The sequence below is a fragment of the Loxodonta africana genome, chromosome 2 (genome assembly GCF_030014295.1).
Source record: "Loxodonta africana isolate mLoxAfr1 chromosome 2, mLoxAfr1.hap2, whole genome shotgun sequence".
Taxonomy (NCBI): Eukaryota; Metazoa; Chordata; class Mammalia; order Proboscidea; family Elephantidae; genus Loxodonta; species Loxodonta africana.
In genome coordinates this window covers 83,962,398-84,084,293 of record NC_087343.1, presented here as the reverse complement: position 1 = coordinate 84,084,293, position 121,896 = coordinate 83,962,398, and the positions used below count along the sequence as shown (strand labels likewise).

At 38.6% G+C, this 121,896-nt stretch overlaps 1 protein-coding gene across 1 annotated transcript; it reads right to left on the bottom strand.

The window, feature by feature from the left end:
• Nucleotides 1-781: 781 nt before the first annotated feature.
• Nucleotides 782-108,436, bottom strand: JMY (junction mediating and regulatory protein, p53 cofactor). The gene is made up of 11 exons (XM_023545580.2): nt 106,809-108,436; nt 71,624-71,797; nt 46,445-46,595; nt 40,790-40,959; nt 28,840-29,005; nt 27,946-28,133; nt 23,150-23,236; nt 15,605-15,700; nt 9,219-9,819; nt 7,920-8,230; nt 782-4,414 (listed from the first exon to the last, which is right to left on the bottom strand). The coding sequence occupies exons 1-10, from the start codon at nt 107,847-107,849 to the stop codon at nt 7,923-7,925; spliced, it is 2,982 nt and encodes a 993-aa protein (XP_023401348.2). The 5' UTR covers nt 107,850-108,436; the 3' UTR covers nt 782-4,414; nt 7,920-7,922.
• Between the last annotated feature and the right edge of the window lie 13,460 nt (nt 108,437-121,896).

The window sequence follows — 121,896 nt, the reverse complement described above, 5'->3', positions numbered from 1 at the left end:
TCTAACTCTAAAAACAAATGACTGCTTTGAGATTCAGGGTGTGAAACAACATCCTAAGACTTCACATGTCAACCTTGTTTCTGTCCATGCACCTGACGATGGTGTAACATATCTGTAAGAGGAGAGGAACATTTATACATTTGGAATTCAGAGTGAATGTTTATCTGAAGGATTTCAATCAACTAAATTCTAGAAATGCCAAGTTGTACATTTACTGTGGACAAAACAGAAAATTTTAGAATGAACACATTTTTGAAATAATTCAATGGGCAATCATTTAAAACACACGCACAACAAATCCAGGCTCCCTCCCGCCTTTAAAAACCTCTGTTTATTTTACATACGTGATAGTTTAGGCAGCAATATAAACTCATTTTGTAGGAAAAACTTTCAGATTATACTATATTTATAGGATAAAAAATACCTTTGCTTCATTTTACAAATTAATTAAGCTCTTTAACTAAAGAGCACTTTGCAGCGAAGTTGAGAGAGAACTACCGAAGTGATCAGCAGCACGACACGAACGCCACACGCTCCGCAGTAAGGTGCTTCCGCTTTCTTACCTCTCTTCCATAGGAAATAAACCTTCAGTCCCCTAATACTACTTACAGTTCTTTTTCTATGCTAAACAATAAATGGGCGTTAAAATGCATGTTTGACTTTATATTATCATTTAAATTCAGTGCAAGAATTAGGTAAAAGTTAAGGATTCTGCTTTCCTATTAAATGGCTTCATTTTAACAAGGTATCATCTGCCACAATTTTGAAATGTTTTTACAGCTTTCAAAGGCAAAAGGATTTTTTTTTTTTTTTTTTACAAATAACCTGGTAAAGTGTATGAAATTTCTACCCCAATAGGGCCTTTACAAATTGGTATCTGATGTTAAGTGTATAATATTTAAATTAAACAGCTTAAACACACACACACCCCAACACTGTACCTGGTAAAAAAAAAAAAAAGCTTTCCTTAGGCTAACAGTACTGACTTAAATTTATACACTCACAATGAATATAATTAAAAAATGGATTTTTAGGGAATGTATAAAATTAAATTACATTAATTGTACATTGATCCCATTCCAGATAGAGAGGATTGCCCATTAATTTTTCTTCTACTGGTTTTCTTCCATAAAGAGTTTTCTTTGTGTTTGTATGGTGAAAGTATGCTTTACAATTTAACCCATTTTATGGCTAAAGCTGCTTCAAAGAAAGAAGAAATCCGCCCCCCCGCCCCCGCCCCATACAGAGTAAATGCAAAGTGCTGAGAATTTTCTATGATTTCATGTAATGAGAAAGCCCCACTGTTCAAATACTACACCTCACCAAAAGTTACAGCTGGGTCTAAAAGTCTCTTAAAAAAATTCATTTTATAGAAATGTTTCAGTCCCACAATGAAGAAATAACTAAGGAATGGTTGTTTTTATGCTGCTCACAAACTCAATAAACCTACAAATATATGTGAAATAAGCAAGATAACTGTCCATCCTTTAAAACTCCTCTGTGGTCAGGCGATTTCTCATACTGCTGCACTACAGAGCCAGGAGGATTTGCCATCGTTAGGGACACCTTGTATACATGCTCCATCGGTTATATGTACATAATTTTGGTTGCTTTTGTCAGAGAAATATTTGAAATTGACATTCAAATGAGCAGTGACATTAATCCCAAAACATCCCCACATCTACTTGTTTTCCTATTTTAAATATACTGCAGTTGAGACTAGATTGGTAAATTAACTTCTAAATTGATTCAGCACAAGCAAGCAGCTGTTTGTGGATTCTTAATACAGAAATGATACATTAACACCAACATTAACTGTCAAAGCCTTTGAGCCATACAAAAGTACAGGCAAGTCTGAAAATGGAAACATGATATCTGTAAGTACCATCATAACTAAATGTATATAAATTTAATACTAAAGCCAAAGGCCTTCATTTTATTAGGGGGAAGAAAATAGGGAAATTTTACCATGCTTACATAATTTTTATAGGGCTCTGAAACTGCTTTAAAGTAAACATGAGGGTTCAGTTGGTAATCACATCTTGATGTTGAAGTCACCCTTGTTACTTGAAAATTATTTGTGAGTAACCCCAGAGGTTTATGACCTGCAGTAATTTGTAATTTTGTGGAAGCAGGAACCTGAATCTCAAGGCAGGGAAATGGCTGTGTTGCACAAAGTTATTTGCCAGAGAATAAGCACAGGCTACTGCCAACAAGGCTTTGCTTTACCCTACTTATCTTCAGATACCAGGTAATCCCCATGCAGTGCTGTGACAGGGCATGTTGAGACTTGTGGCTGCAACCCTGCAAGGCCTAATGGAGTTCTGTACACGCTCCATTATTTGCTAGAGCCTTATTACAACATGGTTCGGGACAGCAGACCACAGCTCTGTTTTCTAAGTCTGTCTTATAATGGAATCCCAGGCATGACATTAAATGGGGTAGCAATTCCCTCTCAGTGCATGTATGTTCCAGTGTTTTTGCTGTTACTTTAACACTAGATCCTCTTTTATTTTTCTAAACTTTAAAAAATGGAAAAGCTAGGTTATGAGCAAGCATCCAAAGGCATAAAATTAATACTAATACATTATTTTTTAAAGGTTTGCCAATTTACAAAAAAAATTTCAAATATACTAACATTAATACCAATCATTCTTTGGGTTAAAAACATGTTTTAATGCTTTATGTGAAGGTGTATAGAAAAAAATATTCATCTCCCCCACCAGATCTCCCGGGATAAAGATGAAGTTTATGTATTAGATCTGTCTTTCTTATCCTCCCAGACAAGATGTATAGCCTTGGAAATAATGCTGGGAGTAAAACCAACGTATTGTGGAGATGCTGTGCAAAAGCCCCTAGTCTCAACGATAAACATCTTACCAACATTTAAGCGGAAAAGATTTTGCTTTATATATCTTGTTACCAGAAATTTTTCTTCATACTTCTTTTACAGGAAATAGCATTTAAAAATGACAAGAGTGTCCACATTTCTTTTTCCTCCAAGTACACCAATGCACACAACACTGGAAGGCTTTTAGCCCAGTACTGCTTTCTGGGTCTAGGCTAGCGAACTGCCTTATAAGAAATAAAGTTCTTTTTGGTACTTCAGTCCTAAATTCCCTCTAGGAAAAGACCAAGATCTACCTTATGCAGAATTACACTCCACAGAGTACTGTAAACTGGGTTCAACATGGCTACCTGCATTCATGCCCACAACTGTCCTGCTGAAAATTCTCAATGCCTCAATTCATATACAGATGTATCCTTTAGGACTCCATTAGCAAAGCTAGCACCTAAACTACGTATGTATTTTTAAAAATTTAGTGACCATAATAAAGACTGTCTTGCAAAATTCCACTCAAAGCATCTGCAGATAGCGGAATGTCAGCCAAGGGGGCATTCCTGCCTGTCTGCTTTCGGTGTCTTTGTGAAGCACACTTCCTCCCACTGTGGTGCCTGATAAACAGACTTAAGGCCTGCATTCCTACCACTGAGTCCTCATTTTGATTCTCAATAGGAAAGTCAAGTGAGTTATAGTCATCAATAGTTGAAACAAAAAGACTAAAAATAATTTGAAATATCAAATTACAAAGTATTGCTTCTCATAAACAAAGATACACATACAATTCAAACTATTATAAATTCAGAATTATGAAGAACTATTTAAAAGCATGGAAATTTTTACTTCAAAACCTTACAAAGTGTAAGACTATATGGCCTTCTAAAAATATGCCATGTTAAATGTATCATGTTGTGGTAAACACATTAACAGGTGTATCTCCATGGTTATGTTATCTTTTCAGATGTTGTTGAACATCTTTACGAAAATTCCTTTGGAGATAAGTAATGTGGAAATTTTAAGTGCATTTCCATCTGATTTTCTTTCAATTCCTGTCCTATAGCTATCATGATAAACTTCTTTTTCAGAGTGTCGTACTATTTATATAAGCTGATATGGAAGAAGCTCTGTATTTTTCAGATGACTTTTCAGTGCACTGAAAGATGGATCTCAAAGCAGTCCCAATACAGCTCACAGTAGATCTCTGTCAACCCAGTGTTCTTCCAATCCACAGCGACCCCCCTAGGTTAACTGGCCACTACTAGGATGTAAGTGGGGGTGAAGGGAGGAAGGGGAAAGGTGCTTAAAAACCAGGAATCTCCAGAAGGCCTTTCTTCATTGCAGTCAGGAACATTGCACATCTAAAACTCATGTTAACCACTATCTACTGGAATGACTGGAAAAGTGATAACCTGCCCATTGTGCCTCTTTTTTTTTTTTTCACATCACTGAGCCAATACAATTCCATTGATCCAATGGAATCCAGTTGTGGAACCAAGTGATTAAAGTGTTGTTCTCCAAAAGTATAAGGACTGATCTTCAGCTGTAGGTATTTTTCTTCTTTTATTAAGTCACCTGTTTACAAACAAAATGATATAATGTATTAAAAAAGGTGACCTTCTAAATATATATTCCCTCCCACTCTGCAATACTCAGGTTGAACACACACTGATGGTTTTTTGTGCCCAAGTTAAAATTTTCTTATAAATGGTCATTTATACAGAATGGTGTACAGGAGCGCTTCTTTTTTAAAGGATACATTCATATTCTTAAAGCAATAAAAATGAAAACAAATCAAATACAGATTTTGATCACTGTTAAAAGATTGTATGTTAGATATGTTTTCTCCTTTGTTTTTACTCTAATGTGTTGTTAGAAAGTATATACTAAAAAGGTAAATACAGTTTAAAATATTTATCTCATAAACTGCCTCATGAACTTACCAGAACTATTAAGCGATATCTTTAAAATTCACTGGAGAGAGTATTTCTGTTCTGACAGTCCTAGGGGCCATGATTAGTACTGGTCTTTAAATAGATGCTTTGTCAAGACTTTTTTTAATTCAAAGTGGCAAAGGGGCATATATACAAAAGACCTACTTACCAAGTAAAAGCTGACATGCACGTGAATAAGCTCCCAATTTATTATAGTTTGCCACTGTCTAAGATTGTATCTACACATGACTACTGAGCACTTGAAATGTGGCAAGTGTGACTAAGAAACTGAATTTTTATTCCATTTAATTTAAATAAAAAAATATGAAGCAATATAAAATATTTTTTCATTAAATACAACTTTATTGTTTTGACAGGACTTTTCACTTTAACCACTGCATATTTAGTATCTGAACTGAGTGTGTAGTAAGTGTAAAATACAAACTGGATTTCAAAGACTTAGTACAAAAAAAGTATGCCATTTATTTCTTAAATATTGATTACATTTTGAAATAAAATATTACTAAAATCAATTTTGTCTTTTTTTTACCCTTTTAAATAAATATTAGAAAGATAAAAATTACATATGTGGCTCACATATTTCTGTTAGACAGAGCTGTTAAGCTTACTTAATAGGCTTAAGAAAAAATCCACAGGAAACAAATTGGAAACTTTAAAGAAAGTCTATATACTTTATATACATTTGCTTATGTTTAGAAATCCCCTTGGAAAACACTATTAACTATGGCTATCTCTGGGGAAAGTTTTCAAGGGCGGGGGGTGGGGGGGAGACAGGTAGAACAGGCGACCTTCACTTTTTACTTCAGGAAGTTTTGAAAAATGAGCTCTTTTAAAAAAAAGAATGCAATTACCAAAATGATTCTAAAAACTACAAGAAAGAAACCTATTAAATTAATAGGAAATAAAAATTATAGCCTTTTCAGCAATTTATAGAGAATTATCTAAAAGGTCAGAGCTTTGAAAATTATTCTCCAAGACTATGAAGCAGTGATACACAGTCCTTCATGACTGCCTGCTCAGATGGTAGAGACTGCAACTAGTCCATGGTTTGTCCCTGGCCTAGGACAAATTTAGTCTTGTAAAATGACTTGGTAGATATCTGAGCTCATCCATCACCTAGGAGGGTTGCATTGTTTCTCTCAACATTGTACTACATACACCAGCCATAAACAATCAGCCAAAAAAAAAAAAGGTTTAAGCAACTTTCAAGGTGGTATAAACCATGCACCCTATTCTTAACATCTGATATAAAGGTTGAATCAGCAGCTAGAAGCTAGAAAAAGTATCCCAGCCACTAAGCATAAGAAATGCTGGTGCAACGTCAACATGTTGGGCAGGATCTGGAGGGATGAGGGAAAACAGACAGGGACAGGAGGGCCTGGGCAGCTGCTGATGTGCCATGTACCCCAATGAGGCCACTACAAGCTAGCTGTAAGGAAAGGACTAAATGTATGTTCATGTGACTGTCCAGCTGTGGAAGTGACCGGTTAGCACTAGGACGGTAGTTTTAGGCACATGCTTAGCAGCACACTGAGAAGCTACAAGCAGGAGACAGCACAGGAGATAGGAAGAACTGAAAAGGGGGAGACAATTTGTAAATATCCAGTGTGGAAAAGAATCTGAGTCAGACACACCTGGGTCTCTAGACACCTTCACACATGGCACAGTCACACTGATATATTTACATTACTCTGCAAAGGATAGTGAACATGTGTTCATATATAAGCACAAATGGTTTGAAATTAGTTTGGGATCAAATATCAGTCATGTAAAAAAAAAACAACTGATAATTACGACCTCACTAGGAGTCGGAATCAACTCAATGGCAATGGGTTTGGCTTTTTTTTTTTTTTATATATCTAACAGGAAAAGGGGATATGAACAACCCAAGACCCATAGTAGGACAGTGGTAGTATGGAATGTTTGCTGAACCATGTTAAAGGTATGTGATTTTTCACCCTTTTTGTTAAGCTACTGATTGGGGCAGATACTGATGGGACCAGGGAAGGTGTGTGTGGGGGCGGGGGAGAGGGGAAGGGCAGGGGAGAGGGCGGACCTGGAGTACCATTTTCCTGATGGACCCATGCAATTGGCTTTTTCTGGGCAGGTATATACCCAGAACTCACAGTAGACCTACTCATTCAGAATCTTTGGAGTCACGGCCAGGAAGATTTTGAAAAGCTCCTCAGGTAGTTCTTATGATTACGCAAGTGAAGAATCACTGTGCTGATGAATAAGTTAATTAGTCCTTTACTCACTTCCTCCAGGACTAAGAGTCATTCCTCTCTTGTTGAATGTTGTGAAGCCCACAGAAATATGTTCCATCAAAAGCTCATAATTAATAGAACGTTTCTGAATACTTAAATTATAGCATTTCATTTTTGATAACCAATTCTATATACTATTTAATGTACAGCATGTTATCATCTTTACTGACTCCATATATTTAGCATAATTTGTGCCATGTTATTCCATAATTGTCTTATTAAAATGTGGTAGAGTACAACTTTCTACTACCTTAATAGCACATGCGTAACCAAAAAGGGTCATAATAATAATCACAGGGATATTCAACAGGATCCATATCAAATTTTTACATATTATGTTAGTTGCAAATTTGTCTAGGTGATGCAGTAACTATAAGCTTTTTCAGTTTTAAAGGTTTAGAAAGCTAAATAATCAGAAAAGACAACACTTTTTCTTGACTGATCTTAGAAAACTCCCTGTGGGCAGCTAATAAGAAATCAAAATTCGATATGCATAATGGTTTATAACTGAAAAAAACTCAGTCAGAAAAAGCCCTTTTTCTGTTCTCTAAGACTAGAATAAGACCCTCACTTTACTTGAGATACAGTTGTACTGCAGAAATACTGAATAAGCAGGATATAAAAATTATAGTATTTATATGGCAATACTCCTTGAAAAGTGTTTTTTTGTTATCTTAAGTTTCTAGGAACTGCAGTACTATGTAAAATCTGAAGCTTACAAATTTATGATCCGTGCTACAATTGAGCTGTCTGGTTAAACAATATGTCTTGGATGCAATAAAAAATAAATAAGAGACCCTATCCTCCAGTATAAAAGCCATACTACTAAATGCTACTGAAGAAAATAAGGCCATTTACTTGTTAGTTTTCCCAGTCTGTGCAAGGCAAAGCCTCCTCATCATCTTCTGACTCGGGGGATGCTTCCTTAATTCTTCTAAGAGCTTCATGGATGCTCCGTGTTAGAGGGTCCGTATCGGGCAGAAGTGTGAAGGATTCTCTCAAAACTTCCTTTTGTACCTTCTTCAATTTTACCCCTTTTCTTATTTGTGCCAAGATATTATTACTATCATCTTCATCAGGAAAAGGAGGTAGAGTTCGCTGTTCAACCTTTTTCAGATGAAAGCTACCACGCTTCAAGGAAGCTAGCACCTCATCCATGGGTGAGCTCACTTTGGAAAATGGAACAGAAGAGTTACAGTTAGGATTGCACTTACAGTCAAACTGTGTAACCTCTAGAGTTTTAGACTATGATAGCCCAGGACAATGCAAATGCCATCTACAAAAAGGATCATGAAGAGTGTGCCAGGGCAGAGGGGATCCTAGTTATCTATCCTTGTCAAGGAAAATCTCAAGACTCAAATTCCATGTCTGGCATTGTTGGTATTCCTATCATTTCTCCTGTGGAAAAAAGAGAGCAGACTGGAAGCTAGAAGCTGTCTTAGTAACGTCACGGGTGAGACACCTAAAGGACTTCCATTACTAGTCCAATCTCCAAATTCAGACAGTGACTGGGTTATACATTTATTTAAAAAAATTAAATTTTGGTTCATTTTGATGACTATGCTTTTTTCATTTAGTTGTTTTACATGTGAATATACAATTTTCACCCCATGCAAGTTGAAAGCTCCTCAAGGACATGGATTTTTCTTTAAAAAAAAAAATGGCTTTACTGAGGTATATATCTGAGACGCAATAAACTGCACATATTATACCCCATTCCTCTTTGCTTCTTTAGACAAAGAGTAGGTGTCCTCAATAAACAAGGGTTACCTGGTCTTGCCAATGTCTTTCCGGCATGACAGCCCAGACCAGGTGAGTTATCCTTTCTGATGTAACCTCCTTATGCTTTCCAGGTTTAAGATCAGAATTTTTTTCTGACAAAAAAGGGGTCACCACCAAGCCATTACCAAACAGATCAAGTATCACTACAGAAGACACATTTTTATAAAATGCCTGACAACAGCTCAAGATTTCTGATGCTGTTTTTGATGTGGGTTGGTAAGAATTCTCCCCTGTTGAGATATTAAAAAAATTATCTCTTTGCTACCAAGCAATGTTCAAAAATAAGATAATGTTCTAAACTTTGTAAGGTCCTATGAAATATAAAGTTCTCACTTTATGTAACAGATGAACATGAAAATTATCTTTTAAAATTACCTCTCCTCCTCTGCAAACCTTCAGTGGTCTTTTTGAGCTTCTTCCTGGCACTGACCAGCTGGCTGCTGTCAAAGAGGTGTGCAGAGGGGACGCTTGCAGACTTTGGGATCTTGTTCTCGTTCCCCTCCACTCTAGGCAGACCTTTCTCCAGTGTCTCTGGGGCACTGTCCTTAGTGACAGGCAGAGGTGGTGGTGGTGGGGGAGGGGGAGGAGGTGGTGGCGGGGGAGGTGGTGTTGGAGGAAGAGGTGGTGGGAGTGGATCTATGGTAAGAGAACCTGGTTCAAAGTCATTATTAGTCAAAAATGGGAGAGATACAGTGGGAGGCAGTTCAGAGGTAACACCACTGAGAGGTAATGAAGTAGCTTCAAGTTGTGCTAATGAAGTATCTTCAAGTTGTGCAAGGCTCTGGGGTTCTGTTGTCTGTGATGACCCAAGATTACCTCTTCCTTTCTCTACCTCTTCAGTTTTCTCTTCTACCTGTAGTGTTCCTGGTAGAGAGTCACACGGATCCTCACAGGGCACTGGACTTGCTGTGCTTTTTCTTCTTGTGTGAGCCAGTCGCAATCTGGTTGATTTAAGTATGACTTGCCCCGGGTACCTCTAAAAAATTCAAAGTTACACTTATCATCAAACCATTTATTACTTACTCATCATCAAATCCTTTATTAAGACCTTGTACCTTCTTATCTAGTTAAAAAAGTCAACTGTTCAAAATTTCCATATGATACAAGAAATTCTTTAATGGATAAAATTACTAATTCATATGGAAAAAAAATTTTAAATATAAAAAAAACTATGTCAAAAATATATAGCTTTGTGCATAGCAGTAGCATAAGAAACTATTATTAGTTTCCTTAATATATTTTCAAATGGTTGCAGATAAAATATTAATTTTTTTCAAGCTTACTTAGCATTAAAAAAAAGCTCTGATAATTAGAAATCTGTGACAGAATAGTAGGAGATGGGACAAAATCTTTCGAGTACTTATATATAAAGAACTTTCTTTTCATATCTTTTACTATAGTAAAATCTAGCTTTAACGCTATTTGGTAGACAACATTTACTCAATGCATGCTTATCTAGTCTTGAACCCTACCCTAAATGTTTTCTTTTTTACTGTAGTACTAAGAAGACTCAATCATAAGCTTACTTCATCTATAAGGTGATCCCACCACATGATAAAAATAAGGTTCTGGAACACTTTAATAACTAGAACCACATGGCTTAAGGACAGTTCCGGAGGCATGGGGTAGCCTAGGGGGAAGCAGAAGCATTCCTCATGTAGGCTGATCCACCCTCTAATTCTGTTATTGGTTGTGTCCATATATTACTACCAGAACTGATGTATGTGGAATTAATAACAAGGTGATGCTTGAGGTGGACAGTCTATTGTGGATTAACTGCTTTTATAAAACTCAAGAAGAGTCCAGGCCTTCCAGAGGCCCTGATCTTATACTCTTAAACTACTGAAGCCATGGATCAAGGGTCACAAGAACATTAATTCTTTGAGAACAACCAGAGGAAAGAGGGCCATGCAGTCAAAACAAAGACTGCTATGTGTATAATATTTTCTAAATAACAATTACAAGGGAAAAACAGGGTTTCCTCATACAAAGAAACCCTACAATAGGAGTATGTATGAAGTTGTTATGGAATGAATTGTGCCCCTCCACCCCTCAAGTATGTGTCACAATACTAACCCCTATGCCTGTAGATATAATCCCATTTGAGAATACAGTTTTTCCTTGTTATGTTAATGAGGCCTGTTAGTCACTCTAACAGAAATACCATGAGTGGATGGCTTTAACAAAGACAAGTTTATTATCTCACAGTCCAGTAGGCTAGAAGTCTAAATTCAGGGCACCAGCTCCAGGGGAAGGCTTTCTTTCTCCATCACTCTGGAGAAATGTCCTTCTTGTTAGTCTTCCCTTGGTCTGGGAGCATCTTAGTGCAGGAACCTCAGGTCCAAAGGACGCGCTCTGCTCCTGGCGCTTCTTTCTTGGTGGTATGAGGTCCCCGTGTCTCTCTGCTTACTTCTCTCTTTTATATCTCGTAAGAGATTGGCTCAAGACACTACCTAATCTTGCAGACCTCATCAACACAACTGCTGATAATCCATCTTATTATATCATAGTGATGGGATTTACAACATATAGGAAAATCACATAAAATGGTGGACAATCACATAAAATGGCAGACAGTTACACAATACTGAGAATCATGGTCCAGCGAAGTTGACAAGTATTTTTGGGGGACACAATTCAATCCATGACAAGGCCATATCAGCAAAGAGTGTGTCTTAAGCCAATCACTTTTTAAAATAAATACCTTATTGAGTTTTTGGTGAAAGTTTACACAGCAAATTAGGTTCCCATTTGACAATTTCCACACAAATTGTTCAGTGACATTAGTTGCATTTATCACAATGTGTCAACATTCTCTTAAATTGTGTTGTTTGTTCCATTTCCAGTACTCTAGTTTCCCTGCCCCCTTATCATCTTTACTTTTGAATAACTGTTGACCTTTTGGTCTCATACTGATGGTTTTTAAGCAGAGCACTGATCTTACAGGCAACATCTTTATTTTGTGTGCCACTCTGCTATTTTGCTAAAAGGTGATGCCAGGGAGGATAGGCTTGGTTCTAGGTTTAAACAATGTCTCAGGACAATTGCTTCAGGTAATGCTATGTTCTGTACTATTCCAATTTGTCTGGGTTCTTTTTTTTTTTTTTTTAAATAAGAGTTTGAGTTTTGCTTCACGTGTTTTCCATTCAATCCAGGACCATCTATTGTGACCCCAGTCAGAACAGTCAGTGGTAGAAGCAAGGCACCATCTAGTTCTTTTGGTATCAGGGTAGCTGCAGTTTGTAGTTCATGTAGGCTTTGTTTCTTCTCTGAACTTTTGGCTACCTTCTTACTGTTATGCTCCTGGAAGTGCAGAGACCCATAGTTTGTCTTAGATGGCTATTCGGAAGCTTTTAAGATCCCAGATGCTAATTTCACTTGTTGTTATTAGCTGCCGTTGAGTCAGTTATGACTCATACCGACCCTATGTACAACAGAATGAAACACTGCCCAAGTCCTGCGCCAACCTCATAATCATTGTTATATTTGAGCCTATTGGTGCAGCCACTGTGTCAATCCATCTCATCGAGGGTCTTCTCTTTCATGCTGACCCTTTTACCTCACCAACCATGATGTCTTTCTCCAGGAACTGGCTCTCCTGATAACATGTTCAAAGTACATGAGATGAAGTCTCACCATCCTCACTTCCAAGGAGCAGCACTCTGGCTGTAGTTCTTCCAAGACAGACTTGTAGGTTCTTCTGGTGGTCTGTGGTATATTCAATATTCTTCATCAACACCATAATTCAAAGGCATCAATTCTTCTTTGGTCTTCCTTATTCACTGTCCAGTTATCATATGCATATGAAGCAACTGAAAATATTATGGCTTGGGTCAGGTGCACCTTAGTCTTCAAAGCGACGTCGTTGCTTTCTAATACTTTAAAGAGGTCTTTTGCAGTAGATTTGCCCAGTGCAATACATCGTTTGATTTCCTGACTGTTGCTTCTGTGGGTGTTGACTGTGGATCCAAGTTAAATGAAATCCTTGACAACGTCAATATTTTCGTTTATCATGATGCTGCTTATCGGTCCAGTTGTGAGGATTTTTGTTTTCTTTATGTTGCAGTATAACCCATACTGAAGGCTGTAGTCTTGGATCGTAATCAGTAAGTGCTTCAAGTCCTCTTTGCTTTCAGCAAGCCATCTTGTGTCATCTGCATATCGCAGGTTGTTAATGAGCCTTCCACCAATCCTGATACCGCATTCTTCCTCAAATAATCCAGCTTTTCAGACTAGTTGCTCAGCATACAGATTGAATAGATATGGTGAAAGGGTATAACCCTGATGCACATCTTTCCTGACTTTACACCATGCAGTATCCCCTTGTTCTGTTCGGATGAGTGCCTCTTGGTCTATGTATAGGTTCTTTATGAACACAATTTAGTGTTCTGGAATTCCCATTCTTCGCAATGTTATCCATAATTTCTTATGAACCATACCGTTGAATGCCTTTGCATAGTCAATAAAACACAGGTAAACATCTTTCTGGTATTCTCTACTTTTAGCCAAGATCCATCTGACATCAGCAATGATATCCCTCATCCCACATTCTCTTCTGAATCCAGTTTGAATTTCTGGCAGCTTCCTGTGGATGCACTGCTGCAACTGCTTTTGAATAACCTTCAGCAAAATTTTACTTCCGTGTGGTATTAATGATATTGTTCGATATTTTCCGCATTCTGTTGGATCACTTTTCTTTAGAATGGACACAAACATGGAACCTTTTCCAGTCAGTTGGCCAGGTAACTGTCTTCAAAATTTCTTGGCACAAACAAGTGAGTACTTCCAGCATTGTATCATTTGTTGAAACATCTCAATTGGTATTCTGTCAATTCCTGGAGCCTTTTCTCCAATGCCTTCGGTGCAGCTTGGACTTCTTCCTTCACTGTCATTGGTTCTTGATCATATGCTACCTCCTGAAATGGTTGAACATCTACCAATTCGTCTTGGTACAGTGACTGTGTATTCCTTCCATCTTCTTTTGATGCTTCCTGTTGTTCAATGTTTTGTCCATAGACTCCTTTCAAAACTGCAACTCAAGACTTGAAGTTTTTCTTCAGTTCTTTCAGCTTGAGAAATGCCGAGCGTGTTCTTCCTTCTGGTTTTCTAACTCCAGGTCTTTGCACATTTCATTATAATACTTTGTCTTCTAGAGCAGCCCTTTGAAACCTTCTGTTCAGCTCTTTTCCTTCATCATTTTTTCTATTCGCTTTAGCTACTCTACATTCAAGAGTTAAGTTCCAGAGTCTCTTCCGACATCTATTCTGGTCTTTTCTTTCTTTCCCGTCTTTTTAATGAACTTTTGCTTTCTTTGTGTGTAATATCTCCTTGATGTCACCCAAAACTCATCTGGTCTTTGATCGTTAGTGATTAATATATCAAATATATTCTTGAGATGGTCTCTAAATTCAGGCGGGATATACTCAAGGTTGTACTTTGGCTCTCATGGACTTGTTCTAATTTTCTTCAGCTTCAACTTAAACTTGTAAATGAGTAATTGGTGGTCTCTTCTGTAGTCAGCTCCTTGCCTTGTTCTGACTGATGATATTGAGCTTCTCCATTGTCTCTTTCCACAGATGTAGTCAATTTGATTCCTGTGTTTTCCATCTGGTGAGGTCCACGTGTATAGTTGCTGTTTATGTTGTTGAATAAAGGTATTTTCAATGAAGAAGTCAGTGGTCTTGCAAAATTCTCTCATGAAATCTCCAGGGTCATTTCTACCACCAAGGCCATTATTTTCCAACTACTGATCCTTCTTCCTTTCTAACTTTCACATTCCAATCACTAGTAATTATCAATGCAACTTGACCAATTTCAGACTGCAGAAGCTCGTAAAAATCTTCAATTTCTTCATCTTTTGCCTTTAGTGGTTGGAGCTTAAATTTGAATAACAGTTGTACTGACTCATCTTCCTTGTAGGCGTATGGATATTATCCTGTCATTGACAGCGCTGTACTTCAGGATTGATCTTGAAATGTTCTTTCTGACGATCAATGGGAGGCCAGTCTCTTCTATTTGTCGTTCCCAGCAAAGTAGACCATATGATTGTCTGATTCAAAATGGCCATTACCAGTCCATTTTAGCTCAATGCTGCCTAAGATATTGATGCTTATGTATTCCATTTCATTTTTGATTACTTCCAATTTTCCTATATTCATACTTCGTATATTCCACTTTCTGATTATTAATATATGTTTGCAGCTATTTCTTCTCATATAGTTTCCATGTATTTATTCATTTTTTCTGTTATTGATTTCTAGCTTCATACTCTTATGGTCAGAGAAGATGCGTTGTATGATTTCAATCTTTTCAAATTTGTTGAGATTTGTTTTGTTTCCTAGCATATGGTCTAGTCTGGAAAATAATCCATGTCCCCTGGAGAAGAATGTGTATTGTTCTGAAGCTGAGTGGCATGCTCTATATATGTCCCTTAGATCCAATTAAGCCAATCACCTTTGAGATATAAAAAAAGCAGATTAGGCACAGAGACAAGTAAGCAGGAATGGGGGAAGGAAAGACATGTGCCATGTAAAGATCTCCAAGGAACACCGAGAGGAATGCTAGGGAAGCTGAGATGAGAATTTTTCCCTTAGAGCTGGGATCCTGAATTCAGACTTCTAGACTCCTAACACTGAGAAAATAAATTTATGTCCCTTAAAACCACTCACTTGTGGTATTTCTGTTACAGCAGCACTAAGAAACTGAAATGGTAGTCTATTTAAAAAGCAACAAAAACAACAAACTGACCATGCTTTTATTACCTGTTTAAATGTTCGAAGTCTATCCAGTGTTTTCTGTCTTTCTTGGCTAACCCAGGCACTTTTCCTTTCTTCTTCATCATGTAATTTTTCTCTCTTCTGGTAAAAAATGAGTAATAATTCCATTATGATGTATCTGATTCATTTTTACCGTTAATAGGAAAAAAAAGACAAGCGTTCTCCCAGTATGTAAACTGAACAACTCCAGAGAATGATACGTTTTACAGCAAGAAATAGTATCAGTTTTTAATAGAAACCATCATTTTGAAATTCACACTGATGCTGACAAAAATAATACTGTTTCATTCTTCTTCATTTACTCCCAATTTAAGATGCTACCTTACTAAATAAAATGAAATATTTTTTTGAACTAAAAAATGCTTTTATCTTTGGGGTTCTAGCTTAAATAATTTGTGTAGAAAATACTTTCAGCTGCTATATTCTGCTAACACAAATAGTTGACCATTTGATGAAAATCAGCAACCACCTGATTAGTAATTTAGTTATTATACACTACTTTAGCCAATATAATCAGTTTGAAAACATATACATTCAGTATTATTATCCATGAATCATTTGGTTTAATGTCACACTCAGTCATTTCCAGATGTTTTAAACTTTCCCCATATTGCTGAATCACCTGAAAGCTGTCGAATAAAAATCTCTTTTGGTAAAATAAATATAAGTTAAATGAATTAAAAAAGCTTCCTAGATAGGTAAATGGGTTATGGCTGCTTTGTTTTGAAAAATTAGGGACACCTTCTATAAGCCCAGGTAATTTCACATGGAGATGCCCCTTATTCCTTCTTTCCTTCCAATTTCTTCCATTTGTAACAGAAGAGTCTACCTTGGGTCTGTTCCACCATTGTACTTGGAAGCAGATAACTTGTATTCTAGGTTTTACAGGTTCACAGATGAAGAACTTTGCCCCAGAATGGAATCTGGACTTGGCGTTGGTTTAAGACTTCTGGGATGATATGATGGGGTGCAAGTGTTTTACATGAGGCAAGGACATGAATTTTGGGGGGAGGGGAGCAAAGGGTAGAATGTCACAGATTGAACTGTGTCCCCAAAAATGTGTCAACTTGAGTGATGAGGGTGGCCTCCAATGCATCATTAGCCTGTTTCTCATCCATACTTCCACTGCCCTTTTCCAATTCTTTTATCCTAGCACCTCTTTCCTCTTGCCCACCAGCTTTTCCTTGGACAATATGAGAGTTACTGCTGCATTTGCCTTGCATTATATCAAAACGTGGGAAAAGAAGAGATAAAGAGGTCTCCTAGTTTTCCTTCATTCCTTAGAAATGTGAAAAGGAGGATGGATAAGGGGTCTGGGGAGAGAGGAAATGGAAAAATACATATGTGTGACAGGCTAATTATTTAATAAAATGTTATTTAATAACATAATATTTGCACACAAGGATGCAAAATTGCACCATATACTAACATAAGCATTTGAAATAGCTCTTAGTCAGAGCTAAAATTAGCTTGTACCCAAAGTAACAGAGAAGCATAAGGTAAGAAACACATTAATAAAAATGAACAATGTTTCCACGGCAATGATCCTATAATTCTTTGGGTCATTTAGGTGAACTGCTTTAAGAAAAATGATTTCATTGAATGCCCACCAAGTATGGGCAGGGGACCTTCTGATAAAAGATGATGAAACAAAGACCATTTTTGACTCTTTTCGTCTTCCTTGACACCAATTGAAAACATAAATAATGAAAATTAGAGGAAAAAATGCCATCTTCCAATAAAAAAAGAAAACGATACCAACCCCAAGCCACAAGTAATGGCAAATAACTGCCGATATAAAGAAATTTTGATAAAAATGAAGAGGGGTCCTAAGAGCCATCTTCAAACCTCTGATATAAGACAGTTCTCTAAAAAATCAATGCCACAGTCACAGTCCTGAAAACCCCATCCACTTTGATCAATGATAAAACTACGGCACAAGAGCTGACCACAGGGGAAGCTAAGGACGTTCCTATAAATATCTGATTCCAGATCATAGGATGGCTGTAGCTGAAGGAGGAGGGGCAATACAGAATTACCTTTTTTTTCAACATCTCCTCCCTGTTTAACGCAAAGTGCAGGTTGTGAGGCAGGGTGAGGAAGGAAAGTATGCAATGATTTTCAGATATCAACACAGCCGCCTATGTTGTAAGGGCTTTCTGTGAATCATGTGGGAACGACATGGCGAGAGGCGTCTTTCTAAGCAGGGGACAGGTTAGTTAGAACAACAAATCACAACTTAATATGGATTTGTCCCAGCTTCTCTCTGCCACCATTCCAAGATAAGAAGCAATAAGAGAGGAAATGGCATGTGACTGGAGGGTGGAGGCTCTATATACACGGTGGGGTGGGTGGGCAAGACACATACATGAAAGCCACAGCAGAAGGTACGTGTGAAAACAGACCAGGGTTGAAGAGATCACACAAAATGAAACAGAAAAAAGCAGTGACAAAAACTAATAGCTAGAAGATAACATCAGTCTAAGAATCTGAGGTAGATATTACTGAGACAGTTTAAACAGAGAATGTAACAGGTGGTTCAGAAAAAATTATTCAAAAGTATCATCAAAGAAATAAAGGAAGATTTGAACCTTCAGTTTGAAACAGTACATTTAGTTTCAGAAAAACCTGATGCAGAACGATTGCCTGGTAAAGTCACTAGACTTCAAGGATGAAGAAAGACTCTTACGGGCAACCAGGGAGAAAAACAGTCTCCTGCGGAGCGGTGGGGAGACTGGCCTCAGACCTTTCCACTACGACACTGAATGCTACAAGATAGTGTAGCAACGTTCTCCAAAATATTGAAAGAGAGGAAATACCACCCAGCCAAACTGTCCTTTAAATATTAAGGAAACATACAGATATTTCCAAAACATGCCAGAACTGAAAGTACAGCAACCATGAAACTTTCCTTAAAATGGTACCTCATAGTGACATTTAATGAACTCTGAGATGAATTAAAATAAACTCAGAATACAGAAGTTGTGTTAAGAGGACTGGCACTTAGCACTGAATCCATTAACAGGTTATATTAAACGACTTTGGAACTTATGACTACATAACAAAGAATATGTTGTTGTCGTCAGCTGCCATCAAGTCAACCCGACTCATGGCAATCCCATGTTACAGAGCAGAACTGCTCCATAGGGTTTTCTTGATTATAATTTTTACAGAAGCAATTTGCCAGGGCTTTCTTCCATGGAGCCAAACTGCCAGCCTTTAGGTTAGTAGCCTATTACAACCCACTTGTGTCACTCAAGCTCCTGACAAAGAATATACAAGTTATATAATTATTTTTACACCACGAAAGTTTATAACATATTGGGAGATGAAGGGAAAAACGAGTCGGGACAACGTATAAAGGCAATAATTTCTTCATCTTTCATAACATGAGTCTAAAGTTGAAACACAATTTTAAAATTATGCTCTTAACACTCAATGTTTTTCCAAATCTTCTTTTCAAGAAATTTATCTAAATTTCAGTAGGTTTTTCTGATTCACTAAGTTCTCTGGTTAAAGTAAAGTAACATTTTGAAGTTTATTTTTTTTAAACTTTCTTTATAATTTTGTCTGTATTGCTTTACTCTCTCATAATGATCATGTAACTCTTTTTATAAAAATGAGACTTTTTCCTTTTAAATATAGGAATGGTTGAGAAACATTTTTGCAAGTCACTAATTAAAACTACTCATAATAAAAGGATTTAAAAAGCAACAGTGAAGAAAAGAAATGTTTAGGATATGTTTTTCAAAATTTGATAAGTGATCAAAATTTATACGCGAACATCAAGATACTCATTTCTTCTGGAAAAAATATCATCTTGCTTAGACAGTAGAATTAAATTAGAAAATACTAAATAAAAAGCAGGAGACATTTTAAGATTAAAGAGTAGGAAAAGAATCATATAACATGTTAAAATATCATCAAAGACAGTGATATGGCAGGGAAAACACTGCTTAAAAGAAAGAAATTCCATTCTTCCATCAAATATGTACTGATTATCTCACAAAACTAACAGTATATTAACCATTAGGAAAAAAAAGCAGGAATGTCTAAATGGAGGTGGGCGTGTGAGACAGACACACAAGCAATAACAAAGTGAACGCTGAAGGGTATAGCCTGGGTGGCACTAACCTAAAGGCTGGTGGTTTGAAGCCACCCAGTGGTGCCACAGAAGAAAGGCCTGGTGATCTGCTTCCAGAAAGATCACAGCCAAGAAAACCCTATGGAGTAGTTCTACTCTGTAATATACGGGGTCGCCATGAGTTGGAACTGACTCTTTGGCAACATGTTTGGCTTTTTTTTTTGTCATGCACCAAGGAATAAACCTGACCCTGGTGAGACTGTAAGATAGAGAAATTCAAGTTTTCGAACTTGGCTGACATTTTGTGGATGGTGGCATCATTAAATCAGATTGGGAATTTAAGAGGTGGGACTGGGGAGTAGGGAGGAGAAGCAATACAATGAGGTATTAAGACACATGTTAAAGCTGGATTTGTGTCAAAAAAAAGGCAATTCGGATAAACAATTTTCATAAACTCAGGCTTAACCCACATATAATAGGTTTCTTAAGAAATTGTGCAGCCATTTGCTACAAGAAGTTAAGCTGAGAAGTGTGTCAAGAACTAAAGTGGGATTCTTGGCAGGAGGACGAAGAGTGGTAGTGGTGGTGTGTAACAGTATGGTTGAAAGATGGTGACTGACCTGTATTTGGCAGATCAGGAAATGCCTTGAAGAGTGCCACTCTAGTCAACCTGTCCCCTAGTAGGATGCAACTATCACACACAACAGAGACCAGTTTCACTTTCTGTCTCTTGCTGAGGTGCCCTGGATTCTTTGGATACAGATTAGCCCTTGGATATATGGCAAAGGGGAAAAGAGTTACGAATCAGTAAAGACGAACATTTTCCCATTTCCTCCTCTTACAGAAGGTCAAAAACATCATTTGCTTCTAGACAGTTCTTTAAGAGAAGGTCTTAGGAATTCTCAAAGACCGTTTATTAGCAGATACAAAATAAGGTATCTCTCAGTAATAGTCCTAGAAGCCAGAAAACTTGCTATATACTCTTAATGGTTTCCTAACGGGAAAATAAACAGAAGATATGAGCTGAGCTCTGCGTTAGAAGCAGATGTAAAGGTCCCATGTGGACTCCTCCTTTAGAAGACAGGGCTCAGAACGGCTCAAGGATATAGTGAGCAAGAACATATTTCATCCACCTCCTTGCCCTCACCCCATGATCCCTTCCGTTTGCGGACAGCTGGAACATACAACCTTCCCAGCTGAGTCAGCAAAAAGAAAGGACTACAAAACCTCCTGTGTACATCTGGTAACCACCTGGATTTGGGAGTGAGCTTGTGCCTTCCCACATCTGGATACATGTCACAGATACCAAGAGGACAAAGAGTCTTTCTAAGGCTTGTAGACTGGCTCTAGAGGTGAACAGATTTTTCTAGACTTAGAAGTATTAGTGTTCAGTTGTTGAGAACAAAAACAGGTATTTAAGAGATGCTCAGTTTGAGCTTCCAAAATGTGAATTTGCATCTTTCAGATATAAATGAATTAATCATACTACTGGTCTGTCAGCTGGTAAACACAGTCAGATCTTAGTATGATTCTCGAAGATACAGGCAGAACAGGACAAAGTCAGATACTCAGGCATGAGCTGATGAGCTTGCATGGGGAAGCAGAATTTTTATAGAGCAGACCACAGAATGCACAGTACCATGTTTAAGAGCAGAGTCAACAATACACAGACCTAGGTTGGAATGTCAGATGTTCCCTTACTAGCTGGATGACCTTAGGAAAATCATTTACCAACTTTGTAAAATGAAGTTAATTTACATGGGGGGTAAACTGTAGAAGGGAACACAAAGGCCTTGGGGCTTCTAACACTCTTTGTTTACTGACCTAGGTGCTGGTCACAATGGTGGGTTCATCTTGTGAAAATTCAGGAAGTTATATACACTTATGACTTGTACGCTTTTCTGTATATGTATGATGTTTAATAAAAAGTTTTTACAAAAAAGTATTATTTTCAAAATGAGAACAGCCAATGACTGGGCATGGCATATATCAGAACGTGGAAGTCGTAGGCAGTACCACAAGTAACCATGTGAATATAATAATCTAAAAAGCTGTGATCGCTGTTTCTATGAACTACAGCTTAAAGGTGTTCCATATGTGTTTTCTTAATACGAAACCCATGAGTTATGAGTGTGTTACATAAAACAAGAATCCATTTTTTTAATGGGGAAAATGGACTTGTTGCCTGGCCACCATTTCTCTAGTCTAATTTGTTCCTGAGCTAATAAAAAAACAGTAGTAATAACAAGCAAATAATCTTCACATTTTCATCAGCTAAAAATATTTTGTTTTTGAGTTTATTATCAAATATTAAAATAAACTCCCTTAGTCTTACACACATATTTAAGTTTTAAGGATTTTCAGAGAAAATTTTTGAAACAATAAGGATAATATCTAGGGATCTACATTTTAAACAAGCTACCACCCAAAAGATTATGATAAAGGTAATTTAAAACCAGCTTTGAAAAACAACAATCTATGTTGGTCAAAGCCAACTTTCATTTTCCTTTAGCTAAGCATGTTAAAGGTGACTGAACTGGTTAAGGGAGCCCTCCTGCCACAATCAGGTAGTCCATCCAAGGTTGGTTACTAGGCAACTAAAAGGCAGATGAGATCTACCTTTGAGATTCCCTTCAGCATCAATTTCCTCATTTTTACTGCTCTTTGCCTCATAAAACTCTTTGGGAAAGGACTTGATATTCATTCTAAAAAGTGTATTGGTCACTTCAGTCACCAAAATATCAGCATTTCTACAGAAGCTAAAATTTTCATATAAAAAGGGCACAAATTCTAAGTGTAAACCATCAGTAAGTAACTGATTTTAACATTAGGGGGCATTCTTATTCACCTAATTGTTATGCTGGCCCCTTGTCTATCCTTACAAAGCAGTTTTTGACCCATGAGAATTATAATGAAAAATAAAAGTACATTAATTAACTTGGCCATTTCCACCTTCTAGGAGAAAGAGGAATCTTACAGCTTCTGGGTAATTTGATGACTTTTGTGCATTAAAAATCAAGAGTAAGGGGCAGCATTAGTTCACACACACCAGAATAAGCTTAAGCAATAATGTAGACAAATTCAGGCTCTTTGGCCTTTAATGTAACACTAAAGAAAGGAAATTTACAAAATAAGCAAATACAGAAATACAGCCATGCCAGCATTTCTATTAGCATTTAATTAAATATAAAATTTTGGTGTTAAATGATCTAAGACATAAGTGTCTGAAAAGACTACTGTTTAGGAAAATATACTTATACCATAGGCATATACTTATACCACTGTGGGACTGGAAGAAGGTTTTGAATGTAATTAAAAAAAAAAAATCTTCTAAGACTTTTTCATTCTCTATAGACTTTAACCACTTTGATACAAGTAAAACAAAACAAAACAACAACAACAAAAAAAACAAAATTTGTTCCAAGCCTCCAAGAGTCCAAACTTACTAGTTGTACTGTGTGATGGGTTCTGTATTCATCTTCACTTCGAAGGCGTTGTTGGAATTTTTCATCATGCTTTGCAATACAAATTTCCTATAAATACATAAAATGTGCTTTAATATAAATGAAACTTGAAAGACTCCACACACCATATCAAAGTTTATTTGATAAATTAAAATTTAATCTTAACATATACCTACACAGCAAAGTACCATGTAAGCTACTTCTGGTTTCTTATTTGAACTGTAAAAATGGCAAAAACCAAATAATCAGGATCACAAAAGACTCTTCATTAAGCTTACTATTAGCTTCTCTAGATCTCCTGATAAATCTTTTTTTGAGGTGTGGGGAAAGTGTCCTTAGATACCCTCAAAGGTCTCTTTCAGCTCTGAAGTCTGTGACCAGAAGGTTCTAAATCATACTCTAAACTAGTCTGGGCAAAAAAGAAGGACCTACAACTCTTGGCTTAAAGTCTGTATTCTTAGTTCTCCCTGACAAGGTAAAGACCGTGTTTAAATAATATGAGATCTCAATCTTCTGGTCACAGGCCTCTGAGCTAAAAAAGACTTTAAAAATCTGACTCCAGAGTTATAAAAGAGAATATCAGTATGCTTTATTCTAAGCACATGAAAATGAAAATAAATGTTAATAAAATAAGAGATACGTTCTACTTTACAAAAGAATTCACTATGACTGGCAACTTTTTAGTGGTACCACGTTAAGTCTTCATTTATCTTTTGCCCTTACTAATGTAAATACCCTCAGGAGAACTCCTTCAGATAAGAAAGGTGAATATTAGTTTCCAAAGCTCTCAAAGCCATGACAAAATAATCACTGTTTTAACCAGAGAAAACCTTATGATGGCCTTTTCAGCCAGGAAAACTGTATTTTAAAGCAACTGCATCCATGGTGCTCCTCTCTCCCACAGGCCGACCCTGCTGCCTAACAAGTACTGACTGCGCAACGAATCTGTCCAGTGCAGTCTCCAGGGAAAACAAAGGCAGAATGATGTGGTGGGAAGAACTCGGGCTTCTGAGTCACACACACCTAAGACAGAATCACAACTCTGCCCCACACGAGCTGCTTTTCCTTAGGTGAGTCATCCAACTACCAGAAGTCTTAGTTCCCTTGATTATGAAATGAGGATACAGGTCCCACAATACCTTACCCCAGAGCAGAGATAAGATGTGTTTTGAAATTCAATTTTTTTTTTTTTCCGATTTGAGAAAGGTGGTATGTTGCAGATACCAGATGTTACCTAGTATCTCCAGCAGCGTCTGAAGCAGAACTCTATAATAAGTAATACAAGCACTTCTGTAGTGAAATACATGAATAGTAAAAGTAAGAAGAATGAAGACAGTAAATAACCTCATGTCAGTCTGGGTCTAGTGCTATCACCAAATGAAGTATGAAAACACTTTGGATTTTCAGAGCTTTCTAGATTTTAGGCAAAGGATTACCTCACACTTGGCTACTAGGAGAACTAAAGAAGATAAAATAAAGAACAACGTTATTTCCTATTATCCTTCTCAAAAAGTTTGCCCACAAAGCACAGACTTCAAATCCTTCATAGCACAGCCAGCGACTACCTCGTTCTTTTAACAGGAAAGTCAGAGCATGATTTATTTACAGGTAGAGCTACCCCTGGATAAGCGATCCCACTGTGGGCACCAGATAAAAAAAAGGGGTCCGTGGTCCTGGGCCTTTTGCTAGGTAGACCAGAGAATTCAGGATAGTGTTACACAGAGACACATACTTTATCTTTTGTATAGTGTATCTGATCTTCTCATTATCTTTCTAAGACTTAGTGTTTCTAGTTTCCTCTCTTTCCAGCTTTCTTCTGTTTTTCCACCTTCCAACTGCAATTCTGTTGCCCCAGAGGTGGGCTTCAGGGAAAAGGGGAAGATGACAAGGTCATTAAAAGCCTCCTGAAACTATGTGATGTGATGGGCTGTAACAGATCTGAGGCTGCTGGTATAAATGAGCAGATTCTCCAGGTGTGGGTTTCGCTACCTCGGGTTTACATTTATATAAGAATAAAGTTAAAAACTATAAGAATACTCATTAAACTGGTATGAAGAGAATGCATTCTAATGAGGGAAGGGTCCAGTCTGAATCAGGCTCTTAAAGCTACTACGAGAGTGCACAGCTTTGTGTGCCCAGGTCAGCAAGGCTGCTCCTCTTCACCGAGGACCACTGAAGTGCGCAGTCACTTCCTTTGTGATCCTCGTAGTCTCTACTCTAGACCTCTGCTGCACTGCCCTCTCAGAACCACTTCCCTAACTCTCTCCTCAAAATGCTCTAAACACAAAGTCCCCAGTGGTCTCAGAAAATGAAATGTCATGAAGCCCCCTCATTTCTTTGGAGCAACTGACACTGCTGACAAACCCACTTTGTGTAATCATCTTTCCTCTTTACTTCTGCAGTTTCATTCTCTCCTACTTCTCCTAACTCCTAGCTCTCCTAACTCCAACTACTCTTTCGCTTTGATCCCCTTCTGCTCACACCCTCAGATGTTCCCCAGGGTTCTTTCCTAAGGGCTGCTCTCCTCACACTACCTCAGAGCTGCTCAATCTTTCATAATCCATGTCTTTTACAATGTTTTCTCATCACTCAGCCAAGAATATTTTGCTGAGCTTTGCACACCCCACCCCATATCCTTGTCTCTGCTGAGAATCATTTACTCAACACCTCCTCGTAGGACCGTCCCATCCACTCATATCACAAAATCCTTATGCCCAGAATCTCACACCCATTTCTAAATGGATGTCCCAGAGACCCATTATATGCAAGTCTAAAACCTAGGTCATCACCTCTAACCCATATGTGCTCTCCTCTCTGGGTTCTCCATCTTAGTGGGTGCCACCCATCGATTCAAGTGCCCTGGCCAGAAACCTGGGAGCTATTTTCCACTCCTTTTTTCTCCTTCACCATAAATCACTAAATCCTACTGACTTTCTATTTCTGGAAAGTGTGAGATCTGGACACTTCTCAGATCTGTCCATCCCTTACCATCTCCACAGCCACTGCCTCAGTTCTTACTCCTAACATGCCAACGTGGATAGTAACATTTACATTCCAACCAGAACTCTGCCATCTCTTCTAACTCTAACCTTTTCTCTGTGGTTGCCTGATCTTTCTAAAATGCAATTCTGCTCATCTTTCTCCTTTGCTTAAAAGTTTTCAGTAATTTACACTACATTCAGAATAAAGTCTAGGCTTATCAGTGTGGTGTACAAAACTTGCCATAACCCTGCAGTGTACCTTACCACATACAGTGCCCTGACAAGCCATGGTGCTTTATGCTTTAGTGTCTTTGCTAAGCATTTTTTCTTCTTCTTGAAATTATACCCCCAAACCCATCACTCTGGCAAAATCTTTTTCAGACTTTAAAACCCAAGTGTCACCTCCAAGGAGGCTTCTTTACTCCCTTCTCTTGCTCTGTCGTTGGGTAGCATAACACCCATCTGTTTACCTACTCTGCCTTCTCTACAAGACTGGAAGGGGCAGTATCCCAAGTCTAGCAATGTGCCCTGCACATTGCTGAATTAAAATGAATCAATTACGTCTGAATTGTATAGCCTTCTGCAAAATGTCTTCAAAAAGTTTTAAGTTCACAAACTCCAAAGTCTTTAAGGTACTGCATTATACAACTAAAAGTAATATATGAAACAGTGCTTCTAATGTTCCTAAAAAGTCTGTTCTTTTAAAATCTTATTACATTCCATTCCCTCCTAAAACCTTTTTCTACAGACAGTGCCAGGGACCTGCTAGAATCATCACCATGTTTATCTGGTTGACAGGCTGGATCAGAAAGTTCACAACAATCAAGCCCAGGGCTGAGACAATAAAGGGTTTCAATTTCCCTTGTGTCAAAGAACATGAAAGGCACAGAATTATGTGAAAGCTTAAAGCTTAAAATCTAAGAGTTCTGTTTCCTGAAGTAAGGAGAAGTCATGGCTCTGAAAGCCAAATAACTATTCTGTGGATAAGCAAAGTGACTGTGGGGAACGACGCATTCCTGAGTTTCCTGCATATGCAAGAGCTAAGTATTTCAAGAGACAAAGGGCTTCAATTGTCTGCAGGATGGGAAAGTAGAAGCCCTGGAATCTGGTGAAGGGCAGGAAGGGGGTTTCTTTTGCCTGGATATCCGGGCTTAAAGCAAATCAGTACCACAGGGTCATCAGTGTGTCAGTGTAGTCCAGGCCTTAGAGCTGGGGCCAAAACCAGGTTCCAACTCCACACTTCAGTGGCTAGGAACAACCCCAAGACGGTAATGTCTGCACTAGAAAGCAAAAAAAAAACTTTCTAAGGCACAGGAAGAAAAGTCACATTTCCACAAAATAATTAATTTTACATATCAAAAGGAACATTTAAAAAAGTTTAAATAAAAAATCTAGAAAACTCCTTTAAGACTGAGGGCAGAATCATAACTTAATTGTAGAATATCACTTCCTCCTTACGTTAAAAAGGAGATAGGAATTTAGTAATTAGGAGAGAAATAGTTCAGCAGCCTATGTATGTGAATATCAGCTAACTTTGTGTTAAATAGGATCCTACAGTCATACCCTTTAGGAGGTAACCACCACATCACTCCTGGCTATTCCAATGTGTTAACGAGAACTGTACATGTTTAATACAATGGCCTGAGTATTAAGAACAGGTAACTCTTACTCAGCTTTTAACAATGTACAGTATTAGTGACAAATCTCTTAGAATTATTAGATATGGATTAAGTAATTAATAAAAACAAGATTTTAAGTTAAGACTATATATAGTCAAGAAATCTTAACCTCTCATACCTTTTTGTTTCTGAGGTAGGCTTTCTTGGCTGAAACCCGTCCACGTCTCGCTTCCAGCTGGCGTGCTTTCTGCTGTAGTTTCTGCAGCTCTTCTCTCTGTAAATGCACAGATGCTGCCATCTCCTCCTTCTCTAGCATGGCCTCCATGCTTTCGTAAGTGTCATAGTATACCACTTCATCTCTCTTTTCTGTTACAGAAAAGCAGGAACAAGAGGTAGTGTTTAAAAAGCACGGGCTACAGGGTTCTAGTCCACTTGCTGGCTCTGTAATTCAGGAAAAGCAATTACCTCTTGAACCTTACACTTAGTTCCTTCTTTGTAAAATGGTGATAATTAAGAAATACATCTCACAGGGTGAACGTGTACAAAGCGCTTAGTGGTGTCTTGCAGACACTAAATGCTAACAAAAAGGCAAACCCACTGCCATCGAGTCGATTCGGACGCCTAGCAATCCTGAAGGACAGAGTAGAACTGCCCCGTAGGGTTTCTAAGGCTGTAAATCTTGACAGAAGCAGACTGCCACATCTTTCTCCCATGGAGCAGATGGTGGATTCAAACTGCCAACTTTTTGGTTAGCACCCAAGTTCTTTAACCACTGTGCCACCAGGACTCCTCCAATAAATGCTAGGCCCCCCCAAGATTCAGTTTTTAAAATCCAGATTCTGGTTGAAGCAACCTTCGCAAAGTAAGTTTTTTACAAAGGTAACCAAAAACAATATAGTGTTGCACTGCCATGCCTACTGAGCCACTTGTCTGACTTCAGGAACACACTTTAAAAAGTTTCCCTTATTTTTCTTATTTTTTTTCTTGTTCTTAACAGGAAAAAAATAGCTGAGGTCCATGTATATTTTCTACATATCTTTTGTGGACTTATGTGGTTAAGTGCACACCATACCTGATACAAGTCTTTTGATGCTTTCCAGTTGTGCTGTCAATAGTAACTCCTCACACTTCAAGATTTCAAACTGTACCTCATACAACTGAAGTTGCAGGTCATAGTAATCAGCCTCTAACCGATCCAGCCGGGCTATGGCTTCTGTACCACCCTGTAAACTCTGCATCTGCGTTGAAAATAAAAACATTTCCAGTTGGTGTGGACAAGAAAAAAAATCAAATTATGATTAGAAATGAATACTAATGGGACAGGATATTTCCATGAAACATTGTTCTAAGAAAGAAACTTGCAGGCAAGAAATCAAGATTTTACAAAAGAGGTATGAAAGCAGTAACAATCAAATCACTGGGTTTTTGGAAATAACTAGGCAAACATGGTAAAAAATACAGTTTTAAAAGTTAATCTGTATTATGTTGTTGTTGTATGCCTCTGAGTTGATTCTGACTCACAGCAATCCTATGGCGCAATGGTTAAGCACCCGGCTGCTAACCAATAGGTCGCTGATTTGAACCAACCAGCCGCTCTGTGGAGGAAAAGTCCTCATGACCTGCTCCCATGAACATTTACAGCCTGGGAAACCCTATGAGGCAGTTCTACTCTGTCCTGTAGAGTCAGCATAAGCCGACTCAATAGCAAACAGCAAAAAGGAGAACTGCCCTACAGAGTTTCCTAGGCTGTAAATCTTCAGGCGAGAAGATCACCAGGTTTTTTCTTCTGTGAAGTGGCTGGTGGGTTCAAACCGCTGACCTATCGGTCAGCAGTCAAGTGCTTAACTACCGTGCCACCAGTGCTCCTTATCTACGTTATAACACATTCATATCTAGGGTGACATTGCATTATTTCTATGTTCCTGACATAAGTGCCAACAGTGTTCTTATTTCACTCTAAAACATAGATTCATATAGGAATATGAATATTCATGAGATACATGAAGAAGATTGGTGATACTCAGATAGATACAGCAGAGTGGTAAACGTCTGGTAAGCCCCACACACCTGAGGCTTTGTTTGTTCCATGGTCACAGCCTGGCTAGCCTCTGGGATCTGCTGGCTGAACAGTGAGGTGAGTGTGTCAGTGTTAACAGCATAACAGAACTGCTTCTGATGGAAATCCTCACGATCTACTGATAATGATGACCAGTAAATGTAAAATCAGGGTCTTAGATTTAACCTAAGGTGATACTCAAAAATCTATGGGCCTCATGAAGGAGTAGATATACTTGCATGAGAAATTTGTTTGGTTGGCTGGTTTTTGGCCCTAAGGAGACAGTTTTATGGGGAAAGTATGCTTCAGACACTGGTTCCTACCATTCCATGGATTCCTATTTGGCTCTAGGGAGCAAGGCAGCTGCAAGAAAAAGCCGAAGGAATGGCTTATTCAGGAGTCTATGAGATGTGAAGTACAAGCATAGTTTTGTGGTGTGGGAGAGTAAATGTGGAGGGAGGCTACTATCTCCATTTCTTCTAACAGAACAGTGCCACTGCTTTGGCAGTTTATAGGTTCATATGTAGAAGCTCCAGAAGACCCCTGACACAGCCATCAGTGTGTCCTTGGGACCCTGGAAGACTGGTGAGTAAGCTCTGACCTCAAGTGGCTTCCCAGGGAGTGAGCGCCACAGGGATGGGGGCAGAGCAGAGAGGGAAATGAGAGAAATGTTTATGAGCTCATGTGAGGCATCATCTGGGGCTACCACAATACCAGGAAGGTACCTGACTGATGGTCCTGGGATAGCCGAGGAATTTTCTTATTCCTGCTAAGTGGTGTCATCTGACTAGTGGGGGTGATGAAACATATGAGCACATAAAGGGAGTATGTTTTAAACAAGATTCTAGCCTTTCCTTTATATTTGAGATATCCACACAGTTGTTCATCACAATGACAGGATTTTTTTCCTTATATATGATCTCAAATTCCTTTAACAAAAAAATTTGAACTGAAAAGCAACAGTTAGGCTCAGGTCTAAATGTGCAAAGGCATACATTTGAAAGTTAAATAGGGAACTATTTAATATCAATAAATTAAAAAAATATTTAAGTTGTAAACCAGTGGTCCTGCTGCATTAAGAAATATTTTTTATGAGTGACAATTAATATAGAACAAACACAAAGTGACTTTAATTATAGTGGTTCAGGGAGGGGAATGTTGACAAAATGAAATGCCCCTGTTCTCTAAGTCATAAAATAAGAATCTGCCCTGGGGCTCTCAGTGATCTTAAATTATAAACATCACTTTTCACATGGTTCTGGGGCTCCTGTCCAAGATGCATCTTCCTGTTACCTGCACCCGCACTCTCTGTGGGCACATCATACAAAGGTAAAATGCCTAGTGTTAAAAGGTTTTATTCCATGTGGGGAGTTGTAACTAGTCGAATTATAACCTTAGTGTATATCGGTTAAAACACCTCCACCTGAGATCAGTTTCCAGGGACACTGTTCAGAGATACAGGCTGTTAGTTCCATTTTCACTACTTCAGTTCTTTCCAGCTGAAAGTGACCATGAATTAGCTATATTCAGGATGCTGTGCTCAGTCTTCCCCTAGCGCTCTGCTCTCTAAATCTCTCTTTCCTAGTCAATCTCCTTTAGTTGGGCAAGGAAGGTGGAAGGCCCCTGCTGAATATCTACTTTACGCTATGGGCTGCCTCAGCTGCAAGCAGAACAGTACTTTGATCCTCGCTCAGGGTCCTGTACCTTAAAAACACCTGAGACACACAGTGGCAATAGAATACAGCCAATACCAAATGCTGAACTGAGGAAGGCAGCAGGTGTTTTTTTTACAAGCAGTGACCTCACCCCCAGTTTTCTGGTTCAGTGAGCAAGAGAGCAAGAGAGCCCAGGGGTGGCTTTGCCAGAGCTGGGTTTGAAAGAAAGACAAAATCTTACCAAAGGCAGACAGGCAGACAAGGGCTCTATTAAATCTCAACCTCTGAGAGAACAAATAGGGCAATGCTGGGCCTCAGAATTCTCAGAATGATTTTCCTGGAACCTACTTAAGCTGACAGCCATAGTATTAAGGGAATGGAAATCCAGAGCGGCCTTTAGAAAATGGAGCAGTGCAGGGAAGGCAGGTGCCACAATGGAGAAGTCTTTGTTATACCTGGGGGAAGTGCTTCCCTGGGAGGATGGAAGCCGAGGAAGTAGGTAAGTGCTCAAAAAAGTAGTCAATCGTGTGTCAATGAAAGCTTGGTTACCTTGGAATTTTACTCTGCCCAGTTTTCACCCCCACCCCCCAAAAACAAACATACTTTACATATCAGGATACTGAGATCCCAAACCAAATTATGACTTCCCAATTGATCCAGGTTATTAGTAGCAAAGCTGGAACTAGACCCAATTCTCCCAATTCCTACCAGAGTGCTCTTTCCACTAAAAATAATATTTTTACAATAAATCTAGCGAGGGAACCAAGTATCAATTCACTTCCACAATCCACATTATTTTCATATTAAGTATACGCTAAGAACAAAATACACTGCTGACTGCAGACAATCATTTCTCTCATATGGAATGAAGATAACAGTAGTTTTCAGGTGTACATATTTAGACTGACTGTACTATGCACCTACTCCTCATTTACTATCTTGTTATCCCACATTTGCATCTGTGACAACAGTATAACTCTACTTTTTTGTGCGTTAAAGATTCCACCGACTGAACACCCTCATGGCACAGCTCACCCACGGCTTGCGACAGGAGGAGTGGCACCACCCCTGGGGTGTTTAACCGTAGTCTGGACCATCTGGGCAGATGCTGGGAGTGGGGAGTGTGGCATGGGCAGCGCTTGCGTTGGGCACCCAGTAGCCTGCAGCACGGACTGGGATTCTGGTGAGCAGACTGAGGGCAAGCCAGTGACCGCTGCAGGTACAGAGGGGCTACAGCCACCCGCCTGAGGGGGCTGGGACCGAGGAGGAGGGGAAGCTGGGGCAGGAAATCATGAGTATTTCACATAAAATCTATTCTGTATAATGACCTGGTCTTTGCAACCTAACCACATTGGTAAGTGAGAAATGGGTGTATAATGAAACTGGATAAAAAACAATTTATATAATCTAATGATGTCCCTTGTCCTGTCTTTCATCCTCCTGTGCCAGAAAACTCAAACTGACACAAGAGGGGCTGTGAAAACAGCTTTCAGGGTATCTGTGAGTTGACTCATTGATTGAACCAACACTCACTGAGCATTCCCCGTTGGCAGATCTGCTGGGAATACGTCAGTAAACAAGAAACAAAGTGAGGGTTCAAAGAGTCATGAAAGCCAAGGACGGTTAAGAAAATTAACATTAAGGAGAAGCTTTCAGTCAAGACTAGCCCTTCAATGTGGAAAAAGTAGAAAGAATACGAGACTTAGTGCCAGACAAACCTGGGCATAAATACAAGTTCCACCAATAAAAGCTGCACAAATAAGGGTAATATAAGTCAATGGAATTTATCTGGAATTTTAAATTCCAGGAATCCTGGGAAAACCAAAGGAAAAAAAATGTCCATAATCTCTCTGGTGTCAAAACCTAATCTTAAACACATTTGGACACAAAATGGTCTATGTTGATAGGTGACACAGTCCCTACTCATTCCATATAATTTAAAATGTATGTTTTTATTACCAGAATATTAACACTTCTCTGGAGGTTATATGCTCCAAATTATCTTTCTAAAATCTGCAAAATTTATAATTCTGAAGCACATCTAGCCTCAGGAGTTTCAGATAATGGATTCTGGGCTTGCAGAATATAAAGGGTTATTTTTGAGAAACACTAAGGACAGGGCTTAAAATATTTAAAACGTTTCTACTTACCTTTTTTTTTTTGGCAACTGCTACCAAAATGTTAATTCAGATAGCTAAAATATAATTTTGTAAAGTTATATAAGTCAAAACCTTTAGACTGGAATCTAACTAGAGATTTTGAAATTTCTAGTTTATAGACATAGGACAGATTTTATCAATCTGCTTATTAATAAATAAAAACCAAAAACCAGCCACCCTGCCTAGACAAGCACCAACTACACCAAAGCTTGTCAAAACCTTTGGCAAGGCCCACTGAAAATGCCACATCATCTTCTCAACAGCATCCTTTCTGGTGAAACCGGAAATATTTGTTAAGTAAACTTCTACATCTTTCTCTTCTTTGTATCCTCTTTTATAATACTCACACAACACCTAACCTAGAGGTAATCAGCTAACATTTATTGAGTTCTTAGTCTGTGCCAAGCACCATTGCTAACTGCTTTGTATACATTATTTCATGAAATTGTAACACCCCTAGAAGGTATGTATTATTTACATTTTATAGAAGTTAAGTAACTCACCCAAGGTTTTATAAGTCTGCAGAATCAGAATCTACAGTTTAGAGTTGCACTGGCCAATATGGTGGCAATGAGCCACATGTGGCTATTTAAATTTAAACAAAAAGTTCAGTTTCTCCATTGCATATGCCACACTTCTAGAGCTCAATAGCCACAAGTGACTAGTGGCTACCCTACAGGAGAATGTAGATATAGAACATTACTATCATTGCAGGAAATTCTTTAACAGAGCTGTTCTAGATCCTAAGCTCAATAAATACTTGATGAATTAAATAAAACTGAAATAACTATATGCTTTTCAAAGAAAGACACATTTATAAACTATAATGAACTAGCCTCAGAACTGGTGTATATTCCAGCAGCTTTATGTATGTTCACAGAAATGATCTTGAGGAATCAAAAAGTTAAAAAAAAAAAAAAGGGAAGTGGAATGGATAACATCCTGTGCCAAGGCAAGGAAGCACACTGATATATTCTTAGAGCTTTTCAGCCACAAGGGTTGGAACCCAAAGCATTTCCTGGTTAATTCTCTATTAACCAGAGAACATGGCTAACCAGATAGCAGTATTCTACTTAATTGTGATTTAACTGGGCTTTTTATGATTTGTTTCATACATCTTAATTTTAATATCTCCTGTTTCAACTAATAACCATAAAAAGAATCCTCTTACTTTAATAAGGAGCCCTGGTGGTACACCAGTTAAGAGCTCAGCTGCTAACTAAAAGGTCAGCAGTTCAAATCCACCAGCTACTCCTTGGAAACCAAATGGGGCAGTACTACTCTGTCCTGGAAGGTGGCTATGAGTTGGAATCGACTCGACAGCAAGAGGGTTGGTTTTTTTGTTTTATTTCAATAATGATCTCTTTATTTAAGTAAAAATAAGTAACACTTCTAATAAAACATTATACCTGTGTGATTATACATATTTTAATCTTGGCCAATAGTTAAAACACATACACACTATATCTGATGTAACCTGGATAACAAATCTGAAAGTACAGGTGTACTTAATAGTCAAATTTATGCCATTATTTTTTATTCTATGTGGGGTGAGGCATGGGTGGGGCAGTATACTATGGAAAGAGTATGATAAAGTAGTAACACTAAATTAAAATCACCCTGAATTCTTTTAAAGGCAGTAGTTAAAAAGGCATTGACATTTTGACCATTTTTTGTTTCGCTTGTTTATGGTTGTTTGGGGAAATCTGAACATCGGTGGTAGATCCAGGATCCTAGACTCAGCTACAGAGGATTTGGGAATCTACTGCAAAGCTGTGTGCATATGTACATCTGTCTGACTACAGGGTTTCCAGCTTTCAGATTCTTAAAGGGACAGGTGTTCATGACATTGAAGAAGGTAAGAACGAATGCAATTCAAGACTCAGAAACCGTTAAAAATGGGAATAGGTAAAAAGAAACAGCATTTTGCTTGCCAGCACAATTTTCAACATTTCAGGGTAAATTTAGAAAATGTTTCAAGTTCAGCATTATACCTGGGACAAATATTCCTACATTTTTTTTTTAATTTCATTTTATTTTTAAAATTTAAACATTTTTTAATTTTTAAAAGTGTTTTAATTTTGTCATGTCAGGAAGATGTTTTTGTTTTTAAATAACTCAAGGGGAAACAACATCTTGACATTTTTTTAAAGAACAAGTTTCTCCACAACTTAAATTACAGGCTAGTTCAAAGCCTTTATATTAAGGGCTGGGATGGGCTTAATAATTCATGCTTGCTCCATTTCTCATGAATAATGAGGTCACTTTAATGCTAATAAAACTAGTGTAATACATCATCACAGATAGATGTGAAAAGCACAACATGCATATTACATACACAACAAGCATAAACCTGGCAAGAATAACTGACAATTTTAACAAATCCTTTGAAGAATTCAAACACAACCCAGGACTTGAAAAACAGAACATTACATTAATGGGATGGCTCTAGGGAAAATGACCCCACAGATAATCATCTCAAGCTCTTGGGGTCGATCTCTGCCTTGTCATTCCTCCACCACCTTAAGACTTAATCTCACCCTCAGCAGCTCTCTCAGGTACCAAACGGTATCAGAAAAACTCACTGTCAGCCATGTTAGAACAACAAAGCTGGTCAATGTGATGAGGACAAAGAGTGGTACTCTATTTCACTACCAATAAAATGTGAATATTTTAATTTTTAAAAGTTATAGAATTTAAGAAAATCCCAGAGAGCTAGTAACAGGGGAGCACTGCAGTAGAGGTGCCTCAGGGGAACACAAGATGGGGCTGAAATCCTTGCAAAGAGATTCTGACTATAAATTGTGAAAAAGTTCCAGGAAAAGCCAAGTTTCAATTTTACCTTGTGTGGGATTTCTAACAATACTAGCTAATAAAAAAATGTGAGGGGAAAATAAAATCATGATTTAAAATATGTTAACAAAAAGATTTCGTTCTGGATCACAGCTATGATAAATTATAGCTTGAAACTCATACAGTATTTTTAAAATGAGAGTATATATAAACACAAGAACTTTTAAAATGTCAGTGAGGACCATCTTGTTATACTTCCTAAGGCAAAAAAAGCTTCATAAAGCAATGTATTTTAAGTTATTATAAGAATTGATACAAGTAGAGAAGAGATTTTGTTCTTCTCCAGAGACTAAAATGTACTATACTTCACAGATACATGTTGAATGTTTTAAAAACCAGTATGACAACAATGACAAAAGGAAGAAAAAATAAAGAGTGGCTATTGAGGCTGCTTCTGTACGACCAAACACCTCATGGGATTTGGTTCCTTGGTTTGGATGTTTAGGGCCATGGTTTCATGGAACATCCCAGTTAACTGGCCTAATAATGTGTTTAGTCCTTCTTTTCTACCTCCTAGTATTTAGTTTGTTGTGCAGTCCCTGGGATCTTAAAAGCTTGCAAATGGTCACCCACGGCATAACAATTGGTCTATAGTCACCTGGAACAACAGAAGAAGGAGGAGAGTCAAGAACAGGAAGAGGATACAGAATTTGTGACCAATTGCCTCCACGTATAACCGTCTCCTTTGCCTTAAGACCAGAACTGGATGGTGCCCAGCTACCATTACTGAACATTTTGATCAAAGATTCCATAGAAGAATCCTGATCAAAAAGGGAAAAACAAAAAATAGAATTTCAAATTCTCATGGACTCCAAACTTTCTGGAGCTGGGGAGGTAGATGAATACCTGAAACTACTGCCCTGAGATAATCTTTAAACCTTAAACCAAAAATATCTCCTGAAGTCATCTTAAAACCGAACAATACAGCAGAGAGTCCCTGACAGAGCAAGAGAGAAATGGAGTGCAGAACTCAAATTCTAGTAAAAAGACCAGACTTAATGGTCTGACCAAGACTGGAGGAACCCCAGAAGACATGGCCCCCAGACTCTCTGTTAACCCAGAACTAAAACCATTCCCGAAGCCAACTCTTCACACAAAGATTAGACTGGACTATAAGACATAAAATGATACTCATGAAGAGTATGCTTCTTAGTTCACGTAGATACAAGAGACTAAATGGGCAGCTCCTGTCCAGAGGCGAGATGAGAAAGCAGAAAGGGACAGGAGCTGGTTGAATGGACACGGGAAATCCAGGGTGGAAAGGAGGAGTGTACCATCACATAACAATGTGTGTATAAATTTTTGTATGAGAAACTAACTTGAGCTGTAAACTTTCACCTAAAGCACAAAAAACAAAACAAAAAAAGGAACAGTAAAAAAAGGTCTACTTTGAGCAAAATGCTCTTTTAACAACTACCTATATGAGATCAAAATGTCAACAGCAACTCAAAAGATTAGATAGGAACCTTAGGGGGCAGTAAGCTTATGTTAATGAAGGGGGAACAACTCAGAAAAGGAGGATGAGAATGGCTGCACAACTCAAAGAATGTGATTAATGTCACTAAATTGTACTTGTAGAAACTGTTGGAATTGGTGCAAGTTTTGCTGTGTACACTCAATAACAAAATAAATAAAATTTAGAAAAAAATTAAATACCTATTTTTAGAACAAGGTAGAGATGCATAAGTAAATATAATGATAACACGATTTCTATTTTTCACAGCAATTACTTGTTTTATGAAATTATAACAATTTTGTTAAAATCTAAAAAATTAAACCAATATGGACAACCCGTAAAACTAGAGAAAACTTTTCAAATCATGTGTCTCATAAGGGGCTTATATTCTGTGAAGTGCCTAGATTTCTACTATCAGCAATGAAATAAAGTTTGAAAAGCAAACAGTTTTCCTGCGTAAGGAAATAGGTGCTAAGGATTTAAGAATGGACCGTCAATCCACTCTATATAAACTGGCCAGCACAGTATTTCATAAAAACAAACTTGATCATGTCACTTCTTAACTGAAACCTTATAATGGCCCCATCTGATTTTAGGGTAACGTTCAAACTCCTTGGCAGGGCATATAAAGCTAACTCCAAACTTTGCTTACTTCTCCAACCTAATCTCTTGCTACTCCTCCTCCAGATAACTGGCCTGACTTTTCCTGCCCGAACTGGGACCTGGACATGCTTCTCTGTGTCCCTCTGTTCAAAGCTCAGTCCGTCTCCAAAGGTCCACTCTGTATTTGACAAGTACTTGCCTATCTCACAGCTCTTTTTCACTCTGTACCTGTCCTGCCCCACTATAAAAACCTTAAACATATGATTACACTTTATTCATGCTTAAAGGAAAAAACCTAAATAAATGAGGAAGGAGAGTATAAATCATCTACCTCCATCATCCATTGCAGTTCCTGGAGCTGGGCATTTGAGGTGGGTAATATTCCAAAAGGAAGAAACTGAGGCGGAGGCAAACAAAGAAGGCAGGGGAAGAGTTAAAGGTGGACCCTAAAGTTTTGGGCCTAGAATATTTTGACAATCAGTAGGCCCTTACAGAAAGGGGGGATTTGAGGAAGACTTGAAAATGGAGGAAACCCTGGTGGCATAGTGGTTAACTGCTACAGCTGCTAACTAAAGGTTGGGAGTTCAAATCCACCAGGTGCTCCTTGGAAGCTCTATAGGGCAGTTCTACTCTGCCCTATACGCTCACTGTAAGTCAGAATCCACTTGATGACTATGGGTTTAGTTTTTGTTTTTTGGTAAGGGAAAATGAAGATGAATTTGGTTTTGGAAATATTCTGTATGGGATACCAGCAAATAACATGATTTCATTTGTCCCCAAACGGGCTTAATAAAATAATACATGAGAAAATAAATTACTGTTTAAAGTAAGGTGTAAAATGAAACCAAGGGGAAACTAATCAAACTCTACTTAAAAATTCAAACACTTTTCTTCTTGCAAATATTTTGAGTTTTAATTTTGGGTACAAAGGTACAAAAACTGAATTGTACCTAAAACATCAAGTTTTGCTATATGCCATCTGTAACACCCTCTTAGGTTCATCCATCACACTAGTTTTATTTTCCATCCACTGTTAACTATTAAACTTTTACTATTAAAAAAAAAAAATTACACTCGTAGTCCCTAGCATTTTCTAATACCTAGAAAAGCTATCAGCAAATAATCAATATAGATATTTAAGTACCTTTTCATTAAGAAGCAATCTGTTCTTGCCCAGCTTAATAATAATAAAACATATAATAATCATTTTAAAAATGTTGGCATAGGAGGTAAAGAAAAATGGCATACACCTAATAATAGCATCAGTACTTTCAAGCATGGGCACAACTGTATATTCACGGCTGTACTGGTACTATGAAGCATACTAAAACCACTAATGAGCAAGATGACAACCAGAAAAAGTAGTTAATATATTTTTAAATATCATCTTAGATGATTTTGAATACACAGAACAAAAGAAAAAAAAACCCTTTGCCGTTGAGTCAATTCCAACTCAGAGCGACCATACAGGACGGAGCAGAAGTGCCCCACGGGGTTTTCAGGACAGCCTGGTGAATCCGAACTGCTGACCTTTTGGTTAGCACCCGAGCTCTTAAACACTGCACCACCAGGGTTACATACATAGAACATCATCTGTTTAAGGATTTCAAAGGCTTTTCCCAGTTTAAATTATCTCCCACAGGACCAAAGTATTTCCACACCAACTTTTTAGTTTACTTTTTTGGTATTCATGAAGAGGTTTCTAATGAAACACAAGTCAAAGAACTGGACCTTTATTAACCCTGTTTTGTTCTGTAGGAAAAAGATGTGAATTTCCAAAAAGTAATGGTCTGAGCATGATACAATCAATTCTGGCAAAATGCGATGGGATTTACCGTAAAATCACGCTAACACAAAGCTTATTCTCAGAAGGTCAGAGTTGGAGGTTTTTTGGCATTGACATTTTTTTCACTAAATTTCTCTGGGCAGTGAAACTTTCTTAAAAATTGCCTGAAAGCTTTGAACTTTAACAGTACCAAAAAATTAACAAAGAAGTTCTGATGTCAAACTCCTTTCTTCTAACAGTCATACTGAGATGCTGTGGAAATACTGGATGGGTCTACTTTTCTATTAGCACCAACTCAAATCACAGGTTCCAAGGTGAGTCCTGTCATTACCATCATCTCATAGAGATAGCACGTGATGAATAATTGCCTGTGGGACCAGAAAAATATCAATTTTACACACAAATAAAAACCAATTTATCCCAACTTTGATATTTTTCTCATGGTTTTTGTTACCTCTTCTTTTAGTGCGTGTTTCCTCTGTTCCAGACAGATTTCTTTAGCTCTCATCATCTGCAAAGTCTCCTTAGAAACCGCATACTGGAGTTTTTCCATACGTTCAGCAGCTGCTGCCCATGACGCTTTACCAAATTTCTTCTGATCTGCTCGCATTCGATCGTACACAGCTATTAATAATAATTTTTTTAAAGAGACATTAAGAAACAACTTGATACAAAGGATTTGAAAATCTTAGATTTCACAACTATACACTCAAAGATAAACATACAAACTCTATTCCCATGATAAATTACCTAAAACAATCTCTAAAATATAATTCAACCATACCTTAGATTCAAATGTCTCCAGTAAAAATTTTAAACAGTCATCCTCAGAAATAACTTTCTGGACATGAAACCAAGTCTTCAGATTAATTTTTTAAAATATTTTTTAAATATTCTTTCATATGTCTAGCGTTTTTAACTTTTAAAGATTCTATGCAAACTTGATTCGGTATAAGTACATACTTTCTACTGGATATGTTTGTTGAAATCGGAGTTATAACTATAGAAAAGTACTTAAACCCATTTCTAAATTTTCTCGTTCTCAGTCCCCCAAAATACTGTAATGACTTGTTGTAGGGTGAAAAATCCTAGAGCTATGGAATTTACTATAAAACCATGCTGGCATGAAGCTTATTCTGAGCTCAGAGTTGGAGTGGTACAAGGAAGTCCCAAAGATACACCTCTCCCCAAATAAATAAATATGAAGGGGGAAAGGGGAGGATTTTGTCACAATGCAGGCCTTGTTCAGAAGAATCTTGACAGTCAAATAGCTAGGATCTTTCAAGAAGTTTATCACTGATAGTATGGTAATGGCTCATCCTAGGTCCTTATCGATTAGCCCAACCATTCTTATGCCAAACCATTCCAGAGTACTTTAACAGGTTATAAACACATTTTAAGTAAGAAGATCTAGACAACTTGATTAGTACCGAATGTCTTTAAGCCAGTACACATTCACTAGTTGTTTCTTTTACATGGTCAGCGGTAACTGATAGATAATTTTGTACTGCTACTTTGTCTAAACCATCTTTTCCAAGAAAGTAACCTGTGCTTTAGATTTTTATGGAAAATTCCTATAATTTGTTTACACTATTACCTGCACATGCTTAAAAATTAAAATTGTACAGACAAGTTAATAACAAAACAAAAAACAGTAGTTTCGTACCCTCAACTCTCCCCACAACCCCTAGCCTAAATGTAACCAACTTTCTATCACTTCCGGTGGTTACCTCCATAAGTAAATATTGTTATTTCTTGATTTATTATCTTTAAAAATTATCTATTGACTTCCTATTATGACAAACAAGGAATTTGCGTACTTAGACTCCCCATTCCCAATACAGTTACATTGTTTCTTTCAGTTTGTGTTTTCTTGGGGTAACCTTTAAATGTTAACATATTAAAAGAATGTTTTAAATTTATCATCTTTGAACCTCAATTCTAGTGTTTTCAACAAATAACTAAAAATCTACTCATGTTAGTTGAATATCAAACATGATTTCAGTTTTCATTTCTGCCCCTCTTTTGAAAGCTGTATTATAAGATTAATGCAACCATAAGATTAATACAGTAGAGCACTATAAGAGAAAAAAGCAAGGGCTTTGGAGTTAGATAACTTCAAATTTAAGTTCCACCCATACTTTAAATTTGAGTTCCACCCATAACTAGTACATAACTTTTGGCAAGAAACTTAACCATTTTGGGGTTCAGTTTTTTTAAAAAAAGAAAAGAATCACAGTGCCCAACAGATGGCCTGTTTTGTCTCATTTCTTCTCTCTCTCATGCATATACCACAATCCCTCAAATTTACATAACATATTAATTTCAAAGCACTTTTCCATACGTTATCTGTCTCTGCCCAACAATCCTCCAAAATAGGCAAGGTATGCATTATCAACTTCTTCTGTACAGAAGTGAGAAACTTACAGGTTTTGGTAACTTAAAAGGCCACACAGCTAGAGCAGTAATCTTATGACTAGTACCCAAGTTATTTAATTTGTTAGTCTACTACACTACCATTTTTACCGAACTTGTAATTATAGTAAATAATCATAAATTTTGCATACTCACAAATAAATGGGGGCCCTCTCTCTTGCTCCCCGATTCAGGACCATGTCTGGGGAGCAGCTCTCTGTCCTGATTAGTCTCAGGCTGTTACCCACGCCAAGACCTAGTCAAATACTTAGTCTTCCAACATCACCAGAGGGAGTCTATTCTTAAATTTACTAGTTTTTTTTTTTTTTTTTTTCCACTTCATTTGGAATTCTTTTTAAACAGTTCAGGAATATGAAAGTAGTGAAGAAAACTATTTTGTGAGTGTAAAATGCTCAGAATACCTCTAAAATAGACTCTCCATTTGCTGGCATGAATAAAGATGACCATTCACATTATTAGGAGATGAACTCTATTACTGCAATTAATTATAAAAAAAAAAAAAAAATGAGGGAGACACAGTCCTGGTGTTCACAAAATACCAGGTTAAATCTATAAACAACAACAAAAAAACTTAAAATAATTAAAGATTTTTTAAAAGCTACTAGGCAGCCATATATCAAAACTAGGTTACTTGGGCCTGTTTTACTCCTCTTCTAAAAAGAGAAAGCAGAAAGTTACCTTCTGATTGGAAACATAAAGGAAGGCTATTACTCTCTCAACAGCATAAAGCCATACAGAGCTCTTCATTCTGTTTCTCCTGCATGGGAGGAGGGAAACAGATGCTCAGAAAACGGAAATTAAAAAGTAAAACAAAGTCTTTCTCCTAGTTTGGGCTCAAAGGCTTCTTGCTGGGACAAAGAAGCCAGAATTGGGAAATAAAGAAGATTAAAATGAGTCTGATGTGAAGCGTTTAGAACCCTAGAAAGATGCTCACCACACAGAAAAAGGTTTTAACTGAAATTAGAGAAGGAATGGATAAATAAGAGCAGGAATAAAATGTGTTTGTATGGAATCATTAGGACTAGGAAACTATGAACTACATATGAAAATGTATGTAAGATAGAGTTAATGTAATTTTGTAATAAACCATGTATAATAATACTCCATCTTAATATATTTTTAAATAAAAATATTTAAGTAATTAAAATGTACAAACATGAATGTAAAGAATAAGGGATGTGGAACGGTGGTGGAGTAATAGATTATATGTGATTTTCCATATTCCTTAATACGGTTATACTGTCTAATAAAAATGGGGATAAGGAGGCAAGTAATACGGTTTACTTAAAATGTCCTATTCTGTTTGGTTATTTTTTAAAAATAGCTTATTTATAATACAATCCTTATAAGTCTCAAGAGAAGCCTGGGTTTCCTAAACCAGAAGAATATAAAATAAGCTAATCATACCACCTGTTTAGACAAGTATCCACATTCTGGGACAACAAAGATGTAACACAGTTGCCTTGATGGCTGACACTGTAAAATGAGCTTAAAATACAGCATTAAGCATCCTGGTTAGACAGCTTCACCAGCTGTACAAAATGTACAAAATCGCCCATGCCAATATTAACACAAAAGGCATCAGTGAGTAAAACAGGCCTTAAACAAATGCAGAAAAGCACAAACCTGAATACTAAATATTAATTATAATTCTACCTAAAACTTCTTATTAAATCTAAGAAACAAACCACATTTTTCTTTACTCTTCAAAAGTAAAAATCACATACAGTGATTCAAAATTGATATTGTAACTAAGAAGTTTCACATAGTACAGACCTGGGATATCTATGTAAGCACTTTAACATATTTTATGCAACATTCAGTGTGCCAAAAGAGGAGCAAAGGTTTCAGAATTAAAAAATAAAGCTCAAAACCTATTAAAAAGAATCACTTGCCCTTCAAAATAACAAAAATAAAACATAAAATACGCACAGTAAGAAATGTGCAGAATCTAGTATTAAACAAACAAAAAAAAAATGCAGAACTTTCCTTGAAGAAAAGAGACTTGAATAAATATTTTTTCAAAATATCACGTTAACATAGAAATACACAAGGCATGTACTATTTTCTATGAACACTAAAATCTGTTTGTCAAATTCTAAAAAAATTTGATCAGAAGTACATTAATTTGGGGAGAAATAACAATTCCAATTTTTAAACAGGATTATAATACTCTCTTAAGGAAGAATAATTACTTACAAACAAGGAAAATTTGAAAAATAATAATGGATACTTGCCAAGCCGCATAATAAAATTTATTATAAAATTATGTAACTATAGCATAAGAACGGACAAGGCACATCGATGGAAAAGAAGAGTCCAGGAAGAAATTCAAGCATATAAAGGAATACATTTTAAAATATAACTTTTAGCTATTTGGAGAAAAACAGAAGCTTACTTCAGAAAATACCACAAATTAAGTAACAGCTTAAAGATTGAAAAAGAATAAAAGGTCATTCTTAAAAACTGATGGCTCTGACAAAATTTACATAATAAAAAATTTAAAAGAAACAATTATGAACATTTACAACAAATGTCAGAGTTAATATACAGCTATAATATAAATATAACTAAAGATACAGTTATAATATAACTATAGAGTTCACACAGATCATTAGAAAATGATAAATATCCAATGGAAAAAAACAGGCAAAAAATATTAACTGGAAAAAAAAAAGTGTAAATAAACAATTACAAGAAAAAAAAAAGACAACCTCTATAATAATACGAATGTAATAAAATTTATATAAAAACTATGATACTTTTCACCTATCAAATTGTCGTTTTTATTTCTTTAATGATAAAGCCAAATGTAGATTAGGAATAAAGATAAGCATTCTCAGGCAGGGCCAGCAGTCTAAAGGTACAAACAGCTTAAAGTGAAACTTCAAAGGAAACATGGATGTGTTCAAACACTAACCTGAATGTTAAACAAAATTAGTGCCAGATAGATTTAAAAAATGAACAGCAGTGATTTTAAACAGCTTATCAAGCAGCCATGGAAGTTTTTCTCTGGCCACCTGGGGAAGGAAGTTGGTGGGAATGGAGGTGGGGATGAATAAGCCAAAAGGGTAGGAGAAAAAAAAAAAAAAAACCAAACCCAGTGCCGTCGAGTTGATTCCGACTCATAGCAACCCTACAGGACGGAGTAGATCTGCCCCATAGAGTTTCCAAGGAGCGCCTGGCGGATTCGAACTGCCGACCCTTTGGTTAGCAGCCATAGCACTTAACCACTACGCCACCAGGGTTTCCAAACTGCACTAAAAACAGCACCGAGCCTTTTTCATATTCTATTATGTTCGAGGAAACCCCCATTAGAGTATTCATTACAATGAAGTGGTCACTGTCTTCTTGTGTTTTTAAAGTTTGAAAACCTCTGCTAAAATACTTAATAACACTGGAAAATGTCAGTTTTATTGAACAAAAGAGGTCATGAACTTCTATGTATAACATACTGCATTACTTAAAAAAAAAACAGTGGTATATACATGCACACAATGTGTAGAAAAGATTGAAAGGATTGAAATCTTTGTAACTTAATAGTGGCCTTCTTTAACTGACAGGACTAAGAGTGATCTTTGTAGGCTTTTCTATATACCTATTTTGAACATAAAATACCTAACCACTCATTTTTGAAAATAACAAACATGGATAATTTTACTGGGAAACTCACCTTTTTGAGCTTTAGCTGTTATTTCAAAATATTTCACAGTAAGATCTTGAATAGAAAGTACAGCCATGTGAGCTTTCCGCTGCCAATCAGCATCTTCTTTTTGTAGGCTCTCAATTCTTCGGGGACCCAGATAATCATTCTCCATGGAAATCTTTTGAGAGAAAAAATAAGTATATTTCTTTCACTCCTCAAACAGTTACTGCATGTTTAGGTGTCAGGCATTGTCCTTGGTGCTAAAATAGACCCCCCCACCCACACACAAAAAAAACAACTCAAAAACGAAACTTGTTGCCACTGAGTAGATTCCAACTCATAGCAACCCTATAGAACACAGGAGAACTGCCCCACAGTGTTTCCAAGGTGTGGCTGGGGATTTGAACTGCTGACCTTTTGGTTAGCAGCCGTAGCTCTTAACCACTACGCCACCAGGGTATCTAAAGTAGACAAAAGTAACACGTATTCCTCCCTGCTATAGAGTAGAACTTTGTCTACCAAGCCATTAATTACAAAACAAGTGAATTAAACATGATGTTGAAGATATTTGACATACAAATCTGTTCATATACATTATGTGAAAAATCAAACTACAAAATAGTTTTCTCCTCCTCTCACTTCCATCCTTCCCTTCCCTTATCATATACATATGTGTGTGTGTGTGTGTGTGGGGGTGTGTATGTGTGTATACACGTATACATATATAAAATTTCAAGCTGGATTCAGAAGATGACAGGGAATGAGGGATATCACTGCTGATGTCCAAAAGATCCTGGCAGAAAGCAGGGAATACCAGAAAGATGTTTACCTGTGTTTTATTGACTATGCAAAGGTATTCCACTGTGTGGATCATTAACAAATTATGGATAACTTTGCAAAATATGGGAATACCAGAGCACTTAACTGTGCGCATGAGGAATGTGTACATAAATCAATAGGCAGTTGTTCAAACAGAACAAGGGGATACACTGTGTGGATAATAGCCAGGAAAGGTGTGCGTCAGGGTTGTATTCGTTCACCATATTCAATCTGTATGCACAGCAAATAATCCAAAAAGCTGGACTATATGAAGAAAAGGACTTTAGGATTGGAGGAAGACTCATTAACAACAACCTGTAATATGCAGATGACACAATCTTGTTTGCTGAAAGTGAAGAAGGCTTGAAGTACTTACTGATACCTTCAGTATGGATTACGCCTCAACATAAAGAAAACAAAAATCCTCACAATTGGACCAATAAGCAACATCAAGATAATAGGAGAGAAGCCTGAAGTTGTCAAGGGTTTCATTTTACTTGCACCCACAATCAACACCCATGGAAGCAGCAGTCAAGAAATCAAATGATGCATTGGATTGGGAAAATCCGATGCAAAAGACCTCTTTAAAGTGGAGAAGAGCTGCTTCCTCAAAGTAGAGTCAAACTGAATTAAGTGGATGGAATAAAACTTTCAGGACCTTCATTTGCTGATGTGGCACCACTAAAAATGAAAAGAAACAGTTGCAAACATCCATTAATAATCCGAACATGGAATGTACAAAATATGAATCCAGGAAAACTGGAAGTTGTCAAAAATGAAATGGAATGCGTAGAGATCAATATCCTAGGCAATAGTCCAAACCAAATCCATTGCCGTCGAGTTGATCCCAACTCACAGTGACTCTACAGGACAGAGTAGAACTGCCCCATAGGGTTTCCAAGGAGCGGCTGGTGGATTTGAACTGCTGACCTTTTGGTTAGTAGCCAAGCTCTTAACCACTGCATCACCAGGGCTCCATCCTAGGCATCAGTGAGCTGAAATGAGCTCATACTGTTCATTTTGAATTGGACAAGAATATGGTCTACTAAGCTGGGAATGACAGGAAAGGAAAAGCATCACATTCGTCGACAAAAAGAACATTTCAAGATCTATGCCGAAGTACAACACTGTTGGTGATAGGATAATATCCATATGTCTACAAGGAAAACAAGTTGATATGACTATTATTCAAATTTATGCTCCAACCACTAAGGCCAAAGATGAACAAATTGAATATTTCTACCAACTTTTCCAGTAAAAATTGATCAAACATGCAATCAAGATGCACTGATAATTACTGGTGATTGGGATGTGAAAGTTGGAAACAAAGAAGAAGAATTGGCACTTGGAAAATTTGGCCTTAGTGACAGAAACACTGCTGGAGATCGCATGATAGAATTTTGCGAGACCAAAGACATTTTTTTTTTTTTTTTAAAGACTTATTCGTTGCAAAGGCTGGTTTTAACAACATAAATGGCAACTATACACATGGACCTCACAAGATGGAAAACACAGAAATCAAATTGGCTACATCTGTGGAAAGAGATGATGGAAAAGCTCAATAAATCAGAAGTCACAACAAGACCAGGGGCTGACTGTAGAACAGATAATCAATTGCTTGGATGCAAGGTAAAGTTGAAGATGAAGAAAATTAAAACAAGTCCATGAGAGCCAAAATATGACCTTGAGTGTATCCCACCTGAATTTGGAGACCATCTCAAGAAATGACTTGATACAGTGAATATTAACGACCGAAGACCAGACAGGTTATGGGATGACATCATGAACATCATCCGTGAAAAAAGCAAAAGTTCATTAAAAAGGAATGGAAGAAAAGACTAAAATGGATGGCTTTGAAGCTTGCTCTTGAACGTAGAGAAGCTAAAGAAAATGGAAGAAATGATCATGTAAAGAGCTAAACAGATGATTTCAAAGGACAGCTTGTGAACACAAAGTAAAGTATTACAATGACATGTGCAAATACCTGAAGTAAGAAAACCAAAAGGGAAGAACAAACTCACCATTCCTCAACCTGAAAGAACTGAAGAAAAAATTCAAGCATCGAGATCCAATACTGACAGGTCCAGTGGGCAAAATATTGAATGATAGAGGAAGCACCAAAAGAAGATGAAAGGAATATACAGAATCGCTGTACCAAAAAGAACTGAGTTTCAACCATTTCAAGAGGTAGCATGTGATCAGGAACCGATGGTATTAAAGGATGAAATCCAAACTGTACTGAAGGCATTGGTGAAAAACAAGGCTCCAGGAATTGACAGAATACCAACGGAGATGTTTCAACAAAAAGATGCAGCACTGGAGGTACTCACTCATTTATGCCAAGAAATCTGGAGGACAGCTACTTGGCCAACTGGCTACAAGAGATCCATATTTGTGCCCATTCCAAAGAAAGGTAATCCAACAGAATGCATAAATTATTGAATATCATCATCAACATCACACGCAAGTAAAATTTTTCTGAAGATCATTCAGAAAAGGTTGCAGCAGTACATCTACAAGGAATGGCCAGAAACTCAAGCTGGACTCAGAAGAGAATGTGGAATGAGATCTTGGCTAAAAGCAGAGAATACCAGAAAGGTGTTTACCTGTGTTCTATTGGCTATGTAAAGGCATTCGACTGTGTGGATCATAACGGATTATGGATAACACTGCTAAGAATGGGAATTCCAGAACACCTAACTGTACTCATGCAGAACCTGTACACAGACAAAGAAGCAGTCACTTGAACAGAACAAAGGGACACTGAGTGGTTTAAAACCAGAAAAGGGGTGAGTTAGGGTTGTATTTTTTCACCATACTTATTCAATCTGTATGCTGAGCAAATAATCCAAGGAACTGGATTATCTGAAGAACAGGACATCAAGATTGAAGGAAGACTCATTAACAAGCTGTGATATTCGAATGACACAACCTGCTTGCTGAAAACAAAGAGGACTTAAAGCACTTACTGATGAAGATCAAAGACTATAGCCTTTAGTATAGTCTACACCTCAACATAAAGAAAACAAAATCCTTACAACTGGAGCAATAAACAGTATCATGATAAATGGAGAAAAGACTGAAGTTGTCAAGGATTTCATTTTACTTGGATCCACAATCAACACCCACAGAAGCAGCTGTCAAAAAATCAAATGACATATTACATTGGGCAACTCTGTCTTTAAAGGGGTGAAAGGCAAAGACTTCACTTTGAGAAGTAAGGTTCACCTGACCCAAACCATGGTGTTTTCAATTGCCTCATATACATGTGAAAGCTGAAAAATAAATAAGGAAGACCAAAGAAGAATTGATGCCTTTGAATTATGGTTTTGGCGAGGAATATTTAATATACCATGGATTGCCAGAAGAATGAACAAATTTGTCTTGGAAGTAGTATTGCCAGAGCGCTCCTTGGAAGTGAGGATGGTTAGACTTTTTCTCACGTACTTTGGACATCTTATCAGGAAGGATCAATCCCTGGAGAAGCACATCATGTTTGGTAAGGTTGAGGGTCAGTAAGAAGAGGAAGACCCTGACAAGATGGACTAGACACAGTGGCTGCAACACTGGGCGCAAACATAGCAACCACTGTGAGGATGGCACAGGACTGGGAAGTGTTTCATTCTGTTGCACACAGGGTCGCTGTGAGTCGTAACTGATTTGACAGCACCTAACAACAACAAAACATATAAAAATATATTCAAAGTATATACTGAAATGGTAATACTGATTATTTTGAGGTACAGAGTTAAATAAGAAATTTGTTTCCTCCTTTATGATACGTATTTTTTAAGATTAAGAATTATTTGTGCCAATAAAATACTTTTAAATAAGTTATTAAATTAACTAATATTAAAGAGAAGAATCGAAAACTCACATCTTAAAATCGATAGTATATAAAAATCAGACCATCTACACACTAAAAGATTCTGGGTAAAAATAACAGAAAAAAGTAGCTATGTATTATTTAGAATTCACAACTAAAATAGAGGACAAAGGAAAGTGGAAAATCAAATAATTGGAGGAAGTAACATCAGTAAGGTAGAGGAATAAGAAGCTCCACGCTCTCATCCCCCCCCAAAAAACATCAAAAACAAGCAGAAACTCTTAGAACTAACTTTTCCAGAACTCTGGAAAGCAAAGGTTTATAAACACCATGAGAATGCTTAATCAAGAAAAGGCCAACTCAAACAGTTAGAAAGCACTATGGCTTTTTTTACTTTCCCATACTCTAATCCTACCCTGGTTTGGCAGCCAACTTGAAGACAGCAGCCATGGGACCTGGTTCCTGGTTCCAGAGGAAGCAGAGCAGATCTTATCCACAAATTACTGAGTGTCTCTGTGCTAATCTGTGAGAGGGCTAACTAACAGAAGCAAGGCTCTTGTCTTTGTTTCGTCCATCTTGGATCTCATGCGGGGCAGGAAAAGTGACAAGCATTGTCTAAAACGCTGTTGCCACCTGGAACAAGAGTGCAATTGAGACAAATGATAGGCTGCCTAAGGACTAAAGGTAAAGCCAAGGAGAGTTTCCTTGGAAAACTTAAAAAAAACAAAAAACAAATCAGTTGTTGTCGAGTTGATTCTGACTCATAGCCACCCTCTCTATCCGACAGAGTAGAACTGTCCCATAGAGTTTCCAAGGAGCACCTGGTGGATTCGAACTGCCAACCTTTTTGTTGGAAGCCGTAGCTCTTGACCACTAGGGACATGCAAAAGGACCTGTACACACAGGAGACTTTTCAAAGTTAGACCCATTTCTAGGTAAGATGCATGCTCAGAAAATACCCCAAAAAATCCTGACCTTTCACCTTGGGCTGATATCTAGAAACAATATAAGCCTAGTTAAGCACTGAAGGAGTGCCCCCATACAGAGCCAATCTGCAAAGCCTAGGACAGGTGTTCTTTTTCTACTGTTGGTTTTGTTTGTTTTTATTTTTTTGAATTTTAACTTGCTATTTAAAGAAATCTCTGTACTAGCTGAACAAGCTAAATGAACAGACTTCAGGGATCACACATGCCAAGGAATACATACTTTATTTAAAAAAAAAAAAAAACTTAAGAAAAGTCACTAAACCAAAGGCCTACTACAACCTTCAACAATCCAAAAAAAGGTGGCGGGGGGGCGGGGGTGCAGCAAACCCTCAGTAAGAGAGAAAAACCCTATTTCTACAGTCACTACATTCTAATATTCAAGTCTCCCGTTTCCAACAACAACAACAAAAAAAAACTCAAGGCATATAGAGAAACAGGAAAGCATGGCCTATTCAAAGGAACAAAATTAAGCAACAGAAACCAAACATGAGTAAACCCAGCTATTGGACATACCAGACAAAGACATTAAAAAATTGTCTTAAATATGCTCGTAGCTAAAGGAAAACAGGAGCAAAGTACTAAAGGAAATCAGGGAAATGATGTATGAACAAAAGAACATCAATGAAGAGACAGAAATTATAAAAAGGAACCAAACAGAAATTCTGGAGCTAAGAAGAACAATAAATGAAATGGCAATTCCATTAGGAAGTTCAATAGCAGGTGTGAGCAGGCAGAGGAAAGAACTGCCAACTTTAAAGAGGCTGAAGAACAGAACGGAAAAAATTTTTTAAAAGTGAATAGAGTTAAAGGGACTTGTGGGGTACCATCAAGCAGACCAACTTACACATTAAGGGAATCTCAGAAGGAAAGAGAGAGAAAGCAGCAGAAAGAATATTTGAAAAATAATGTCTAAAAGTTTTCCAAATTTGACAAAAGATATAAATCTACACATTCGAGATGCTCAAGGATCTCCAAGTAGGGTAAACTCAAAGACATCCACATCAAGACACTTTATAATCAAATTGTCAAAAGCCAAAGACAAAGAATCTTGAAAGCAGCAAGAGAGAAGCAACTCGTCAAGTACAAAGGATCTTCAATAAGATTAACAGCCTATTTTTCATACACAGCCACACAGGCCAGAAAAGAGTGGAAAAATATATGTAAAATGCTGAAAGAAAAGAACTGTAACAAAAAATTCTGTATCTTGCAAAATTGTTCTTCAAAAATGAGGGAGAAATTCACCTGGATCAAAGAAGAATGAAGAACACCAAGGTCACAGGACAACTATGAGCCCAAGAGACAGAAAGGGCCACCTGAACCAGAGACCTATATCATCCTGAGACCAGAAGAACTAGATGGTGCCCAGCCACAACCAGTGGCTGCCCTGACAGGGAGCACAACAGAGAACCCCTGAGGGAGCAGGAGAACAGTGGGATGCAGACCCCAAATTCTCATAAAAAGACCAGACTTAATGGTCTGACTGAGACTAGAGGAATCCCGGCAGTCATGGTCCCCAAACCTTCTGTTGGCCCAGGACAGGAATCATTCCCAAAGACAACTCATCAGACATGGAAGGGACTGGACAATGGGTTGGAAAGAGATGCTGATGAAGAGTGAGCTACTTGTATCAGGTGGACACCTGAGACTATGTTGGAATCTCCTGTCTGGAGGGGAGATAGGAGGGTAGAGAGGGTTAGAAACTGGCAAAATTGTCACGAAAGGAGAGACTGGAAGGGCTGACTCATTAGGGGGAGAGTAAGTGGGAGTATGGAGTAAGGTGTATATAAGCTTATATGTGACAGACTGACTTGATTTGTAAACGTTCACTTAAAGCTCAATAAAAATTATTTAAAAAAAAATGAGGGAGAAATTTAGGTATTTCTAGATAAACAAAAGGCTGAGGGACTTCCTTACCACTAGACTTGTCCTATAAGAAATGCTAAGAAGAATTCTTCAGGTTGAAAGGACAGGACACTAAACAGTAACTGAAAGCTATATGAAGAAATACAGATATCTGATAAAGGTAAATACACGGACAAAGTATTACGGTAGTTCTGTAACTCTATTTCTTATGTTTTATATGATTAAAAGACAAATACATAAAAAATTATAAACGTATGTTATTGGGCACACACTTAAAAAGATGTAATTTGTGACACCACCACCAGGGGGTGTGAAGCTGTACAGGAAAGAGTTTTCATATGATATTGAAGTGGGTATCAAGAAAAAAAATGAAAGGCATCCAAATTGGAAAGGAAGGAGCAAGGTAAAAGATCAACACACAAACATCAGTCATTTCTATACACCAACAATGAACAATCTGAAAAGGAAATTAAAAACACAATTCTAATTACAGTAGCATCTGGAAAAATTCCTAGAAATAAATTTAACCAAGGAGGTGAATGACTTGTACACTGAAAACTACAAAACACTGAAAGAAATTAAAAATGACTTTAAAAAATGAAAAGACATCCCATGTTCATAATTCTGAAGACTTAATATTGTTAAAACGTCAATACCACCTAAAGTGATCTACAGATTCAATGCAATCCCTGTCAAAATTCCAAAGGCCTTTTTTTTTTTTTTTTTGCAGAAAAGGAAAAGCCGATCCTCACATTCATACAGAATTGCAAGGGGCTCTGAACAGCCAAAACAATCTTGAAAAAGAACAAAGTTGAAAGAGTCACACCTTCCAGCTTCTAAAGTTAATTTAAAGCTCCATAATGAAAACAGTATGGTACTGGCATAAGGACTGACGTATAGACCAGTGGAATAGAACTGAGAGTCCAGAAATCAAACTATACATTTTAGACAATTGATTTTTGACAAGTATATGAAGTCTATTCAACGGGGGAAGAATAGTCTCTTCAATAAACGACACTGGGACTAGATTTCTACATGCAAAAGAAGGAAGTTGGACCCCTACTTCACACCATATATAAATATTAGCTCAAAAATGGATCAACGTTCTAAATTTGAGGCTAAAACTATCAAACTTCTAGGAAAAAAATTGGGGTAAATTTTCATGACCTTGGATTTGGCAGTGGATTCTTAGCTGCAACATCAAAAGTACGAGCAACAGAAGACAAAACAGATGAGATTTCATCAAAATTAAAAGCTTCTGTTCATCAAAGGACTTTATCAACAAAGTGAAGAGACAACCCACAGATGTGGAGAAAATTTTGGAGAATCATATATCTGATAAGGGCTTGATACTCAAAATATATAAAGACTCCTACAACTGAACAACAAAAGGACAAACAACCTAAACAAAAAGTGGGCAAAGGACTCAAATAGACATTCACCAAAGAAGAAATACAAATACATGGCCAATAAGCTAGTAGGTAGGGAAACACAAATCAAAACCGCAATGACATGTCACTCACGCCCACCAGATGGCTATAATTAAAAAAGCGAAAACAATAAGTGTTGGTGAAGATGTGGAGAAATAAGAACCCTCATCGAATGCTAGTGAGGTTATAAAATGGTACAGCTGCTGTGGAAAACAAGTCTGGCAGTTGCTCAAAAAGTTAAACATAGAATTATTATGATGCAGCAAATCTTCACCGAGCTATATACCAGGATTGAAAACAAGGACTCAAACAGATACCTGTAAGCCAGTGTTCATAGCAACATTCACAATAGGCAAATGATGGAAACAACCCAGTGTCCATCAACTGATGAAATGACAGACAAAATATGGTATGTATACATACAATGAAATATTAATTAGCCATAAAAATAAATGAAATTCTGATACATGCTACGACATAGATGAACCTTAAAAATACTATGCTAAGTGAGATAAGCCAGGCACGAAAGGCCAAATGTGCATTCCATTTACATGAAATATCTAGAATATGCAATTTCATAGAGACAGAAAGTAGATTAAAAGTTACCAGGGGCTGGGAGAAGAGAAGAATGGGAGTTACTGCTTCATGGGTACCGAGTTTCTGATTGAGGAGATGAAAAGTTTGGAAAATAGACAGTAGTGATGGTCGCACAACACTGTGAATTAATGCCACTGACTTATGCATTTAAAAACTGTTAAAATAGCAAATTTTATGTAATATATATTTTGTCACAATTGTATTAAAAAAATCAAATGATGGACAAGGATACATCAGGCAAATGCTCAAAGACAATTTGTAGAAGTGACAATGTTAGTATCAAAGTATATTTCAAAGCACTGCACAGTTACATTTAACATGAAAAAAGGTGTGGTTCACAAGAACAAATAGCACCAATGGGCCCCTTGTACACATAACCCTTCTTCACCACATATAGAGAAAAGACTGTTAAAAATTAGAAATTAATAACACAATATTAGGATAATGAAAAAAATCAGAAAAATGTTAGCCTACCCATGGCACACTTAAAAAAAAACCCACTAATTTAGTGTCGTTAAGCCACTAAAAATTTTGTAATGAATTTTGAAAGCAGAAATAATACAGACCACATTCTCTAAACAATGCAATGAAGAGGAATTAAAAGAACTGTCTAAAATCAAAGTATTAATCATTTGGAAATTTAACACCCTTAACCTGGACGATTAATAAGGAAAACCGAAGAAGAACTGAGGCATCTGAATTACGGTGTTGGTGAAGAATACCGAATATACCACGAACTGCCAGAAGAATGAACAAATCTGTCTTGGAGGAAGTACAGCCAGAATGCTCCTTAGAAGCAAGGATAGTTAGACTTCGTCTCACGTACTTTGGACCTGTTATCAGGAGGGACCAATCCCTGGAGATGGACATCATGCTTGGTAAAGTTGAGGGTCAGTGAAAAAGACAAAGACCCTCAACAAGATGGACTGACACAGTGGCTGCAACAATGGCCCCAAACATAGCAACGACTGTGATGATGGTACAGGGCTGGGCAGTGTTTCGTTCCATTGTGCATGGCGTTGCTATGAGTCAGAATCAACTCCACAGCACCTAAGAACAACAACCACCCTAGGAAGGATAACGCTTGATTTTAGTCTTGAAGCAACAAGCAAACAAAGAGAAATCCAGATAAGAGGATAAAATACATGAAAACACACTTAGCATGGTACCCGGCATATAGCAAACAATTTATTAGCAGCATTAAGGGGCATACTGATGAGGCAAGGGTGAAGGTCAAGAATAACTCCAGGATTACTTAGAAAAACGAAATACATGAAAGTACCCTTTCCTCAAAAAGTAAGCAATGGAGAAGTAGTGGATCTTAGAGAAGACCAAGGGTTTAGTTTCATATATGTTAACACTGATCTTAGAAAGGACATGGTTAGAGATAAATTTGGTGTCTCTGACACACAGAAGACATGTAAAAGTGAAGGAGGTCACCCAAGAAGTCATAAGAAAAAGGCTCATAACGAGCCTTGAGGAATTCTGACACTGGGCAGTTGGATGAAGAGACTGCAGAAACCAAGCCAGAGCAAGGGGGGAAACTAGGAAAGTGTGAAATCACAGAAGCAGCAAGATTCAGAGGAGGGGAACTTCACCTTGTCAAATGCTGCTTGGAAATCAAGTAGGACGAGCACTACTGTCCAAGGACCAAACAGCGTAACAGCAGTTCTAGAGCTCTGGTGTAACAGGCTATTAAATCCTATACCATCCTCAGATCTGAGCTCACTTACTAGTTCGTTGAAGTCTTCCCTGACCCCTCGTTAAAAGCTCTTCAGCACAACACATAACACCTTTCCTTCACAGGGCTTATCACCATCACGCTTTCCATTATTCTATGAACATGTAAATATTGACTGCTTCCCCCTTGTAAGTACATGAGGTTCAGAGACTGTGTATGTTTTTTTTTTTGTTTGTTTGTTTTCTGTTAGCACACTGCAATCTAAAATATTTGATTTTTATTCATTCCTGATGACTGGAAAAAATAAAAATGAACAAAAAACTTTCTTCCATATTTTTTTTAATGCACATATATAAATACTCCTCTGAGAAACTGGATTATGTGGGAGAATAAGAGAAAAAGGGGTAGAATTAGAGGAGGATGTGGAGTTAAGGGAGGACATTTTAGCTTTTTTTTTTAACGGAAGATCCTAGAGTAGGTTGAGTGGCAACCAGAAGCATCCAGCAGAGGGAGAATCTGAAGATGCAGGAAATAAACTAACTAGAGTAGGCCAAGTCCTTGAAAAGATGGAAAGGGACAGGACCCTGAGCACTAGTGTAGGGAGTTACTCTTGTAAATGAGGGACACTTAATCCATGAGCACAAAGAAATGCACATTTTGAATTTGGTAGAGGAAGGATGAGGGAGCTCCAGTTTGATGAAGTCTGTTTTCCCCTTTAAAGAAAGAGGCAAGGTAAGAATAAGTTGGTATAGAGAAGAGAAGAGAAGACATGAAACAGCCGTTTTGGATGGTGGGGCAATGAACTCTTTAGAAATATTCGCTAAGTTAATATTAAAAACAAATGACCTTTCAGGGCTGACGTGGTCATTGTTAAACAGACGCATGCTCATATCCTCACATACTGCTGGTGGACTGCAAATGAGCACAAACTGTTTTTGGAAAGTATCTTATAAAAAAAAAAAAATTTTTTTTTTTTTTATTTTATGATACCACGGGGCCCCTGTGGCACAGTGGTTAAGAGTTCGAATCTACTAGCCACTAGCCACTTACCGGAAACCCTATGGAGCAATTCCACTTGGTCCTACAGGGTCACTATGAGTCACAATTGACTCACCGGCCATGGGTCTTTATGGTACCATAACTCTGACTGTATCTTAGTTATCTGGTACTCTTATAACAGAAATAGCACATGTGGGTGGCTTTAACAAACAGAAATTTATTTTCTCATAGTTTAGGAGGCTAGAAGTATGAATTCAGGGCACCAGCTTGGGGGAAGGCTTTCTCTGTTTTCAGCTTCCTTGGCAATCTTCATGTGGCCCGATATCAAGCTTCCCCCATCTCTGCTTGCTTCGCTGTGCCTAAACTGCTAGTTTTATATCTCAAAGGTGATTGGCTGGCAACACATCCTATACTGATATGGCCTCATTAACATAACAAGGAAAATTCTATTCCCAAATGGAATTATATCCACAAGTATAGGGGTTAGGATTTACAACACGTATTTTGGGGGGATACAATTCAATCCATAACAGAAGGTGTAATAATCAATGATGTTCACTGCAATATTGTTTGAAATAAAGAAAAATCTAGATCCCAGATATCTGATAGTAGAAAGCTATATATGGCACACCCTTAAAATATACATCTATACAATAATTAATATGTTTATGAAGAGTTTTTAATAACAGTAAAATGCATTACTACAATATTAAGGGAAGACAGGAAAAAAATCATAGATATAATTTCAATTAAAAAAATTATAGAAAACAAAAGATAAAATATGTCAAAAATGTATTATAATTGATGCCATCTTTTGGTAGTGGATTATGGGTGATATTTTTTTCCGTTTAAAACCTCCCATACTTTTCAGATTTTCTTTATTGAATATATATATTGCTTTTATAATTAGAAACAAGAAAAAAAAATGCTTTCATCTCTTCTTGGGTTCACAAGCCATACCAACTAGACAGGCTGAAGACACATTATCCCAGAAATTTCCTGTTTCTACCAAGCAAACAATGAGCTCATGTTTTCACATATGAGGCCTAGCAAAAAAAAAAAAAAAAAAAAATTATGACTGTTACCTCTTTTATCCAGTTTGCAGGGGAGGGAGGGGACATAGAAATATGACCAGAACATAAATGTCCCCCTTTAATAGTTGAGAAACAAAATTATGTGAGCTCTATTTCTGGTATTATAAAAAAAAGTGTCAAGCAAACAAAATTAAGCCTGTAGTGGCACACTGGGTTCTTGATATTTGATTCCCTACTCATCTGAACTGGATTTTTCTTTAATTCTCAGATGATTATTATATCTCTAATCTCAGACTCCAGGAGTCAAATGATGCTGCTGGATAAGGTTCATTTTTTCTTTTAGGTTTTCCCACAGCTAATATCTGGAAATCATTTCAACTGTATAATTTAAAAAAATACACCATTGTGCTAGGTACTTCAGGGTATACGAATATGAGTAAGACACATATTCTCCCCCCGGGAAACCTACAATCTAATGGGGGTGGGGGTGGGTTGGGCAGAGATATCTGTGATGTGGAAATCTGTCTTGAAATGAGGAAACCTGGCTGTGCTACTGACTAGCTGTGAGACCTCTGACAGGTGGCTTAACATTCCATTGTTCATTTAAAACAATGATACATTACACATCTGTTGGGTGCCAGTATTGTGCTAGGCACTAGGAATAGCAAGACATTTAGCCTAATAGAGGGCATCAACAAACAAATGAACAGTAAGAGTATGAAAAATGTCATGGCACAGGTATGCCTAGAATACAATGGGAGCACCAGGTGTGGGAGGTCAGGGTGCAAAAAAAATCTGAGCAGACTTTCTAGGAGAGATGATGAGTAAGTGGATTCTGAAAGAACAAGTAGAATTTTAGGTGGGCACTGAAGATGGTGAAGAGTGTCCCTGGTTAAAAAGAATAAAGGTATTTTAAGACCTTAGAGAAAAGTAGAAGTATTAAGGGCGAAAGAACACATTTAGTTGTTTAAATCAGGACAGACTTCCTTGAAGTTCACAACTGTGGAGGCTTTGAAGAGGAGGTGGTATTTTGACAGGTACACATGGAGTATATGGGGGAAAGAATATCACCCAAAAAACACTCTGGAGGCAAGAACCAGTCTGAGCAACAGCCTAGAGGCAGGTAAGTACACAGTGTGGTAAGAGGCAGTCCAGTGGGACCACAGCATAGATGAAATAGATAAAAATAATGGGAGATAAGATCAGAAAAGTAGGTTGTGGTCACTAAGAGGAAGCCTTTAAATGTCTAGCTGAGGAGTCGTACTTAATTTGCTAGGCAACAGGAAACCACTGTGGGAATCTTAACACTAATTGGCATATTTAGACTTCATATTAGATTTAAGGATTCCTGAGAACTTGTTTGCTATAATAAGCTCAGTATTCACAAGTATGGAAGAGGACTTTAATAAACTGAACACTGTAGTCACAATTTAAAACTCTTACTTGGGACATTATGATAGAAGTTCTTTTCAAAGCCATAATTAAACCCCTTTAACAATGGAAAGGAAAGAAAAACAGAAGCGAGAGAACTTGCATTATGGCTTCCTGAAGAGAAAGTCTAAATCCTTTGACAATTATTTTAAGATAAGTTGTACTTTGCCACTGGATAAATATATTTATCCTCAAATATATTGAACATGTTCAGTAGGCTTTTTTTAAAACTGCTTTTTAACTGACTTCTCAAACTTAATAGCTTTAACATCCTTTCAATTAAGGAACTTGTATAGTTTACTGTACCTAACACCTTAAGCTAAGTTAGAGTTTTATTTTGTTTTATCCCCTAACTTGGAAAGTTTGAAGATGAAGATAAGTTCTTGCCTCTCAGTCCCAAATTCCTTTTCTACACTCTGCCTCGTGACGTTAGGCCTGGGGATCTATAATCCACATTTCTGCTTTGTCAGCTGACTATGTTGTTGCTGTGTGCTGTCGACCCTACAGGATTCATAGCTACCCTACAGGACAGAGTAGCACTGCCCCATAAGGTTTTCAAGGCTGTAACCTTTGCAGGTGCAGGTGTTTTCACCTAAGAAGCCACTGGTGGATTCGAACTGTCCCTTGGTTAGCAGCCAAGTGCTTAACCACTGCACCACCAGGGCTCCTTAGGCTCTGCCAATAGGGGAGGAGGATGCAGGGTTGGAGTAGGGGAAAAGACTCGTATCTGCCTACATGTAATCCTTGAGTTTCTGGTCCATCTCCTGTTCCTGTGAACACCACTGCAGAGTTGCTTCTTCACCCCAGCATCAGCAGTTCCTTCCTGAAGCAGTAATAGAACCCAGTTTTTTCAGTCTTTGTGGAATTAGTCCTCCTCAGACACATAGCACCAGCTCGACAGAGATCTGGGTCCCTCTCTCAAGCTCAGACAGCATCAGCACCAGCTGAGTAAAGTCCCACCTCACAAGCTGTGTTTCTTCTCCACAGGGCTCCTCCTCTAAGCTTAAAATGCTAATATAATTCCAAACTCTTCTCTCTGCTCCCCCAGCCCTGGGAGTGGTCGTTGTTTTTGCAGTTGCTACTACTGTACCACTGAGGTACTTTATAGAGAGTTACCTCCTTGTCTTTTCAGTTACCTAGTTAACATTTCTATACCTGGTTAACAATTCCTTATATTAAATTTTTCTTTGCTTAAACAACTGGTTTGATTTTCTGATCAGACCCCAACAGATACAAGTGGAACGGAAACTTAATAAACTGAACACAGCAGTGTTCAAACTTTGAAAAATCTTAACTCGGAACATTAGGTCACAAATCCTTTTCAATTGTGTGACTAAATGCTATTCCCTTTATTTATCAGCCGAGAAGAGAGAAAAAATGAAAGTGAGAACGCTTAAACAATGGCTTTTTGAAGAGAAAAGTAAAAATATCCCGTGTAATTTCAACACAACTTACACTTTGCTAGAAACCCCAGTGGCGTAGTGGTTAAATGCTATGGCTACTAACCAAAAGGTCAGCAGTCCAAATCCACCAGGTGCTCCCTGGAAACTCTATGGGGCAGTTCTTCTCTGTCCTATAGGGCCGCTATGAGTCAGAATCAACTCGACGGCAGCAGCTTTGGTTTATTTTCATTTTTTATACTTTGCTGTTGGATCAGTATCTTTTACCTTCATATATACTGAAATACAAAGAACTCAAGCATGCTCTGTATGATCTTTTTAAACTAACTTCTGAGACTCAGTAGCTATAATGTTGCAGTCGACTGCTAAAGAACTTGTTTATAGTTTACCGTACCTAAGACATAAAGCTGGGATACGAAATTCTTTTCCTAATTTGGTAATTTTGAAGATGTACAGCTTTGGTCAGCTGAATCATGTGGTAAAAACAATGACACCTCTGTTTTCAATTTCAGAACTAGAAAGAAAACAGTGCCTGCTTTTTTTTAACATGGAAAAAAGTGTGTGTCAGTTTAGGTAGCTAGGATAGTGAGACTAGTTTATAAATACAAATTTCTTGGCATGGAATTATTTATTATACAGTACTTTACTTTCCTGGATACTGGATTTTGTATGTTTTTCCTGTTGTCAGGTGCTGTTGAGTTGGTTCCGACTCATAGAGATCCTATGTACTACAGAAATGAAACACTGCCCAGATTTCATGAGAAACTCGAATATTATTCCTGTCTATTGATAGAGTAATGAAAAATAAAAAACAAGACTCAGAGATTCTTCAGTAAAAGAAATGCCAAGATAAATTTATTAATATATTGATACAGTAATATCTGTAAGTCAAATTCCCAGGCCCAGGAATCACCTGAAACTGACTCCTGAAAGATTTAACAGAATGACATGACTAGATTCAGCAGCTATTCATGCATTTTTTATATTCAAATAATTATTTACTGAGAGCTTCTTATATCCCAAGAAAGAGTGTGAAATGATGCCTTTTTTTTTTTTTTAAACATGGTGAGAAAAATCTAAGAGCAAGGAAACAAAGGGAAAGAACATACTAGGTAAGAGATAAAAAAAAAAAGAGATAAGTGCCTTAATTTACAGTGGTACCACTCTAAGTTCACGATGTACATGCTACAGCATACAACTGCACAATGCTGTAAAAACTGCATTCTGTACAAAAGTACCCCACCAAGGGGCAGAGTGAAGGCTGAAATCTGGCCCATGCTTTGCCCAGCCATGTGGATAGCTGCAACTGCCCAGAAAGAAGCCCTTTCCTAATTTGTCTGCAGGTATGTGTATGTCTGTTTCAAACAATGGTACCTATAGATTTGCCTTGTCCCTGGCAGTAGCAGTGGGATTTAAAAAAAAAAACGAAAAGCATATTCAACATTCAATTTAGAGACAACTGACAACATAAGGTGAGTGGGGACATAGGTAAGAAAAGAGTTAGGATGACTCCTGGTTTCTAACTTGTTCACTTTCAGCCAAGTATCAAAAGAAATACATTGGACAATCTTAGTGTGAAGTGCTTATGGCTGATCCAGGAAGATTATCAGTAGGCCAACTCAATAACCCTGACCCATTAAGATACTGGACTGGGTTTAAAAAATCTAGAGGATCATCTAGTTTAACTCTCTAATCTCATGGATGAGAAAACTGAAATTCGGTCAGGCTATAACTTGGGAGTTCCCTGTGCTACATTCCTTAGCTGTCTGAAGTCTTCTTTATTAGCCTAGTGGTTCTCAAACTTCAGTGTGCAAGATAATCACCTGGAAAGCTTCTTAAAGATTGCTCAGCCCCATATCCAGAGTTTCCGTAGAAGAGATCTGAAGTGAAGCCCAAGAATCTCTATTTCTAACAAGGTCCCAGGTAACACTGACGTCTGGTCAGGGGATCACATTTTGAGAACAATGTACAGACTAAGAAGGGTCTAGGAGCCCCCCAAAGGAATTTTTATCTCAGAAAGACTTTCAGATCTAAAATAATAATGGGTAGGCAGTAGCTGTTTAATGCTTATTGGTGAAAGAAGGGTAGGGTTTTGTTTTTTATAGTTAAAAACAATGAAAAGTCTTTATTAGCTTCTATTTATATCAATGTAAAAATTAAGACTATATAAAATATATTGAACACTAAATAGCATTACATATTATTATATTAATATTAAATATTAATGCTAATATAAAAATAAATGTTTTAATGCATTATACATTCGGGGTGTGAAGTTAACTTTTTTTCTACCATACTTTAACCCTAGGTTAATGAAACCACTGGACATTAAGTTCTTTATAAAGGACACTAAAGAATAAAGGTAGAACTCCATAGGATGACATAGCATTCTAGAATCTGACCACCTGTCTCATCTCTAATATATCCTTAGAATCAAATCATACAGAACGATTCACACCCTGTGCTGTAACTAAAAAAGCAGGCTTTGTGGTCAAACTCACGTGTTTCAAAACCAGTCATGCCACTTACTGGGAATCACCAATGGTGCTGGGTTGGTATGATGATTGAGTAAGGTAGCAGCAAATCATACAGAACGATTCACACCCTGTGCTGTAACTAAAAAAGCAGGCTTTGTGGTCAAACTCACCTGTTTCAAAACCAGTCATGCCACTTACTGGGAATCACCAGTGGTGCCGGGTTGGTATGATGATTGAGTAAGGTAGCAGCAATTATAAAGGCACAAGCACTATGCCTGGTACTTAAGTCCAATTTATCAATTTTTTTTTTTTTTTTAGTTTATGGCTCAAACTTTCTGAGCCCTGTCTAGAAAAACTTTTCCTTTCCAAAGACCATAAAAACTTTCTCCTATGCTTTCTTATACAGATTTTATAATTTTAACTTTTATATTTCAGTCTATGGTATATTTTAAATTAATTTTGTATGTGTTGTAAGAAGTTAAGATTCAAGGTTAATTTTTTTCTACGTAACTATCCAGCTGTTTCAAACCAGTTGTTGAAAAGACTGTTCTTTCCCTCATTGAACTACCTTACACTTTTGTCAAAAACTAACTGACGCATGGATCTATTTCTGGATTCTCTACTGTTCTACTGATTTACCTGTCTGTCCTTATGCCAATACCACACTGTCTGGATTTTTCTAGCTTGCTAGTAAGTCTAGAAATCAGGTAATGTAAGTCCTACAACTTTGGTCTTCTTTTTCAAAATTGTTTTGGCTGTTCTAGGTCTTTCGTCTTGCCATACAAATTTTAGAACTGGCATGCCAATTTCTTTAAAAAAAAAAAAAGAAATCTCCTGGAATTTGAATTTATAGCTCAGTTAAGTTAGAACTGACATCTAAACATAATTGAGCCAATTTAGTGACATGGTATATCTCTCTATTTAGGAATCCTTTCATTTTCCTCAGTAAAGTTTTGTAATTATCAGGACTTTCACATATTTTGTTTACATTTATTCCCAAGTAAATTTTAAGTTGTTCATTGCTATAACACAGAAAACACAATTGATTTTTTTCTTTCCCATACTGACATTGTATCTGTGATGGTACCAAATCCACATATTATTTCTAGTAGCCATTTTATAGATTTCTTATAATTATCTATAAATAAAGAGAGCTTTCCTTTGCCTTTTCCAATTTGTATGTTTTTATTTCCCTTTCTTGCATTATTGAACTGGCTAGGACCTCCAGAAAACACCCACTCCTCACTTATCAACATGGTCAGTTTTCAAAGACCAGGTTGTTACGTGAAAATTGGCATTATGAAAAAATGAAGGATTTTTTTTTTCTGTTTTCAGACCACCCATTAGTCTGATTTTTTAAATTTAGAAAATATGATCCCAGAAATAACAGCTAAGATTTACTGATATGTTCATCACTGAGATGAGTCCAGTTAGGGATTACTCCTCCACAGAGAAGGAGGGTTGGAGGACACAAAGCTGGATAAAGCCAGGCTGTGTGACTGAAGGGCCCGTGGCTTAATCACTTCACCTTTTTCCTGTACTGGGTCAGAGCTTACCTGGTATAGCCGCCTCCAGGACTCCACTCCCACCCCTGCAAGTCTCCCTTCATGATCCCAGAGCCTGCTCTGCCCTCTGGGTCTGGCCAGTCACTGAGGATCAGGGCTTCTGTCTTCTCCAAAAATGGGCAGAACTCCATGGGTTTATATACAATGTGTGCTGTCATGTTTAACTATAACTGGTATATTTTATTGCCAATTAAGGGAACTCTAGTGGCTAAGAGCTCAGGCTGCTGACAAAAGGTTGGCAGTTTGAATCTACTAGCCATTCCCTAAAAACCCCATGGGACAGTTCCACTCTGTCCTATAGTCACCATCAGTCAGAATTGACTGGACAGCAATGGGTTTAAGAGTTGTATTACATATCTATATTTTGCTAATTTATAGAGTTGCCAGTTATGGCATAATGTATTTATTTTCTTGTTTACTACATACATTTCAAGGCCAATTTGATTAATTAAAAATTATGGGAATTGTTCAGTGACATATTTATGGTTGCTAATTGATAGAGATTTGATTGTTATATTCTGTTATCACAGAGTACAGGTTCACAGCCCAATTTAGGGGAGTTATTTACGACATATGTTATAAATGTCTATTTCCAAGGTTAGAACAACTTTCTAACAACTTACAGTTAATGGTTAAAGAGTATTATAGAAGTATACATGTTTCTATTTCTAACTTCAGACACTGTCTAATTTTACATTTAAAGTGACTTATACATAAGTGTTTAAAAGCATTATAAAAACATCATAATAGTGTAAAAAGCATTATAGAAGTATACATAATAGTGACTTACACCTAGGTATTTAAAAGCATAAGAAAATCGTAACAGTGTAAAAGCACTGTAGATGTGTATATAATAGTGATTTATACATAGGTGTTTAGAAGCACTATGAAAACATTAACAGTGAAAATCATTACAGAGACATACATAATAGTGAGGTGATTTGAGAACATTACAAGAAGCATATATAATAATACAGATCTGTACTACAGTGCCGGTGTACAATTGTTCAATGACAAAAATATTATATAAGAATTCAGAGCACCTTCTCAGAATGAATCATTATAAAAAATTTTTTACATGTTGCATACACGTGCCTGGTAATTAATTCAACAACCAGAGCTTCAGAGTTAACCTCTCCTATGCAAACTGTGCCAAATTACAGTGAATGTAGTTTAGTGCTAGAGTTAGGAAAGAACCAACCTGATTATATGCTTCTCTGTATAAAAAGGCACATCTCACAGGGATCACTGAAATTTGATAATGTCCTGCAACACCTAGCTTACTAGTTCTGGTATTATTTTTTAATTTTCTTGGATTTTCTACACACTCATTAAATTATGTCTTCTGAGAATAAAGAAAGCTTTATTTTTTCTTTTCTAACAGGTACGCCATTTTTTCATTTATCTTGCCTTATTCCACTTTACAGGATACTGAGTACAATACTGAGTGAAAGTGACAGGAAATCAGTAAAACATCCTTGTGTTTCACTGACCTTAGGTAGACAGTATTTCACCACGGAGTATGATGCTAGCCATAGATTTTTCCTGAGTACTCTTTATAAGCTTGAGAAATTCCCTTATAGTCTTAGTTCACTTATAATTTATCATAAATTGGTGTTGATTTTTTTCAAATGCTTTTTCCACATTCATTGAGATGACTATATGCTTTTTTTTTTTTTAATTGTGCTTTAAGTGAAAGTTTACAGCTCTAGTTTGTTTCTCATACAAAAATTAATACACACATTGTTATGTGACCCTAGTGCTCTCTCTATAAAGTGACAGCACACTCTCAGGGCAATAGTTTTAGGGGTTTGCCCAGCCTCCCTGGCTCTAGAAAATCTGGATTCTATGAGAATGGGAACTTCTGTTCTACATTTTCCCCTTTTGATTAAGAGTCTTCTATAGGATGTTTGATCAAAATGTTCAGTAATGGTAGCTGGGCACCATCCAGTTCTTCTGGTCTTAAAGTGGGCTGTAATTTGTATAGGCAATTTGCCTCATGTTCCATCTCCTCCTCCTATTCCTGCCTCTCCTTTCTCTTGCTACAGGCAAATAGAGACCAACTGTTGTGCCTTGGAGGGCTGCTTGCAAGCTTTTAACACCCCAGGCACTATGCAACAAACTAGGAGGCACCAATGATTTATTTTTTGGAATGTTAAACCAACCTGAGCAGTATATTATCCTTTTTACAGATTACTGAATTCAATGTGATTACATTTTGTTAAGGATTATTGTGTCTACATTCATGAGGGATACTGATCTGTGGTTTTCTTTTTTTCTATAACGTCTTCAGTTGACTTTGGTATTAGGACAATGCTGGCCTCATAAAAAGAGTTGGGAAGTGTTCCCTTCTCTATTTTCTGAGTTTGTGAAGGACTGGTATTATACCTTCCTTAAATGTTTGACACAATCTTCCAATGATGTCATCTGGGCCTGAAGTTTTCTTTCTGGGAAGGTTTTTAGTTACGAACTCAATTTTGTTATTAGATATTTATAAGGCTACTGAAAATTTTCTATTTCTCCTTGAATCTGTTCTGATAATGCGTATTTTTCTAAGAAGTATGTTCATTTTACCTAAGTTGCAGAATTTATTTGCACAAAGTTGTTCATATTCCCTTATTAACCTTCCAACATCTGTAGCATCTGCAGTGGTGTCTGCACGTTAACGCCATATATTGATAATACGTGGTTTTCCTTTTTTCTTGATGAATTTAGTGAGAGGTTTATAAAATTTCTCGATTTAAGAAAAAAAAAAACAAGATTTTGTTTGATTAATTTTTCTCTGTTCTTAGGATCTGTTTCCTATTTCATTGATCTCCACAACTAATTTTTTTTTTAAAACTTTTACATAACTTCGGGTTTAATTTGCTCTCTTTTTTTCCCAAGCTTCTCAGGGTAGAAGCTTAGAAAATTGATTTGAGACATCTTCTCTTCCCTAATATAAGCATTTAAAGCTATAAATTTATAGGCACAACTTTAACCTCATTCCTTAATACCTTGCCAAGGACTCCCGTTAAAATTTCATGGCCCTAATGTTGTTTAAAGAGCCCTGGTAGCACAGTGGTTAAAACACTTGGCTGCTAACTGATCGGTCAGCAGTTTAAACCCACCAGCTGCTCCATGGGAGAAAGAAGTGGCAGCCTGTTTCTGTAAAGATTTATAGCCTTGGAAACCCTATTGGGCAGACCTACTCTGTTCTATAGGGTCGCTATGATTGGAATCAACTCGACGGCAATGAGTTTGGTTTTGGGAATGTTTTTGTTCACTTCCCAGGAAGAAACGGCTAAGAATTCGAACAAAAAGACCATTGGGAAAAGAAAAACCTCAGAACCAAATCAGTCGCCCTGAAGTGTTCTGCCAGGCTGAATTAGGCTCCACATAGGCCCACCACTTCTGGGGCATGGGTTCAGATAGTACACTGGCAACTGGGACAAATGAAAATGTTTGAAGGCTAGTTACTTAGAAAAATGCATTTATAACAAAATCAATTCAGTGCAAATTCTTCTTAAATGCACTTAAGAAAATAATATATCCCTAGAATAAGTCTGAATACTGATGACAGCACAACAGACATACGTATATACTCAGGTACCATCTCTACTTTACATGATAGCTTTTCTCACTGACGATTCATTAGATCAGTTCAGTACACATCACAGCTAACACTGCTACTGTCAGAGTGAAACATGGCTGTGTATCTCACTTTGTTTAGGTGCTGTGTATCTTGGTAACACAAAAAATACTAGCAGAACTTAAATTAGGATTGAAAAGACTACTTGGGGAGTTGTATCAGAAAGATCTGTATTGATATTGTGAGTCTGACTTAGTAACACAAGTACAGTTCAAATCAGAAACAACCGCTCCAAATGTAAGTGAGCTGGCTATAAAATGTCATCGTAAGAACTGAAATACTTCTGTGGCAAACAGCCACACAGTGATACTGCACAAAATAAGCAATTTTTTAGCATTGCTTATAACAAATACCTTGCCAAATCAACTATAATTGCTATTTTACTAAGCATGGATTTTCTAATTTAAAAGTAAGTAGTAATCAGCAACGCAGTGAAAAAGAGCATTTTTCTTTGGAAGACCTGAATTTGAGTATTGTACAGCTCCACCACTTATCAACTAGCTGTGACAATTATTCCAGTATTATTTTTCTTATCTATGAAGTAGGCACAATAAAAGCACTCACTTGCATGGTTGTCGTGAGGATTAAATGAGGAAATTTATGTAATAGCACCATTTAATGCAATCTGATATACTGTATGAGCGTAGCAATGACAATTATTACTACTACCTATTGTGGTGTCTGAAAACAATTACTTGCTAAGTAAATCTAGCTGTTTACTAAAAATACTTCTTTTTGAAAGTTCCCAAGAAAGCTAAAAAAAAAAAAAGGGTGGTCATGGCTGATGGAATATTTGAAGAGCAATGTTTTAGAAAAAGAATGTAGTAAAATCCAATTTTTACCTTAAAAGAAAAAAAGTTACAAATTTTTAAAGTATGCTGGCTGTCTCTCCTCACCTACACCCCAACTCCCAGGAAAAAATGGAGCAGTAAGTGACGCTAGTAACAATACAGCCTAACAAGTAGGTTCAATCAATTTGCTAATGTTAATGCCCAATATAAACTGTAATGTAATTAATATGAAAGTAAAAATTCATATAGGTCCTGGATTGTTGACACTAAACTGAACAGACTGTGTTTGCTACACATGGCAGCAGAGTCAGGGCCTCCACGTCATCTAGTTCATTCCTGGCCCTCCAGTTGAATTGTTAATGGACAAACAACTACAGTTCATTCAAAACTTTGGAGGCAACTGCAGCGTCTAACAATTCTTACTTAAATTTCATATTACCATTTTGACCAAAATGCCAAGTTTATGATATAAAATTGTCTGACAACACAATGTTTTCCAAAAGCATTAATAAAGGAGAGTGTGTTAATCTTGAGACTAAGTCTCTCTTGTTCTATGTCCTGATTCATTAGTCAAGCTAAAAAAGACACACATAGCCAGCCAGGTTGAGGACTATAAAACAGGCAGTCTACTATTTAACCCAAACCCAGTGCTATTTAGGTCTAAAAATAATACTACCTTGATCTGCTGTCTTCGTAGCATGGCAAGTTCTCTCATGTCTCGAAATGGCTGTAGTAAATACTGATAGAGTTCAGTTGTGGCTTCTGCAAGGCTGCTGTAGGCTTCATCCTCCATCTGATACAAGTCCAGAAGTTCCACCATGCTCTCTGTATTCTTGTGCTTATCCAAGAGCTGTAGAATAAGAAAGCTTCATTACTAAGAAAGTAGAAAATGTAGCATAAAAATACTTGCTTTGTAACTCCCTCCCTCTCATCTCAGGACTCTGGAACTCTGAAACACAGCAAAGCAGGAGGGAACTAAAAGCACCAATTTTTTTTTTTTTTTTTTTGTGTGTGTGTGTGTGGGTATATTTGAAATTCTTTATTTTCTCCTCACACCTGATGCAAATTAGGCTGGATACAGAATTCTACATTGGAAATTATTTTTCCTAAAAAATTTTAAGGTATTGCTCAATCGTCTTACTGCTCCTTATGTTGCTTTTAAGAGATCTAATGCCATTCTAATTTCATTTTTAATTGTGCATTAGGTCAAAGTTTATAGTTCAAGTTAATTTCTCATTCAAAAATTTATACACATATTGTTTTGTGACATTGGCTGCAATCCCCACAATGTGACGGCACACTCACCTTTTCTACCCTGGCTTCCCTGAGTCCATTTGTCCAGTTCCTGGCCCTTCATCCCTTCTTGTCCTGCTTTGGACAGGAGCTGCCTGCCTGGTCTCATATATCTGATTGAACTAAGAAGCATATTCCTCACATGTGTTATTTTTTGTTTTATAGACCTGTCCAATCTTTGATGAATCGTATTTGAATTTAACAGGCAAGATTTTAAAGAAGCTGTTATAATGATGTTAAAGGACATGACGGAAATATGCTTATAAAGAATAAATAAACAGAAAGACTCAAAAGAGAAACAGAAACTATTAAAAATAGGAAATTCTAGAACTGAAAAATATCTGGAAAAAAAACTTCACTGGATGGGTGGAGGAGTAAGCATTCAGCTAGCTAGCCAAAAGGTCAGCAGTTCAAATCCACCAGCTGCTCCTTGGAAACTCTATGGGGCAATTCTACTCTGTCCTATAGGGTCACCATGAGTCAGAACTAACTCAATGGCAATGGGTTTGGGTTTGGTTTTGGGTGGAGGACATCAGTAATGACAGAAAAAAATCAGTGAACGTGAAGATAAAAAACCACAACCAAACCCATCAAGTTGGTTCTAGCTCATGATAACCCCATGTGTTGCAGTAAAATACAATTGCGCTCCACAGGATTCAGGGCTGTGACCTTTCGAAAGCAAATCCAGAGGCCTTTCTTCTGAGGTGCCTCTGGATGGGTCTGAACCACCAACCTTTTGGTTAGCAGTTGAGTACTTAACCATTTGTCCCACTCAGGGACTCCACCAACTTGAAGAAAAGAAAAAATGTGCAAAGCCTGAGGCACCTGTGAGACAATTCCAAGAGGTCTAATGGACAGCTAATTGATGTTCTAGAAGGAGTTGTGTTTAGAAAGAGAGGAGAAAGAAAATGGGGCAAATTTTTTTTTTCAAGAAATAATTGCCAAAATAATCCCAAATTTGGTGAAAGACATTAATTTACATACTGACAAAACCATTTTAATTCTCCTGAAATCCAGATTTCTTGCTTTCATGGAAGCTGGGGTAACCTACATAGGCCATTGTCTTCTTGAACCTTGAGTCTTGAAAAAACTGGCTCCTAAAAGCCACCTTTGAGTCAAACAATGGTCCAGATAAACTAGTAAGACAGCTTTACTTCCGGCATTGTGTTCTTTTGAGGAATTCAGTTAGTTTTGGGAAACAGACTCCAAACATCAGCGTGGGAGCTATGTACATCAGTAATTGCTTAATTGTTCTTCAAGACAATGCTGTATGAAAATTCTTCCTGATCACAAATTTTTTTTTTTTATCAGTTCTGTGAATTCTGGAAGGTCTTCTCATCTTTGGAGCATTTCTGACACTCCAGTTGAAATGTTACCCCCATTTGCAAGTCATATATTCAATAAACTTCAATTTCTATTACTGGCTGAACGATTTCTGTTTTAACAATATTCAGAAAATTCAAATAACCCCAAACAGATAAGTACAAAATAACCCACATGTAGGTTCATCATAGTCAAACTACTGAAAAACAAGCAGACCTATACGATAAGTAATGTTACACTTTAGGCTGAAGGGAAATGATACAGATGGAAACTTAGATTTTCAGAAAAGAATAAAGAACACTGGAAATGGTCTGTAAATGGGCAAATATAAAAGATTACTTTTTTCTTTTAATTTTTCTAAAATATATGTGCGTGTTTAAAGCAAAAATTATAATATTGTAATATTGAAAGGTTTATAATGTATATGGATATGTCACCTACAGCATAAAGGACAGGGGTGTAGATGGGCCTACAAGACACGCAGTTCTTATATTTTACACGAAGTAGTACAAAGTTAACTCTAAGTATGGTATAATCAGGAGGAGCCTTGGTGGCACGATGGTTAAGTGCTCAGCTGCTAACTGAGAAGTTGGCGGTTCAAACCCACCAGTCACTCTGCAGGAAAAAGACGTAGCAATCTGCATCTTTAAAAGATTTACAGCCTTGGAAACCCTATAGGGCAATTCTACTCTGTCCTATTGGGTTGCTATGAGTTGGAATCAATCGATGGCAGCGATTTTGTTTTTTTGGTATGGTATAACATCTACAGCAACCACTGGGGGAAAAATAATGCAAAGAGGGATAGCTAAAGTCAACAGAGTAAGCAGAAATCTTAAATCCAACTTTATTGAGAATGACTTTAAATGTAAATTGACTGAACACTTTAAAGATATTGTTGGAATGAATTAAATAAAAAAAAAGTAAGACCCAACTACGTGCTGTCTACAAGAAATGCATTTTAAAATGCAAAGACACAGAAAAGTTGAACGGAAACAGACACTGATATCACATAAAGTAGACTTCAAGGAATAGAGTACTACTGGAGACAAAGAAGAACATTCCACACTGACAAAAGGGCCAATTCATCAGGAAGACATGATGATCATAAATGTATATGCACCTAATGACAGAGCTTCAAAATAAATGAGGCAAAAACAGACAGAAAGAAAAAGAATTCACAGAGTTGAAGATTTTTAACACTCCTCTCTCAGCAACTGATAGAACTAAACAAAAATCACTGGAAACAAAGGAGATCTGAATAACACTACCAACCACCATAACCTAATTGGCATTTATAGAAAATTACACTCAACTGCAGAATACACATTCTTTCTATGCATATGTGTTACAGTACCAAGACAGACCACAGCCATAAAAACAAGTCCCCCAAATTTAAAAAAACTGAAACAGAGTATGTTTTCTGACCACGGAATTAATATCAGGAAAAACCCCTGAATATTCGGAAATTAAACATCTTGCTTATAAAGAACCCATGTTCAAAAAATAAGTCACAAGGGAAATAAAAAAATATTCTGAACTGATTAATAATGAAAATACGACCTATAAAAATTCATAGGCTACAACTAAAGCCGCACTAGAGGAAAATGTATAGCTTTAAACACTTATATTAGAAAAGGAAGATAGAAAAACCAAAAAGGAACTGCTAACCACAAGTACATCTGTCTTCAATCTTTTCTGCATTTATCACGATGATGTTTATTGGTCCAGTTGTGAGGATTTTTGTTTTATGTAGAGATGTAATCCATACTGAAGGCTGTGGTCTTTGATCTTCATCAGTTGGTGCTTCAAGTCCTCTTCACTTTCAGCAAGCAAGGTTGTATCATCTGCATATCGCAGGTTGTTAATGAGTCTTCCTCTAATCCTGATACCCAATTCTTCTTCATATATCTTAAAATAGGAAATGGCTAAATATATTACGGTAAATGTACTTGGTGGATATCATATAGTTATTAAAAGTGACACATATAAAGTTCTGAACTAACATTGCATCATAAACATTTTACACGTTAAGAGGAAGGGATGGAAAGTTACAACATTACAACCTTGTGAAAACGGAAAAGCCTGACCTCAGGGAAATTACTTCCAAAATCCTAAGAAAAACAAAACAAACAAAAAAACCTAAAGGTCAGTCAAAATAAGATTAGTAAATTAATAGTGGCACTGGGTTCCATATATATAAATTTTCTATTGCTACGTAACAAATTACCACAAATTTGGGTGCTTAAAACAATACCCACTTATTATCTCATGAAGTCAAGCCTGAATGGATTCCTTGCTTAGGGCCGTACGAGGCAGAAGTGAAAGTGTCAGTCGGCTCAGGATCTTGTCTGGCAGCCTTGCGGAGGAATCCACTTTCAAGCTCATTCAGGTTGATGTCAATTCAGCTCCTTGTGGTTGTACGCTGAAGTCCTTGTTTCCTTGCTGATGATCAGCCAGGAGCCTCAATCAGCTCCTTAATATTGCGTGAATTCCTTCTCACAGGGCCCCTCCATCTTCAACCCAGCTGTGCTGAATCTTCTTCATCTTTCAAATCTCTCTGACAACTTCTGCTACCAGAAAAAGCTCGGCTTTTAAAGAGCTCATATGATTAGATTGGGCTCCTTCCATAATCTCCTTTTAGCATAAAAAGGAACATAAGTAGGGGAGTGATATCTCACAGTATTCACAGGTCCCTGTCATATTCAAAAAGGAAGGGATAATACAAGATTAGGAGCCCTGGTGGCGCAGTGGTTAAGAGCTCTGCTGCTAACCAAAAGGTCAGCAGTTTGAATCCACAGCTGGCTCCTAGAAAACTCTATGGGGCAGTTCTACTCTGTCCAGTAGGGTCACTGTGAGTCAGAACTGACATGGCAGCAATAACAGGTTTTTTATAGAAGGGTGAGGATCATCATGGGTTATTCCACATCACATAAATGAAATAAAAAATGATGATACATATGACAATGCCCAATATGTAAAATATCATGTTTTCTATAGTCATTCCTTCTAAGTAATTACTTTTACCAATAATGAATGGCCATCCCATAATGCTACTTCCAAGACTCTTTCTTAAGTAAAATTATCAGAGATTCAGCCAAGAACTTAATGCACAAGATGTAAGAACAGGCTAGCCATATACATATTAGTATCTCAGCAAAACAATAAACCCCTAAACAGCTAATAGTAAGAAGATAGTTAAACAAATCATAGTCTATCTACATAAGATGTTGTACAGCCATTAAATATTGTTTTGGAAGAATTTTTCTTAACATAAGAAAATGTTCAGAATATAACACTAAGATAGAAAAAAGATAAACCATTTATAGCATGTCTGTAATTACACTGTAATATATCACAGGCAACGAAAAGGAAACCAAAGTCTCAGAGAAGAAACTAGTCCACAGAGCTAACAGCCTACACAAGCCACGGTCTCATCTACCCTGTGACCAAAAGAATTAGATGGTGCCTGGCTTTTTTTTTTTTTGGCTACCACTACCAACTGTTCTGATCAGGCTCACAATAGATGAACCCTGAAAGAACAGGAGAAAAACAGGGAACAGAACTCAAATTCTTAAGAAGTTCAGACTTACTGGACCAGTTGAGACTAGGGGGCTCTATTATAGAGACTATTGCCCTGAGATACTCTTTAAACCTTGAAGTGAAACTATCCTCTGAAGCAAAATAACACTTTAAGGCAAAATAACAGGTTGGCACACAAAGTAAAGGCTATTATCCATAAGCATGGTGCTCCATTAAAAAACCATTTATATGAGACCAAAAGGTCAACAATTACTCTAAAGCAAAAATGAGAAGGGGGCAAGGAAAACAGCATACTGGAAACAGAACCACCAGAATGCAATTAAAAAGAATGTAGACACACTGCGAAAAATGTAGCCAATGTCGCTGAACAATTTGTGTAGAAATTGTCAAATGGAAACCTAATTTGCTGTGTAAACTTTCACCCAAAACACAATGAAATATTATTTTAAAAAACTGGGAAAAAAAGGTGAAGAAATACACCAAGGAATTCAAAAGTAGTTCTCTATGAATTGACAGATTATGTGCCTTGATTTTTTTTAATATTCTGTAGCTTCCAACTTTCCCACAATAAGCATAAATTATATAATAACAAGGTAAATGAAAGTAACCAATTATATCCCCCAAAATTATTTACATAAGAGTCCTAGTGACATAGTGGTTAAAGTGCCCAGCTGCAAACCAAAAGGTTGGCAATTAGAACCCACCAGCTGCTCCTGATGAGAAAGATGGGGCAGTCTGCTTCCATAAAGATTACAGCCTTGGAAATCCTACGGGGCAGTTTTACTTTGTCCTGGAGGGTGACTATGAGTCAGAATCAGTGGCAGTGGGTCTGGGTTTTTGGTAATATGGTAACATGCACAAAAAGCAAGACTAAGGCCAGAGTGGGAGGGGCAGGAGGCAAACTGAGATTTCTTACATTTGGTTGTGTATTTTTAAGTAAAACAAAACAAAACAAAAGATTCAAAAGAAAGCCATAGTAACTGTTACATATTGAATTGTGTCCCCCCAAAATGTGTACCAATTTGGCTAGGTCATGATTCCCAGTATTGTGTGACTGTCCACCATTTTGTCATCTGATGTGATTTTCCTGTGTTGTAAATCCTACCTCTATGATGTTAATGAGGCAGGATTAGAGACAGTTATGTTAATAAGGCAGGACTCGATGTACAAGATTAGGTTGTATCTTGAGTCAATCTCTTTTGAGACATAAAAGAGAAAAGCGAGCAGAGAAACAGGGGGACCTCCTACCACCAATAAAGCAGAGCCATGAGAAGTATGTATCCTTTGGATCCGGGGTCCCTGTGCTGAGAAGCTCCTAGACCAGTAGAAGATTGATGACAAGGACCTTCCCCCAGAGCTAACGGGGAGAGAAAACCTCCCCCTGCAAAAAACAAAAAACCCAAATCCGTTGCTGTGAGTCGATTCTGACTCATAGCAACCTTATAGGACAGAGGAGAACTGCCCCAAAGGGTTTCCAAGGAGCGCCTAGTGGATTCAAGCTGCCGACTTTTTGGTTAACAGCCTAACTCTTAACCACTATGCCACCAGGGTTTCCTCCCCTGCAGCTAATGCCCCAAATTTGCACTGCAGGCCTTCCATAAGAGAATAAACTTTTGTTTGTTAAAGTCATCTACTTGTAGTATTTCTATTACAGCAGCACTACACAACTGAGACAGTAACCAATTAACACTGGTTTTCATCCTTGCTAAGACCTATTGTTTTTACAAGCTGCTCAGAGCAAAGTCTTTCTGCTTTGTTAATAGGTGAATTTTTTGGTTGGTTGGTTGGTTTTGTTTGTTTGTTTTTAACAGAGGCCAATTAAAGCAAAAACAAGCAAGTCAAATATTGGTAATTTTAACAACTGTTAATATATAGATGATTTACGTCATTCAATAAAGTACTATATTTGTGGACTGTCTATTGTGTGCCCAGTACTAAGATGGATACTGCTTATTGATTTATTAAAAAAACACTTTTATGACCCTAATAGGAGGTAGTCATTCTGTCAGGTGCTAGGAACACAATGGTGAAGCAAAGCAGACACGGTTTCTACTTTCAAGGAGCTTAGAGTGTGGAGGGGAGACAGACATTAATCAAAGAAACTCTCTAACAAATGTAAAACTGCATATATGAATACCTCTGTAAAGAGAAAGGTAGATAGCTTGGAGATATAGACAGAAGCCAGGCTACTTTATGCTGAAAGCAAAGGGAAGCCATTAAAGGTTTTTGTTTTGTTTTCCCTCTTTGGTTCCAAGGAAACATCAAGGAATACTTTCCAAAGTAAAAGAATCTTGACCTGTGCTCTGCAGGATGAAAAAACACAAACTACGCAAAAAAGGAAGGGAAGACTGGGCCAGGCAGACAGAATGGCATGTACGAAGGCCCCATGGAGAACATAAAGCAAAGTTATAACAAAGACAGTGACAGCGGGCAGGAGCACGATAATAAAAAACATACTGGAGACAGAGACAGACCATGACAGCCTTGAGTTATACTCCAATACTCCAGTGAGGAGAACAGATTGGAGAGGTCATCAGATGGATGCAGAAAGTTCACAGGCTACTGTATCAACTCTATCAAAGTTGATAGTAGCTTACACTGGGGAAGAGAAGAGCACATTTTCAAGCAGGGATTTGGAGATAAAATCAACAGAACATGATAATGGACTGATTTTTAAGGGGAAGAGAAAGGAAGAAATTAAGTATGACTTGGAGCTCTGGTGGAGCGGTGGTTAAAGAGATTGCTTGCTAACCAAAAGGTCAGCAGTTTGAATCCACCAGCTGCTCCTTGGAAACCCTATGGGGCAGTTCTACTCTGTCCTACAAGGTTGCTATGAGGTGGAATTGACTTGACAGCAATGGGTTTGGGTTTTAGTTTTAACTAGGTTTCTGGAGCCCTGGTGATGCAGTGGTTAAGAGCTCAGCTGTTAACCAAAAGGTCAGCAGTTGGAATCCACCAGCTGCTCCTTGGAGCCTTACGGGGCAGTACTACCCTGTTGTATAGTGTCATAATACACTTTTTGTTTCTGACATCCACTGCAATAAAGAAAACAGGAACAGGTTTTTTCGAGGTGAAGATAGGGATTTACAGACACCGAACTCAAAGTGCTTAATAGACATCCAAGAGGAAAGGTCATGAAGTGGTTGCAAGACAGACCTTAGCCTTAAGATGTTTACCACCTAGGGAAACAAAACCAACAGATTTAAAAGTAAAACACTGTTTATAACTCATACTTCTTGACTTTAAAACTTAGACTATAAAGCTACAATAATGAAAAAAGTGAAATACTGGCATAAGGATAGACATATAGACCAACGACATGGAGTTGAGAATCCAGAAACAAACCCTCACATCTACAGTCAACTGATTTTCAACAAGGGTGTGAGACCATTCAATGGGGGAAAGAATAGTCTCTTGAACATACGGTGCTGGAACAAGTGGCTATCCATAAGCAAAAAAAACCTGGACCCTCACCTTACACCATATATAAAAATTAACTCAAAATGGATCAAAGACCTAAACTTTGGAGCTAACACTATAAAACTCACCTGCATGACGCTGGACTTTGCAATGATGTCTTAAATATGACACTAAAAGTACAGAAAGCAAAAGAAAAAATAAACTGAACTTCATTAAAATTAAAAATTTTGTACATCAGAGGACATTAACAAGAAACTGAAAAGACAATTTAGAGAATGGGAGAAAGTATTTGCAAATCATATACCTGAAAATGGTTTAATAACCACAATATATAAAGAATTCACACAATTCAACAACAAAAAGACAAACAAACCAATGAAAAAATGGATAAAGGACTTGAATAAAACCAAGCCAGTTGCCTTCAAGTCGATTCTGACTTATAGCGACACTACAGGACGGCGTAGAACTGCCCCATAGGGTTTTCCAGGCTGTAACCTTTACGTAAGCAGACTGCAACATCTTTCTCTCATGGGAGTGGCTAGTGGGTTCTAACTGCTGACCTTTCAGTTAGCAGCCTAGCACTTAACCACTGTTACCCCAGGGATCCTTTCATTAGTCTTTGGGAAAACGCAAATCAAAAAAACAATGAGATACCACTTCACACTAAGAGGGCTATAAAAAAATTAAAAAAAAAAAAACACAAAAGTAAGTGTGGGTGAGGACGTGGAGTAATTGAAACCTTCACAACCTGGTGGAAACGTAAAATGGTGCAGTCACTGCGGTTCCGCAAAAAGTTAAGCATAGAATTACCATATAATGACGTAATTTTACTCCTAGCTATGAAAAATTGAAATAATGACTCAAACAGATTTACTTTTACACCAATGTTCATAGCAGCATTATTCACAACACTCAAAAAGTGAAAAATCACCCAAGTGTCCATCAACTGATGAAATGATAAAACATGATGGGTGTGTATATCCATACATGTGTATACATATACACACATACACATACAAAATGGAATCTTATTTAGCCATAAAAAATGAAGTTTTGATATATGCTACAAATCTTGAAAACACTATATTAAGTGAAATAAGTCAGACACAAGAAGACAAACATTATGTGACTCTATATATACAAAATATCTAAAACAGGTAAATTCATTGAGACAAAAAGTTTATCAGAGGCTGGGGGGAGGGAAGAATGGGGAGTTACCACTTAATGGGCACAGACTTTCTGTTTGGGATGACGAAAAATTTTAGAAACCGATAGTGCTGATAGTTGTACAACATTGTGAACGTAATTAATGTCACTGAATTGTACACTTAAAAATGGTTAAAATGGCAACATTTATGTTACGAATATTTTAAGACAATGGAAAAAAAATAGCCAAAAAAAAGTAAAGCACTGACTGTAAAAGACAATAAAATATAGAGAAAAGGTGGATCAGAGTGGGCTAGAGCAGTTGGAAAAGGTGTTCTAATGCTGACATTTAAACTGGGTCTTTAAGGACAGAAAGTACTAGGTAGTGAGGCAGAGCAACCCAGATTTGAGAAGTCGTACGAATGAAAGCATCACAGATGAAAAATCTGAGTGAAGAGAAAGGGGCAGCAGTGGGTACATGTTAAGGACTACAGCATCACAGTGAGTCTGTAAATGCAGCATGTTTCAATTAGTAGTAAGCCTATTCCCAGATTAGGAAAAAAGAACCATACATGTGGTCAATCCACCCTGTTTTAATCTTTAGTCCACAGAGTTCAATTTAATAACTGACCATATCAAAGTGATGGTCATTTAGTACCTTGCTACTCTAAGTGTGGTCTGGGACCAGCAACACCAGCATTACCTGGGAACCTGTAAGAAATATAGAATCTTAGGGCCCACTCCAGACCTACAGAATCAGAATATGCATTTTAAAAGATCCCCATGTATCTGGGGCCTTAACCACTAGGAAGCGGCCATCTAAGATGCAACAATTGGTCCCAACTCACCTGGAGCAAAGGAGAATGAAGAACACTGAAGACACAAAGTAAGTATGAGCCCAAGAGTCAGGATGGGCCACATAAATCAGAAATACATCTGCCTGAGACCAGAAGAACTAGATGCCCGGCTACATCTGATGATTGCCATGACAGCGAACGAAACAGGGAATCCCTGAAGGAGGATAGCAGTGGGATGCAGACCTCAAATTCTCATAAAAAGACCAGACTTAATGGTCCGATTGAGACTGATGGAACCCCGGAGGTCATGGTCCCCGGACCTTCTGTTACCCCAAGACAGGAACCATTCCCGAAGCCACCTCTTCAGACAAGAACTGGACTGGACTATGGGATGGCTGGTGATACTGGTAAGGAGTGGGCTTCTTGGATCAAGTGGACACATGAGACTACGTGTGCGGGTACTATTTGGAGGGGAGATGTGAAGGCCGAGGGGGACGGAAGCTGGCTGAATGGACACAGAAATGCAGGGTGGAGAGAAGGAGTGTGCTGTCTCATTGCGGGGGGTGCAACTAGGAGTATATACCCACTGCCATCAAGTCAATTCCAACTCATAGCGACCCTACAGGACAGAACAGAACTGTGCCAGAGAGTTTCCGAGGAGCACCTGGGGGATTTGAACTGCCGATCTCTTGGTTAGCAGCCACAGCACTTAACCACTATACCACCAGGGTTTCCAGGAGTATACAGCAAGGCGTATATAAGGTTTTGTATGAGACTGACTTGATTTGTAAACTTTCACTTAAAGCACAATTAAAAAAAAAAAAAAAAGATCCCCATATAATGTGTATGCATATTAAAGTATGAGAAACCTCGATTTGGTGCACACCTTAATACTCCCATATTAACTATCAATCGGGAAGGTAAAAGCATCTGTACAGTTACATAAATTAGGTATTCAATTTTTATATCTGTAGAAATGACATGTAAGTTTTTTTTTTACCTAAAATAATTAATTTTCCTATCTCATTATTTCTCAGGCTACCATTTACTATCATTCTGTATTAGCTCAATTAGCACTAATTATTTAAACTAAAGTGGGGCCCAAATTACCATTTATCATAGTTTACTTCTTGTATTAAAGCATTTTTAGATATTCTAAGAAAAGGAACTGTTTTAACAAAGCCAATCACACAATTATCTTCAGCTTCAGAAGTCAAGTTGTTGTCGGTGTTGTTAGGTGCTGTTGAGTCTATTTTGACTTATAGCAACCCCGTGTGACAGACTAAAGCTGCCCCATAGAGTTTTCTAGGCTATAATCTTTTTTAATCTTTATAGCCCCCACATATTTGTCAGTTTGTCAAACTGTGGTGGCTTGCATGTTGCTGTGATACTGGAACCGACGTCACTGGTATGTCAAATACCAGCAGGGTCAACCACAGCGGACAGGTTTCACTGACCTTCGTGACTAAGACAGACTAGGAAGAAGGACCTGGCAGTCTACTTCTGAAAAAACTGAATGAAAAACCTTTAGAATAGCAGCAGAACACCATCTGATATAGCACCGGAAGAGCAGCCCTTCAGGTTGGAAGGCGCCCAAAATATGAATGGGGAAGAGCTGCTTCCTCAAAGTTAAGTCGACCTTAATGATGTGGATGGAGAACAGCTTTTGGGACCTTCATTTGCTGACGTGACATGACTCAAAATAAGAAAAAACAGCTGCAAACATTCATTAATAACAGGAACATGGAATGTAAGAAGTATGAATCTAGGAAAAATGGAAATAGTTAAAAATGAAATGGAATGCATAAACATCAAAATTCTAGGCATTAGTGAGCTGAAATGGACCAGTATTGGTCATTTTGATTTAGACAATCACATGGTCTACTACGTCAGGAATAAAAACTGAAGTGGAATGGCGTTACATTCATCGTCAAAAAGAACATTTCAGGATCTATCCTGAATTACAAAGCTCTCAGTGATAGGATAATATCCATATGCCTACAAGGATGACCAGTTAATACGACTATTATCCAAATTTACGCATCAACCACAGGCCAAAGATGAAGAAACTGAAGAATTTTTACCAACTTCAGTAGTCTGAAATTGATCGAACATGCAATCAAGATGTGTTGATAATTACTGGTGATTGGAACGTGAAAATTGGAAACAAAAAGAAGGATAAGTAGTTAGAAAATACGGCCTTGGTGACAGAATTGATGCTGGAGATCACATGACAGAATTTTGCAAGACCAACGACTTCTTCACTGCAAATACTTTTCTTCAACAACATAAACGGCAACTATATATGTGGACCTTGCAAAATGGAATACACAGGAATCAAATCGACTACGTCCATGAAAAGAGATGATGGAAAAACCTCAATATCCTCAGTCAGAACAAGGCCGGGAGCTGACTGTGGAACAGACAATTGCTCATATACAAGTTCAAGTTGAAGCTGAAGCAAGTTAGAACAAGTTCACCAGAGCCAAAGTTCGACCTTGAGAATATCCCACCTAAATTTAGAGACCATCTGGAGAACAGACCCGACGCACTGAACATTAATTACCGAACACCAAACCAGTTGTGGAATGACATCAAGGACATCATACATAAAGAAAGCAAAAGGTCATTTAAAAGATGGGAAACAAAGGAAAGTCCAAAATGGATGTCAGAAGAGACTGTGAAAGTTGGTCTTGAACATTGAGTAGCTAAAGAGAATGGAAGAAATGATGAAGGAAAAGAACTGAACAGAAGATTTCAAAGGGTGGCTAAAGAAGACAAAGTAAAGTATTAAAACGACATGTGTACAAATATTGTATAAGACCACTATTATAAGATCTTGAGAAATAGTAAAAACTGAGAAGAACGCATACCTTTGTGGTTACGAAGGGGGGAGGGAGGGAGGGAGGGAGAGGGTTTTTATTGATTAATCAGTAGATAAGAACTGCTTTGGGTGAAGGGAAAGACAACACCCAATACATGGAAGGTCAGCTCAATTGGATTGGACCAAAAGCAAAGAAGTTTCCGGGATAAAATGAATGCTTCAAAGGTCAGCGGAGCAGGGGTGGGGGTCTGGGGAACATGGTTTGCGGGGACTTCTAAGTCAATGGGCAAAATAATTCTATTATGAAAACATTCTGCATCCCACTTTGAAATGTGGCGTCTGGGGTCTTAAATGCTAACAAGCGGCCATCTAAGATGCATCAATTGGTCTCAACCCACCTGGAGCAAAGGAAAATGAAGAACACCAAGGTCACACGACAACTAAGAGCCCAAGAGACAGAAAGGGCCACAAGAACCAGAGACCTACATCATCCTGAGACCAGAAGAACTAGTTGGTGCCCAGCCACAATCGATGACTGCCCTGACAGGGAGCACAACAGAGAACTCCTGAGGGAACAGGAGATCAGTGGGATGCAGACCCCAAATTCTCATAAAAAAGACCAAACTTAATGGTCTGACTGAGACTAGAGGAATCCCGGCGGCCATGCTCCCCAGACCTTCTGTTGGCACAGGACAGGAACCATCCCCGAAGACAACTCATCAGACATGAAAGGGACTGGTCAGCGGGTGGGAGAGAGATGCTGATGAAGAGTGAGCTAATTAAATCAGGTGGACACTTCAGAGTGTGTTGGCAACTCTTGTCTGGAGGGGGGATGGGAGGATAGAGAGAGAGGGAAGCTGGCAAAATTGTCACGAAAGGAGAGACTGAAAGGGCTGACTCAATAGGGGGAGAGCAAGTGGGAATACGGAGTAAGATGGATGTAAACTTATATATGACAGACTGATTGGATTTGTAAACGTTCACTTGAAGCTTAATAAAAGTTAAAAAAAAATGACGTGTAAAGACCTGGAGTTAGAAAACCAAAAGAGAAGAACACACACTCACCACTCCTCAAGCCGAAAAAATTCAAGCCTCAAGTTGCAGTACTGAAGGATTCCACGGGGAAAATATTAAACAATGCAGAAAGCAACAAAACAGGATGAAAGAAATACAGAGAGTCGCTGCATCAGAAAAAACTGGTTGACATTCAACCATTTCAGGAGGTGGTATATGATCAAGAACCGATGGTACTGAAGGAAGAAGTCCAAGTTGCACTGAAGGCACTGGCGAAAAACAAGGCTCCAGGAACTGACTGAATACCAAATGAGATGTTTCAACAAATGGACACAACGCTGGAAGTGCTCACTTGTCTATGCCAAGATATTTGGAAGATGGCTACCTGGCCGACCAACTGAAGAGATCCATACTTGTGCCCATTACAAAATAAGGGTGATCCAACAGAATACAGAAATTATCAAGCAATATCATTACTATCACACACAAGTAAAATTTTGCTGAAGATCATTCAAAAGTGGTTGCAGCAGTACATCCACAGGGAACTGCCAGAAATTCAAGCCAGATTCAAAAGAGGATGTGGAACGAGGGATATCACTGCTGATGTCAGATGGATGTTGGCTGAAAGTGGAGAATATCAGAAAGATGTTTGCCCGTGTTTTATTGACTATGCAAAAGCACTGGACTGTGTGGATCATAACAAATTATGGATAACCTAAAACCCGGTGCCATTGAGTCAATTCCGACTCATAGTGACCCTACAGGACAGAGTAGAACTGTCCCACAGAGTTTCCAAGGAGCACCTGGCAGATTCGAACTGCCAACCCTTCGGTTAGCAGCCATAGCACTTGACCACTATGCCACCACGGTTTCATTGTGAAAATGAGAACTCCAGAACACTTAGCTATGCTCATGAGGAATCTGTACATAGGTCAAGAAGCGGTCATTTGAACAGAACAAAGGGATATTGTGTGGTTTACATGGATAAAGTCAGGAAAGGTGGGCATCAAAGTTGTATCCTTTCACCATACTTATTTAATTTTTATGCCAAATGCAAATAATTCAAGAAGCTGTACTATATGAAGAATGGGGCATCAGGATTGGAGGAAGACTCATGACCATCCTGTGATATACAGATGACACAACCTTGCTTCCTAAAATTGAAGAGGACTTGAAGCACTTAAGGATGAAGATCAAAGACTACATTAGTCTTCAGTATGGGTTACATCTCGACAAAAAGAAAACAAAAATCCTCACAACTGGACCAATAAGCAACATTATGATAAACGGAGAAAGGACTGAAGTTGTCAAGGATTTCATTTTACTTGAATCCACAGTCAGCGTCCATTGAAGCAGCAGTCAAGAAATCAAACAACACATCGCATAGGGCAAATGTGCTGCAACAGGCCTCTTCAAAGTGTTAAAAGGCAAAGATGTCACTTTGAGGACTAAGGTGCGCCTGACCCAAGCCATGGTATTTTTCAATTGCCTCATATGCATGCGAAAGCTGGACAAGGAGTAAAGAAGGCTGAAGCAGAACTGATGCCTTTGAATCATGGTGTTGGACAAGAATGCTGACTATACCATGGACTGCCAAAAGAACGAACAAATCTGTCTTGGAAGAAGTAAAACCAGAATGCTCCTTAGAAGCAAGGATGGCGAGACTGTGTATCACATACTTTAGACATGTTATCAGGAGGGATCAGTCCCTGGAGATGGACATGATGCTTGGTACAGTAGAGGGTCAGCGAAAAAGAGGAAGACCCTCAACGAGATGGATTAACACAGTGGCTCCAACAATGGGCTCAAGCATAATGATTGTGAGGATGGCTCACGACTGGGCAGTGTTTCTTTTTGTTGTACACAGGGTCACTATGAGTCAGAAGCGTCTTGATGGCATCTAACAACACAACAACAACAATCTTTATGAGAGATCACCAGGTCTTCCTCCCACAGAATGGCTACGTGCATTTGGACTGCCAATCTTTCAGTCAGCAGCAGAGTGCTTAACTGTTGCACCACCAAGGCTCCTTAAAAGTCAGGTACAGAGTGACAAACTGTGCCTGCGCTTGTCTTGAGTAGTGGCTATGGAATCAGCATATGGGCCACCCAATGACGACAGATGTTTTAAGTCAATGGTCATTAAAATCATCAAATTAACTCTCTTCATGCTGATGCCATGCTTAGTACTTTTTAAAATCATAATTTGGCCTCTTATGCCCGCAGAAAAATAACAAACTGTCCATAAAGATATTCTCGTTCTCATGATAGAACTTCACCTATTTAAAAAGTGGCAATCAGGAATCAAAGATAATTGAAAAAGTGTAATAGAAATGGGAACATTTAATAAGTTGTTATAGCTTATGTGTAAAAATCAACAGCCCTTTTATAGTAAATATAAACAGCCACCAGTAATGATTCCATTTATAACAAAAACAAAAAAATATCCAGGAGTAAATTTAAATCCATAATATCCATGTACAGAAAATGCTAACAAGTACCAAAAGGTGATGTAAACAAATGAGAGACTAATTATAAAGATACCAGTTCTCCAAAAAAAAAGAAAGAAAATCTTCTGGGCATGTTTACGTGGTGAAGAAAAAGCTGATTTTAAAGTTCACACAGAAAAATAAGGGGACAAAATAGCCAAAAAAAAATTTTTAAAGAAGAGTAATTGTAAAGAAGGGCAATGGCCTTACTAAACCAAAAATCAAACCTGCTGCCATCGAGTTGATTGCGACTCATAGCAACTCCATAGGACAGGGTAGAGCTGCCCATTGAGTTTCCAAGGGGCAGCTGGTGGGTTCAAACACTGACCTTTTGGTTAGCAGCTGAGCTCTTAACCACAGCACCACCAGAGCTCCATGCCTTACTAGATATTATAAATACCTTAAATACTGATATAAACATGTAAGTAGAAAGTACAATGAAGCAGTACAGAGTTTAGACATATAAAAATGTACTAAATGATGAATACAAATCACTGAATGAACGTGTTGAGATAACTGTCATTTCTTCAGGGAAAAGTAAGTTGGATCCCAACCTAATAAAAAACTTATGAAACAACTGGAAGAAACAAGGGAGGTTTGTTATTATTTGCTTTAAATAATCTCATTATGGAGAACTTTTAAAGCATGGCTCAAAATCCAGAAACCATTTAGGAAGGAAAAAAAAAAAAAGGTGAATAAATTACACTGCAAAATTTTAAACTTGCTACATAAAAAATAAAATCAAGAAACAAATGATAAAGGGAAAGACAGTTTCAACACATAATTCAAAGGGCTAATTTCCTTAGGGAAACAACCAAGTCAAAAATAAGTAAAGAATAGAATGGGTTCACAGAAATGATGCCTAAATAAATAAAGATCTACTCATAAAAGAAATGTAAAATACATTACAAATTAATTTTTTTTTTACTGAAAAGACTAAAAGATCTGAAAATATACTTCGTATTGAAGAGGGTATAGAAACAAAAGGAAGCCTTCCACACTACATACATCTTTGGAGGGAGTGTAAATTGGTATATCCTCTACAGAAAGCAATTTAAACAAAATATACTTCCCCTCTGACCCTGCAATTCCCCTTACAGAAATTTATCCTGCAGATATACTTGCACATGTGGCCAAAGATATGTCATTTTAACAGCAACAGCAAAAGACCAGAACAACCTTACATATCAAAACATATTCATTCAATGGAGTACAATGTAGCTATTAAAAGGAACATAGCCTATTAAGATGAAAAAAATCACGTGTATACAGTATGCTAGGAGCCCTGATGGCGCAGTAGTTAAGTACTTGGCTGCTAACTGAAAGGTCTGCAGTTTGAACCCACCAGTTGCCCCATGGGAGAAAGATGTGATGGCCTGCTCACTCATGTAAGGTTACAGCCTTGGAAACCCTATGGAGCAGTTCTACTCTGTCCTACAGGGTTGCTATGAGCTGGAATCCACTCGGCAGTACCGGGTTTTTATATAGTATGCTACCATTTAGGTTTTAGAGAAGGGGAAGGCGGGGGGGAAGGGGAAGGTAATCTAATACTTGAGGAAGTGAAAGGTAATATATGTTTGTATATATGACTGTATCTGAAGGATAAACTCTATGGTTGCTTGCCTCTGGGAAGGAGAACCTGTAGATAGGGGGGTGGAAGGGAGGGATGAAGAACTGCATTTCACATACACCTTTTTGAACTGCCTTCTATCAAGTAAATACAAAAAAAAAAAATCAAGCCCGTTTCCATCGAGTCGATTCCAACTCATAGCGACCCTACCGGAAACGGCAGAATTGCTTCACAGGGTTTCCAAGGAGCAGATGGTGAATTCAAACTGATGACCTTTTTATTAGCAGCTGAGCTCTTAACCACTTAGCCGCCAGGGCTCCATCAAGTAATTACATATACATTTTTTAGAAAGGAAGTTTTATATTTCATTCCTTCCCCATTCCCCACCCCAAAGGTATTCTAACTTACAGATCAAAAAAGGAAATCTCCAAAATTACCCTTTTCCCTAAAATACTGAAAACTGTACAACTTTTTCCCAAAAATGAGGCAAAACTCTGAGAATGGTACATGTTTCTCTTCCTATGCCCACCCACCCATTATTTACCAAAAGAAAAACGAAACCTACTGCTGTCAAGTTGATTCCGACTCATAATGACCCTACCACGGGCTAAGAATCGTCCATTTTAAGCTTCCGTTGAAACTGGCTGCCATGATCAATTTCTAATCATAGCACTCTTCTCAGGTCCCAGACATCAATTCCAACTGGTAGCAAAGGTGGTCACCTCCACCATGGCTTACCACTCCAAGGAGCCGCATACCAGAAACAGAATAACCAGATTAAGGAAGGATAGGAGAAGAAATACTGCAATAAAAACAACAAGATAGTCCTTACAATGAATAATAAGCTCTATCCGTTTATAGTTTTGAAGATAATAATTCTCTCCTTGTAAGAAATACACATCCATAGAAGCCCTCTTTTATTCTACTTGAAAATGAAATAATTCTTCTTGATGTAATTATTTTCTACCAAGTTTCAGGAATAAAAAAATAGTTCAAGAATGAAAGAAACAAAAATGGTAGCAACATCTCAATAGTGAAGTTCCCTCAGGTAATTTACAAGTGATCGAATGCCTTGATTCAACACTAACGCAACTTCAGACACTTGGCTTCTTCGAGTTCTTCTTTCAGGAACACTGAATTAAATGTAACGCACCAAACAGTTTAGAAACTGTTTTCTGCCAACACAGAAACATCAAATCACTATATGCTTATTAATTAGATCAATATAAATTAATTAAATCACTCCATACAAATATGTTTAACAACTGAAAAGATAGGAAATTATTGTATTCAAACATTAACATACTTACGTCCTATTTTTAGAAGCCCTGGTGGCACACTGGTAAATGCGTTCAGCTGCCAACCAGAAGGTTGGTGGTTCAAACCCACCAGCTGTTCCTCAGGAAAAAGATGTGACAGTCTGCTTCTGTCAAGATTTACACCCCTGGAAACCCTAGGCAGCAGTTCCACTCTGTTCTATAGGGTAGCTATGAGTCAGAATCGACTAGACAGCCGCGGGTTTTTTGGGTATCTTATTTCTCACATTCCTTTTATCCTCAAACAGTGCTTTCCAGAGCTATTAGGCAGCAACTAAAAGAAAACGCTTGCAGAGAAGCCCAAGGCATCTCACCTAACACTGCTAATTTATTAATTTGTTTTCTTTACTATAAAGTTTCATGTTTTTCCAACATTAGATTACCTTAAAAGCTATTATAGTTGTAACTGATCAATCTGTCTTAATCTAAGTATTTGAAAATAATCTTAAAAGTAAAGGTAATGCATTTTCAAGCTCCTTTTCAAAACATGCCATTTACTAAACATTAGATTTTTCAGTCTAAATCATTTCCTATAATCCATGATAGAAGAATCCAACTGGTAAAAGAATGTAATCACTAATCCATTACATTATCATAATCTAATTTTCTATTTTGCTAAACAAAAACTGACAAAGTGAGGGGAATAAATAAACTCAGCTGTGGACATCTGCAGGTTATGAACTGCTAAATGGGCAAGGTGCCATAAGTAATGCAAAAAAAAAAAAAGTGGAAAGAGAGTTTGATTATTTAGGATTAAGGATGTTTGGGGTACAGAAGAAGGCCTGAATTTAAGATGTAGAAGATGCAGGTTTGTTAAATTTGAGAGGGAAGTAAGATTCACTGATTGACACAAACCGAGTCAGAATGTAAATGGATCTGAATGAGAATACAACATGACTGCAAAGAATGATTTCAGAAGAAGGGCTCAAGTACAATCAACACAACACAGAGATGATCATAGCAGGATTCACACGAAAGGAGGGATCACCAGGGAACAAGGGGCCTGGAAAGTAAAGACTTTTGATTGTTCAAAAAAAAAAAAACCACATCTCTCATGTAATTTTAAGAAATTTGTTTTTCTCTATTGATTCTGCAGTCTGAAACTGATCAAATATTCAATCAAGATGCTTTGGTAATTACTGGTGATTGGAATGGCCAAGTTGGAAACAAAGAAGAAGGATCAGTAGTTAGAAAATATGACCTGGATGAGAGACACCATGAAGGAGATCACATGATAGAATTTTGCAAGACCAACAACCTATTGATTGGAAATACCTTTTTTCAACAACACAAACTATGACTATACATGTAGACCTCCCCAGATGGAATACACAGGAACCAAATCGACTACATCTGTGGAAAAAGCCTGTGGAGAAATTCAGCATCATCAGTCAGAAAAAGGCCAGGGGACAACTAGGGAACAGAGCATCAGCTGCTCATATGCAAGTTCAAGTTGAAGCTGAAGAAAATTAAAACAACTCACAAGAGCCAAAGTACGACCTTGAGCACATCTGACCTGAATTTAGAGACCATTTCAAGAACAGATTTGACACACTGAACACTAATAAATGAAGACCAGAAGAAGTGTGGGGTTACATCAAGGACATCATACATGAATAAAGAAAAAGGTCATTAAAAAGACAAGAAAGAAAAGGCCAAAACGGACATCAGGAGAGACTCTGTAACTTGCTCTTGAATGTAGATTAGCTAAAGCAAATGGAAGAAATGATAAGTAAAAGAGCGGAACAGAAGATTTCAAAGGGTGGCTAGAGAAGACAAAGTGCAATATAATGAAATGTGCAAAGACCTGGAGATAGAAAACTAAAAGGATAGCACACGCTCAGCATTTCTCAAGCTGAAAGAACTGAAGAAAAAATTCAAGCCGCAAGGTGCAATACTGAAGGAATCTATGGACAAAATATTGAACGATGAAAGAAACATTAAAAGAAGATGGAAGGAATATGGAGAGTCGCCATTATCAAAAAGAACTGGTTGACATTCAACCAATTCAGGAGGTAGCATATAATCAAGGACCAATGGTACTAAAGGAAGAAATCCAAGCCGCACTGAAAGTACTGGTGAAAAACACGGCTCCAGCAACTAATGGAAAACCAACTGAGATGTTTTAACAAATGGATGGATGCAACGCTGGAAGCGCTCACTCACCTATGCCAAGAAATCTGGAAGACAGATCCGTATTTGTGCCCATTCCAAAGAAAAGTGATCCAACAGAATGTAGAAATTATCGAACAACATCATTAGTATCATATGCAAGTAAAATTTTGCTGAAGAGCACTGAAAAACAGCTGCACCAGCAAATCGATAGGGAACTGCCAGAAATTCAAGCCAAATTCAGAAGACGATGTTTAATGAGGGATATCATTGCTGATGTCAGATAGATCGTGGCTGAAAGCAAAGAATACTAGAAAGATGTTTACTTGCATTTTATTGGCTATGTAAAGGCATTCGACTGTGTGGATCATAACAAATTATGAATAACATTGCAAAGACTGGGAATTCCAGGACACTTAATTGTGCTCATGAGGAACCTGTACATAGACCAAGAGGCAGTGTTCAAACTGAAAAAGGAGATACCGCATGGTTTAAAATCAGGAAAGGTGTGCGTCAGGGTTGTATCCTTTCACCATACTTATTCAATCTGTATGCTGAGCAAATCTGAAAAGCTGGACTACGTGAAGAATATGACATCAGGATTGGAGGAAGACTCATTAACAATCTATGATATGCAGCTGACACAAACTGCTTGCTAAAAGTGAAGAGGCCTTAAAGCACTTACCGATGAAGATCAAAGACTATTGCCTTTAGTATGGATTACACATCATAAGAAAACAAAAATCCTCACAACTGGACCAATCAGCAACATCATGATAAATGAGAAGGATTTCATTTTACTTGGATCCACAATCAATGCCCATGGAAGCAGCAGTCAAGAAATAAAACAGCATATGTCATTGGGCAAATCTGCTACAAAAGACCTCTTTAATGTGTTTAAGAGCAAAGATGTCACTTTGTGGACCAAGGTATGCCTGACCCAAGCCATGGTATTTTCAATCTCCTCAAATGCATGCAAAAGTTAGAAAATGAATAAGGAAGATTGAAAAAAAAAAAATGATAGCTTTGAATTATGGTTTTGGCAAAGAATACCGAATACACCATGGACTGCCAGAAGAACGTACGAATATGTCCTGAAAGTAGTACTGCCAGAATGCTCCTTAGAAGCAAGGATGGTGAGACTGTGTCTCACATACTTTGGACATGTTATCAGGAAGGATCAGTCCATGGAGAAGGACATGACGCTTGGTAAAGTAGCGGGTCAGAGAAAAAGAAGACCCTCAATAAGACGGATTGACACAGTGGCTGCAACAATGGTCTCAAGCATAGCGATGACTGTGAGGATGGGGCAGGACTGGGCAGTGTTTCATTCTGTGTACACAGGGTCGCTATGAGTTGGAATTGACTAGACGGCACGTAACAACAACTCCAGACAGAACCACAACCCAAGGCAAGGATGACAGATGGAGGATGTGTTCTGAGTAGTTGTGTTGTTTGTTAAGTGCCATCTAGTTAGTTCTGACTCATAGTGACCCTATGTACACAGAATGAAACAAAGCCCGGTCCTGCCCCATCCTCACAACTCAGAACACATGTTGTTTCCCTTCACTTTTATTTATTTGTAATGAGTGAACCTTCTTCCAGTCAGTGATGTGTGCATAAATGTAAATTATAACATCGGAAACTGGATTCATCACGTTCATTTTCCCCGTTACAAAGAATTGTCATAATGATCTTCAGATATTTTAGTCAAACTTACACTTTGAACATCAATTGTAAAAATTAAGATGTTTATTTAAAAATATTATGAAAATTCCAGACTAAACAACACTTGACCCATTTACAGTCACGCTGATGAGAGTGGTCCTTGGACAGCTACTGCTTCAATTTCAACACGGCTTCATTTGGGCAAAGCAGCAACTCCGTAAGTAGTTCCAGTAGGGGAAAAAAAAATTTTTTTTTTTTTTTTTTTTACTACTCTTGAAATACTGCTTGTAGATTGCATTGACAGCACTGAAGTCATTACGTGAGCCAGCAACACAGTAGTTTTTACCACATCAGTGTAGTCACAGCCTGCAGCTTTTCGAATTTCACCAATGTTTTTAAGAGCTTGTTTCGCTTCTTGTACCACCCCTCCTGGCACAAGCTGCCCACTTGAAGGGTCTATACCGACCTGTCCTGAAATGTAAATAGCCCTGTCGACTAACACAGCTTGAACCGGGGACCAACAGCCCCTGGGATTTTCGAGATTCTGATCACATTTCAGGTTAAGGACTAGTCTAACCCTTTTGTTCAGAAGTCCCTGGAAAGAGCAAACTCCTACACCAGCCCCTCTCACTTCTCGCCATACTAACCAGCCTCATTTGATTTCTTGACTGATGCTTCTATGGGCACTGACCGTGGATCCAAATAAAACAAAATCCTTGACAACTTCAGTATTTTCTCCATTTATCATGATGTTGGTCACTGGTCCAGTGGTGAGGATTTTTGTTTTATGTTGAGATGTAATCCATACTGAAGGCTATAGTCTTTGATCTTCATCAGTAAGTACTTCAAGTCCTCTTTGCTTTCAGCAACCAAGGTTGTGTCATCTGCATATCGTAGGTTGTTAATGAGTCTCCCTCCAGTCCTGATGCCCTGTCCTTCTTCATATAGTCCAGCTCCTAAGATTACTTGTTTGGCATACAGATCGAGTAAGTATGGTCAAAGGATACAACTTTGACGCACACCTTTTCTGACTTTAAACCATGCAGTATTACCCCCTTGTTCTGTATGAATGACTGCTTCCTGGTCTATGTGCAGGTTCCGTACGAGCAAAATTAAGTGTTCTAGAATTCCCATTCTTCATAATGTTATCCATAATTTGTTATGATCCACAGAGCTGAATGCCTCTGCATAGTCGAAAACCACAGGTAAGCAAGTCAGGGGTGGCAGACGGAGGATGCGTTCTGGGTAGATGAACCAAACTGAAGAAAGGCAGGACTGCAGGTCAGGACTAGATAGAACTCTGAAGTGAGGGATGATCACAGGGCAGAAGGAGCATAAAATTTCACTTAATAAATACCTTAAGACCCTAGGTACACATGCACACACACTGTCAAGCCGATTCCGACTCATAGCGACTCTATAGGACAGGGTAGAACTGTTTCATTGGGCTTCCTAGGCTGTAATCTTTACAGAAGTAGGTCACCAGGCCTTTTCTCCCACAGAGCCGCTGGGTGGGTTCACACTCCCAACCTTTCAGTTTGCAGCTGACCACTTAACCACTGCATCTCTGGGGCTCCTTACACAAACATACACAGATATAAAAAACCAGTTTTGAAAACAATCTATTTGTATATTAAATAGGAAACTGATAAAAATCAACAACTTGTGAAAACCCAGAAACTATACCTCCAGCCCAGAAACTGTATCTCTGAAAATGCTGACCTGTGGCACAAGAGCGATGCGCTATGCTCCTCCCTCTACCAATCATTCCGTTGCACTTTCCAAGTATGACAGCCTTGCTACAGTTTTCAAGTCATAAAGCCAGAAAAAGAGTTTAGGATTATCTCCAGAAATAACATTTGCAATAGTAGTGCTGTTCCTTTGATAAAGACTGAAAAAGGAGGCTTTTTAGCTTGGCACAAAGTTTTCAATAATGGCTTTGCAAAATAAACATTATGAGACTTGGATTCAGTTAGTCAGCTTATCTATATTTATGTATACAATTCAGGGTAAGATGAAGCAAAATCTACATGTTAACCACCCCCAAAGTACTTGACATTCTCTATGAGAAACACCAATACTATACCTACATAATAAAAAAGCAAAAGATTTAACCTGTTTCTTAGGTTAAAGTTGTTTTAAACCTACCACAATAATTTTCCACTCCTTCCCAACCAAGCATGAATGCAAATTGTCAAATAAATTAACTTTAAGAAAAAAAAAAATCAGCATATGCAAATACCTACTTTTTATAAGATGCAAAGAAAAGTTAATTATAAGCAGTTCTCCATGATCAAACCTGCTGTATTCTAAAGGCACATTTAAGTTGGTTGTTGCTTCCCACAAAGACAATATTTTCAAAGGTGGCTGAACTTCTACTGACACAAATCTGTAAGACTGGCTACCCAAAACAGAGGTAAACACATACAAATGCAATGAAAAATATTAGAATACTTTCTCTTGCAAAATGTTGTATTGAAATACTGGTCAGAAATTCCAGTACTAAAGAAAAGAATAAAAGCAAGCTTAATTTTAATTAGAAAGAATAAATGGATGAGTGGAATCTGTAGTGAAGCTTAAGGGATGGGGCGGTTTTGTTTTCCACAGTATATCTAGCTCCTGGAATGTGATCTACTACTTAGTAAATCACTGATGAAGGAGACTTACAGATATTTTTAATGGCTTTTGAGGCTATTGCTTACCTTTCTCTTTTACAGGTATTTCAATGGGAATATATGCAAATCAATTGTGATCAGGGTGGAGAGGAAAAAAAATTGCAAGAAAAGTGGAAAAGAGTTATCTGGAAAGCAGACTTTTAAAAATACTGGAATTAAAATTGTGACCAACTGTACCAAAAGGACTACCTCCTGCCCTGTAAAGTCGACCAAAAAAAGGATGTGCACCTGAAGCAGCAACAAGGGTTAGCAGCTCCGTTGAGGACACAATAAGAGGCTTAAGACCTTGTCACCTTTCTCTTGCTGTTTTGACACTGTTTGAGTTCGGAAATATTTTACCTGCATGGCACCAGCTTCGGTTAAAACCGACCTAGTTAAGTAGTAGAAGCAGGTTTGGGTCTGGAAGGAACTTAGCTGTCACTCAATACGAGTTGCTTCAGCAAGAAGTGGCGGAAGAATTATGATGACAGTAACGGCTGATGTTTATTGAGAGTGACTATGTACCAGGTGGAAATCCTGGTGGTGTAGTGGTTAAGAGTTCGACTGCTAACCAAAAGGTCAGCAGTTCGAATCCACCAGGTGCTCCTTGGAAACCCTGTGGGGCAGTTCCACCCTGTCCTACAGGGTTGCTATGAGTTGGAGTTGACTCAATGTCAGTGGGTTTGTTTTTGTTTTGTTTTGTTTTTAAATGTACCAGGCACCATCCTAGGCACTTTACACACATTCTTTTTCAGTCTTCCTAACAACCTTAAAACCCTGGTGGCACAGTGGTTTAAGAGCTCAGCTGCTAACCAAAAGGTCAGCAGTTTGAGTCCACCAGCTGCTTCTTGGAAACCCTACTGGGCAGTTCTACTCTGAACTATAGGGTTGCTATGTGTTGGAACTGACTCAACAGCAATGGGTTTTTGGAGCCCTGGTGGCACACGGCTCAGGCTGCTAACCAAGAGGTCGGCAGTTCGAATCCACCAGCTGCTCCTTGAAAACCCTATAGGACAGTTCTACCCTGACCTACAGGGTTGCTATAAGTTGGAATGGACTTGAGGGTAACGAGCTAACAACCTTCTGATACAGGTATAAGTATTACACCAGTTTTAAGAACCAGAAGCAGAGGCTCAGTAACTTGCCTAAAGTTAGGTTGCAACTCTAAAGTCTGTTCTCATACCCTTTCTCTCTTAACCCTTCTTGGACTCACTACTTTTTATAACCTTTTCATTTTCATTTAGCACCCCCGATACCAGAATTCACATTATCTAACTATAACAGAAAAAGAGAGGCAGTATTCCAAGCTAAAAATAAAGCAAGAGAAATTAATAACATCCTTAACTGCCCTCCTCACCCCCCTTTCTGGCCTAGCCAGGAAAATTTAGGAAAGTAATTATTTAGTATAGTCATGAACAGAAAAGGAGTACAAGCGTCACTATTTAATGTTATGGAAAATTTAGGAAAGTAATTATTTAGTATAGTCATGAACAGAAGGGGAGTACAAGCGTCACTATTTAATGTTATGGGCTAATTAAAAAGGAAGTTTTTGCAAGTGTAAGTTCAATGAAATCCAAAACAGATGAGAAAAGCAGTTTTAATGCTAAAAATTATGGGGAAAATAATGAACAAAACAAGGACAAAAAAATACACAAAAGAGGAAGACATACTACTTCTGCCCTATTCTAATACCCTCTGCACCCAAAAATGAATTAGGTCCCTCTTAAAAATCCTAAAAACTCTAGCAACATTAGAAGTACTATGACTTGGACAGTCATTCTACTGCAAAGAGACCTAATCCTGGATATAAGCACGTAACACAACTGGCTCACGTTCTAATCCTTGACACACTGTGCCTGCAGTAAACTACCCTAGGTCCTTAGAAATTACCTAAACTAACCTCATTTTCCAAGATGGAAACTAAGGTCCGAAGAGATTAAGTGACAGCCTAAGGTCAAGTAACTAGTTTCAGAATCAAGATAAAAAACAGATTTTCCTGAGCCATGTTCAGTAATTTTTCTTTCCACTAAGCATTAATTAAAGACATAGTGCAGTGGGATGCTTCTATACAAGCACGCTTTCTTAACTAATATCTAGCAGGCAGATAGAAGACCTGGTAACTAATTTTATTTAAAATTTCTTCCTGAGAAAAATGACTATTTCCTATGCATCAGTATATTCTCCTAGTGTCTATATTACTTGAATGAAGTAATATTTGTGGAATGAACTAATTTAGCTCAGAGCCACCATCCTCAAACCTTAAAGTTACCAAAAAACCCCGAATCTTTAAAGGAACTTCACGCATTTACCCTAAAGACCTTTCTCCTCTGAAATGTCTAGCTCATCAGGCCTTTTTTAAAAAGCAAAATTTTAAAAACCTTCACTACAGTCTGAAAAGAGTCTGCTGTATATAATAATAATCATACATAATTTAAAATTCAAGGACAAGCATAAAGCGGCAATTCTCCACATTTAGAAAAAAAAAACCTCAAATATTTTCGCTTTTTGCTGAATACGTCCTTCTTTGCCCCTATACAGTTTCAATAACTAACTCAGATACACTCTGTTAAGGCTTCTTGATACTGACATTCCCTTACAAGAAGCATGAAAAATCGAATGAATTTCATCACCTGTACCAAAAACCAAACAGTACTAAGAACTATTGTTTAGTTTTCACTATCCCTGTCTCTTATTCCTGCCACTTACTAATTTTTCTCCTATCAACTGAGAGAACCGGACAGATTCAAAAGAAGCAGACTGCAGTCTACCGAGAGTGAAAAGCGCCAGAGGAACATCCCATTACAAAAAATAAGAACACATACATTCAACCATCAATAGACGGCCACCGAAGGCTTTCAGGCTTCACTTCCAACATTTTCTAGTCAATGAAAGGTCAAATAAAGCAGCAATGGAGACAAGTGACCGACTAAAGTTACATGTGAGGCTTTGGGGAGTAGAGGGGGATACTTCGAATACAGCAACTGATGTATTTGAGGAGCAAACATCCCACTCACTCTCTCCCCTCCTACACAAACACACACACACACACTCCACCTTGGAATCACATCACTGAAGTGTCTACGTTAGCCTTGCTTTAACAAGGAAATGTGCCCAGATTTCATGTCTGTGAAATATCTGGTGGACTGTGCATCACGTGATGTTAAACAGCAAGCAGAGAAACCACCCTATAAATTATTTATCAGGAAGTCTGACATTCTGTCACCAGCCTCCATGTTTTTGCTTTATAGAAGCATTAACGCAGAAGCATGCAATCATCTTACTATTAACATCTTTTTTTTTTTTCTTTCATCAATATGAAAAACGGCCTAAAGCTTACTTGGGGACTGAAACAAAAAACTCAATGCCATTGAGTCGATTCTGACTCAGAGTAACCCCACAGGGTTTCCAAGGCTGTAAATTTCTATGGAAGCAGACTGCCTACCACATCTTTCTCCCGTGGAACAGCTGACCTTCCAGTTGGCAGTTGATCACTTTAACCACTGCACCACCAGAGCTCCTTTTATTTGGGCACATAATTTAAAAAAATGACTAGAATCTAACTCATTATTTTAACAGCTTCCAGCTTTCAAGCCTCTTAATGCAACCTTAAAAAATTTCATAAAATTCACTTAGCCTCATTATTCCTTAGCTGTGCTTTACAAATAACAGTTAAAAAGCACTACTGTTGCGGGAGCATATAATAATTAGGCTGAGCATCAAGCTACAATGTTGACACACCCCTACATCCTAAGACTATAGCTCCTGTCTCTCAATGCTTTCAGTCACCGCATTCAACAATTGCCAGGGAGAACAGCTCTCTCCATTGCAGCCACAATTTGTCCTTCCTGGAGCCTGCTTCTACTACTTATTATACCTAATCACGGATCACAGCTCACTAGCCCAATGAAAAGATCGACATCCTACGGCTCCTAAAAATTCTGTCATTTTGCTAATATATATAAAAAAATATATATATACATACATATATATACATAATTGGGGTTTTAGTGGGCTTTTGGAGTTTTATAACTAATCTTAGCTTTTGAGGAAAAATAAGAAGGTCATGATGGGGGGGGTAGTAAACAAATAGAGCTCCTTGCCCTACCTGTTAAAGAACTTCACACATCAAGAGCTGTGTATAGCTGAATCATTTTAAATACAAAGAAAGACAGTGCTTGGGATTCTGAGCTAACATAAACCTCTCCTTGCACCCCTTGCTAAACTATACAATCTTTTTCTTCTAAAATACAACATATGGACTCTGCCCCCCCCCACTGTGCCTATCATTATCAATTTGAAATAAAATGAAAGTCATCTTGATTTAAAAGTCATTAGTGAACTGACTGAAATTTGAAAACATTTCCACTGTCCCATCATCATGAGTGGAGACAAAGATCCTTTCTAATGGCTTCAGGCGAAGGATGCAGGCCTATAGGATCAAGAAACCCAATAGGCCATAAGGCGTGGCAGAACAGGCACAAATATGGGTTAAGGCAAATCTGGGGTTGAATGAGTTTGGTCACCTCCTAAACTGTTTCATCTTGGCCAAAACCATGTAACCTCTTTAAGCCTCAACTTCTGCTTCAGTAAAATAGGTATAAAACACCATCTATATCAAAAGACAGATAATGGGGAGGGACAAAAGGAAACAGGTAATGTGAGGTGTCCAATACCTGTTGTTGTTGGGTACCATCAGGTCAACCTAAGTGGTGCCAAGAAGTACTATTATGATCCCTGAATGTGCTGTGTTGAAAACCCTGGAGAATCCGTATTATACGAAGAAGAGAAAATAATACTTACTGGAAGCCTCCTTTGTAAGTGGCAGACACTTTGTTAGGCACTTATTCATAATTCTTACTTAAATTTTAACATATCCTTTAAGTATTTTCCCTATTTTAAATAGGTTAAGTAACTAAGCAGGTCACAGTTACAAAGGATGAGTCCAACCCAGGTCTTGGTAACATCAAACGCTAAGTAGGCTCCACTACATGTCTTACAAAGCTACTTTTGAAAACACATCCTACTCTCAAACAGTGGTTTCAATCGGAAAGAAGTTAGAATCAACTGGAGAGAAGTTAAAATTGAACACATTTTTGAACGTGATGATTCCAAGGTGAACACCAATTCCTAGATCTTAATCAAGACTACTATCATAACTAAGGTTTACTATCTAGAGCACCACAATTAATCATTTCAAAAATAGCTGTCCCTGTTACAGAAACCTTTACTTACAATATCCAGGTCATTAAAGGTAAGCCACAGGGTGGGCCACCTACGCATACACACTATAAATACTCTCCTTAGCTCTGACCAACAACCGGGACTACTGCTGAAACCAGTCCAAAAGGCCCTGGTGGCACTTCCATTCATTCAGGGATTGAGTGCTGTATAAACGGAACTTCCTATGGTAAATCCACGTAAAAAAAAGTCCTAGACAAACCTACCATGTAACAAAGTTCAAGTTTCACTTGAAGACTAAAGCCCTAAATAGCATACAATCTTATAACTCCTGTCATCTAAAAATAATTTCTCATTAGTACTGAAAAAACTGTAATTCTTCACAAACTATTATTTCCAATCAGTTGACCGAACATCCTAATCATTAGCAAAAACTTTTAGCAGAAAACCTAAGATTTAATTCTTCGAGATCTCACCAAAGATATGAGAGTACTTCTTATGCTCCCATATTAAATTATAAGGGTATCCAAAAAATTAAACTCCAATACAGGTGTGCTCTAAGCTTACAAAACAGATACTTCAGAATTGTGGCTTTAACCTCTTTTTGACCAACACCTTAAAGAGTTTGATAAAAGCTAAGGACCTTTCTCTCCAAAAATGCACACTCATCCATGCACAGAAAACTGCGCATGCTACTTCAGGTACCCCATTAAAGCCCATCCACGTCCCCCACCTCAACTTATAGGGAATTCATCAGCTCCAGATAAAGACCCCTTATTCAGGGAATTATTTGTAGTTTAACATACTTTTCTCCCAGTCTTTAAGCAGCAAGGTTTCTTGAGAAATTTGCATTTACCAAATTATAAAAATTTTATTTACTCATAGCCTTGCATTAAAAGAACACTTAAAATTCTTATAATACTTAAAAACTCTGGTGTCCTTTATCCACTATTAAGAGTGCTCACAAAATGTGTGGCCCTGAACTAGAGGTGGCAAAGAGAATTCCAAGACATTGTTAAGGCCAGTGACCTTGAGAAGTTACAATGTAGTTGTACTGTCTGTTCTATTTAAAAAAAAAAACTTTCTTTCGACAATTTACTGACTATTTTGAACAGGTGTAGTAGCCTTTAAGCCAAAATCTTTAAATGGGTTGGAAAAGGAATACTATAGGAAAAAGAATCAAAAAATAAATTCACAGAAATTAAAGAAGGAAAAACATGACCAAATGCTAAATTTTCTAATTACACACACCCAAGAATGTGTTTAACTTACCAGATATACTTAGGTTAAAACCTCTGACCAATTCCAGAGGCTAAGTCAATTTGAAAATAGGGAATAAAAGACAACATTGAATTCAATGGGATGACTAAACTCAATGGAATTAATAATACAAAGATGACACAACGTCTATAAAGGCTTTACTTAAAAAATTACTGAGAACTGTTAAAATAGCAATGAATTTAAGCAGCTAGAAAACACAAATACATGGCTTGTGTACTATGCACTCCTACTATCATGCCATGGCAGACATCACTAATCAATCACACCGCCCTTTCCCCTCACTGGGCCTCAGAATTTCTCTCAACATAACTCTCCAGTAGAAATCGGGGTTGGCATTAGAAACGAACATATTTGTTGTCCTCAACAGCTATTTTTCAAATACTGTTCAAGTAAACAGAAAGAAGCACCACAGGCTTATATACTTAATGTTAAATGAATTTATAATAAATTTCATTTTAGTTGTTTCCCAACACACAAAACACTCTTTAAAAATTTAAATGTTTTCCCTATTACATTAAAAAATATAAATGTTTCCTATAAACGATATGGTCAATATAACCTTTATTCAGAAAAAGACATTCTTCTTAAAGAATGTAGCCTTCCTATTAAAGAGTTCTGGAAAACTGTAATTAACTATATTTTTTGGCAGCCTTTGTTTTTTTACCCAATTTTTATTAAAAACAAACCAGACACATTTACTTTTTCTGAGTATCAATACAGTTACAATCAAACAGGCCTACATCATTTAAGAATGAAAATATGAATAGAAAGTTAGGAAGAAAAATTATATAGACATGTAAATCAAGTTAGAGAAAAATATTTGGTTCTTGCAGTTTAAAAGAAATACAGGTCAATATTAACAAAGACTAAAGAGTATATGATTATTTAAGATTTCTCTCACTTCCTTCCAAAAAGAATTTGAGACAGAACACAAACTCCAGAAGTGAGAAGATAAAATGAGAAATAAAAACAGATCCCTGGAACACTGATTGTGTTATGGTCGCTGATGTTTGGCATTAAGTGTACTAAAAAGGAGTGAAATTCTAGATTCAGGAAGTTGTAAGAAAGCCCTGTGGGATATGTGAGAAAGAATTATTTCCTAAATACGCAAGACTAGCAAAGAAACATATGTAACGTTCTATGAAGAAACCATTCAGATTCCTGGCCTAAGTGCACGACTCAGGTATTACACATACATAAGCAAAGTTAATAACTGACAACATAACCTCAGGAATAACAAACACCACAGAAAGGCGCATTCCCCATCCCAACTCCAAATTCAATATGTGCTGATACTAAAACAATACATAGCTTTGACATACCTGTCAGTATCCCTTGGGGGAAACTAAGTATATTTTAAGAGACTTTTTCGGAAAGTTTCTTCAGCAGAAGCTGGTAAGTAGGCACCGCCTCATATCATGCATATTATGCGTGTCTTAAACACTGTGAAGCGCTTTACATACCGGTTCACACCTTTTTCCCATTATTCCCTGTTATTTTAAGGCTTAGATAAGCAAATTGTTCAAAGCTTTTGCACTCTCATAACTCTTACAGTAATTACAAAAGTACAATAAACATTCCCGCCCAGGACCTCTTCTCCCTCTAAAACAAGAGTAAAATCTGAGCCATCTGTAAAGATTGGAGATATTTTTAAAGTATGTATAAAACCTTTAAAAATCCATTTGTATCCAATTGTCATTTGGTGCTTTCTCATTTGTACAAGCCATTTTATTTAGAGAAATAAACCTAAAATTTGCCTAAGTTGCCAGGCTACACACAGAGAATAAAAAATATATCAACTCTACTCCATAAGACAAGCTGTTTTGAGTAAATAAAACATGACACCAGGCAAGAAGGTTGATATCTGGGCGGTTATTGCTGGGAAGATCTTCAAGGACAAGGAAAAATGTTGATTTGTTTACAGACATCTTATTTCTTAGTAGCTTTAACCTTATTACAAGTACTGAGTAGTAAACAAAGACGGTTTATTACACAGAACCTACTGGATAAACTGGGAGGGGGAGAGGAATCTAGAGGCTTATCAAAGATCCTTCACAGACCCAATTAAGGAAAAGCCACGGTTTTCCCACCGAAGGGCAGGAAGCGGAAGGTAAATTCGAGTTCTTCCCTCTCCCTTGCTCAGAAAAACAAGCATCCCAAATGCGCACACCCCAGACTCCAGCCTTCGGTAGCGAGTAACCAAAACCAGTGACTGGAGCCCAGCCTAGATGCTTACCTCCTGGATGCGCTTCCTGGCCCGCTGAAGCACTTCTTCGTAGCCCTTCTGTCGCAGCTCGCTGAGGCTTTCGTAATACTCCTCGGGGTCGTCAGTTTCCGTGAAGAGTACTTGGGAGAGGATTTTCCAGCCGCAGGTGTCCAGGCCGTGGCCCAGGTAGACTTGGAGCTGGTAACACAGAGCGTCAATCTCCTGCTCCGTCATCTCTGGGGCGCCCCCGAACAACACCGTCCACATGCCCGAGGGCTCCTCGGGGAACACCGGCAGGCACGGCTCCAGCTGAGAGTTCACCGAGCAGAGCTGCTGGTGCACGGCGCGCAAATCCTGGAAGGAGAAGAGCCCGGCCCAGCTGCACTCCTCGGCGGGGGACTCCAGCTCGGCGGCGGGCGACTGCTGCCCCGCGTCCGAGAGCGCCAGGGGCGCCAAGGCCGCCTCGTCCTCCTTCACTATTTCCAGCACCTCGATCTCTTCGGAGGCCGCCCCGGAGTCACTTACCACCCGCACCGAGGACACGGAGGCCTCGCCGGGCGCCGCAGGGGCTGCCGCAGTGGCGGTCCCCGCCACATCTCTGGCTTCAGATCCCCTCCGGACCGGGCTGGACTTGGCTTTCACTGGGCTCCTGAGAGGACTCTCCGCCCCTTTGCTGGCTGGACTCCGCAGCAGTGGATCCCCCCGAAGGCTGCGCGCGCTCCTCGGAGAGCCGCCCTCCGCACGAGCAGGGATCCTCCGGGGCCCAGGGCTCCTCCCCAGAGTGGCAGAGGCGGCAGCCTCGGGCCGGCCCTTGCCCACCGGGCTGCCTGGACCGCGGGGCCCATCGGATGCGGAGCTCCCGGCCTCGGGATCCCCTCGCGCCCCCGCCTGCTCCCGGGAGCCGCTCCTTTGCCTCTGGGCCGTCCGGTTGTGGCAGGTTATGGCAAACTTGCCCTCAATCTCGTTCCAGGCCACAATGAAGACGAACTTGTGCTTCTCGCGCTCGTCGAACACATGGGGCCGCACGGCCACCCAGTCCGACTCGAGCGTCTCCTCCAGCGCGAACGACATGGTGGCTCCGGCGCCGGACCGCGGGGGAGACGCCGCCGGCCCTACTGCCCAAAGACTCACCGGCTGGCTGCGCCGCGCCCCCCGCTCACCCTCGCCGGGCGCCTTCAGCCATCTTAACGCGCCGGCTGGCTCTTCCCGCTCGCTGCCCGTCCCTCTGCGCTCAGACCCGCCGCTCTCCTTTGTGGCGCGGCTCGCGGGAAAGACAATACGTGTCCCCGGAGCAGGTAGTTCACATGGTCACGTGCGGCCGGATCTGTTTACAAGCCCCGCGGAGCGGTAGCGCCTCGCGCCAGCCCCAGCCGCCCCCCGCGCGGCTGCGCCCGGCGAGCCCCGAGCCAGGCCGCGGGGCTGCGTCTGCGGCGCGCTGGAGGTGAGGCGTGGGTCCTGGGGGCCCGGCAGGCCGGTCAGCGGTCGGGGCCGGCAGTGTTCGCGTCTCCGCCGCTCCCCGGGGCCGATCTCCCCGGCCCCTCCTTCTCCTCCGGCTTTTTCCGACCGCTCAGACCCGGCCCGACGGACTGACGCGTCTCCTAAACTCTGCACCTCAGCATCGCCACAATGTTGCCATTCGGCTGCTGACGTCGGCGGCTCCACGAGGGACGTAAACACGGGCACGTGCAGCACGCTGGTGACGCGGCGGCGGCGGCGCGCGCAGCGCCCAGGGCCGCCCCTAGGCGTCCCCAGCCCGCTCCCGCGAGCGGCCGCGCTCCCGACTCCCCGATTCTGCGCAGCTTCGTCGAGGTGCGGAGCCAGCCACGGACGGCCTCCTGTTTCTGAAGGTGGTGAGTGGCAGGTGTGTCCTCTGGGACAGATGGCCTCCGAGCCACGGGGAAAGAGGAACAAGTGCTGAGGAACTGAGACTTTTCAAACTCCAGGCATTCAAAACGACCCTAAAATGTAAATTTGCCTCCCCTCGCTGAGGGAGTCGGGATGGGTAACTCCTATATTCAGAAGTACCCTGTGACATGATGGGAACTGTGTCCTGAACTTTATTGGGTTCCCTCAGACGGTTGAATTCTCCTGTAACACCCTTGAGACACAATTTAAGATAAGAAAGGAAGGTGTCTGAAGACAACCCAGTAGAACTTCAAAACAAAATTCATTCGTGTCCTAATGTATCGAATGTTTACATTTCAGTACATCCAGTGTTTTATTGCCTCAGGTTTCATCATTGTGTACTGTTCTGTGAACTTCGTTTTAGGGTCACTGGGCTTGAGCCCCTTTGAAGTTTTACTCCATTACCGGAGTTCCCAGAATGCCCCCCCCCATCCATATGAATCTGAAGAACTGTACCATTCTTACTAAACTATGAAGAAACACATTCTTAAAATTGCCTGTTGGATCTTACCGCCATTCTGAGTAGTCTCCAGTTCATACTGCAGGTATTTTGTATCCACAGTAAAGTACAATTGGAATTATGTGTTCTTACTTTTACTTTCATCTACATTTCTAAGATATATGCAAAACTCTTTGGATTAAACTTGCATTTTCAGCTACAAGTGTTGTTGTTAGATGCCCTCAAGTCACTTCCACCTCATAGTGACCCTGTGTACAACAGAACCGTACAACAGAAGGAAATAATGCCCAGTCCTGTGCCATCCTTAAAATCATTGCTGTTTGAGCTCGTTGTTGCAGTCACTGTGTCAGTCCATCACATTGAGGGTCTTGCTCTTTTTCGCTGACCCGACAGTAAGTGTGGTGTCCTCCTCCATAACTAGCTACACGTAGTCGAGTATTATCCCAATACCTGAAGAAACAGCCAAAGGTTTTAGCCCTGTCACTCAGCTTTGACCTAAAGGAGGAGAAAGGCATTTCTTTTGGCAGGATGAGCAAAAAGGACTTTGGTCTCTTAGTCTTTTGTAGTTCTTTGTGTGGAAAGCTTGTAACTGTGAGCTATGAACCTGTGTCACCTCTCAAATACAAATCAAACATACCCGTTTAGAAAAAAAAAAGGCAGGAAGAAAGAGAGAAATCCCTCCGCAAATCTCCAGCACCAGCTAAGCAAACAATAGCACGTTATAAAAAATTCTCCCTTTTCTGCTAAAAAAAGTGACTGGTAAAAGTTTTTCTGATAAAAAGTTACTGACGATGATCACTAGATCTCTTGCATACAATTGAAGTAGTTGCCATGGAGTGGATTTTGACTCATGGTGACCCCGTGTGTGTCAAAGTAGAACTGTGCTCCATAGGGTTTTCAATAGCTGATTTTCTGGAAGTAGATCACCAGGCCTTTCTTCTGAGGCGTCTCTGGGTAGACTCGAACCTCAAACATTTCTGATAGCAACCTGGAGCATTACCCATTTACACCACCCAGGGACTCCAGCATATATTATTAAAAAAACAAAAAATCAAATCCCTTGGCGTTGAGTCAATTCCGACACTTAGTGACCCTATGGGACAGAATAGAGCTGCCTCATAGGGTTTCTAAGGAGCAGCTGGTGGAATCAAACTGCCAAACTTTTGGGTACCAGTGCCACCAGGGCTCTGCATACATTATAGTATAAATACTGAGAATAAATGCTAACAGAATGTGTTTATAGGAAATGCTTTTATTTATATGTACAGTCATGTGTTGCTGAACGTCCACGATACATTCTGTGAAGTAGGATTTTACAGAATGTGATTTGGATATTGTGCAAATATGCCTGTATCTCGAGCAATAGCATTCACTAATTTTCCACCTTCACGTTTCCAAATCGATCCTTCTCCTTTGCCTCTGGCTAAACTGCTATTGCTAGCGCTGGTTTTGCTGCATTTGGGAACCTTGATGCACTTCACAGTAATATTTTTGAAAGAAAACTAAACAGCTAATGCTACAACACTTTAAGAGACGCGTGATACATGAGATTGGATGCTGCTGCCTACGAGTTGAAGCTTACGCTGTTATATGGTAAAGTTTTTATTTGTAAATAGGGAAAGTTCACATTAAAAAATGGTAGATAGTACGTACGTAAGCCAGTAACATAGTCATTTATACTAAGACATATGTATTATAGGTTATATATGTATTGTACTCTACCATTATAGGCCTGGCAGTGCAATCACTTTGTATACAAGAGACATGAGATACATGTGTTGCGTGCAGGAAACTGTTGCATTGCTGTCTGGTTACATCCACTACCTCCCGTTCTCTGACTGGGATTTCTGAATTCCCTTATAACATTATGGGACCATGGAGGTAATTCAGTTGGACACTGGCTGAATGGACGGTATGCAATGCATGACTGTTTATTAAATTTAATTGGGACTTGGTGGTGTAGTGGTTAAAGTGCTCAGCTGCTAACCAAAAGTCAGTAGTTCAAACCCACTAGCTGCTCCGAGGGTGTAAGATGTGGCAGTGTGCTTCCATGAAGATTTATGGCTTCGGAAACACTATGGGGGCAGTACTGCTTTGTCCTATAGGGTTGCTACTGACTCGACGACAGTAAGATGGGTTTTGGATATTAAATTTGCAATATTTATTCACAGATGTAAAATTGTATCTTATCACATAATGCTAGAAAAAATTGATGTGTGGTCATACAGGTGTTAAGTACTTTTTCCAATACCCTGACTATTGTATTTTCTCAAAAGAGAGATGTTTCAGTGTTTCTCACATCTTCTATCTTAGTAATCGTTACCCTAGAAATGAAAAGAAACAACCCAAAATTCACATGGTAGGTTACTGTAGTACTCTACAATTCTTTTTTATGTCTGTATCTGATTGTCAAGCAAGATCTGAGTGTATGTTTTCCTCCCTGGGAATAAGTAAGCTATAGAAAAGCCACATACACCATGCAAACCTTGAAAGGGCTCAAAAACTATTATCTCGGTTTGAAGTTTTTAAAACTATTGAGGACTGTTAGGTCATCTGGGAAATGCCTTAACTCGTTGTTGTTGTTGGGTGTCGTCAAGTTGGTTCCAACTCATAGTGACCCTATAGGACAGAGTAGAACAGCCCCATAGGGTTTCCAAGGAGCAGCTGGTGGACTTGAACTGCTGACCTTTGGTTAGCAGCTGAGCTCTTAACCACTACAGCACTGGGGCCCCGTAACTCTTTAGGCCTTTTAATAAAAACGATAGTTACACAGATTTTCAAATGACACAGCATTTTTGTGTACATGCTCATTTTAGCCTCACAATAATCATGTAATGTAGGTAGAAAATGAATAAGTATCTTTAATTTTACATGTAACGGTAGCTCTGATTAGTTAGGTCACACATCCTGGGGTTGGGAGCAGGGAATAACTTGAATTCAGGGGCCTGATTCCTAATCTGTGTCAGATTCTTCCAGAAGCAGATACTGAAAAGAAGGAATGTGAAGGTTTATTGAGGGGGGGGCGGGGGCGGGGTGAAGAGTAACACCTGTGAAAGAAAAGGGGTGGAAGCAGGATTGGATAGGCTAGTCCAACAGGAAGCTCCAAAGCAAAGATTTCCCCTTAAAGAAGTTCCCCCATTGGGTAGACATGGCTAGGTCTTGCTCAGTCATTGGCTGGGGAAAACCCCAAGAAAAACACAAGCTGAAAACCTGAACCTGACTCTGAAAATACTAATAGCTAGGGCCTGTCAGCTAACCATACTCGTTGCAGCTGAGCAGTAAGTCCTTTCTTGAAGGAGGATCTGAGAGATACATCCCCATGTCTATCACGGTTTATCTTGTGTGTCACATGGATCCATTTCTCCATAAACACATTTGGGGAGCAGCTTCACCTGAGGGGAAACTTAGAGGAAGGTTAATGGGATAAACTACAGACTCCATCACTACAACTGGTCTCATGACCACAACTGGTACTCATCATCTCCTTCCTCCACTATCCATTCTAAAGTCCCCTCACCCTCTTCTGGCCTCAGTGGCTCACCTGGTGTTGTGGCAGCAACCCTCATTCCTGTGGAGTCTGAACTGCTGGTAACCCTACCAGTGTGTAGCCTCCATTGCTACATTATTACGTCTGTGTCAATTAGGCAAAGGCATACTAAGAGGCACCCAACTGGTTCACCTGAGTTTCACACAAATTTATGCCTGCTCCCATTATGTAACAACAGCCCTACCTCCTCCTGTTGATGAGGTTCAGTTACCCTGGACAAGATGGTGACTTTTCTTGCCTGCTGATCCCTGGCTACAAAAAGTCCAAGCTGTGCAGACAGCAGCTGTAGTTTGTAGTTCTTTGGGAGCTTTGCTCTGTCACCTGACAAGAATGTAACCATTTTGGGGACCAAGACCACTAACCCTGCAGAATCCAAGCTGTGAGGACTCCCAGTGCGTCACTGAAAGTGATGGTAAGTCAGTTCACTCCTGCTTCCACCCCTTGGTTCCTGGGCCCATGTATGTATTCTTCCTGTTTGGGACATAGTACCGTATAAAGGTCTGTGACTCAATGCCTGTACCATGTCCTGGAGGATGGTACCTCCATCCTTGCAGGGTATTTCTTCTGAGCTGATGCTTCAGCTGCACGTTCAGCATACCATTCCAATACTCTTTTAAACCAGTAGCTTCTAAATGGAGAGGTATATGATATGACAGGTGGGTCTGCAAAGTGGTTTTCCCAGTTGGATACAATGTTGTGTTTCATGTCTATGCATGGAGCATTCTATAGGTGGCTTACTAGTGGTATTAGTTGGAGCTATGCAGGACTTGTTTGGAAAGGCTTGCTAATACCCTGCGTGTCTATTCCTGTGCGAAAAAAAAACACTGGCTCTTCTAGATGAAAGGGTTCAGTGTAGTCAGTTTGTGACCAAGTGACTGGTTGGCCTCTACAGTGAATAATGCCATTCATATTGGGCGCTCTACATTGGTCTTTGTTGCTGGCAGGTTGAATATTCAAAGATAGCAGTCACTAGATCAGCCTTGGTAAATGGGAGTCCATTTTTTTTGACCCATGCAAAGCCCCCATCTCTGCCAGTGTGGCCACGTCATCTGCTTGCCTGTCATGCCAGCGAACATCAACTGAACATATTTTGTCCATTTGGTTATTTGGTGCCCATTCCAATTGGGTGCTTTCTGGTGGATACCTTGTGCCCACTTTCATACATCTATCTACATGTTTCTACCCTAGACCTCCTTGTTTCTGATCTTTTAATCTTTCTCCTTCCAGGCCCCTGATCATTGATCGCAGTCCATAAGTCCATATATATTTTAACTTTAGGCCGCTTCTCCTTTTACACAAAATGGATGACCAGGGAAAGATTTTCCCTCATCACTGTCTTTCACAGCCCCCACTGAATAAGGCTGTAATGTAGCCAGTACCCACTCTCAGTTTGTACTCACATACCGAAACAACCAATCCTGAACGAAGCTAGGGCTTTTTCTTCCACCTTCAGCTGTTAGTATGAACTGCAGTGTGAACTGAGGAAGCACCCTGGTACTCCTGGTGGATGCCATGTTGAGACATGGTAGATGCCATCGGGGTCTGGGATAACTGCTCGTGCAGCTTGCTTGTGCCTTCTCTTCCTGTTTGTGCTCAGCCCTAGAGGTACCTTTCCCATCTTATGATAGATACTAGACCTGCCTGACTTTATAACTTCTTGTCCAACTCATGATGGGCAGTTTCAGACTTATGATCACTTGTTATCCCAAGTTCAAGTGTTCTGCCTATCAGAGCCCATTAGCATACTAGAAGCTGTTTTATGAAAAGTGTGTGTCATCCTGTGCTGCAGATGGTGTAGCTTCCTCTATAACCTCAGGCTCCTGGGTTGTGATTCTTTTACTGGGGTTTGCCCTAAGCTCCACATTGTATCTTTTTCTACTACTGACATCTCAAATACCCTAGAGACTGCTGGGATCATTTGTCTCAAGCAGCAGGGCTGCTGTGTTGCAGCTAGGACCTGCTGCAGACCCAGTCTCTCCTCTGGGCCTCACTCACAGTTGGCAGCCTTCCATATCACCTGATATATGGGCTAGAGCAGTTTTCCTAGATGAGAAATATGTTGCCTCCAAAACCCTAAGAGGCCTAGCAGTCATTGTGCTTCTTTCATTGCAGTAGGGAGTGTACAAGGCAAAAATTAGTCTTTTCTTTGAAGATAATACCCTGGCATGCACCTGGCCACTGAATGTCCAGAAACTTCACCGAGTTGTCAAGTCTCTGAATTTTTGTAGAGTGTTATCTCCGTCTCTCTAGAGCACATGTGTCTAGAGCACATGAAAGCATTCTCCTACTGGTGCCAGATCAGCATGATGTCACCAATATAATGGATCAGTGTGATGCTCTGTGATAATCCAGATGGTCCATATGTCTTCGAGCTATATTATAACAGATGGTGGTGGAGTTAACAGCTCTGGAGCAAACTGTTTCTGATCTTTCCTGACTGGAATGGAAAAGAACACATTTGCCAAATCAATGGCCACATACAATTGATTGTATTAATCTGTTCCAGCAAAAAAGCCACATCTGATGGGGCAACTGTGGTCAGGGCTACTTCTTGACTGAGTGAGCAGTAGTCTCCAGTATTCATCTGGTTTCCACAGGGACCAAACAAGCAAATTAAGTGGAGATATGTTAGAGGCCACCATGCCTGCATCTTTGAGTGGCACTAATTTCAGCTACCCATCTCTAGGGTGAGATACTATTTTAATCCACTACTTTGGTGGAAGGGAGGACTTTCAGAGACTTCCACTTGGCCCTCTCTAATAAAATAAGACTTACTGCCACAGGCCCAGTGTGTGGGTTACTTCAACTGCCAAATATATCCATCCCAGTTATATATTTGAGGACCAGGGAGTGACAACCGTGTGAGTTCCCAGACCCATTGGACCTAGACTTTGGCCAGGGCTCCATTTATTACCTGCCCCCATATGCCTTCACTCTAACGCAGAGCCCATGATGAAGTTTCTTTGGGTATCAGTGTCAACTCAGTCCCTGTCTCCAACAGTGCTTGAAATGCCTGAGCATTACCCTTTACCCAGTGAACAGTCATTCAAGCAAATGGCTATAGATCTCCTTGGGGAAGGACTGGGGAAATCACTATATATTACAGGGTTCTTTCCCCTGTAATCCAGACACCTCTTCCAAAACCAGCACCAGGTTTGAAAACTGGCACAGGTCCAGAAACTGGGCAAGGGACTTTTTTTGGGGGGGGAACTGCCCTTAGCCTCCTGCTCAGCCATTCTTGCTCTATTTTGCTTACGTATGTTAAGCAGTAAGGAGCCCTTGTAGCTCAGTGGTTAAGTGCTCTGCTGCTAACTGAAAGGTTGGTGATTCAAACCCACCAGCTGCTCCATGGGAGAAAAATATGGCAGTATGTTTCCATAAAGATTACAGCCTCGGAAACCCTATGGGGCAGTGCCACTCTGTCCTACAAGGTTGCTATGAGTCAGAATCAACTCAATGGCCGTAGACTTGGTTTTGGTATTGGTATATTAAGCAGTGCCTATTAGCTGCCCAGCTGCTTAGCTCCTAAGGATGCTGTGTTCTATTAACCATCTCTATAGCTGTAGGCGTTGGGGCCCTCTGGCTTCTGATGGTTAAGTGCTACCACTCAGCTTTGGTTGCTGTGGAGATGTCTCATCCCATTGTTATCAGTGAGCCAAATTCTGTGACAGATTCTCCTGCCATCAGCCCTGGCCTGCAGAGGAGAACCACACTGAACTTCCCAGTGATGCTGGGGCTCTGCTCACCAGCACGTATCTGATACCCTTGGTGAATGGTGCACTTTTGAGCTTTTCTGGGGCACATACTCTATTGGCCTTCTGGCCTCACATAATATATCCATTCCAGGTTGCTCACTTCCCTGAGCTTTTTACTGCCTTCCTCTTTCGTATGCCATGACAATTCAAGCATTTCAACTCAGGCTCATTGAGGGCCATTGTATTTTTTCCAGGTTTTTAGGAGATACCTTAGCAGCAAGTTTGTATCATCTCCTGGGGTCCTTGCCTGGGTGGTCAGTTATCTTGTCCTGAGAGAATGACCCCAAGTCAGTAAACTATTGTTACTTTCCCTCAGCTTTTTACTATCAGTCTGTAGGGTAATGATGCAACTTAGTAGCAACCCTCAAATCCCATTATCCTTACGTTTATCATTCCCTTTATATATCAAATGCCTAAGCCTCTATACTAACTAGGGCATTTCTTTCCATCAGTACATTGTTCCACTTCACTACCAGTGAAAGTTTTAGAAATTGGGCTATCACCTTTTGCCAGGGGCTGTCGGTACTCTACTTATCACCCAGAATGGAGTCCTTATTGCTATCCAGGCAGTGAATGATCTGGTCCCAAACCCCATCTTACTGCCTCCTTTCTTGAACTACTACTGGTACCAACCATGTCAGTTGGACTCTCTGGGAAGCAGGTACTGAGACAGAATTAGGAGTCTTAAGAGGTTTGTGGAGAGGGACACCTATGAAAGAAAAATGGAGGAAGCACGATTGGGCAGGGAGGGTCATCAGACTGTGATCCAGACTTAACAAAGTCTCTGACAGCCCAATGGGGAGCTCTGGAGCAAAGATTGTCTGTTAAAGGAGGTATAAGTTGGGTGGAAATGCCTAGGCCCTTGTATCACTGACTTGCTAAACCATTTGGTGGGGGCTACCCCAGGACAAGCAATACTACCCAAGAAGAGCACGATTGTGGCTACCATTGTCACAATTGATCATTGGCCAGGGGCCACCACAAGAAGAGTGTAACCTCAGCTCGAAAGCTGAGGCAAATGCTGAAGGTGCTGTCGGTTAACCAAACTCCTTGCAGCTGGGTAGCTGTGAAGTCCTTTCCTGAAGGGGTTTCAGAGTAGTATATGTCCATGTCTACCATAAACTATGCTTTTTAGTATTTTACATTATATCAATTATGGCCAATTATCCTTATTTTACAACTATGGGATTATCCATAGTTCATCTTTTCTTAGTTTAAAAAAACAAAAACCCAAATCAGTAACCATCAAGTAAATTCTAACTCATGGGGACCATGTGTGTGTCAGAGGAGAACTGTGCTCCATAGGGTTTTCAATGGCTGATTTTTTAATAGAAGTGAATTGCCAGGACTTTCTTTCTGGCACCTCTGGGTGGACTCAAACTTCTAACCTTTTGGGTAGCAGCAAAGCACGTTAACCATTTGCACTATGCAAGGACTCCTTTCTAAGCTTAGGCCCTGTAAGCAGAGCTGCTGGCAAGTATTAAAGTGCTAATACCTCATTTAAGAGGTGTAAGTCCCAAGTGATGAGAGTGAGGAAAAAAAGAAGAAAGGAAGTCAGGAAGAATGTGAAGCTATGAGAAATGAGGCATGCCTGCACTGGTACCACTTTACAATGGGCTGCGTGAAGATGCTCCCCCAGCAAGAGGACCTCTCCACAAGGGATGCAAGAAGAGCCATACTCAATGAAGTAAACAGAATGGAGAAAGAAGGGAAATGTATCTGCCTGGCTTCTTCTCATCTCCCATTTCCCAAAAGTCAAATTTCACCGCAGGAGGTGTTCACACTTCCAGGTTGCACCAGCCAGCCTTCAGTAAGCCAGAGTCTGTGCTTTGCATGTGGCATTTCAACAAAGTCTGGAAATGGAGGGTGTCTCAGAATGTTCAACATGTGGGGCGCGTGAGCCATGCAAGCCTGGGCTTACTTGGATTGCAGCCAGCTCTGGGAATTCTGCAGAGGCAGCAGCGGTGGGGTGGTCTGAGGTACAGGCAGTGCCTTCAGAAAGAAAGAGGCCGTTGAGGAAAGCTTAGATCTCTGATCAAATCTTATTTTAAAGTTTGAAAGTGTCTAACAGTAGCATGCTTAATTAAGGACCTTAAATTTTTTTTAAGATAAAAAAAAACTCGTGTTCTTATAAAAGCAGTTCATATTCATTGGAGATAAATTTAAAATGACAGGTAAACCAAAACAAGAAACTTTAAATCACTACCTAGAGAAAACCACTTTAAAAATCTTGGTATGTATCGTTTTATACCTTTTTCTACATTTACGTACAAAAATGAAATCCTACTGTAAATACCATTATGTAAACTCTCACTGTATCTTGAATATGTTAATAAATATCCATCCCTAATATCATTTTAAAGAACTCCATTGTGTGTGTATATATATATATATATATATATATATATATATACAGTAATTTATTTTATCAGTCCTTTCAGAACAATATTTAAGTTGTCATCAGTTACATCCTTGCAGTTAAATCATTAAACACATCCTTAATTGTTTCTCTTCTTATTCTTAATGATGTATCTAGGAAATCCTTTGAAACCCATACGCTTAACCACTCTGGTAGTTAAGATCCTCCAAGAAGCAAATACTAAGAAGAGATTTGATGTGCACGAGATTTATTGGGAAAAACTCCTGTGAGAGTAAATTGGGAGGAAGGTAGAGAAAAGGGGAGAGCTATTATTAGATTGTGATGCAGGTCTGACCCTGAGTGAAGGAGAGGGGGAAGAAAGAAAAGTTTAGTAGGAAGCACCTTAGACTACCATGCAGCCTAAGACAGCTTTGGTGAGGCCAATAGGGAGTCCTCAAGCTAAAGTCACTTGTCAGAGGAGTCTTGTATCTCACAGGAACAGACGTGCCTTAGTATCCTTCCACACTCGATCATTGGCTGGAAGCGGCCTGCGGGAAGATTCAGAACATAGCAGCCGGGACTGGGAGATCTGAGAGGCATATTCTCATGGTCGCCACAAACACCATCTGTGCTTTCAGAAAACTTGCTACTATTCACTCATTGATTCATGACACATTGAGGACACAAATATGAATATGATGTGGTGCTCACATTCTAATACTTGACTTCAGTTTGAGTGGATTATCAGGAATAATTTTCAGGAATTAGAATTAGGGAGAAATGAATCTCCAAAATCTTCTGAGTCAGATCTTTAGAGTATGGCTTCATTATTTTGTTTGAGGTGATTTTTCAGAGTATCAGGCAAATTCTAAGCTAAATACTAAATGGGCTTTGGTTTCTTCCTCATTGGTGGCACCCATTCCTCTACTCCTCTGCCTGAATGTGGAAGGTTTGGATATGAGTTTAACATAAAGTCTAGAGCCTGAAACAGTAACAGCATTTATTAAAAAAAAAAAAAAGAAAAAAAAATTTTTTTTTGAGAAAGACCAATGTACTAACGTATGCATTCCTTTTGTTGTCAGGTGCCATTGAGTCCATTTCAACTGTAACCACATGTGACAGGGCAGAAGTGCCCCCAAAGGATTTTCTTGACTAATCTTTCTGTAAGCAGATCACCAGGTCTTTCTCCTGCAGAGCCACTGGGTAGCTTAGAATTGCCAACGTTTCAGTTAGCAGCTGAGTGCTTGACCATTCGTACCACCAAGGTTCCTCCACACATTCTTAAGTACATGTTTTTTTTCTCACTTTCTTATTCTTATATCCCTTGTTTTATATATATATGCAAATGTATTTGTGTGTATATAGATATAGTCATGTATTAGTTTCCTAATACTCTTTTTAACAAATTAGCACAAATTTACTGAATTTAAGCAACACAGATTTATTCATTTGTTCTTTTACAGTTGTGGAGATCAGAAATCCAAAGTGGATTTCACCGGGCTAAAATCAACAGGGCTGAATTCCTTTTGGAGGCCCTTGGGGAGAATTTCTTGCCTCTTCTAGCTTCTAGAGGGTGCCTGCATTCCTTATCTTGGGCCCATTTCTCAGTCTTCAAAGCTGTCAGCAACGGGCCAAGTTTTTACAGTGCATCACTCTGACCCTGCTTCCATCATCACATTTCCTCTGACTCTGCGTCCCTCTTCCACTTTTAAGAATCCCTAAGATTGTATCGGGCCTGCCCGGATAATCCAGAATAATCTCTTTGAGATCAGTTGATTAGCAACCTCAATTCCATCTGCAGCCTTACTTTCCGTTTTGCCAAATAACCTAACATATTCACATGTTGTGGAGATTAGGAGGTGGACATCTTTAGTAGCCCATTATTCTGCCTACCACAGGTCTTAGAGTCCAGACCTCCAAGACAGTGTTGATTAGAAATAATAGTGGTGTTTACTAGTCTTCTGAGTTTCATGGAATGATCTTAAAGATTTATCACTCTCATGGTATTTGGCATAGGCTTTTGGTAGCTATACATTATCATATTAAGGAAGATATCTTCTATTCCTGTGTTCTTCTTATCTACTGCTATGTAATAAACCACTCCAAAGCTTAATGATTTAAAGGAACAGTTTATCATCTTTCATGTTTCTCTAGGTTGACTGGGCTTAGTTGGATGGTTTTCTCACTTAGGGCTTGACGGGGCTGGATGTCCAATATGGCTTCTTCACTCCCATGTCTGGAGTTCTGTGCTCCTCCATGTGGTTTCTCTCTCCAGCAGGATAGCTTGTAGTATGTATTGAGATAATCGTATTTTTCTTCTTTAATCTATTAGTGAGATGAATTATATTGATTGATTTTCCAGTGTTAAACCATCTTGTAATCCCAAGGTAGCTTCTATTATGTAGTATTTTATTTGGGATTTTTGCATTTATGTTCATAAGGGAGATTGATTGTCTCACACTTTAATTTTTTGTTACTCTCTTGTCAGGAATTTATTTCAAAGTTATTCTAGCCTTATAAAATCATTTGAGAATATTTCTGTCTCTCTTCTCTGGAGTAGTTTGTATACCATACAGGGTATCTTTCTTTGTAAAATTCAGCTATAAAACTATCTGAGCAAACCCTTCCTTGAATGGGTGTCCGGTGCCATGGAACAGAGGGGAGAGGAGGCCAAGAAGAGTTTTTAATAAACTATCAATTCATTTATTGAATGTGTTACATTTAGATTTTCTACTTTTTCTGGAGTCTTTTTAAACATTTTTATATTTTTTAGAGAATTTTCTGTTTCATCTACATTTTCAAATTTGTGAGGACAAAGTTCATTACAGCATTCTCTTATAATTTCAGTAACCTTTAGTGTATCTGTTGTATTTATTCCCCTTTTTATTTCCTATACAAGTAGTCCCCAAATTACAGCATATTCAAGTTACAATGAACTGCATTTACAGGGGTCTGTTTTTTTTTTTTTTAAAACATCTTACGATTAGTAATATGGACGACATGCAATAAATATATGCAAACGCAGATTACTCAATAAGCAGGGTGTATTTGTTGTCATTAGGTGCCATCGAGTCAGTTCTGACTCATAGCGA

Excerpts from the sequence above, each read along its gene's own strand:
- JMY (XM_023545580.2), bottom strand. The coding sequence starts at position 107,849 with ATGTCGTTCGCGCTGGAGGAGACGCTCGAGTCGGACTGGGTGGCCGTG. Across the intron at positions 40,960-46,444 it reads AACAGCTAAAGCTCAAAAAG|CTGTGTACGATCGAATGCGA; the intron begins GTGAGTTTCCCA and ends TATTATTAATAG. Across the intron at positions 29,006-40,789 it reads AACACGCACTAAAAGAAGAG|ATGCAGAGTTTACAGGGTGG; the intron begins GTAACAAAAACC and ends TTTTCAACGCAG.